Raw genomic sequence first — 129601 nt, forward strand, 5'->3', positions numbered from 1 at the left:
GTGACGTGGATGGTGAACAATAATTATACGATTAATTGTGTTAAGAAAGAGGAGCAATAGGTGTTATATATATCATTTAATCAATATCGAACAAGTGGAGGGTTTATTTTGCAAAAAGACCACTTACAAGTGGGGGCCCTTGTCATTCCTTCCTCTTTCCCCTCCTTCCTTTCCTTTCCTGCGCCCCCATCTCTTCTCCCTTTTCCTTTGTTTCTGCCAAGAGAGAAAGACAACGAGAGAGTGAGAGAGAGACAACCCCCGGTGACCGTATTGCCCGAAAACGGAGATTTAGGAAGAGGAGCTCAAACCTCGCACATCCATCCGTTCCATTGGTAATTCCCCTTTCTATTTCTCTCTCATTTCTTGATTTCGTGTTTTTAGGGTTTCGGTGAAAACCCGTAGAATCGTACCAAACTGATTATTCCGTGCCTTTGTTGTTTCTATAGTGTAAATTGATTGATTCCGTGTTCCAAAGTGCAACCAAATTTCCAATTTACGGATTTTCCCAAAAAAATTGATTAGGGTTTAAATTGTAAAAGTACCGGAATTTAATAAATTGACCTATGTATAGATCCTAACGAGCACGGCTAGCGGGATTGACGAGCTTACCGAGTCGCGAGATCGCGGACCCTCTACGTGCCCTACGTAACCAGGTGCGGGGGTTCACGGGATCTGTTTTGGGGTTTATTCGTAGAACTAAATAACGGTGCATATTATTATATTTATGTTGATTGCTTGATTTAAATAAACTGTGCATAGCATGTTGAATCTCTGATTGAAAGCATTTGTTGCCGCATTGCATTAATTGTGATATTAGTGTAATTGAATTGTATAACTGTTATGATTCTCATGTTGGTACGGTTTATCGATTGTTGATCTGTCGTTTTGAATAAGTGAGTGGAACCACAGTATGACTTGGATTGATTGTGTGAAGTGAACAGTGTATCATAGTGGAAAGTCTAGCTAGCTACTAGACTTTCATCCAGGACCCTTATGCGCATATGGAGAATGGCCCTAGTGAACCCAGTACCGGTTGGGTAAGGGAAGTGCAGTGTAATTTTAGGTAGAACTGTGGTTCAGTGATTCTGTGAAAGTGTCAGTGATTTCTTTTGAGAAAAGTGATATTCTGTTGCATATTCGCGGAATATGCCCGTGTATATTTTAAGTGATGAATTGATGAGATTGTATGACTTGAAACCAGAAAATAGAACTGTTAAGCCGGAGGTGATCGATAGTTGATATCTGTACCTCATAACCAGACTTATATATATTATATCTGTGAAACCAAATCTTTCTGGAAATTCGTTGATTGATGTTGATGAGATGTGAATTGAAATCCGTTTGAATCTATTCCCGGTACATGTGCATTTATTATTATTGGTGAATAAATAAATAGATACCATTTTGCTAGTGTATTTAGTTCTGGTGATGGATTTCTCACAAATCCAATAGCCCTTTAAATTCCGCACTGAGAAAACGGATGACAGGTTTTCTCACCCCCTCCCCTCGGGGAACTTTTCCCTTTGAATTGATATGTGCAGGTAAACGCGAGTGAAGTGGGACTCGGGCTCAACGCGTGAGTTTAGGCCGAGCTAATAGGTTATGCCAAACCCTTTATGCCATTTTGAATGTGTAGTTGTACCTGTAGTCGGTTATTTTAATGTATAGGTTATTATCGAACCGTATTATGTTATAAAACCCTAACGGTATGTTTTAAATTGTTGTTATGACTTAAAGGTTGAAATTGCATGTTTAAATGTCCTTAAAATTTCTAGTAAATGGGGAATAATTGTTTAATTATACGGAGATTTGATCGGGTTTGAAAACGGGGTGAAATTTCACGAAAATGGGCAAAGGAATGAAAAACTGTACCCTTATTGCGGGCCGCAATAACCCTATTGCGGGCCGCAATGAGAGTAGACAGAAGGAAATTCGCAGATTAAAATCCAACCAGGTCATTGCGGGCCGCAATAAATTCATTGCGGGCCGCAATGAATGGAGGCAGAGGCGATTTGCAGAGGCTGGAAATTTTGGAATTTGTTGCGGGCCGCAACAGCCCTATTGCGGGCCGCAATGGGTTCTGAAAAATGTTGTTTTGGGTATAACTTAGCCAAACTAAATCGGATTTGAACCAAACTTGTTTTAAATCAAATCATATGATAATTTGACTAATCTGGGCCGTCGGTTAAAGGATTGTTATGCAATTTGACTTCTCCGAAATAAAATTTTCCGGGCTCCTCAGACAACGCTCGCAGGGGGCTGCCGCCCCCCTACCACCCCCCGCATACTCCTAGAATCAGGCCCACATACATAAACATAACAATATATATATAAATCCGCATATGCGTCCGCATACCGCATATGCGTCCGCATACCGCATATGCGTCCGCATACCGCATATGCGGTATGCAGTGGTCTTCCGTATGCATGAACAAAACCGCATTTTAAAACAAAACTGCGCGACCCCCTGTTCCGGGGTGTGACAATTGTTGTATGATATTTGATATTAGATTCGAATCGAGCTATTATTTGATATCATTGGTACTTAAAAATAAAAAATCATCACATCATCAAATTGTTATTAGAGATCACGATTAAAGTAAATTAAAAATACAGAATCATATAAATTTTCTATTAACATGTGTTTTATTTTTTAGATAATTATTATTTTAATTGATATATTTGTTTCTTATAATATGTCCCCGTTGCAACGCACGGGTATGATACTAGTATTTTTTATAAATACAAATTATTCATAAATTAAATTTTATTCACTCCTAGCCCTCTCCTAAAAAAACACCTCTAGCCATATGTGAATCAAAGTTCACATTGACGTATCAAAGCATGAGGTATTGACTTGATTAGCTCTGCATATAATGTCATGTTAACAGGACCCATCAATGGAGGCGCTAACAGAGGTAACAAGCAATCTAATAATCTCTATCAATCGAGAAACTCATGAGAGCGACATTTTTGTGGGAGCTGCAGTTATGGTTGTAGAACTGGAGAAAAGCGTGGTACTAACACCACTTAGTTGGTAAATGTGAATTGCAGTGATTCTAACCGGAGCAAAAACTGAGAAGTTCGAATTAATAAATAATATTTCGGGGGTAAGAAGAGGAGATGTGCAGGGATTATAGCTAAGAGCATAAATCCAAATATTTCGTCTAGTTTGAAATTAGAGCTAACATGACTGTATCAACTATCAACTTGTGGGTCTCTGTTAACGCCTCCTTTAATGGCTGCTAGTGGGTTAACACCTCCATTGATAGTATTGGTTTGGGCTCAATTGTAGGGACCTTCCATTTTAAAGGGAGGGAGGGTATAATTGTCTATTTGATTTTTCAAATGATTAGAAAAAATGTTAAATAAAGAAATGGGGATATAAGAAAAAAAATTAAATTTAAATGGAGATATCGGATGTTATTGTATTCTTATGGGGAATTGGCTATTTTAAATATTTGCATTCTCCCGAAAAAAAAAATACTTTTGCGTGCTACTATCATGCTTGTGAGGAGCTATTTGATTTGTATTAATATTTGTTCTCATTTTAACCGCATGAATTTTAAAAGTTTTGTGTGAATTTTGATGAGAATTGAACGGACTGACTTAGTATTAAACTGAATTTGATTCAATATCAATCGGACCGTGTCATTTTTCAATTATATTGGATCGGACTTCTATCAATTCTGAAAGGGGCGTGTTATTTTCAGCTCACCAATTAAATTTTTCAGTGCTAGACAAAACTTTATCCATAAATATAATTCCAGTTTTGATCTTAGCTTATTTAAGAAATGCAGTGGATCTTTACTCTCTTTCCAACTTAATTAATAATCATACTTAACAGAAGAAGTGGATCCTTGGGACCTTGCAAGAGAAAAACATGCTTTGTATTAATTATGTTTTTTTTATGAATAATATAAATTTAAAATTTATCTAATTGTCTTAACTTTTTCCATGCCCTGCCTCTCTGTTTTTTTTTTGTTTCCCGGGATAGAGTGTTTGTAAGTAAAACCAGTGTCTAAAAAGAAAGGGTTTTCTATATTTCTATTGATGACGGTTTGTTATTTTTGAATGTTAAGCCTGAGCAACAATGATTCGGAAGCATAGTCTAGAAAAGTTTCAGGAGTGTATTGTAAGTCTAGCAAATAGCAACATTAGTGCAGCTAACGAAGACAATATATCACCACAAGAAGAATGGACATGACAATGACACACAATACTCTGAGTGCACCATCACCGATTGTCTGGTGTAGGGGTAAGGGGGGTGTCCGATGGGCATCGGACCAAATCCTGTTCGATGGGCTGTTGGAACCGTCGGATCTGCTTTAGGATTCGCGCCCGCAATTTCGCGTCTGCTTTAAAATCCGTACACACGAATCCTAAAGCAGATCCGACGGTTCCAACAGCCCATCGAACATGATTTGGTCCGATGCCATCGGAAACCCCCCTCTCCCCTGGTGTAGAGCTTAGGTGCAAATTATGGCAGTCGATTCAATATCAATACACAAATATTGTGATTTGTTATGGGCAGATATGCGAGTATTTTTAGAGTTTTTGTTTTCAATTTTTTTAAAACACATCTTATTAGTTATCATTTTGATTTTTTTTTAAGATACAATACAATTACTAATTATTTGCAAGTGTATAACTGAAATTTATTGGGTGTTTCATGGCCATGTTGTAATAAGAGAGGGAGAGAAGCAATAATTTCAGCAATAAAAAAGCAAGCAAACACACATACATTAATACAAAATGCGGAAATAAATCGAGTCCCCATGCACACACAACTTCGCACATGTACGAATTTATTAGTTTTCACATAATTATTATTTTATTTTTTTTGAAATTGTTGGCAGAGACTGCCAAGTGAATAATTATTTAATTGTAACAAATGTCCAATTTGTTTCCTGTTCGGATTTTTTTTTTTTGCTTTCTTTTAGGTTACTCTTCATGTTCAATAAGAACAATTATGGGTAATATGTAAAATTTGATTTTGGACTTTTCAGGTCCTTGTCTAATTATAGTAACATCTTTTTGTGCATATATATAGTCTTGAATTTTGATTTGACAATTAGGTTGGTATCAGAAAATTTTGAATATTTTTTTGACTTATATACAAGAAATTATTTTTTTAGTGGTAAAACTAAAATAAATTGGTTATAAATTTAATTTTCACTGAGAATCGGATAAATTTTAAATTTAGAAAATTTGCACGTTTTCTTCTTATAGGGTCCTTGTTTTTAATTCCATTTCTAAATTAAGCTAAGGATAAAATTGAAATTAGTAGAGAAAAAAAATTCTCTCAGCTCTCGAAAATCTAATTGATGCGTTTAAAATAGCAAGTCCCATTCCGAAACCAATTTGATGGAATCATCAGTTATCCAAATTACTATCGAATCCTTCACAATCGTCAATCGAACTGTCGGAGACTCATCCGACCACTTGTAGGTCTTGGGAGCATCAGACCCTGTCCCCTTTTGGTTGAAGCCTCGCCTCAGACGATCACACTCACACCTGCTACGCGTAACAAGGATACAGCCATTGACTTCGTCATGCAATGATATCAATTGCAATACAGACGCAGTGAGCCAGTGACGCACGACTCGGACCTCTAGCATCAAGTAATTTATGGATCCGAATCATCCGAACCGTCCAATGGAAAACGGTTATCGATCCGACCCATATAATATCGGGTTCCACTTCGATCCAAAAGTGCCCGAACGACATATTTGACACCAGTCGCTGCTCCTCAGCGGACCCCACCAAACCTTCTAGGTTTCTTCTATAACCACAATTCAAACCCGTTTTCGTCCGTACTCGAATCCCAACCTAAATTTGCAATCAACGGTCCCGATTTCTCCACGTCAACAGATCGTGTCCGTCGCTTACAAATAATTTCCCTATATTTCGATTAATTAATTAATTTATTTATTGAGGCGGATAATTCCCCGTGGCGGAGAGAGGGAAGGTGGAGAAGTTCCCTCGCTTCCGTGGATCCGTTTCGAAATTTCCAGAAACTGTCAAGGGCGCAGTCGAATTTTGGTAAATCAATCTATTTCGTTCCGTTTTTCTGCGGTTATTTCGTTTTAATTTGTATAATTAATTTGTTTTATGTAGAATTCTGTAGAATTTTCGGTTTTTTTTTTTCCTTCTTTCCTCGATTTGTGGCCGTATTGCTATGATTTTTTCCTTTTGTCACATCGTGTTCGGAGATTTGATGTTTAGTTCGGGCTAGTAAATTTTGAGGATTTTTTTTTAACATTGTTAACATATACGCAACTTTTGTAAAATGCAAGTGATTTTATAAATTTGTTAAGAAAGCCATTGGGTATTTGGATTATATCACGAATCAGTTTATGAAATTAGTATATCGTTAGAATTAGCAAGAAAGCTACTGGGTTAACATGAAACACTGTGTGGGGATTGGAATTTATGGTTAATTCTGAAAATAAAGTTTCTTGGAACCGTATACACTGATGAAAGTTGAGTATGTTGTTAAATCCATATCTGTTTAACTTTCTTTGAAGGAATGTCATTTGAGATAATTTTACATAGTGTAATTTCAATTTAGCTAATTGATTGCCAGAAACTCTGTATTTTCAGGCAATAAAGAATTAAAGAAAGGGTCTTTCATAGAAGTTCAATTCAATAATTCGTGTTGTAACTTATATCATTTCAGGACACTTTGCAATTTACACCAAAGAGGAGCATAATAGAAGGGTTCAGGTCTTCAATTGAAGAAATTTAATTGGAATACATATCACTTTATCAGATTTGTTTTAATTTCCAAGAATTATGTCTTCCTCAGATCGTGATCCATCAGGTCAATATTTCTTCTGTCCAAGAGTTTGTAGAATTTGAAGTTTTTTTATGTTTCTTATGACTGTGGCCTCAGCTTTTTGTACTGTATTTTACTGTTATGGCTTTATATTAAGACATACAATAGAATGAATCCCATTTGATGGTTACCCACCCCTCACCCGCACCACTGTTAAACCTATGGTTTACCATATTTTAGAACCAAATCAAGTCTTTTTTTTTCTCTCACTGTTGGCAGCTACTCTGCTTGAGTAATTCACAGGTATCATTTAACCATCAATTAACTAAAGAAATTGAGTTAGCATTTTCAGATCAACATAATCAAATTTCTTCATCAGTAGTCATGTAAACCTGCAAAATAATATTTAAATGTGTTTGGCATAATCTAGTTTTATGTTGGCAATGAAAAAAATGGTTAACATGAAGAAGGGCAATAACAACTATTATAAGAATATACCTCTACCAGTAGAGTAACACAATTACATGCAGATACTTAAAAAATAGACAGGTGTGATTTTCTTATTTGGAAATACAACAAAGCATTAGATGTTTTATGCTGCAAGCCTAATTCAAAGTTTAATCTTTTGATTAAGTACCACATTAGAACAGTTTTAACTTTGAGACCTTTGTCCTTTTGTTTTAGATGTGAATATTATTTAAATGTTATCATTTTCCCTGTTTTCAGATAACAGTGACAGCGAACAGGAGAAAACTAAAAGTGAGAGCCAAGACCAAACCCCTGCTTATACCAATGGGACTATGTTTATACCTCCTCATGTCATGGTACTGGTCTGCTCTTGCCTACTGTCTTACGAAATTGTTAGCATAAAAAATATTATTGTATCGGTTTCCTTGCGTGGCAATGTTCCTAACTGAAGTTCTTGGCAAACTTCTTGTCATAAACCATGGATACTGGTAATTCTGCTCTAAACCCCCTAATGAGGATTACCGTAGACATTTCAAATTTTGTTTTCCAATATATCTGAAATTAACCTACAATAAGCATTACTGAGTACAGTCTAGGAACTGGTACTGTGCTGGTAAGGTTTTATTACAAAATTTTTTAGTCCTCAGAAGGATATCCCTGAATCAAGAACAAATATGGTTACATAACTTGCATGATACAACTGTATGGGTTATTCAAAGTTGTGTTTATCATTTGTTTCATTTAAGTAACTAGATAATTGATTGGTCCATAATATATGTGGATTATTTTATGTCTTTCTTTTTTTTCTGTGGAGCAAATCGTAGTATAAACCTATTGATTGAATCTATTGACAGGGTCAAATAGTTTACCCAAATATGGATCCGTACTATGGTGGCATGTATGGTACTTATGCTGGCCCACCTCTGGTATGATTTTCATGTGCAATCTAAGTATTCCTTAACTTTCATAAATAAGTGTATGTCCATGACCAATGTTATGAAGTTTTAGTACCTAGAGTATGTAATTGAATTTTTTTTTTTTCGGTTTAGTTGTCTTGTGCAGAGGCACCAATATTTTTGCTGTGTTTGTGACTAAAGGCTTGGTGGTTGTTGTTGTTGTTGTTGTTGTTGTTGTTGTGACTAAAACCAAATAATTTTTCATTCTTTGCAAATATCCCCCAACTGTTCAAGTGGGCTGTGATAATTGAAAGGTAACTGAATTTCCATGTGTCTTTTCATATTGATTTTCACTTTATAAATTAGTTCTTGCAAAGTTGAGACCAACATTATAAATATTTTGGAGTAGAAAGTGTCAACAGTTCTAAGGGAAATTTTCTTTTTGAATTTTCTTTCCTATTGCACTGATGAAATGGTTGGGTGATGTTTGCAAATATCTAAAATAAGCTTAAATACTGTAAATACTGGGCATATTTTGCAAAATATGTTCTGTTTTATTAATTTATTTGGAGTGCATAACATGACCATATATTTGTTATGTCAGATGCCTCCCCCATTTGTAGGCTTGCAAGCTACCATCCCGTTGCCTACTGAAGCAGTAGAAGAACCTGTTTACGTCAATGCAAAACAATACAATGCCATTTTAAGGCGTAGGCAGTCTCGAGCCAAAGCAGAATCAGAGAACAAGCTAATAAAAGCTCGTAAGGTATAAATACTCTTCTTCTTCTTCTTCTGTTTTTCTCCCCTCTATTTCTCGAGCCTTTTGTTTTAAAGTAAAATCCTGCAGTAGATAGCAGGCGATGGGAAAGGTACATTTCATTAATTTTCCACAATCTTCTTCTACTGCTGAGGATTTCTAATTTTTCCTAAAAGAAATCGATATAGAATCAAGCCATGTGAAATTTTAGTATTGATTTTCTTGGGTTTAAATTAAGTGGTGGTAAGCAATTGATTTTGGTTTTAGATTAGCAAGGTTGAGGCATTTGGTCATTCTTTTTAGCTGTACTTTTAATGGATCAGTTCTATGTGCAAAAAGCCAAAAAATTATTGGGTGGTTAGGTGTAAAATGAGAAAAATTCTCAATTGACTTACAGATGGTAAATGATTTGGTAGATGCTCTCTACATTACTTGAGATGGAATTTTCCTGTGCTGATCTGAACTCTGAACATGATCCTGCATGGGATGCCATAAGGACTCCATATTATGGCGCTTAAAATGTCACATCCAACCTTAAGTATGTATGTACAATGTCTTCACTCTTGTGACATTTTGTGTTTATACTTTCTTGTAGCCTTATCTTCATGAGTCCCGCCACCTGCATGCCCTCAAAAGAGCTCGAGGGTCTGGGGGCAGATTCGTCAATTCCAATTCTAATGATAAGAAGGAAAATAGTAACGAAAACGAGGAGTTGGGGAATGGACAGAACGGAGCCTTACATGAAAACACAACACCTTCCTCTGAAGACTCTCCTCAAAGTGCCAATAGCAAGTAAAAATCAGATAAAATGTTGAGAAAGGGGAGATGGGGTTGGGGTGGAGAGGAATACAGGGAAAGAGGGAGGTGTGTTCTGTACAGAAATGGCTGCTTGTGTTTTAATTTTGTTCAAATTTTAGCTTGAGGTGCAATTAGTTTTGCCTGATGTTGCACATTTCTTGCTTGTTAAGTAGTTTAACTTTATGGGGTTTTTACTTACAGAGGCATTTTAGGTTAGGGTTAATAAGTCTAGGAGTGTGCCTTGTTTTCATATCTGCAATTATAGATTAGTTTGATAATAGCATTGTAGTTTGTAGTTTCATCTCTATTCTAATTCTTGGATTTCTTGTTCAAGTACCAAGTCGCAGAAGAGACTTGAGAAAATGTTTCGCTGAAAGCCTGATATCATCTATTGGGTTTTGACAGGCTGCTTCTAGGCCCTCATGCGACATGTAATCTATTTTGGGTTTCTTCATTCTAGAAGAGATCTCTTCCAAGTGGTACACACTACACGTCTATATTTTAACCTTTGTAAATTTCAATGAATATTGGGCTATCATTAAAGAAAAATGGGTTGCTGGGCTTTTATGAAAAGTATGCTTAATAACAGTGAAGTAAAAATTGGGATTCTGATCCCATCTATTTATTTTTCTAGCCTGCACCTAGGAGCCCTCTCTAACTCTGTCGCATTTTTTGTTAATTTTCTCTAACATTTCTGCATTTTCAATTTCCCAAGGTTTCGTAGTTACATTACGATATATATATATTTTTTGTAAAAGGGTAATTTTTAGAAATATAAAAAAAAAGCGTAAAACAAATAAAGAAATGTGGAAATTCGTTCTGGAAACTAAATTCATTAGGAGCCAAGTAAAATAAAAGAGACGAATTTCGGATTAATTATTGTCGTAATATCTCGTGCAGTTGTACAACTACAACTAAATAGCTTGTGTTACTGATTTGGCAGTCATGTGTATGCTTAATCATGGATATATGCATGCATGCAAAAAGGTTTAGACTGGTTCACTAATGAATAATGATGTTTGCCATGCAGAAATTTGTTGATCCGTTACTAATGAGTGTTGTCACCTTACAGCGTAAATTAAACTAAATAAATAATCATTCAATCCTCGGTCGCCATCCATTAATCGTTTACGGTTTGTACGTAGAGTGTCTCTTAATTAAGTTCATGATAACGTCATCTAACCTATTCAACATGAAATAGATGGAAAAAAAGAATCTCAATTGCTCAAACACATATTTAGGGAACTTAATCTGCGGTACCTTGCATGTACCATTTTGCAACTATATACACTGCGATATCATAGGTACTCACGGATGAACCTCATTTGTCAACGGACAACTTGATTGCAAGATACATCTTTTAGAGGCATGATTATTATGATTATTGTAACATCTTGTCATGAAGAAATTGAACTAACAAAAATGCAGTCCAATAATAGGTAAATCACCATCAAATTGAAATCGGACCCTTAATATATCATCATTTCATTGTTCATAACAGATGACATCATAGATGTGTCAGTTTCTGATTTTTCATAAATTGCATTTTAATTTCGAACAATATTCAGGCAAGCGGAGTTCATCACGTCTATTGCAATTATAGCCGAAATTACTAGATGTTAATAGAGAAACAACAATTTACTGAAATGCCAGGATAAAGCACTTCTTCCTGCTTTACGCTTCAGCAAAGACCTAACAGGCTGGTAAACAAAATAAAAAAAAAAGACCTAGCTAACAGGCTAACACACAGGCAGAAATAATGGATTTGTCCATTCTGATAGCATTGGAGAAGAGAGAGACACTTGAAAAGGTACCAGCCCCTTTTTGGTGTCTCACAAAAAACCCACGCCGAGGAAGATCTGGGGCTAAATGTCTCAAAAGAACAAAAAAAAATGGACATTCAGTTGTAAGAAGCCAAATTCTCTGTTTGAAAGTCATTGCGCACCAAATGTAGCGAGTCACATCAGGATCCTGTCACATTAGGATATCACCTGTCAGTGAATTCCTACTCAGGATGACATGTACCTACCTGCCACAGATAATCCTTTGGTCCCACCAAATGCCCATGCGGAGTAAGGTATGCATGTCCATTGCTTTGGGTTTTCATTTTCTCTGATGAAAGCAAAGGAGGGGAGACAAACAAGGAGAGGCATGGCAAAAGTGACATGAGCTCTAATCATGCCATCCAAGGAGAGTAGGAGACACAGGGACAATACGCATATGTCATGTATAAATCTCTACGGCCTTCCGCCTTTGCATTGACCTCCCCATGCCCCATCATAACCCATTAATTGTGTTGTTACATATGGTTGGTTGTGGCAGTAACTGCTTACTAACTGGTGCAATATTTAATTTTGCTGCTTGATGGTGTGCTCCTATACATCAATTTGAAATCATATATAGCATTTCTCGAAAAAAGAATATTGGATACATTTTGTAACATTCGAGTTCCTAAAATTGTTTGTTTGTGCATTGTTGCATATCGGAATTAGGTTTTGTGCAACTGCAAATATATATATAGTACTCGATCGGTCTTGTCTAAATTAAATACCATGATGAATCCGTACCTTTGCACATTGTAATTGGAACTTTAATTATGTTGTGTGTGTTATGTATGCATGGTTGCATACATGCTATTTTGTTGACATATATATATATGCAAAAAATTATCACCAAGTTTCAGGAAAACTCTGCTTGTACGTAATACTATTTAATTTGTACAGTTGTATTATATATATTTGTCCGGGTAAACACTTAAACCGGATGCTTTGTTCGAAAGTATTCATGATTACATTACAAACTATGTATTAAAGTCACGTTTAGTAGAGACGAAATGCAATTTGCAACTTTATAAAGAATTATGTAAAAGGTAGCTCCTGGTATCTTCAGAGGATGTGATCAGTTTGAGATAATCCAAAAAGCAAACTGTGAAATGTCAACCTATGAAAGACTAAAGATGAACTGCTTTTGGTTCCTCATCAAACTTTATTTCTCTCACACATTCTTCTACTTTTCTTTTGAAGAAAAGAGATAAATAAAGCCAATGACAAGCTTGGAAGTGAAGGGATTGGGGTGGCCAACACTCTCCCCTGTCACCCATGGTGAGAGAGAGAGAGAGAGAGAGAGGACATCTAAATTTATTGGAAAGTGATGGTTGGTGCTCTTCATGCCTTAAAAGTGGCTTTTTGAGGCTTTCTAGGGTTTAGGGTTTTTGAGGTTGTGATGGTACATCACTACATGAAAATATGAGATATGTAGCGATGTATTTGTTATCCTGTCTACTTTGCCTTCTGACCTTTTTATTATTTAGGTCTGAAGTAATGCCAATCAATCTAGTGATGCTAACATGTTGTTTGCAAACGAAATAATAATTGAAAAATAAATAAATCACAATGTCAATTAAGGCGATATTAATTCTTGGGGTCATTTTAATTTTCCTTTTGAATATTATTTTCGTGACAGTTAATTACACCAATGTTTTTATACAAATAGGTGGAGCTGGGCTAATGTAATATGCATGTTAAAACTTCTCTTTTAATACACGCTCATATCTTCATATTTCAAAGGCCAAACGGTCGATTCAAACCGTTCAACTTGATCTCCATATTAAAAATGTGCTTGGAGACAAATTTTACATTTTTTGGAATTGTTTAACTATTTTATTAAGATGTGTACAAAATTGTTGTTTTCACAAAATTCCGAGCCATTGAAAAACAACCATTTTCAAAAATTATTCTAACAAAATAGTAAATAAATTTCAAAAAATATAAAATTTGATTTCCAAACATATTAAAATATGAAGATTCTGTTGAATGGATTGGATGGATTGTATATATGGACTTTCAAAAGTGAAGATATATATAACTGGGTATTAAAAGAAAAGTTTTAATATGCATATTAATTACAGGGTTCATCAAATGCATTATGATTTTGTACTCCAATATGTTCCATATTCTCTATCTCGATCCGTTTTCAAGTTCAAACAGTCAATCCGAACCACTCAACATGATCTTCATAATAAAATATGATTGGAGACCAAATTATATATTTTTTAGATTTTTTTACTATTTTTTTAGATAGATACAAAATCATTGTTTTAAGGAGATTCTGGACCATCTGAAAAAGTGATATTGTACCTATGTAAAAAAAAAGTTAGAAAAAATTCTAAAAAATATGAAATTTGGTCTCCAATCATATTTTATTATGAAGATCATGTTGAGCGGTTTGAATCAACTGTTTGGACTTTGAAACCGGAGATAAATAATGTGGAGCATATTGGAGCACAAGATCATGGTGCATTTGAAACCTCCTCTGTTACATTAGCGCAGCTCCTATTAGGTGTGCATTTGGAGATGTCAATCATAAATAAGGAACCCTTACAACCTCCAACTACATGGCAATGGCATGCGACGCTCGCACTTTTTGGTCTCACGCAGAAAGAAGGAAAAGAAAAAATAAAGACTGAAAGTACAAGTACAAGAAATAAAAGCCTGTATAACCATACATTAATTAAAGATTTCAACCACACGAAATTAGTAAAATAAATCTTTAGTACTGCAAATGTTCCATAAGTGTGAGACAGCACCAAGCCACCAACTACTCTCAAAATACGAAAATTATTTGACCCAAGCAATTCAAAAACTCTAAATTAAAACCTGAAATCCCCGAGAAAGATTTTCTGACTTTTTTCTGATCTGACCGAGTTCTTGCTCTTAAATCGTTTGACCTATATATGAACAAGCTGACTCAGCTCGATCAGCTCGTGATTAGCTTGTCCTGACACCTGAGTTTCAAGCTTTACCTAGCTCGACTTGGCTCCAGAATGACTCACAGAAGAAAATAGAAAATTCAGGAAACTATAACTAAATCCCAATTATACAGATATTAATTAATTCTTTCTAGCTAGGTATATATGACTATAGGTTGAATAATAAGTGTGACGAGATTTATGAAAAACAAGCAAGGATCGATGCCAATTAATTACTTAATTGTCTTCAACCTCCAGTAGAATTACAAAAATTAAAAAATGTTTGAATTATTTTTCTATTGCATGTTTCACGTTTAGACGCAAAGAGTGGTCACATCTTACCGATTTTTTTATTTATATCCAAAAATTAAATCAAATTACAAAAAATAACCAATTTGCCATTGAATTTCGAAAACTACCCAATTCGGTTACCCAGTAACCGGATTTTCTTTTTTTTTCCGGTTACCCAATTCCCGGATTATTGAAATGGGTCCGGTTATTGGTTAACCGGAAATGAGCAAAAAAAATTGGTATGGTATATGTCCGGTTAATGGTGCACCGGTTTTGTGTTTTTTTTTTTAAAAACAGAAATTTTTTTATTTTTTTTATTTTTTGTATTAAAATATTAGAAATGTTGAATATATTTCTTTAAAAATAGATGAAATACAATATAATTTGATTTATTAGAAAGACTGCAACAAATAACCCGAATCAATATTTTTCAGATCGGATTTTTCGCGGCGGTAAGAAAAATTAATATTTATTTATGTGTTATTGGAAAAAAAATAAAAATGCTTAGATTCCGAGTTATTGATCCCGGTTCAAAAGTCACTTCTAAGTAATCCAGAAAATATTATGAACTTTCTAGTACATTTAATTTATTAAAAGTTGTATCTATTTTGAGAATTATTTTTGAATAACAATTATTAAATAAATTAAAGTTTTTGTTTTTTTTTTCAAAATAGATACAACTTTTAATAAATTAAATGTAATAGAAAGATCATAATATTTTCTAGATTATCTAGAAGTGACTTTTGAACCGGGATCAATAACTCGGAATCTAAGCATTTTTATTTTTTTCCAATAACACATAAATAAATATATTAATTTTTCTTACAGCCGTGAAAAATCCGATCTGAAAAATATTGATCCGGGTTATTTGTTGCAGTCTTTCTAATAAATCAAATTATATTGTATTCCATCTATTTTTAAAGAAATATATTCAACATTTCTAATATTTTAATACAAAAAATAAAAAAAATTCTGTTTTTTTTTTAAAAAAAGAAGGCCAAATCCTATATTTCCTGTACCCACCCTATATCCGGTTAACAGATAACCGGACCCTTCTCATTTTTCCGGTTATCCAATAACCGGACATTTTTCTCAATTCTGGGAATTGGGTAACCGGAAAGAAAAAAAATCCGGTTACTGGGTAACCGGATTGGATAGTTTTGCAGATTCAACGTCCAAGTGGTTATTTTTTGTAATTTGATTTATGTTTTGGATATAAATAAAAAAATCGGCACATCTTAAGGAGCTGCTCCTAGGTGACAAGTGGCAGGTTTTAGAAGTAACCGTTAAAAACCAATACTTCAAACTAATTAATGAAGAAGTCAGAGATTAATAATAGTACCTCGGCTCAAACAATGGTAAATCATCTCAGTTCATGGCAATATATATAGGCAATTCGGCTCCAAAAATAACCATTCATATATATATATATAGATAGATAGATAGATAGATAGGCTAATATATAATCGATTGTTTCTAGTTTTATGTGCACCCAAGTTGTTTTTTTATTTTTAAAGTTCAAATGATTGATCCAAACTGTTAGATGTGATATCCATATTAAAATGTGCTAGGAGACCAAATTTTACATTTTTTGAAATTTTTTTACATATAACAAAGTAGATTTGATATTAAAATGTGATCTCCATATTATAACTTCTGATTTTACTGTTTGGTTAAGCCACCGTTCGATCAGCGATTTTCAAAGTGACTTAATAAATAGTAAAAAAATTTCAAAAAATGTAAAATTTGGTCTCCTATCACATTTTAATATGGAGATCACATCTAACGGTTTGGATCGATCATTTCGACTTTAAAAATCAAAAAATGACTTGATTGCACGGGAGGCTATAAACAATCGATTGTTTATTAGCCTATATATATATATATGCATGCTCTTCTAATTATATTTTTATCGTTTCGTTTGTTTACCTTTAAAATTTGTGAGTTAATAAGCTGATCCTGAAATCATGACTAAAATTTTATCTTTGTTGGAACTTGATCATAAATTTTAATTTGTTCTTTTCATACTGCTAAACTTTAATATGTCCCAATCAAAATCATTCTGTTGCCTGTTCTATCTAGAAACTAATACCTCACGCATTAATATAAACAAAGTATATCTATATCAACAAAAATGTTACCTACGTGAAGAAAGTTATCCCTATATATGTTTATGTTACTTGAATTAAATGACCTCATAAATAATAAAAAAGAAAACGAAAATTCAGTTGTTTGTGTGAAGAAAATCCGAGTTCAATAGCTAACTAATTATATACAAAGGACAAAATTGATGGCTTCCAAAAAATTTATCAAATCTACTTTATAAGTTATTCCTGACAAACAAATTCTACAAATATTTAAATGAGACACAGGAATAATAAAAACACATGAAATCTTTCTCTAACTTGTTAAGAAAAAATGTAATGAAGTCTCAACTTTTATGCAAGGAACAAGGTTTTTTCTGCGGAACCAGATCACCTGCCCTCTGGGGTGGAACCGGTTACTGTTAAAGGATTTAAGTACTGTTACTGTTTTTAAATAAGGGTCCACCAGCAGTGACTCTGAGAGCAGAAATTTTCTTTAACAGTAACCGGTTCCACCCCGCAGTGACTCTGAGAGCAGAAATTTCCTGCTCCCGGGGGCAGACCATTCGGTCTCTTTTTCTGCACGAGAGAAAACAAAACTGGCCGTTGCCGAACTACAAAAATACAAAATCATGTGTTGTGTTTTGTGCGTACAGTATCACGTCACATCATATATATACGCTTGTGCAGTACAATTTGTTTTCTTGCAGTAGTCTAGGTTTTTTATAATATTAGGTCATGTCATGCTTACCGTGATACTCATTTGTCATATATACACTCTTTGGATTATTTTATCTAATTTCACAAATCAATAATTTTATTTATTATATAATGGTTTAAATTGTATTAAATTTCCTGCTTTAATTTTTCAATTTACAGAATCACAGCGAACTTAAACTCACTCTGGTGATAAGTTCCAACTTTAATAAAAATGATAGGGTAAATTTCACTGAGGTCACTAAACTTTGTAATTTGTCACGAATTAGTCACTCAAATTTGATTTGTTTATTTCTAGTCACTCAACTTTATTATTTGTCTCAATCAAGTTACTCTATATTTTTCTGTCCAAAATCTTAACGAAATATTTCCATTAGAAATATTCTCATTTTCTTCAAAATATTAACGGAATATACTCATTCCGTCCAATATACTGACGAAATGAGCATATTTCGTTATAATTTTGAACAGAAAAGTATAGAGTGACTTAATTAGAACAAATGACAAAATTGAGTGACTAAAAATGAACAAATCAAACTTGAGTAACCAATTGATAACGAACAATAAAGTTTAATGACCTCCAACGAAATTTATCCAAAATTATATGTTACTTCAAAGAACAAACCTAATCAGCGATAAGCCGATAACAATATATACTTCACAAATTATGTGTGTGTATATAAGAATTTTTTTTTGAAGGGTGTCAGGCAGAGGCTGCCAGGTATTCATTATTAAAATAAAGCATTCATTACTCAAAAAACCTCACTTGCTCAAAAAATCATCCTCCTCCAGAGGCGAACCTACATCTCATTAAAATCAAAACAAAACTTTCAACTAAACCTCTAATGAAACAGTATTTGTTAAAAATTAACTACTTCCTCTCCCACATAACCTCTCCCATAGAGTGGCCTGTCTCACTATCCATAGCGCCATTTGATTGTCCGGGTCACATTTGTAACATATATCATTTGGCCAAAGGTGATATGTCTGAGAACTACTGTGATGGTGTGTTGGGTGGACTATGAATTAATCAGCTCAAATGAATGTTTCCATGCAATGAGTGTTCCTGATAGACCTAAATTATATACATATTCGATTTGATTTTTATCACAAAATAACACCAAATATCTTGTATTTTGAACATAAAGAAAATAGATACACCTAGAATTAAGTTACTGTGTTTGCTCGGCTTTATTTGGCAGAAAATGAAAAAAATGAAGAAAAATAAAGAAAAATGCCTGGTGCGGACGCACAGAATTCAATATGGCCGCACTAAGTACTTAGAAAGATTTCTAGACACACGCCAACTTGAAAAAGATATAATGAGCTATGAATCAAAATTTGTGCGGCCACACAGATTTCGATGAATCCGCACTTTGGTCGCACAGAAAAAGTCCGAGCTCAGTGTGGACGCATTGTAGCAGCACGCAGAACTGGAGCCTAAACTTAAAACGGCCATAGATTTTGACTCGTAACTTCGTTTTGGGCATATGACCATTTTTCGGAAAGCTAGCGAGAAGATCTACAACTTGAGAAGCATAGTGTGAACGTACTTTGGTCGCAAACAGTCTAAAAAAGCATTTTCGATGCGTTTTTCTATTTTTGGAACTGCTGGCCACGTTTCAAGGGCCAAAATTAGACAAGCCATTTTGGGAAATATGTAAAGATAGCATCTAATAACCTCCATACATTCGAGGCTCTAAATTGGGTAGAACTTCAGCTATAAAAGAGGGGGTTATTTCACATTCAAGGCATCTTTTTGCAAAGATCATCTCATCTCTTGCAATATCTCTTCCCCACCTATACTTAGCGTAAAATTATGCAATCAATAAAGCATTTCAAGAAGGAAGAAGAAGAAAATTTCAAGAAGGCGGCAAGAATAAGAGTTCTTCATCTAGAGAAGGGTGTAATATATTTCTCTATTTAATTTTTCTTTGTTTTAGCCAATTTTTGTAATGAATCTTTTGTTGAATTCTGACATCTCCATGAGAGACTAGTTTTCTCTCTAAGAGTTTAGGTCAATGCATGAACTTGTTTAATTCTATCTTATTAGGTTATTTGTTTTTATTATGATTGTTTGATTTGATTGTTAATTTCTATGATTTATCATTTGTGTTGATTACATAGTTTAGTACTTGAATTGGTCAGGTCTCTCTTTTGATTTGAAAGAACCAAAATAGTTAGGATGGGATACGAGAGTACCAAATTATGAACACAAATACCTTACGAATTATGATAGAATTGACTAATTTGATACCTAATCTGAAACTACAGAAATTAAGGTTAGGGTTTTGGTGAAGAACGACCGTGAAGTCAAACCCCTAATTAGGACTCTTGAATTGAATTATTTATTGGTACGAAGAACGACCATGAAGTATCAATATCTAAGGATATGGATAGACTAACAAGAGCTTAATGGGTCTAGATAGCTAGAGTGAAAAATGACCGTCAAGTTCGAAACTATCTAGGCATATTATTAATTCACGACCGTGACCCTTTTTAACACTTTAGGTTAGAAACCTCGTCAAAATCAAATATGAATTCAAACAAACCGAGTAGATAGAATTAGCAAGGGATTGTAAACCGAATGCCCATAGATCTTACCAATTCTTGAAAACAACCAAGATTCTTTTTTACTTTTATTGTTTTAAACCTCCTCTTCTCGGGTATCGAACCCCAACCTTAGGATTGTTAGAACAAAATCCCCCATTTAATTTTACTTTCTTACACAAATCTGAAACGAATCAATAGAGTTAAAGATTAGTATTTCTTGATTTTCCTGTGGATCAATACCCAAAGTACTACAATGATAGGTTGTGCACTTGCATCCAATTAATCATTTAGTATTTAGGTTTATAAATTTAAAAGAAAAAAGAGTATAAATCAAACACAATTCCTTATACATAAAATACTCAACAGTTCCCCCCTACCGAGTTAGAGGCCGTGTTGAAAGCCACATCCTTGCAAAAAAAATAAAGGCAAAAAACGTACCACATAAGAAAAATCCATTCTATTGCATTTTGTTTCTTGAAAAGCAACTACATCATCTTGAATTATTGATCACGTTCCTTACAATATTACACTTCTCATTACTGCCCAACCCCCTAATGTTCCAAGATAGAAATTTAAATTTTTTGTTTAACATTTGAAACTGGTAAACAACAACAAAACATCATTCGGATGATAACCAAACAGGTTATTCAACCTCTTCCGACATCAGATCTTCTTCCGATTCAAACTCCAGAATGGGCCCCTCCCTTTGCATTCCTTGGCTCACATCCTCTTCATTAATCAGGTCTAGAGGAGTCAGATGCCTATGAAGGTTGTCTTCATCAAGGGCCTTGAAGACGTTGTTTGAAAACCGCACCCTTTGCTAATTTCATAACAATGATCATACTCCATTGCCACTTCATAAAAACCTTATGGGCTGAGATTTATTTCTGTTCTTTGGGCCAAGCCTTTCCCTTTTGCTTGTTTGGGCTGACTGATGTTCTTAAAAGGGGCTTGTTTTGGAGGGATCTGTAGATTTAAGAGGCGGCCTATTTTCGGCTGAGGCTTAGTTAGCCTATTGAGATTCTTCTTGGGCTTGGTTTGAGATGGCCTTTGTGAGGCAAATTGGGCATTTTCCTAGGCCCCATCCTGTGCAGCAATCTCATTTCCTTTGGAGGCTCTTGAATTGGCTCTATTCACATTTTGTCCTCTGACAGGAAAAGGTACCCTCAGACTATGATCCCCATGCTGATCCTTCTCAGGGTCCCAGCTGTGTAGCCATTGATGTGTCTCCCTGAAAACTCTTGGTTCTTATTGGCCCTCTGCATTAGGGTTTTTCCTCTGCGTCACCATCGGTAGGTTGACCACTAGCTCCACCTGAGCCATAGAGAGTTGAGGACTGGCCATGTTGCCTGCAAGTATATGAGTGACATCTTCCGGTAGAGAATTTGGGTCCAAGTCTTTGCAAATTTCTCTAAGTACTCTCCTTGACACTGGGATCATCTCTTCCTCTTCCCCGACCCTTGGGTTCACCGACCTGACCGGCTTGGAATGCCTAGGTTAGTGCTTTGTATGCACTATTATGATATAGGAGCAGCCACCAACATTGAATTCTAATTCAATCAGAACTCTTTCTAGTCGATCAACAGCCACTTCCACCGTGTATAGAGAGAGGTTTGGTGTGTGGGAGTCTGTTTGAGGGACCATGGCAAGGTAAATGCCAAAGTTTGAGATTGGTTTGGCAATGATGCGCTCTTTGTGAAGGTGCGGTGGCACTCCATCTAGGGTCAGAAGGACCTTGTACTCCGGCAAGGCAAGACTCGCCCCATCCAATGGAGACCAGGTTTGGAAAAAGAACCCCGCATCCCACAGAGAAGGTGATGTAGAGTTGATGAAGGTCTCTACAGCCAGTGAAGGGGGAGGGTGATTATGAATCTACCTAGGGAGAGCATCCCAATGGTGATCTCATGAAGTTCCACCACCTTGGTCCTTGTTACAAAACCGGCTACGTCATCAAGCTTCAAGTTTAATCATTTGCCATGGGTATCAAAAACCACACTATTGCTAAGCCGAGAGATCTCTGTAGTGAATTCTATGTCCTTGTCGACATAAGAGGTGAGGCGCTTAGGTCTGTTGGTGGGCATAAACTGAGTTGCCATTGGGTTAGGCTTCTTCAGTAGATCATCAAATGGGTTTGGAGCACTAGGTTTAGGAGATTGCTGACGGGTTTTGTTTGCCTAGTAGGGGAGAGTCGCCGAGTTGAGAACCTTTGCAGTGCAACGGTTTCCCACATGGCCTTCACCCCAGCACTTGCCGCATCGCATCAGATTACGACAGGAAGGTGAGTGGTGACCCGTGCGACATCACCGGAAGCACCGACCCCTCCACTCGGTGAAATGAGAGGAAGGTGGAAACCTAAGGTGGGTGGGGCTGTGGAGTAGTAAGTGGATTGGGTTGGAGGTAGTGAAGAAGAAGAAGGAGAAGGGGTGGCCATTGGCTGTTTGTTTGTGAGAGGTAAAGTGTTTAAGGTTTTGGGGAGAGATAATGAAGAGATAGGAAGGGAAACAGTGTGTGAATATAAAGGCTTGTAGGGGAAATAGGTATGGACTCTAGGAGGCGCTGCCACTGAAGCTCCTCGGTTGGCTACCCTGCTTCTGGGTACTGTTCTCCATTCGCTTAGAGAATTGCCTTGCTCCATCTCTCCCTTCCCAAATTCAGCGTATATATAAGAAATATTATGGAGAACTTTTAAAATAGGTAGAAAATCACTGCGTTTGAATAGTTCGGAATTTTTAGATCAAGTAATTTTCTATCTATCTTAAAAAATAGTAAAATAATTCTAAAAAATATAAATTCGATATGTCAACACAAATTCATATGGAGATCATGCTGAATAGTTCAGATTGACCGTTAGGTTTTTAAAAATAAAAGTATTGATCGTACCAATTTGTGCTATGCAGAGTACCGTAGACTCACTCATATTTAATAGTTAAATTTGAGAGTTGGATGACATAATATTTTTTTCCCCTTTATCCAGAAAAAAAAAAATTTAAGCTAATTAACTGATTGAAAGTTGAGAAATGCGACTCTGCACTAAATGTGTGAAGCTGAAGATGGGAAAATTTTCTATTTGGAAATATTGTTTTCAATTATTATAAAAATTGACTTTTAAAATTTACTGTTATTATTCAGTTTTTATAGTAAAATATAATCTATCTAGATGTATGTTAAAAGATTATCCATATTTTAAGTTTGTAATGATATTTGCACTAGAAGACTAACGGTATAGAACTCTAGTTATTTGTTAGGTGATTTTTTTTATCCATATTGGCAAAATGGAGTAACATACTGTAATCAAAATACCAAAATCGAATTAAATAAAGCCCAAAAATAAAGCCTAAAATTAAGCAACTAGTGGTATATGTCTTTCTTTGATACAAACCAAAAAGGTTATTAAATTAATTAAACCATAGAAAAAGAATCACTTTGTCAGGTCTGAGGTCTCAAAACTCTAACCTAATCATAGGTCCAGCATCCACTAATTCATGGTGGTGATAAGATTAACATATGGGAGGCCCCACTAATTGGAACTAGTGGCAATAAGTGGGCGTATTTTTTTTTTAAAAAGTAAAATTTTGTTGGGGTGATATGTCGGTCTGTATTTTAGTACTAAAATAGTAACTCAGATAACATCTTTTAATAAAACCTGTGCCTCTGGAATCTAGACACGGTTGCGGTGTTTGTTTTTTGGAATATGGTCGGAGTAACAGAGAAGTTACAAGTTAGAATCAAGATAACTGAACTTGAAGTTTATTTTAAAACGGGTAAAATTCTATACGAAATCTATTTAGATTTATGTAGCAATATTAATAGAAAATAGGTTGCTTTAAGTTTGTGCTGTGCCTGTGAGAATCTAAATGGTATTATGCAAACCTTTCAAACCGCTTTTGTTTACAATGAAGTTAATATTTTTCAGTTGGGACATTCATGAATTACTTTTTAAAAAATGAATTGGATCAAATTAAACTACCTAGTATGGTTTAATCTTGCTTTACGCACATGGTCTGCAACTGTTGTATACGAATAGAAACAAAAAAATTGAATTCAAGCATTAATCGTTTGGAACGACCACTGTTCACAGCTACGTGACAAGCAAACACAACCTTTATTTTCTACAGTAGATGATTAATCCTCTGCAGTGCTGATGAAAACATTAGAGGCATCCACATGCCATGTTTGCGGAATCCTGATACAGTCAGGGGACATGGTAGAATCAGATGAGTCCGTGTCCCCCAAGCATTGGGTAGGCAGAATTTTTATGGATAGGTAAAAAATTATTATTATTTTTTATTTAATTTTTATTTCTTAATAAAAATTTAAAATTGTCAATGCACTCTTTCTTAAAAATGATTTTATTTCTAAACAGTTTGATAAAAAAGCGGGTTAAAAATTAATTTTTTACTATAATTTGTGATTAAGATAATTTTTGTAATGTTTAAAAATAAATGGATTCACTGTATGTTAAAATTGTCAAATAACAATACACAATAGTCTGAAGCTCTGAAATTGAATGTTAAAGCCCAAATAATTTCTTGATGTTCATTGTTCTCTGTGAACCAATAATTATTTCTATTTATATACGACTAGTACACTTAGTCTATTTAGAAAGAAGTATCCAATTATCTTTCTTCTCCAAAGAGCTCTCATTCACTTTCTTTCTAAATCAACAAAACTCAGTTTTGTTAAATTCAAAATTGACACAAAAAAGATCGAATCAAGACACAACTAAAAGAGAATCGTAGTAGGGGTAGGCAATGACATAATTTTATACGAATGTATAGGTAATTTTCAAAATCCAGGGGTAGACAGGTCTATACTAGCTCCGCCACTGCCCCCAGGTACCTGAGGTACAATTAAAAAGAATGGACGGTCTAGATTAATTCCAGCTGGATCAAACTCAATTCGAAGCCGGTTAGAACTGTACGGTGTTTGCTTTGATATTCATGTCACATGAAAAGAGATTTATGGCTTGCACCTCAGGTACCTGGGGTGATACGGATTTGAATCAGATAGGGGCTTTATTAGGTCTGATTTAATCGGTTTTAAATCGAACCAAGAGAATTTACATTTAACTGTTGAGTTTTTATGATTATATAAATCAGTTTGGCTTCTTTTTAAAACCTGCATAATTGTTTGGTTTAGTTCAGTTTAAATAAATCTAAAACCGATTAAACCGAACTGACCTAATTTTAAACTTGTTCTGTCCGAACCAAACATTTAAAAACTGTTCAAAAAATACAACATAATGTATATTATTAGGTTTGGTTTAAAACTGGTAAGACCGAATGGAGCAAATTTTTTAAATCCACCTTAAAAAACTCAAAATTAACAAAAAAAAATATTTATTTTTATAATTAATCTTCTTATTTCAGTTCAAACCGAAAAACTGACATTTAATTTGGTCCATAACTTTATTTTGGTCAGTTCAGTTTTATTTTTAAAAGCCGAATAAAATTTTAATCTGCCTATTTTATTTCGTTTTAATCAAACTGATGAACACTCTGGAATGAGATTCATATTGCTTATTTTAATCCAGGATGATTTTTAAGGAAAAAATGTGTGTCCGATGGGTACGGGACGCACTTTTGAGTTCAATGCATGGGCTCCTTTGTCGTCCAATGCACTTCATAATTTGTGTGTAAAATAAAGAAACTTCGTTCTTTATATTCTTTTCTTTATTTCTTCTAAAAAACAAAAAGAATAATAGACCCGCGAGAATTTAAGATGGAATTCTCGTTTGTGTTTTTGAGAAATTAATGTGTCTATTTCCTCAAAAATCAAGATCTTTTGATGACACAGGAATAGCGCTAACTCAGAAATAGCTGCTATTCTTAGCGAGCTATTCTCACTATTTCACATTTGGGTGAAAAAAAATGTTATTCTCAACACAACGAATAGCTCGGATTAGCTGCTATTCTACTATTTCTGTGAAATGTTGGGTTAGTGGCTATTCCGAATTTGGAGTTGGCAAGCTATTTCGAGCTATTCTTTATTTCATCCAAACACACCCTAGGTCTTTAATCCAGCTTCCGTAAGAAACATGTATACATCCCATCAAAAAAATTTCTCAACTTTTAACGTATCGAATTTAAATATATTTGTCATTTTCTTTAAACGCGAGAGCTTTTGAACTTGAGTAAATTGAATGGATTGTTCGACCGTAGATCTTTCTCCATAATCTACTTTGTTCATAGCATCTATCTTGCTTAACCCCCATTCACATTCATTTATAATTATTAATGTGAATAATGTAAAGGCTAAGATAAGCCCGTGAAATATTGTAGAATATTGTTTTATATTTTCTTTCAATTTCGAAAAAAAATTTATTTCCAAAATAGATCCTATAAAATACAGAAAAAGATGCACTTCATAATTTGTAATAGATATAAAAAAAGATGAATAATTCCAAAGATTATTACAACATATTCACTTTAAATTGATGCACTTCATAATTTGTATGCACTGCTTCAATATCCGTACATATTCACTTTAAATTTGCGCGTATGAATACAACACCGGACACACTATTTTTCCGGAATTTAACGACTCCGGTTATTTAAAGGAGGTCCTCTAATGATTTTTGTTTTCTGTGCATTATTTTTATAACTGGTTAAATTTTGAAAGAGTGCTTAATAATGAATTTCATTCTTTATGAGACCAAAGTTGCCACTAAAAATAAAAATCTTCCTTTGATTAGTTAAAGAAAAAAACACAATATTAACTAAGGATAACCATGTTAATTAAAAGGGAATGATCAGGATCACCTGAGTGTTCTTCCTGTGAAAACTTTGAAACTGTAAATCGTATTTTCTCAAATTTGAAATTAGATAATTTGTTAAGATGAGGCAGTAGCACCGTTGCTTAGTAGAAAATATTTTAGAATTTCATATGATTACCCAAAGCTCAAAAATTCGAACTCCACTCACGATTTCGCAGCTAAAAAAAAGCTTTTCCAAAAAAAGAAATTAGGTAACTAGTTTTAATAATTTATATTTACTTGTGTGACCCTTCAAGACCTGTGGGCTTTAGAAGCTTATATTTCATTGAAAGATAAGTCAGGTATTGAATTAGTAAAAAAGGTGCAATGTTATGGGTGATTTGGTTGGAAAGAAACAGATTATGGTTTAAAAATGTAAAGTTAATTTAAGTATATATTGTTTAACTTTTAGCCGCAAAAATAATATCTCTTCCTTTCTTTTGGTGTAAGAGTAGAGATGACACTGTATTCTTTAAACTTGCTCTCATTTCTTTTTAGGGCTGAAGACCTATCAAAATTTTAATGCTATACTTTTGATTTCAAGTTTATTTTGTGTGAACTGGACGTCCGTTGTTATGTTTTGAGTAAAATTGGGTAGTTACTGAGTATTCTTTATAGTAAAGATTAGAGGTCAAGTAATTAAAATTGAATTTATTATCCACAAGAGATATCACCATCCAAATTTGCCAAATACTTCTTTAGATGTAATAAGCAGTGGCAAAACCTTGAACAATATTTAATATCTGTTAAGATGTACATGAAATGATAGATCCATATTCCCTGTGTCAAACATGTACATGAAATGACTTAAAATATTAACGATACAAAATTAATAGTCTTTAATGTATTAAAAAATAAAACTAAAGTTTGATGCAATTTGATTAATTATTTAACTTTTAAATATCAAATAAGGTATCTATAAATTTACTTTTAAAAATTTGTAATTTTATGTATATTTAGATAGATCATTGTTAAGATGGTCAGCGGTAAACCCTCTTTCTTTTCAAAAACATTTGTATATTTAGCAGTGTTTTTTCTTTTTCCAATTCTCAAAAACTTTGCATCAACTTTAAAGGTGCGGTTCGATTCCACACCCCAGCAGTACAGTGCAATATTATATATATGGAATCAAATTTACTGCTTTTCTCTCACAGAAAAGTAAGAGCGTGTTTTTCTTATTATCTCAACCATTCAAATGAGTTCAATAGTTCACATAATTTGTTTGCTCTATTACGATCTAAATAGAAAGAGAAAATAAAAATAAAAATCTGAACTCTTGAAAAAATTTGAACATTTGAAATGAAAAAAAAAAAAAAGGTTTCAGCAGATTCGGGTCAATAATTAACAGTGCCAGAGGCAAGTTGAACAATTGTGGGGTCAATTAATCCCACTAGCTATCCCAAATCTAATTAATAACGTTATATTAATAGGTTTTGACGTTTAGTAATAAATTTTGCTAAATATATAAAGCTAATTAGACTCTGACATTTCAATATTTCATGCATTGCGTGGCATACCACTCAAAATATAAATGCTCATGACAACCTGACATATACAAAACCGGACAAATCTTTACTTTATACATACTTTACAAAAAAAAAACAATTAAAATAAGGAAGCATTAGTCACCATGTGAGGTGTAATTAGAAGTTAATGCCAAGAAAGAGAAAATTACAAATACAGATTTTTTGTTCAAATGAATTAAAAACCCACATATATAATAAACTGGTATATAAAGAGAAGGACATATTCAAATAATCAGTCGTTTCCTACATTTACTGTTCACTTTTCAGTCCTTACAAAAATACTAGTCAAATATATATAATTGTTAGAACAGAATCTTAATTACCAGATCAATCACTAATAAATTTATAATGTTTCGTTGGCTGAGAACAGAGAACAGAGAACAGAAAACAGTTCTCTATGTTGTCGTCTCCTATATATATCCAGCCTAGTTATCATCCATGTCATGGGATGTGCAGCAGAATATGCATATAGGTACCTTGGTCTCTTGCCCCGTGCCAAACGTCTGATATATATTATGATTCCCTTTTCTTTCATGCAGAGAATATACTCAACTCTCTCCAAATCCAAACTCTACGCTCCAAAAGCATCACTTGTCTTTATCCTTTACCTTTCCTTTTCCTGCTAATTACAACTCAAAAGGAATCCATTTCACGAGCATTTATACATCAGGATGGACTCAGTTCAACATTTCTGACTTTTTTTTTTAGAAGACAATCCAATTAGTTCAAATTAATCTTTATTAATACAATTATACAACCAACTGTATTATCGATACTGTTTCTCGATTAGAGTGCTTATCCTCAACAATGCAAGTGTACAATTTTCACAGTGTGCACGCATGTACCAACTGTCCGATTTATAAAAAAAACAAAAAAAGAAGCATGGTGGCTGATAAGAAAGCTCAAGTCACAACACAAGAACAATGGTCGGATTCATGCTGTAACCAGCTAGTCTACTGTCGCTGATCGGATTGACGCATATTGGAATCACAACACCAACCAACGTATATATATGTTTGCAATCACGGACGGATCTTGTACAAGTCATTTCTTCTTCTTTCTTCATCGAAGTCTTTATTTTCAAACAAGTTCAGATAGGTTAGAAATAAAACCTAATCAGAACTAGCAATACAAGGATTTCCCACGAGGTCACCCATTTTAGTACTACTCTTGTCCAATTCATGAAGATTTCATTTTCATAAAGAACGGAGTTGTTTTTTGACCGCTGGCTCGTCAAACCTATCACGAACTCTCTCTTTTTTCTTGGCTCGAGACAAGCTGTATAGAAACTACACAGGTGAAGTTATTGCTAAATCATTTCTATGATTTTGAATTTAATTAATTAAATTATATTGTCTTAAATGTTTCTATATAATTCAGTTTTTTTTAACGAAATACTAAATGTATACTTAATTAGTATCATTTACTTTTCAACTATCACATATTATATATTTTACTTTTCAACCTCTCAATCTAAATATTTTAGTTCCGTTCTTGTTTGCAACTTTGCGAAAAACTTATTTGTACAAAACACATGCACTTTATTAATACGGACTTTGATACAAGAACCAATAACAATGAACACAATCATATTATACAAAACTAGTGATAATTAATTGCGAAGCGAAATAAAAGTTTTGTATTTATTCTCATGGTAGTTTCGATTCCAGGATCTTATTATTTTGGTAAATTGCTTCTATACTCGTAAGAAATTTGATATGAAGGGTTTTGAAAATAAAATAAATTTTAATAGGTACATGAAAAATTCATCCTGGCTATCTTTTATTCTTTTAACAGGCAAAGCGGGACAACAAACGCCACAGCGAGGCACTCCTATTTTTTTTTTAAACTGGTAATTATTAATTTTTTCAAGAATAATATTATAGTTATTGATTGACAAAACTAGAAATTCAATCGCTTTCGAACTTTTTTTATTAGGAAGTTGAACTTAATTATATTATAGCATTCTCATTTAATTAACTCGGATTCAATCAATGTAATAAGAAGAGCTCTTGATCAATGATTAAAAAAAAAAAGGATCTAGATTGTATATTTCATCGGTGTAGTTTTTTTTACCTGTATATCCACTGATATAGATTCGGACCAACGGTCGAAATTTGACAATTTTAAACACAGCCTCTCTAGTATGCGGGGTTTTGTTAGAGCTCTAGAGGCACATGACACCTTTTTTTATTTAATAATTCAGTGTAGAATTATATTTTTAGAAATCACTGTTTTTTTATTTAATAATTCAGTGTAGAATTATATTTTTAGAAATTTGATATGCACGGTTTGAAAGATGGGAGTCTTTTTTTAAGTAAAAATTGAAGGTTAAATCATACAAAAAAAATTATTCGGATTTGAAATGCTCCTAACTCTCTGATAAAAAAAAAAATACAAAAATAGCTCGATGTAAAAGTTTGTGTCTCTGACCCCATAGTCCACACACGAATAGATCTAAGACACTCATAAGTTTATTAAGTCTTTTGGTGAATTAAACTTTATAATTTATTGAATTGGATTTAAACTACAAATTCAAATTATTAAAAATAATGTGGTGGTGTGATTACATACAAAATGAATAAGTTTTGAATTAATTCAATTATAGTCAATTGAAGTGATTGAAATAACAAGGCTTATAAGTTAATTCTAATGTATTATTGTTTACCGTTTGACTTTATATTGAATTAATTTACAAATTTACAAATTTTGCATACAAAATTCTTTATTCATGAGATGAATTAATTTTAACGGTTTAAATTTGTCGTTTAAAAACAGTTCTATATATTGAAATGGGTCCTTCTTCCAAGCAACTGTAATCTCACTAAGAAATTTAGTAAGTTTAATAACACCCCCGTCTTTTTTTTTTTAGTAACACCCCAGTCAGTTATGTAAAACATCCAACAGACTAATAAAAACACCCCTCATGTTGAAAGACAATTTAAATTCGAATTTAGCGTTGTTTTTGTTCATATAAGAAAAAAAATAGTTCCCAAAACTGCGACTGATATATGGGACGGATTTTGTTCAAAAGACTTCGGGCATAATCTTATTTGAAATTCTATCATATTCGTTTGATTGTGTTGAGATTCAGGATGAACAGATTAAAACCACACAAATCAAAATTACTCATAAATTAAACCGTTCCTACGAAGCTGAACACAAATCAATCAGTTTAAGCTCGACTTCCAATAGAAGTACAAGAAATTCAACTATAATATGTTTGGTTGGATTGAGAACAAGTTACTCGGTGTGTAATTGTGTTAAAATATATAGCAAGAATAGAGAACTAAACTTATTTAATTGTTTTATTAGAACAAGCTACTCTTACAAAATATTAGAACAAGCTATTCTAATAAGAGCATCTCCAGCGGCTTGCAAATACGCTTGCAAATCCGACGTGTCATTTCAAAAACGCAATGGCAGTGATGTAGAGGCAATTGCAGAAACAAAAGCTTTCAGGATTTGCAAGCTTGCAAATCGCTTGCAAAGCGCTGAAAATGGACCGTTCGCTCGCACTCAACGGAAAATATCTCGCTGCTCTTCCCCTACCCGTCTCCATTTCAGCCTCCGCCAAGCTTCCGTTGTCTCTCATTTTCACCGCCGTTCTTCCCCACTTCAGCCTCCGCCAAGCTTCCGCTGCTCTGATGACAAGAACCAAGCAAATCCCTCCTCTCGCGCAGTCGCTCAAGCTGAAAATTTTTGTCCTCTTTCCGTTCCTCTCAGTTTCCTCCCCCCTTTCTCTCACAGGCGCACGACAAAGCTCGCTTTTCCTCTCCCCCTTTCCGTTCCCATTCCTCCGCAGATCTGAGCCCGTCGCCACTGCCTCCGCTCTTCGCCTCCCCGTTACCTCCCTCCCGTGTCCCGCTCTTTCCTTCTAGTCTTTTATGGAATCTCGCGAATGGACAGAAAAACACTATCTCTGGAGAAGGAAGCATCGTTGTTGCTATATTCGATCATGTGCCAAATTAGGATTTTTCTGAGAACGATGCCCCTCAAAAGTAAGAATTTTCATTTTTTTTTTCACTTCAGGTTACTAATTTAGGCTTAAAAACGAGTTCAGATTTCTCTTCATTTTGGAGGAAATAACAATGCATCTACCAATTTAAGTATTCGTAATTTCATAATTCATTAATATAGAAGGGATAATAATTTGTTCAAATAACCTAGTTAATAGTTGATCAAAATGATTTGTGATATAAGATAAAAGTTCACTTACACATGACAATGTATACAAAGATACTAATTTAGTTAGCAAGGCGTTGTCACTTACACTGTGGTAGTAATTAGTTTGGGTACATATACTCTAGTGAAATAAGTAGAATTTGCATTCAAGAGTCACCTTTGTTGTCAATGATGCAGTGCTACATTGGTATGTTTAACTTGTTAATCTTGTAATGGATTTCAATATTGACATGCATTTTCTGGTACTGGTACTTGTACTTCAGATTGCAATATAAGCATGTGAATTTTGATGTGAAGCTCAATTTTTTTTACCTTAATACTGTATGTCAGCCTAATTGTGGTACTAACAGTTGCAGGGCCAGTTTTAGGTACTTCTTTTCTGATTTGTTTATCTCTGTGTTGGGTGATGATTTGATGTGAAGTTAGGTGAATTGAGTCTAATTGATGACAATCATTCAATCAAGGGTTAACTGATGGTCATTTTTTGCATGAGTGTTGAGTTAATTGATGCTCAGTTTATATGTGTGAGGGTTGAAATCATGAGTTTAAGCCATTGAATTCAAAAGGACTTTATGGTAATATCACATTATTTTTTTTTGGGGGGATAATTTTTCATATGTACTGTATAATTTAGATAGTAATATGATGATTCTGTGATAATATTTGATTCCAGCAATGTATGCATGCTATTTGTTTGGAAATTTGGTGGAGCGATTATGGAATTTTGCATGGCAGGCTACTATCGCCATCCTTCATCCCAGTCTTCTTCCAGTTGTTGTTGTTGGTTTTTTCACAAAGCTTCAAATTGGAGAGAAATGGGCAATTTGGAACATACTAGTAACATAATACCAGGTTGTCAGAGGAGGGGCGCTGAAACTTTTCCAAATAGCCCCTCATCCTTTCACTTTTCACAAATAGAAAGGGCGGTAGCTAGAAACATTTGAATTTCCATTTGGTAGTTTGCTAATTTTATGTGGAATGATTTTATCTGTTTCCTAAGTAGTTTTTTTTATTTTTAAATTTACTTTTTCAATGTAATTTTTGGATGCTTTAGTTTTAATACAAATATCTACGGGGTCTGACAAGATTCTGCCAAGATTCATCAAAAAAAAAAAAAAAAGAGCGGGAGGGAGAGAGAGACAGAGAGAGATTCTGTCATGGTTCATCAAAAAAAAAAATAGAGAGCGGGAGGGCGAGGGAGAGATGGTACCAGCGGTACTGACAGAAAAATATTTCAAGAAAATAATGTGGTGAGTAGAGACCAGGAAAAAACTTTTTGTCCTGAAACTCACGGAGAAAAAAAAGAGGTCAACAAAATAGATCGCTGATGTGGCGGTCAAAATGAAATTAAACTAATTTCATGAGTGTAGAGCATTTGAAATTAAGATAAATTGAAATTGCAAAGAATCTTATGACAGGCTGTTTGCAATTGCAAAGCCTTTCACCAATGGAGATGCTCTAAGACAAATGTCAATTTCAATATTCTTGCTATTCTAAAATTGCAAACAAACACATTCATATTTGGTTAGCGCATACGTAGCGTAGGTATCTCTTAGTTAAGATTGTAAAAACAATAAAAATTAAAACACAATATGCACAATTAATAGTATAATTTCTAACATCTCAAAACAAGAGAGAACTAATCTTTAGTCTAGTGATGAAAATATTAAAATTTAAATAATTATAAATTTAAATTTAAAAGAAATAATTATTTTAAAATATTAAATAATTAAATGGATTGAACTGCAATCTTTATTCAATAAAAACATCTCAAAACAAGATAAAAACAGACAGAAATATTCTTTATAGGCTGATGTTAAGCATCAACAGCATATCCCAACAATGTGAAACATATTAAGCAGACAAGTCTTTGAAACACGCACCAAGGCATCGAAACCTGGCAAAATTTTCTTATCCTGGAATATTTTTTATGAATAATTTAGTACAAGTGTTCGCTAATAAAACAGATGTCTTTGTTGTAGAGGAATGACAAATCGGTCCATTAAATATTAACTAAAGACTAGTGGTGGGTTAATAAAAATAAGATAATTATAAAAACATATTTATATTAAATGAAGACAATGACAGTGATTATTTTTATATAGAGAAATTAGAATTTTATAACTTTTAAATGGGTACATCAGACGACCCCAAATTATGTTTGATACATGGACAAGGGTGTTATGCAGTTTTATAAGATGGAAAAGGGCATTTAAAATTAAATATTTTTTTCACGATACTCCGTCTAAAACAGAACACACAAAAAAGAAAAAAGAAAAAAGAAAAAACTAAATTCACTTCCAAAACTAAGAACTGAACTATAACAAAACAGAGGAAAATATAAGCCAAAAATGGGGATGTCTCATAAAAGGGCACCGATCTATTTATTGAACTACATCATCATGCCAAACTAAATGGGATATCCAAGCTTCCCGGTGAAGAAAGCTTTCCAGCTACCGACAAAATTACATGAACACTTTCCCCATTTTTTTTTTTTTTTTTTTTGAGATGAACACTTTCCCATTTTATAAAATACAAACAGGTACAAAGAATAGAAACCCCTAAAACCAAGAAGACGGCTTATTCCCCTAGCTATATATTAAAATACTACAGTTTCATAGAAATTCCTTTTTTTATTTAACTTTGATATTTCTTTACAATTTTTTTACAAAATATCATTTCCTTATTGGCATTGTTTTAAGATTTGATTTCATTCATGCATGCATAAAGTCATTCTTAGCATACCACATGTGCAGTGTGCAATCAAATATGTAGATTTAAATGGTGATTTAAAATAAACTATTGTTGGATCCAAATAGTTTGAGAATATATTTAAAGAATTTACCATATTAGTTCCTTGGAACTTCACTGGGAACAATATCTTAAAATTTCATTTTTTTTTAAGTCACTAATAATGAGCAATGAATTTCATAAAATAAAATTCATAATTGAATTCTACATTAGAATCATGAATTTTGTTATAAAAAATCCTAAAAACTCAAAGAGATGAATTTATAGAAATTTTTGAAGTTATCTAGATAATTCTGGGTGTAGATAATGGAGTGCTGCTAATATAAATTCTAATAAACTCTAGGTATCCACATATGTATGCGCATGTAGTATTATGCATCCACAATTCTACATATATCTAACTGCATGACATTTTAAGCATGATGGTATACCGCATATGCCTATACAATTATATTTAAATAAAATAATTATATGAATCTCCCCACTCCCATCCCTCCATCATTAGAGGTGTTTTTTTTTTTTTTTTTTTAATGTCGTTCACATTTCTCACGACCTATGAGGAATTTTGCGAATCTAAAACCACAAATGTATTATACGCAATTTTATCTTTCAAATGAGATCCATAATGACATACTTTCAGGCTCATCGTCACACAAGTATTTATACCTCATCGTGCAAGTATTTATACTTATACTTGTAAGTATTTATCCCCAATCGTGGATCCCGCATCTCCACATCCCATCTCTTAAACATATTTTAACTTCCATAAACTAACTTAACTAACTAGTTTAATTAAATTTATTCAAAACACTGTGGTATTTCAAGTTTAATTAAATTCATAGGTATAAATACTTGGAAGATAATAAATTAATACTTGCATGTCTAACTTGATACGACTATATGGGAGGACCACTCAAACTACATGGGGAGAAAAATCATACACGTTTTTATATGTGGGTTTTTCTTTTTTCAATGTCGTCCACATTTCTCACGATCTATGAGAAATTTTGCGAATCTAAAACCACAAACGTATTCTACGCAATTTTATCTTTCAAACGAGATCCATGATGACATACTTTCAGGCTCATCGTCACATAAGTATTTATACCTCATCATGCAAGTATTTATACCTATACTTGTAAGTATTTATCCCCAATCGTCACTGCGTCAACCTTTCTCTAACAAAAATAGTTGACCACATAGGTATAAATACTTCAGTGCATATGTATAAATACTTGTAATACTTGATATTAAATCTTTTAAATGTCAGTAGTGTCATATGTGGAAAATACTAGGTATAAATACTTAGATGACGAGATATAAATACTTGTGTGACGACGAGTTCGAAAGTATGTCATTATAAATCTCATTTGAAAGATGAAATTGCGTAGAAGACGTTCGTGGTTTAGATTCGCAAAATTTCTCATAGATTATGAAAAATGTGGACGCAAATGAACAAATAAAATTGAAGAATAATGAACGATTGATAGTGGAGAGACAATTAGAGCCCATTTAAATAAACATTGCTTATGAGAGTTACAACAAAACAATTCGAAAGAAATTTATGACTGCACGCAGTCGCATTTGAACCATATAATGTTGAAAGAAATTTATTATAGAAATTTGAAAACTAAAATTCTGAAAAATACGAGACAAATATGCAAGCGAGCTGAACGAAAGGAAAAGAGAAGGGATTTAAGAAATAATTATTAAGAAATTCAGTGGTTAAAAAGTAGTTTGATTTAACTTTTTATAATTTATTTTTTGTAAATTTTCCCATTTCTTTACCATGTGCAATAAAAACCCTCAAAAGGATAGATTTCCTCGAAACAAGGCAATAAAAAGACCCAAAAGACTAAATTACATAATTGCCCTTGTCACCCCAGCTCTCTCTCTCTCTCTCTTCCCAGCTATTAATAAAACCAATCGCTACTCTCAAATCCCCCCTTTCAATCCGTAGAGCAAGACGAAAACACAAAACAGTGATATGAACTCCGTCGAAGAGACAGAAAACACCGCTCCAAATTTCTAATCTTTTGGGAGTCGTTCAGGAAATGGCGACGAAAGAGAAATCGTCGTACCAGCAACAACTGGAGGCCGGGAAGTATGTCCGGTACACTCCAGAGCAGGTGGAAGCACTGGAGAGGGTTTACACCGAGTGTCCTAAGCCGAGCTCTCTTAGGAGGCAGCAGCTTATACGAGAGTGCCCTATACTATCCAATATCGAACCAAAACAGATCAAAGTTTGGTTCCAGAACCGGAGGTGAGATTAAAAATATATTTTTTTTAAGTATTTTTTTTCCTTTTTTTTTTGGCTTATTTCGTACGTACTGCGTAAAAGATTTTTTTTTTTTTGGCGTATTATGTCTCTGGAGCCAAGTTTTATGAGGTTTTGCATGCTTCCTGTGTTCTGTTGTACATTTTTTTTTGTTATTTTGACTCTTATTTTGGGCATTTTGCGTCTGTGTTGTGGTTTCGGGGAAATATTGTTTACTAATTTTGAGAATTTTTTTTGGTACTATACATAAAAGATCCACACATATTTGTTAGCTTATTTTAATAACTGAAGTCGGAAGCTTTCTTAACACTTCGTAGCCCGAAAATTAAATAAATTTCTCTAATTCAAATGGTGAATTTTCCATTGTTATTTTTTTGTCCCACTTTTATTTTTCTAAGACATCTATAGCTCAGTGATGGTTCCAGGCTTTGAACTCAAAAATGGAAGAAAAGTTCAATCGTGTGTTATTTCAATAACCTCTTCTCTAAAAAAGAGCAGTCTGATGTAGTTTTCTTCTCAGTAATCAGTTACCCCTAACCTTTTCAGCTTGTTTACTTTTATTTTTTTTAATTGGATATTCTCCGTACGTGCCAAATCTCTATAATAGAAAATTGGCAGGGAAAGAAGCCTCCATTCTCTTTCGAACATCTTTAGTTCCATCACCATTATTAGTGCTTTTACTACTATTTAAAGCTACAACCACTAGTTGATTAAAATAACACCAGCATGCTTTCCCAGCTTCTTTTGTTAGTTTCCGGTTTCCAGCAATATATTAATAATGCTGCTTTGTATTCATGATTCTATAGGTATTTGTATAGTTACTGTACAAAGTATTACCAGTTTTGTCTCTGGGTAATACCAATTTGTACTAATGTTACCTCTATGAACAAGCCTGTAATATTCCATTGCATGATATAAGCTCCCATGAACAATTTCCATACATACCAATTTGTGGGCGCCGCCACCACAATACATCCCTCACCTCTTGTTGTTTATCATACTAAAAGTATTTTATTTTGACAAGTACCCCCCTTTGGTCTTTTGACAATGACCCCCCTTTAAATTCTATTAATCCTTTTCCCACAAGTATTAGATATAATAAAATTGTGCCTTTTCATTTATTTACTAATTGAACACCCCTTCTCTGTCTATTCCAGGTGCCGTGAAAAACAGAGGAAGGAAGCTTCGCGTCTCCAGACAGTGAACCGCAAACTGACTGCCATGAACAAGTTGCTCATGGAGGAGAATGATCGGCTACAGAAGCAAGTTTCTCGTCTCGTGTACGAGAATGGTTGCATGCGCAACCGGATTCACACTGTAATGCTCATTCTAATTTTTTAACTCTACTGTTTTACATTAATGTTGAGGTTATTCCTTTTCGGATTACATTGACACCATCTTCCATATTTGCAAGTGGCATCTGGATTATAACAACAAATAAGGCCTATGTTTTTGTATTAGTTAATCAGAGACAATTAATTTCCTCAAAAAATAAAATAATACTAATGCTTTATTTTTTTATTTTTTTTTCTGCTTTCAGACTTCTGTGGCTACGACAGACACAAGTTGTGAGTCGGTGGTGACAAGCAGTCAGCACCAACGTAACCCGCCAAGTCAGCTTCCTCAGAGGGATGCTAACAACCCAGCTGGGTATGTTGCTTTTTCATTTTTTTTTCTTTGATTTGTTGTCAATAATATTATGTAAAATGACGACTTCATTTCATGTAGTCTACTCGCAATTGCTGAGGAGACCCTGGCTGAGTTCCTGTCCAAGGCGACTGGAACCGCCGTCGAATGGGTTCAAATGGTGGGGATGAAGGTATGTAAATTTGCTTTTTCCTTAGAAATTTTTTCTTTTTAGTCTCTTGACTCTCTTCAATTTAAGTTCAGTTAAGTAACTCAGTTTCCATTTTCTTGGTATAGCCTGGTCCGGATTCCATAGGAATCATTGCTGTTTCCCACAATTGTAGTGGTGTTGCGGCCCGAGCTTGCGGCCTTGTGGGCCTTGAACCCACTAAGGTTTGTAACTTACCTCCTTTTACTTTTTGTTGGACATATTTTATTTGTTCTGATTATTTTAATTGTATAAAATTTATCTTATTTTTTGTGCTATACCAAAGTATAAAACAATCAAATGTCTCTTAGTACTTTCTTGTTTGTTTGGCATGGCAATATCGATTTAAATAATGTTTCTGGTGTAGGTTGCTGAAATTCTGAAAGATCGTATGTCATGGTACCGCGACTGTCGGTCGGTTGATGTGCTTAGCATAATCCCAACTGGCAATGGTGGTACGATTGAGCTGATGTATATGCAGGTTTAAATTTTCTAGATCCTGATTGGTTTTTCTTTTCAAATATGAACTTCAAACAGTATTTATTTTATTAATGCATAATGTTGCTATATTTCAGACATATGCTCCTACCACTCTAGCATCAGCACGTGACTTTTGGACTCTTCGGTACACAACTGGCCTGGAGGATGGGAGTCTAGTGGTAAATTGTAGCCTTTGACTCTACAATATTGAAATCAATTTTATATTCATGTTATTTGATTTTACTAAAAGTTTGGTTGCTTACTCAGATTTGTGAGAGGTCACTGACACCTTCCACCGGTGGGCCCACTGGTCCACCTGCCCAGAATTTCCTGAGAGCTGAAATGCTTCCGAGTGGGTACTTGATTCGCCCTTGCGAAGGAGGTGGATCAATGATTCATATAGTTGATCACATTGACTTGGATGTGAGTAAATAAAAGAAATGTTGATTAATCACAATGTGGTGTCATGTCACTTCTATTAAATTCTGCATAAATTTTTGTTTGTAGGCTTGGAGTGTGCCGGAGGTTCTAAGGCCACTGTACGAGTCACCCAAAATTCTGGCACAGAAAATGACTATTGCCGTAAGTGTGGTGTTAACCCATTGTATGCATTGTTTAATGTTTTTGTCTGACCCATTTTGCTATTTCTAATAGTTATAACTTCTCTCTATTTCAATTTAGGCCTTGCGTCATATTCGGCAGATCGCACTTGAATCAAGCGGTGAAATTCCATACGGAGGAGGTCGTCAACCGGCTGTTCTAAGAACCTTCAGCCAGAGGCTGAGCAGGTCCTTGCTCTTGCCTTCTTATTTTTTACATACAAATCTTTTCTCTGATATTAATTTGAGCTGATGATTGACTGCCTTCACTTTTTTCTAATTGAGAACAGAGGTTTTAACGATGCTGTTAACGGATTTGCTGATGATGGGTGGTCCGTAATGAACAGTGACGGGGTTGAAGATGTGGTGATAGCGATCAATTGCTCTCCTAACAAGCTTATTGGATCTGTTTTCCCATCTTCAAACCCGTTTTTTCCCACTAGCGGTGGAATCCTTTGTGCCAAGGCTTCAATGCTTCTTCAGGTTTCATGATGTTAATCTTGATCAGAAGAGAGTAAAATCACCTTTATCTCTTCTTCATTTGTTTGACACTTGACATTTTATGGATGTAGAATGTACCGCCTGGTTTGTTGGTGAGGTTTTTAAGGGAACATCGGTCAGAGTGGGCCGACTGTGGAGTCGATGCTTATTCAGCTGCTTCTTTGCGAGCAGGTTCATATGCGGTTCCTGGGCTGAGGCCCAACACTGGCTTTCTGGGCAGCCAAGTTATACTACCCCTGGCTCATACTCTAGAGCATGAAGAGGTATTTCTGTTTTACTTGATACATTTCATTTTTCTTATTTAGTATATATGTATTTTGCTGATTTAGTTTCTTATATTTTAGTTTTTGGAGGTCATGAGGCTTGAGGGGCATGGTTTCGGCCATGATGATGTGGTGCTACCAAGAGACCTCTATATGCTTCAGGTTCTATAAATATAATTTAAGAACGTTTTCACGACATTGTTATATTGGAATTTCCATTTTTTTCTTCCTTGCCAAATACATCATGCATTTTTGTTTTGAATTTCGCAGCTCTGTAGTGGGTTGGATGAGAGTTCACTTGGTGCCTGTGCTCAGCTTGTCTTTGCTCCAATCGATGAATCCTTTTCTGATGATGCATCTCTTCTCCCTTCTGGGTTTCGTGTTATTCCCCTTGATTCTAAGACGGTAAAATTTCTTGGTTTTTGATTCTGTGTTTTCTCTTACATTGTTTAAAATCCGGGAATTATATTTATTTTCAAGAATTGGGGTTTGATTACTCCAATACACTACAATTTTATTATTTTATTTTATTTTTGACGTGGAAGCGAATTGAAAGTTACTAATTTTCAACTTAAAGAGTATTTGGGTGTGTATTTTTGCTTGAGCTTAACCTATTCCTTTTACTCTCTCAGGACAACAGTGGCAGCAACCGAACTCTTGATCTGGCATCCTCACTAGAGGTCAGATCTGGATCCGGTGGCAGGGCCACACAGGCAGTATCTGATAGCTCTGATCCGAATTCATACAGCAGCACGAGGTCAGTCTTGACAATTGCATTTCAATTTGCATATGAGAACAACCTCCGCGACAGTGTAGCGGCAATGGCCCGGCAATATGTCAGAAGTGTGGTGGCCTCGGTACAGCGGGTGGCCATGGCAATATCCCCTTCCCGAATTGGTTCTCAGATTGAACCCAAGCAGTTTCCTGGTGCCTCTCCCGAGGCTCATACTCTTGCTCAATGGATTTATAGGAGTTACAGGTACAATTTAATGGCACACTTGGCTTTCTCTGTGATTGTTTTATTGAAAGGAATTGTTTGTTGCACCTATGTTATTTTGTGGTCATATTGTCTTACATGGTGAATATATTTCTTTAGAGAGATCTTTTGTGCTGTGGAAATAGAAGCAACTTTTCTTTACATTTGCAAACAACGTCCAATATTTCTACATGTTTTGCTTACCAATTCTACTAGGCCTGTTTGTATGTTAATTGCAGTGATATTGATCAGCTGAAATACTTTTTTCAGGTTTCATACTGGGGCAGAGCTCTTTGGTAGTATTGACTCTCAGGGAAGTGATGCCGTGCTGAAACAACTCTGGCACCATTCTGACGCCATTATCTGCTGCTCTTTGAAGGCAAGTGAACATATTTAATACATCCTAAATTCTAAGCAAGCTTTAACCTTTTTAGAGTAAGAGTTAACAGTTTTAAAGCCAAGCAAATTTTGGATGTTGTTTGAAATATAAATATATTCTTCAGGCTGTGCCGGTGTTCACCTTTGCAAACCAAGCCGGACTTGACATGCTTGAGACAACTCTGATTGCTCTGCAAGATATTTCACTTGAGAAGATTCTGGATGAAGATGGGAGGAAGGCATTATGTACCGAGTTCCCCAAAATTATGCAACAGGTAAAATGAATAGTTTAGATTGTCTTTTTTTTTTCTAATATATTACTTTATTATCCATAATTATTTTACTCAGTTCTTGTTAAATTTGCATCATTTGTGCATAAGTTGTTAACTTGAAGCATTTCTCCAAAAATTACGAGTGAAATTATATTCAGCCATCATTTATTAACTTCTTGAATGAAACACGACCTTCCAATTCAAAGTAGAGAAGAAACAAGACAGTCTGTTATATTCAGGCATCTTTGTAGGGTGGTAAATAACTTTTCCATTTTTTGCAAATATTTTTTCTATGACTGGTTCTAGTCCCTGAACCATCTTCTACTGTTCTGTTGGCCAGGGTTATGCATCTCTGCCAGGTGGCGTGTGTATGTCAAGTATGGGGAGGCCAGTGTCGTATGATCTTGCGGTGGCATGGAAGGTTCTGACTGATGATGATTCTGCACATTGCCTCGCCTTCATGTTTCAGAACTGGTCTTTTGTTTGAACTAAGTTATTTAGGCTATGTTATCTTTTGTGTTTATTGCAAACTGCTTTTGTTTAGAGTTTTATTTTGTGTTGAATGTTAGAGAACTCTCCTGTGAAGCTGTAGTTGTAACTCAATGGAACCTCTATATTTATCTATGCAATGTGGTTTCTATTTGTGATGCGTCCTTTATTCCAGACGGTTTTAACCTGGTCAATTTATCATTGTTATTTTTTTCTGAGATGTATTAACATGTGTTTTAGAGTAAATCAGATACAACCGAACTTAAGAGATGAAACTTTCTACTTTATCAGATTATCTAACAATTAACTAATACACACGCAGACCATGCATTTTGGGGCAATACCGCTGATTCTCTTTCAGTTGTTTGTGTAATAAAACTTAGGACTCAACGAAGATACAATTAGAAATGAACGGTATAAATTTAATCAAAGCCGGACCAAAAAATAATTCGGTACCTATTACTCTATAATAGGAGGTCCGTTTCGAGATTTGTATCAGGTTAGTGAACGGTCCAGATTTAAAAATTCTACCTAAGGTAACATGTGGAATTTTTTTAAAAGGCCATGATTAGAAAGAGACAATTAGGAAACCAACTTGATTGTGCTTTTTTTTTTCTTTTCTTACAGAAACTACAAGTATTGAATAGGCTATTCAGTACCTTTCATTTATATATGAAAAGCATCTAATAGCTATAAGGTACCACCCAATTTTACTCTTATACATAACATAAACTATGAAAAAATTACGAAACTAGGAGGTAAGGTACCGAATAGACTATTTGATATCTCTTTAAAGTAAATGGGAGGTACCAAATAGCTTATTTGGTACTTATGATTTTTTTATAAAAAAAAAAATCAATAGAGTTGTTCTTACATTTGGATGAAACAAGATATAGAGCAAGTATGGAGCTAATTTAGCCTCTATTGGATTTTTTTTTTTTAAATATGGAGCTAATTTCAAATTTGAAAATAATAGCTAATTCAATTTTTAATTGAGTTAGTAAAATAATGAGCTAACTCATATAAGACAAATAAATAATAATAAATTAGTGCTATTCTATTTCATTCAAACATTGAATAGTTTGAAAAAATAGTGCATTCTCATAATAGTATTATTCTCACTCCTGATTTATTTTTAAAGAAAATTCTAACACGAGGGGATACGGACCACAAATTTTGGCAGCTTGCCAAACAAAAATTTTGCTTTAAACATAGAAAGAACCCCGCCTGTCATATCGATATGGTTCCATCTGCGAAGCATTCATCATTTGAGATTTTGAGCCATTTCAACTCCATTTGACTTTCACTGTCTGAGCATACCACCTCTTTTCCCATCACTTGTCGCTTTTTACTATGCTAGTCCCTTCTCCCTTGTACCAATTTTGCTCAAATTTCCCTTTCCTGTTTAGAAATTATATTTTATGAGATGGTTAGCAATCTCGTTGACGGGTGTAGTGTTTTGCAAAAACCCCTACGGGCTCAACTCGGACCGGTCCGTCCGTGTTCGTGCCCGGACCGGACCGTGCCCATACCACGGATATGCACGGGTACATGGGCACGGGTATTAAACGGGTCGGATTCGGTTTTTTGGAAAAAAATCCGTGAGAACCCGGACCCCCATACCTGTGCCCGTGAACCCATACTCGTGAGCCCGTGCCCGTGAACCCGTGTATTTGTGCCTGTGCCCGCAACCGTATACCTGTGTACGGCAACCTGTGTACCCGTGCCCGTTTACCCATACCAGTTTTTTTTTTTTTTCAAATTTCAAATCTCCTTCCCCCAAATTTCATTTCCTCCGAATTTCAATTTTAATATTATGTCAATTATTAGTTGACTAATTAAAATATCAATTTCTACCAATTCCAAAATATACGAAAAAAATTATATGGAATAAGTTAAAGACTTATAAATTAAAATTGAAATTGTGACATGTATAAATTTTAATTATTTGTGACATGTATAAATTGAAATTGAATTTATAGATGTAATAAGTATTTATGAAAATATTTAGTTCAAAAACTATTGAGTTCAAAAACAAATATAATTACTTATATTTCAAATGGAGAGTGAACAAATAAATCTGAATTTTTATACGTTATAAAAATAGGTTATAACCTATTTTTAACAAATATAATTAATTATATTTGTTAAACAAATATAATTATCATGTCAAATGAATTTTAATAGGTATGAATTTGGATTTATAATTTATTGGTTTTCAAAGAAAAAAAAACCGGGCACGGATCGGACCGGACAGCCCGGCCCCCCTACCCGGACCGCCCTACCCCCGAACTCGTGACGGGCACGGGTATTAAACGGGAAGGGCGTGATTTTTGAAAAAATAACAGTGCGCCCGTGCCCGTGCCCAGGTTTTGCCCGGACCGTTTGCAAAACACTAGACAGGTGTTGATATTCACACAATAAAAAATATTATTAACACGACAAGATTTAAATATTTTCATAAATAGACAACTTTATCCTCCATTTGTTTCTCAATTTAAGCTATAATTTGTTTCTTTTTTTTAATTAACAAGTTTCTTAAATATAAACTTCTAAATTTGTTATCCTTCATTTGTGTTATTTTCTAATTGTATACTGTATGGTGAAAAGAAGAAATACCTAACCAAATTTTGAAATAATATGTCCGACTTATCACTTAGATTTTTTTTTTTTAGATGTAAATTACTTTCTACTTTTAATTATTTTACTCAATTAATTGGAAATTATTTTGACAGTATATTTTGTTAATGGTAAATTTTATAATTTAACTAAATACTCGGATAATTTTATCTTTAAATTTGATTATCACAATTAATAAAATCTATAATTTATTATTTATTAATTTAATTATAAGTTTTCTTTTCGTTGATTGGTAAATTGATTTTTCATCTCGTTAATTATGATTTTTAATTTTTGTTCTCCGTTTTTTAGGAAAGAAATGCAGGGAGATATTTTGATTTTGAAAATAAAGTGAATTATAATTATTAAAATAAAGAAAGTGTTGATTACATAATCAAATAAAACAAGCTATAACAACAATAAAGTGAGAATAAAGTTTGTCTATATACTTGAAAATTTTGAAATTATTGTGTTAATAAAAAAATAGTTGTGTTAAAATCATCACCCTCGTTGACAGGCTACATATATTTTTAATTTAATACGTAATGTGCTGAGTTTTTACTAAAATGTGTTGTTCAGGAATGCTAACTCTTTCTTTATTAATATCGGCGGTTTGATTTTTCTTCTCTTCTCTTGATCTCTTCTTCTCATCTTTGGTAATGGAAGAGTGGGTGGAACGATTGTACATATAGTTACTTTATATATATTCGAATGAATATTCGGTTAGGAAATAAATGTCTGTTTTTGTGATGATGTTGTTATGGTTTATTTGTTATGGTTTATTTTTTGTTGTTTTTGTCCTCCTCCTCTTCTTCTTCTTTTCTGTTCTGAGGTGACTGTCATAGACTGGTTGATTTAGTCCCCAATCCGGTTTGATTCAGTGCATGCTCAATTGATGGGTGATTGTCCTGGTCCGGTCGATTCAATTTCCGGTCTGGTTTGGATTCAGTGCCTTCTCGACTGTGATCTGCCTACAAAGGACATTATTAATAGGCTCCTATCACTATAATCAAGTAAGGATGATCAATTTGTGTCCACATGATGCACATACTCTTGTGCGTTTTTTTTTTAAGCTGTGTATTTTTTACAAACACTAGTTGTCTAATCTTATGTAACAACTATTTTGTAATTTTTTCTACGAATGAAATTGTCTACGGATTTTCAGTCAATTTTTTTTTTTAAACTTAGATTCATACTGCTGTCATTTTTCTTGTTAATTTTTGCTGTCTGCAGAGAGAAAAGAAACTGTTGTGCCGCAAGCAAAAGTTGGATTGTCTGACCTTCCCTTATTTTAAAATTTTCTTAATTTTTTACATTAAATAATTGTTGGCACAGTAAGGAAAAAAAGATTCACATGCCACTGAACACTGATACATACCTGTAACGAAAAGATATCGATGTGATGTGTGATTTGACATTTTGCTAGATAGAGGGAGGGGCAGATTGTTCATAGAATTCTCCCATTTTGTTCTAACAATAAATTTTAAATAAAACTATTTATTGTGTTAAAGGACCCAAAATTAATGTAAACTGATTCGATTGATATTGCCATTTGTCGTAAGTGTTGTTCTGTACTGTCTCCTGTTACTATCAGCATGAAATGTTAGTCTTTTTGCATAGAACATCCAATGTTTATGGTAATTTCTATTTCGCGTTGTTTTAAATTTTAATTTTTCACCTCGCTATTGTAGGCTATTTTTAATGTAATTTTAAAGGTAAAACATTCATTTTGCGTCCTGCAAAATGCTTGTTTCATTTATTATAACAAATAGTCTCTTTCATAACTATTAATTAAACTTATACAAAATTATTCAACTTCAAAACAATGCCATTTCATTTGGTTAAAACTTTGTTTCACTCTAACTAGATATAAAATAATTTTCTCTTTCATCAGCCTTTCATCTAGTAGCTAATGCAATGCTCTCTGTGTAGGAGGTTGCATCTTCGAAATCCAAATGAAATCCTTTATGGATATTAAAAACAGTTTGATGACTTGACCTCCAACTTTACTAAAATATTTATATATAGAGAGAGAGGTTGGCTAATATCAAAACGTTTGTTCCGGAGCTGTGGTGTAACCAATTGGTTTTTGGATATTTAAAGTTTAAAATATCGATCTAAACTGTTAGATGTGATCTTTGTATTAAAATGTGCTTAAAAACCAAATTGTACATTTTTTGAAATTTTTTTACTATTTATTAAACCAGTTTTAAAAACATTGATTTTTATAAACAGTAAAATTTTTATAGATCATTGAAAACAATGGTTTTAAAACAAGCTTAATAAATAGTAAAAAAATAAAATCCGATCTCCAAACACATTTTATTATAAATTGAATGTTGAACGGTTTGTACTTTGAAAATGTAAAGACCAAAATATTTATTCCATGGTCTAAAATCAAACGTTTTGATATTGACCAACCTCTCTTTATATATATATTTCTCTTTATATACATTTTATCCAAATGACATTTTTCAAAAGAGATGAGATGTTAAATGAGAATATAGCTGTAGCTAGTTGTGGGGGTACTGGTACGACTATGAATCCCCGCATTTACTGTTTCTTGCGACATAAAGGATAGCAGTCTTGTTAGCAGAGATTCGTACATGTCATTTTGTAGGCCGTATCTTGTGTAAATCATGCTATGATGCTGACCTTGTTAATGCATCTTTTACGGTGGCTTTTAAATGTAGACGAGATATTGGATATTTGGATGCACTTTTACCATCGTTAATTGTAGGCTGCTTATGTGTAATTAATTACTGCTTCTAAAGCTGTAAAACAGAGTACTGAAAATGAAAATCTGTAAATTAATTTAATTGATGGAGTTCTGTAATTATGAAACCGCAGGATATTGTCTCCCCCGTTGCTTCATTTGAATATGCGTCAGATGATGTAATTAAAATAACAGCAAAATGCTACGTAATAAAATTTAAAATTAGGTGTGTTTGAACTTTGAACGGCGGCAGGTTTACAGGTTTAGCACCTTATTAGAGGGGAGATTTATAAACCATGAGTGTAATTAAAACAATTTGAAAAGAACGCAGCATAATTGGACAGATAAAATAAAGCAATTGTCAACTATAGTCAAGCATGCTGTATATACAAAATGAAATTAATCATAATATTGTCTAATTTCGTTTAGAAATAATGTAGTGATATTATTTATAAATATATGTTGTATTGAAGACAATTTTGTTTGAAGATTTAATTTTATGAACTCTTGATCACTGATCAAATGAATGACAACTGTTCTAAATTTAGTATGCGTTCTATTTATCTATAAAAAAATAACTATGGATCTAATTTTTAGAGTTTTTTTTTTAGATCGAAAAAATGCAAGTTTGGCTTTTCAAATTATATTTTAATGTCTATAAAAAAGTCTTTTATCTGGATTTTGAACACAGGACCACCCAAAAACTGGTTCTTTAACTACATTTTAGATCTTAGATGGACATTTTGTTGGCTCTCTTCATTGTTAAATTAATTTGATCGTTTGTATATATACAAGTTTCCTTATTCTGTTTCTCATATTTAAACAGTATATCGTGAAGTGTTGTTATTTTACTACGCATTACTCATAAAATAAATTGGTTTGAACGGTTTGAATTCACCATTTGAACCCGATTTGATAAGTTTTGGAGTTGGTGTTATATAAACTGAAATGACACTAATGTTATATTAGCTATACTCTTTTTTATATTGTATTAAATGATATTATTTTCTTAGTTCAATTTTATCAGAACTCAGTTTTGTAGTATGTCGATGCAAAGTTTTTATAAAATAATTTTTCACGTTTGAGGGCATGTTCATAATTTTCTGTGTAATTGCATGTAAAACTTATTTTGTTGAATGGTTTGTTATTTCTGTTCCGTATTTTAATGTAATTACGATTTTTTAATGGTTTGGATCTAAAAAATTATGAATTTGATATTAAGGAGGCCTTGGTGGTTTAGATCTAAAGAAATATGAATTTGATATTACTAGCTAAGTGGTGGTTCAGGTTTAAAGACTCCACCATTAATAGTAAACGGAAATCCATTATTCTTAGTAAGTATGGTTATTTTGGCCTGTTTGCACCATCTAAATTTTCTTACCTCTGGTCTGGTATCATTAATCTAAGTGATATGGTTAATTTAGGCTTAAATTGGTCTTTAGGAAATGAAAATAGTATATTTTTTTGGTATGATAGGTGGTTTGGAGAATGCTTCCTTTATTGTGTCTTTCATAATCTCTTTAGGATTGCTGCAAATCAGCAAATTCCTGTCTCTGCTGCATTTTCTAATTCTATTTTATCTTTGTAATTTCATGGGCAATTATCTAGAATTCTTTTACATGAATGGGTTCAATTACAACATGCCCTGAACTCAACCTCTCTACACCAATTTGTACCTGATACCATTGCTTGGAGATGGTCTTCACATTTTAGATTTACTGTTCATTCATTTTACTAGTGGCTTGATTATGGTGGAATACGTAATACCTTTAATAACAATTTGGAAGGCTAACATCATCTTTTTTATGGCTTGTAAAGCATAATAAAGTTTTAACCAGAGACAATTTATCCGGGAGGAGTTGGCAAGGTGATACTACTTGTTTATTTTGTAATTCATCTGAGTCAGTTGACTATTTATTTGTTACTTGCTCTTTTATTTCTACTATATTTTGTAATAAATTATTTTTGTTTGATTGAGTCGATGAAAAAGAATAAGAAAATAACAGTATTCACATTGTGCAATAAAAATAAAAATAATAAAAAATAAATAAGTTGATTTCTATATTGAGAATAATGACTATGATGATGATGACAAAAAATAATAATTTTGCAATGATATTATCAAATGTAGTCATGAGAATATTTAAACTCCGAGCAAACCATCTTTTTTAGAATACAAATATATTGATTGGTTTTTTTTGTTGATAACTTAATAATTTTAAAAAATTATAAACATCATTAATTTACAAGTACTATTTATACACGTTAGAGTAATCAAAGTGTTATTTTTTAAATCTCATGTAGACTATATATACTTAGGGGTGCACAATCTCATAACTCGTGATTTGATTTTATTCGATTCAAAATGAACCAAATCAGTTCGGTTCTTAAACGAATCAAACTCAGTTCGGTTCAAAATTGGTTCGAATCGATCTCAAATTGAGTCTGTCTCGATTCTCAACTTTTTATTTTTAGTTCTAAATTTTGCTTCAATTTTGAACCAGTTCGATTCGAAACTAGTTCGAATTATACAAATTAAACTCAAATTCTTCTTTTCAGTTTGAAACTCCGCTTCAATTACAAACCAGTTCGGTTCAAAATTAGTTCGAAGTTCGATTTGTTTGCAACTCTTAAGTCTACACTAGTCAATGAGGTAAAATAAATTGTACTGAATCCTTATTTTGGTGTGTGTATCTAGGGGTGAGTAAATTGCTCAGAACTCATGAGCCGTTCACAACTCGCTCATTTATTAAATGAGCGAGCATGAGCATGTCCCAACTCGCTCATAACTCACTCATTTAGGATTCGCCACATATAATCTCTGTCACATTCAATCCCAAATAAATTTCTGTCACATCAGCATTGCCTCATTAAATCCTGTGTAATATTCATAATTTCTGCCACCATAGCAGTTGGTTTTTTATTAGTGTTGTTGTTAGTTTCTGTTGGATTATTTTATTTTTGTAATATGTTGATTTTTGTCTATTGATGCTACTGTGAAAGTATTACAATTTGTATACTATTGATTTTTGTTATATTATATTATTGTTTGTAGGACGATAGCTGTGAAAGTATCACTGTTGAAGTATTAATGACACTGTTAATTTTTGTAATATAATTCTATTTTTGTTAGATTTTTATTATATTTTATTTAAATGAATTATGACAATTTATTAAATTTTAGTACTCATAACTCGTGAACCGCTCATAACTCGCTCATTTCCGACTCGCTCATTTACTAAATGAGCGAGCATGACCATACCCTAACTCGCTCATTAAGTGTATCGATCCAAAAGTTATTTATGTATTTTATAAAAGAGAGGTAATTACCTCTGTTAATATTTGCTTATTTCTAAGTTACGATTTACGGAGACAATGCTAACGTCTTCTAGGGCTGTAAACGAGCTGGGCCTTAGCTCGGCTCATTTATTTTGGTCTGAGCCTGGACCGAGCGAGCTGGACCTAGGTCACTCGAGCCAAAACCCCTGGCTCAGCTTGTGACAAGCCAGCCCGAGCTAGCTCGCGAGCTGACGAGCTGGCTCACTGGGCTTTATTGGGCTGCTATTATACAAATTCAAAAATAAAAAAAAAGAAATCTCATTCAAAAAATTTAAAAAATTGTTCAGCATGCACATCTTCAAGCAACTAAAGCCATATCATTTCTTTCCAAACCGAAAATACATCAATTTTGTATAATAGTGCCTTTAAAAATGAGACTGGATTTAAAATTATATGGGACTAAGTCCTAAATTCACCGTAGCTTAACGAGCCGAGCTGACCCCTGGCTCAGCTCGTTTATTTTGGTCCGAGCCTGAGCCGAGCTGGTTCGTTAACAGCTCGGTCCACTACCAAGCAAGCTGTTAGCGAGCGAGTTAGAGACGAGCCACGAGCCGCGAGCTTTTTTGACAGCCCTAACGTCTTCACTCTGCACCTTTCCCCACGTGACAATCACTGGCTCATCTATCGAACTGACACGTCACGCCTCACTCTTTCAATGCTCCGGTCTCTCAATCTGAACCGTCCAATCGCCCAAACATAAACCAACGGCAACGAGGACGAGTCGGGGAATTTCAGGGGAAAAACAGAGACCTCGGCATCTCATATCGAACGGATGGTTATGATGTCGGCTAGTGGGATTTTGTACGGTTCTGATTCGATGTCGCGGCGCCTGATTAGCTGGTCGGGAATAAACCGGGTGGTTACAGAAACGGACCCCACACTTGCGTCGCTATTGTCGCTATCACGGAGATGGGTCCTACTGCTCAGAGCCTCAGGCTAGTAACGTGTCGATCGAGCCTGATTTTTATTTTTCGCGGTAATTCGTGACTTTTGAGTTGTTGCGCTTAAAAAGAAGCAAACTCTGCCCGATATCAGATGTCTCAGAGCACGCGGGGTTGGTTATTTTACGATAAAGCCCTTCTTTTCTGGTGTTATTTAACAACTTATTTTTCCTAATTTTCTTTATTTAGAACTTTTGTTTTTGCGATGTTTTTCACGTCGGTATCTTCTTGGACGCCCCCCACAAAAGAAGAAAAATAAAACAAAATGATTTTCATGTTGAGAAGATGAGTACCAGAGATCAATTACACAACACAGAGAAAAAAAATTAAGAAAGAATCAAAATCAGAATACACAGATTTTACGTGGAAAACCCTCTAGGGGAAGAAAACCCACGGCCGCTCGCCAAACAAAATACACTAATTACTCAAAGTCAGTTACAACAAATTACAGAGAGATTTAATGTATATATAAAAGACAAACCCATTGAAAGGGCATAAAAAACAGACTAATCTGGACCGTACATCTTGATGGGTAACTTGACTAATCTGGACCGTTGGTTAAAAGATTTTACATGCAATTGACTTCTCAGAAATAATTTTTCCCGAGCTGAACAGAGATAACCTCAAACACCACTCGCAGAGGGCTGCCGCCCTCCTGCCACCCCCTGCATACTCCTAGAATCAGACCCACAAACATAACACTTCATATACAAACAGTTCGTTTTGAAGAGTTCAATTTTACATTTTTTTTTTTTGTAATAAAATAAATTGAACTGTTAAAGGAGATTTGCGGAGGCTTTTAATAAAAAGGTTCAGGCTTTTTGTCAACATACTACAATGGGAAATCTTTGATCCGCTGCTGCGAATTCTATTTTTAGGTCCACCACTAGGCCTGATCTCTTTCTCTCTCTTTCCTCTATTCATCGGCAGTCCGGTGAAGGATTAATTGCTTGCTACCGGTGAGAATCTTGGATTACTTAAATGGAGACAAAAAGACCGCACCAGGAGTCTTGCTCTGGGAGCGTTCAAACCAACTTGTTACTGTTTGAAGCGGTCTGGTTAAGATTTTTTCTTGAGGTTATAATTAAAAAAAAAGAATTATCAAACCAACTTAATTAGTTTCGTTTTTATAAAAATTATAAGAATCGAATTATTATTTCAGTCAAAGAGTTATTTCTCTTATGTACTGAATTGTCATATATCAGCATGAGGCTTTTGTATAAAAAAAGAAAAACGAATTTACTTTACTTTTATATAAAAACATGTACCGAAATAGTAATTTCATACATAAAAAGAAAAAAGAAAAAAGAAATCAGCCCATTGCAAATTTTTTTTTTTTTTTAATTATGGTTTCTGAAAAAAAAAGTTTGTGTGATTATGACATGGCGCGTTGAAGCTAATTGTCAGGAAGACTAGATTAATAGATGTAATTTTTTTTTAATAAATATTTTTTTATTAAAAAAATTGATATAAATGTTTTAGATGAATTATTATTATTATTATTCTGATGATAATATGACAATATGTTCATATCGCAGTGAAATACGAAAAGAAAACAACTTTTAATTTATTGACGATTTTAACGGGATGCAGATGTAGGAGACGGGGTACGAATAGACAGTAATGATGAACTGTCGCTGACATGTGGGTCAGACAAGGCGGTTCATAGTTGACGATTTGATCGGTCTCTCGTCTATACTCTATACAGATCCAGGGACCAGGGCTCGATGCTTTTGTCCTTATCCTACTTCTCTCTCGCTGCCAGCTGTCTCCTGGCTGGAAGGTGGAAGCTATAGTTGAGTTGATCTCCTCTCTAGTTCTACGGTTTTTGTGGAAGATTTTAGGAATGTCTGAGACGTTCGTTTTGTAAAACGGACGGTCTGGATCACCTCTGAGCAGATATATCTTATTTTGTCTGCGGGTCTGTAAACGTTAAATTCGACGTAACCCGTTCGATGCATAGTGTGAGGTTATCATTTGGAGGGAACGCTCCAATGAATTGACTGGAGAGGAGACGTACCTGTAATATTTAGCCAAGGAAAATCACATGCTGTCATTTTAAAACGCAGGCATAAATCATAATTTCAGTACAAAACAAATCGTTTGAAGTTTGAAGTTTGAACTAAAAAAATTAAACAAGACAATACGAAAAGCGTTGGGTCATGATCCGTTTTTTTTTTTTCCTACCACCCACAAAAATCAGAATTAATTGAATACCACTCGAATAATCAGATTTCAGATTCCGCCACGTTCGCACCGTGGATCTGCGAACGGATCGCCAACCCGTTCGCGAAATGGATCTGCGGACTGACCCGCTCGCATGACCCGTTCGCACCGTGGATCTGCGCACTGACCCGTGGATCTGTGCACTGACCCGCTCGCGTCATGACCCGCTCGAGTGACCCGTTCGCACTGTGGATCTGCGCACCGACCCGTTCGTACCGTGGATCTGCGAACGGGTCAACCCGTTCGCAGATCCATGGTGTGAACGTGGCGGAATATGAATTCTGATTTTTCGGATGGTATTCATTTAATTCTGATTTTTGAGAGTGGTAGGAAAAAAAGAAAACGGGGTCATGATGGAAATAACATATAAGTAAAGTCAACTGTAAATATTTCTTGTAGTTTAGATAAGTCGTAACTAATATTTTCAAAAAATATTGGTTGTAACTTAAATTCAGTGTAATTATCAAATTTACTGATCGTCTAGTGAACAGATAAAAATGAATAATTCAGTTTTGTCGTTTCTTCATCAATGATAAGAAAATTCCAGAATTATTATACTAAATACGAAACACAATTTATATCCAACATTTATTGTACATCTATTTGATTTCTTAAAAATAATATTTAAGTTTTTTTTTTTTTTGAGAAAAAATATTGAAGATGAATATTACAAACTGTAGATGTGCCTTTTACAATTTTAATGGCGCGGACATGCATCGGATTGCAATAAATTTGGAATTTATTTATTCGTTCATTAATTAATTTAATATTTTTAATTACGAAATTTTAGAGCCATTTTTATGAAAGACTAAACAAATTTTAAATTGATTTGAATTTAATACATGTCCTAGTTGACAGAGGCGGCCAGGTGCTATATTAAATTAGTAAACAGTGACAAAACAGGAATTACAGCTTCTTTAGAATAAATAAAAACAGCAAAAAAACAAATACCAGTTGCATCTAGCTACCCCTCTCATGTCTCATCCAGTATGGTCCTTATTCTTGTTCCACAACTTAACCTTACGACTTCTATTCTCTTATCCTATCTTCTTCTGACACCACTTTTCCCACAGCGTTGCTTCCCTTAATCCCTTATGATCCATTGTGCGACCACATTAGCAGGGACCCTCTTATCATCAGAAAATACGAGATATCAAATAGATGTTTCTCAACAAAATGAATGCACAGTAGAATTACTGTTTTTTTTTTTTTTTTTTATTTGTAATAGCTGCAGTCGTCGTGATTGTCGATATATAATCCTCCACTTATCTAAATTTCGCAAAAAAATATTGTATTTAAACTTTCTCTGCTGTAAAATGGGCAGATTCAACGGTATGTATGGTGTTTGAACTATCCATTTATCTTGAAATAAATCTTCTATTATTTGAGAATGAGATGGTATTGGTTAAGAAAAAATCTGCTACTATTCTTAAAGAATAAGAGAATCTGTTATTCCGATTTCAACTGTTGATCTTCGTTGACATTCGTACATGAGAAAAACCTTTTAGAACTCTATAGCAGATCCTCTGCTGTACATAAGAAATATTTTATATTTAACTATTTTATTTTTGTAACATGAAATGGTCAAGTTTTTAACTCACCTTATTGCATGCATATTTTAATTTTTGAATTCGTGATTTTCCACACGTAATGACAATAACTTGACTACTATTATATGCGGTTCTCATCTTTATAACTACCATAATCATACTTACAATATATAAATACATAATCAAGGGAACAAAGTACTTTTTTTCAAGCGCAAGTAAACAACTCAAGAAAATCAAATAGACAAAAAGAAAAATCCTTATAAATTGAAGCCTTCTTAAATCCCCGGACCCTGGTTCTCTTGCCTATTAAACCAGAAACAAACAAACAAAATTTGAACTGTTAAACATCCCTGGAGTTGGGTAAAGATTTTAACAAAGTATATTTAGCTTCATGCAGCGCAAAATGAATAGACAGCGTTGTTTTGATTCTACAGTCTGTTCGCTGCATGAAGCTAAAACTACTCTGTTAAAATCTTTACCCCCTGGAGTTTGAGCATGTTTCTGATACAAAGGCGCCGCAGGCCCATTTCATGAAGTCTGGGCTAACATGGCAGAACCAGTTTGTTCGGCCCATTTTTTTACTTGATATCATTATTGGATAGTAATTTGAGATCAGATCTGTTAGAGGTTTTTATGGAAAGGACATCTGATCAAAATTAGAATCCATAAATAAAAAGCCTTGTGGTCCAAATTTGCACATGCCCATCTGATCAAAATCATCCCGAAGATCATTGTGTAGCAGTGTAGGTGCACACAATAAATTCGAATCAGCAACGACGTGTAAAGATCGACTACATAACGTTGTTTAGTTGAACAAAAAAAAGTAACCTGCTCGTCATTCTGAATTCGAATTCTTCAATAAATATAGCAAAAGAGGGAACCGTTTGTTGTGCCTCTTGTGTGTGGCAAAAGATGAAACGACAGATTCAAAGATGGACTTTAGCTGGATTAATATAAATTATGACAATCGTGCAAAAATTAAGTTCGGGAGCAAATATATATATATATATATTTTCTTAAAGATCAGTTCAAAAACCAAACTTGAAATTCTCCTTCAAAATAAGAGCTTATCATGGAAGGCCAACTACCCCAACTATATATAACAGCATTTAAGAATAGATGTATATAGTTTAAGACACGTGTATCATAAGCAATTAGACAACGAGAACAATTCCAGCATCATAAAATGGTCCCAAAGCTTCTCTTCTTAATTAATACTTTTTTTTTTTTGATAAAAGTGGTTTAAAAACCACCAGTTTTATTAGAAACTAATTCAATCATACAAAATATGTCTTAGGACTGTTACAAGACAACCAACCAAATCAAACTGATTATCTAACCAACAAAATAATACTCTGATTGTTAGGCAATTAGAGCACTGCAAGTACCTAGAGTATTACACAAAGCAAGAGATACATCATTCAACAAAGTCTAGATATTAGAACTAACATGGAGGTAACTAATTGGCTATAGAAGAACTGGCATGAGATGAAGAAGTAGTTGGGTTAGAGGATTGCAAATAGGCTGCATTTGCTGCATTAAATTCTTCTCTGTCTCTAAGGTAATCCCGGAGGTCTGAATCCTCTAACCCAAGATAGGGTTCTTCCTCGAAATACCAAGAGCTGTTTTCCTCTGTGGAGGTATCGGTCTCCGAGAGGATTATAAGAGGACCTGCTTGGGACAATTGAGTAACATCCATTGGTAATATTAAGGAGAGTTTAAAGTAAGAGTCATCTGCATTGGATTTACACCAATAAGAGGCTAAGGATATAATATTTGAATCTATAGAAGGTAATGTTGGTACAGTAGTATCAGTAAAACATAATTTATTTATAGTTAACCAAATTATCCATATTGTAGCAGCCATAATCAATTCAATTAATGGTTTGTCTTTAAGTGGGATCCATGCGTCTAACATCCAAATGTCAGTAATGTATTCACAATTAAATTGGAAGGAGTTATGATTTGCTATCCATGTCCAGATGGCTGAGGTAGTGGGACATGTAACAAATAAATGGTCTATGGTTTCTGGTAAGGTACAAAATTTACAAGTTTGGTCACCCGTCCAACCTTTTCTAACTAGATTATCTTTGGTTAAAATTTTACCCTCTTTTACTAGCCACATAAACACTTTTTCTTTAAGAGGTATTTTGGTTTTCCATAAGGTAGTGTAGGTAGTGTTCTTTATACCACCATATTCTAACCAAATGTATAGGGAATGCACAATAAATTATCCTGTAGAGGTCCAATTCCATGAGGTCATATCAGGTCTGGTTATATCAGTGAAAACAGAAGAGTATGATATTGTGGATTGTAGTTGGTGCCATTCAGATAAAAAGACCCCTGTTAGTTGTCTAGTAAAGTCTCTTAATTAATACTTAAAATCTTAATATTCAGAAGACGAATCGGAATACTCAATCTCATTCTTTTTCACTAACAATGCTTCCGTGATGCGTTCGTTTAGAATTTTATAATGCTTAAGTCTGTTTCAGAATGAAATCAAGTTCGTTGCAATATATTAATTATCTTGTAAAAAACAAACTAAAAAATTTGTGAAATTTTAAATGGACACGTTGCTTGTGAAAACAAGACAATAAAATATTCAAAATTGTCATTTGAATTTTTAATTCGAGATATTAATGCAATATTACAGATTATGTCAATTTATGAAGTAAAAAATGACTATAAATCCTATTATTTTTTACCACGGAGCTCAAGTCACTAACATAATATGTAACATACAAAAAAAAAAAAAAAATCAGTTGCAACCCGGCCACTTTGACGACAATATATCTCGGTATTTTATATTGCCATGTACATATACCTTTGGCTCTTTAAACTGCATCAAAAATAAAATAAAAAATTATTCAAGATAGCATCACTCTGATAGAATATTAGAAAACAGGAAAGCTCGAGAAATATGAAAGAATGACGCCTAAACATACAAGTTAACTTTCCATACCAAGAAAACAAGTGGAAATTTTAGTTTCAAGCGGAAGCCAGAAAAACCCGAAACAGCAAACAGGCATTGGTACCCATCAATTACTGAGTGCTCACTGTTCGAAGCGTCAGATAAAAAAAATATATCAAGCAGCATTAAACACATTCACGTAAGGGTAACAATAAAAAAAAGGTAACTGAGAAAAAGAGGGAGGAAGTACTTCAATAGGTAAGTGAAATTTCTGCTTTGATATTCTTCCTTCACAATTCCTTCTTCTTTACTGTATCTGCTCATGCCTCAAAAAGAACAGACAAAGGATCAAAATATTGAAATATGAAACAAATATGATCATCTTTGAAATAGATGGTACGGAACACACCTCCAAGGATATTCATTTTCACAAAAGCGGGAAACTCCATTTATTGCTGTGAAGGCATCAATATGCACTAACTTCTCCTTTGTCGAATTATCTGTTACAATAACCAAAATTAATGACATTTGAAGTTCAAATAGTACAGCATTTGCAAGTCATAACAACTTGGAAACTGTTATTCAGTGATGTCCCGACAACATAGCTGTAGGAGAACATGTAAAGAAAAAGTACAAAAAGGAAACAAGTCAACAACAAAAAGAAATTTAGGACATTTTTACCGGCTTGATGAAGTTTTTTTAAAGCATAGCCACCAGGGTAATTATTATAGGAGGCAATCATTGTCAAAGCCGAGAACCCTAAACTACAAGCAAAGCAGAAGCATAAAAGACATGCACAAATACACAAACACACTATATCCATCGCTTAATTTTTTCAAATGTAACCTTCCGAAAAGAAGATATCAAAGAAAAGGTTCCAAATGTCTATTCCCACACAAAAAATCCCCTTAAATCATTAACCCTTTTCTCAGATTTAAAAAAAATGCAAGGTTATCAAAATCTCAGATGCATTTTGAGGTAAAAAGAAAACATTTGTTTTTTTCCTCCATTTTTGTGCAGAATAATATCACATGCACATGCATCTATCAACCTATGGCACTACATCTATTTAAGGGACTTAGATTTGAAAATTTGAGTTTATGAAGGGTACAAAGATAGTACGTAAAAACTGTTTAGTGCTACAGGAAGAATTGCTAGACTAGCATTAGCAAAGCTTCTTTAGGTTGTATTGTAATTGCTATGCAATATCCACAATCAAAACAAGAATATAGGAAATGATATTTCAATTGGAAGACATATACATCCAATATTCAATTAATGTAGACATAATACAGCATTTTTTTTTATGAAGACATAATACAGCATCTTTATCTGAGGTAGATAAAAAACACCTGACAAGAAAAGATCCGAGCATGATGACATAAAATAACATCCATATGTGCTTCTTCCTATTATTGTGCCTAGAAATTTGGCAAAGAAAAAATAATTAGAGCAGATTCTTCATAAGGAGAAAAAATCAGCAATGCAACAAAATCATTCAAAACAAGGGTTCACCATATAGGATATTCAAAACTTCACTAGGCAGTTATTTTATCAGTATGAACAGCAGAACATGGAAAACCAGAGAGTCCACAAATGGTACAAATTGATCTGTTTGTCTTTTCTATTCTTAACACTTTTCTTGGCTTGTTTTGGTTCCATTAGCACAACTCATTACAAATTGGATATTGCGGTAAGGTAATCTGATGTCTAAGCACATCATTGAAAAGATAAGTGAGGCCTAATCATGCCATTAAGGGTTGAAAAAGAAAAATTGGGTCAAAAACTCAAAATCAGTTTAATTTCACAGCTGAAGTTAATGTTAGGGTACTTTTTCGAGTCTAAATTGGTAATTGCTGGAGCAGTGGTGCTTACACTCTGCTAGCTGCTAAGGAGGCTGATAAATTGAAAATAGGAACTGAAGCAATAATAAAACGAAGCTCCTAGAAAAAATAAAAAAAGAATATAAGCTTATTTACAAATTCATAAGAAGGTACCTAGATGGGGGAAATGATATGTTATTTGTTACCTTGTGAGGGAGCTTAGAGTAAAGGAGGACAAATAAGAAAACTGGAACAATGTACTGCCTTATCCTTCTATCAAGAAGAACACCAATCTGTCATTTAAAAACACTTTATCCTTAGCATATATAAAAATAATATAGTAAAGGTTTGTTGGATCTTGCTGGCACTGTAATGGGAGTTTGGTACAGTATTGATACTTCAATGGTTTCCATTTCTTTGGCTTGTAGTTTTAGCCCAAACATCAATTGAAACTAAGACTCGATTAGGCATTGACAACAAGGTCAAGTTAGGTTTGTACAATAATTATAATTCATATAACTTACAATGGAAAGAGGATAGGCTATAAACAAGGCGCGTGGCAGTGCAGAAGTGAAGTACCAGTGAAATGGATGCGTCTTTTTTTAATGGTTATTTCAATCAAGGAAACCAAGCCAAATATACTGGTATTTAAGTGATTAAATCTGATTAATATAATTAGCAAAAGTACTAAATATGATCAGGGTGCCCATATCCACCGATTGATTTGCAAATAATCAATAAGAAGATCAATTTAGCAAAACACCTCAGCAACTGTTGGGTGTCAATTTCCAATTTGCAGAACAATGGCCTAAAAAACTGTCCAATATTGGGTCCATCTTGCAAATAACCCTCAAGAAATACAATATTTGACAGGATACACCCCATTCTGAGCTTCGATTTTGAACTGAGTTAAACCAGAAAACTTCAAATTCTGGCCACAAAGTTCTTTGCCACAGTATTGAGTCGAGAAAAACTGTACAGCCTACACGAACAGAAAATAATACATAATTAATAGATTTGAATTGTTAAGAGTGATCTTCCCAATCAGCACACACTGAATTTTGCAAATCTGGTTCTGACATGAACCAAGTCTGTACCAGTTGCATGATAGGGTTTTATCAACATTATATTTCCCCTGTTTTTCTCTTTCATAAACTTATCCTAGGTGACTCTGGCGGGACTGAAAATAAACAAATTTGGTGTGCTTGAAGCGAAATGGGATAAATCAGGTCTATATTTGAGAAATATCAACCAGATCCGTTACTTTAAAAAAGGTAAATAAAATCAAAGCTCTTCATCATACCTACAGACAAAAGAGTGGTGATTAAACCACACTTAATTGCTTCCCATAGTGATATACATTTGTTCTGTATAAAAGAAGAAATAATTATAAGAAGCAGAACACAAAGAATGATATTAATGCTCCTTTCTATGTTTAACACTAGTAGATAAATTCCTTATCATCCAACAAAGGAAAAGGAATAGGAAGAAAGAAAAGGAAATAAAAGAACATGAGCATAAACTTGATGTACCAGCAAAAGTTCAAGCCCAATTGGTGCAAGAAGCAACACGGTATCACATCTAAATACAACGGTAGCAATGATCTGAAATGGTGAAATAAAAACAACATCAATTTACTGAGGATTATAATGGAATTTACAAAGTACAATGAAATAAAAGCAATATTAAATATACAAAAGAGTATAATGTATTTACAAAGTACAATAAAATCACATCATGCAATTGAATTAAGCAGTAAGCCTTTCTGGTGACTGAGTTTGACCAACCCAGGGTACTGAACTTTCTGTAAAGGGAGGCATCACTGAAAAGTGTATCTGAAGTAAAAATAAATTTAGTGAACTAGAAATTGAAAGAAGTGAATACCAGACATCTTAGTGTAGCAGTTGCATTCCCTTTTAACCAACATGCATATGCAAAATTAACTGCCCAAAGAAATGAATAAATCTATTTAAGTTGTCAGTGATAAGGATATAGTTGTCACTACAAGTGAACAAAACTATATTAGATTAGAAGGAGATAAATGTATCTAAAGTCACAGAAAAAAAAAGCTACCTAAAGCAAAAGCGAATATATTGGGGAGAGGTCGGGTTAAATAGAAGAGCAAGTGAAATTGGATTGCGGTAAGTATTACAAAATATGCCTCCACTACATTGCCAAATTTCTTCTTAACCTTCACAAGAAGAGAAGGAAATAAAATTAAATAAAATTACAACTACAAAGTACCATTTATCCAATTTAAACCATTTATTTACATAAAAATCCCAACATTTATAACACTTGCAACTGACAGCAACATTTTTTGTGGCTATTTGCAAATAAATCTGAACACTAATAAATCAGTAAAAGTAAATACAATGACACAACTTTCTTGGGAACCAAATCACTTGGATTGGCAGATCCCAATATCGATCCACTTAGTTTAATATTTTGGATTGGCATAAACTTTAAATTGGGGCAAAATGTCAATAATTTAGTGGAATATACTTTGTCATCATAGCACATAAAGGTTGATTATAATTGCTAATATCTTAAAGAATTTGTGTCAGTTGTGAACATAAGAAACAATTATGCTTTTCTTAAAAACTCTTAAAAAATTTGGTGTAATTTGTAAAGAATAGGGGATTCATTGACAATGGATTAATTTGTAATCTTGACAATCGTCAAATAACTTTTAGTTTTGAAATCTGACATTTGGAATGTGATCTATACATGTGTAACATGCACATAAAAAATGATGAGATTTGATGCAAGTTTTACTGTTCTAAACAACTATATATGCAACGATCAACATTTAACAACCTTTGATAGAATAGCAATTGACACTAAACTTTGTTTGAAAAGCTTTGTCGAGATTGCTAAGTTAAACCATCATCAAATGGAATCCCGCCCGTTTGTAAAATACAGTACCTAAAAAATATCTTTAAATGGAAACAGACACACTACATAAAGAGCTAACTCTTGACAACCTGAAGTCTAAAATGTCTTAGAGAAGCCAACACAATGCAACCTAACATCAATCGAACTACAAAAAATTAATGACGAGATCAGTCAAAATGCTCCAAATCAATAAATGAAAAAAAACAAGTAATCATTTGAAAATTTCATCTAAAAATGCATAAAAAAGTACCTGTTAGGAGGCTGTAAATCTTTGGTGCATGTAAAAATTGCATCAGTGAGACCAATGGAGATGCCAGAGCACTGACAACAAATGCACCTGAAGTAGCTTATAAAAATAGTTACTAATACAGGAAAACAGAACTGAATATTGAGTTCCATGGGCACAAATTGGACATGCATTACTTCTGAGCTTTGGCCACTTAATCATAAAAAAAAGTATGTTACTCATTTGTACATACAGGATATAATATTCGGTGCCATGTCATAAAATCAAACTCATGTTACCTTGTATTTACATTCAATATCAATAAGTATACGAATCTGATATTTACAGTTATAAGCTACTCACATTTCCTTTCCAATGTGATTAGGATCTCTTTTTCTTTTTGAGAGTAACTTACCTGTGTCATTACTAATTTTAATTTAAAAAATAAAAACTAAGTAGGGCTAAAATACAAAATTATATTTCCTAACAACATCTACATTACAAGTTTCCTACTGCACCAGTCATATCTGATGTTGGTGGTAATGTGTACCAGTCACATAATTAGTGCTACCAAGTTCCAGTAAAAAAAAACATTTATGAAACAAAAGGGGGATACCTATAAAAGTGCGAGGGACAACACCGGGAAATTCCAAATGGTCGTACTGTGGCAAATCAAGAGAAATCATAATACAAAATTACTTAAAGGTCATCAAAATGAAATCACACTAAGAATAGTTTAATGTAGAGCTGAGAATTACCTTAGCTATGTTATTGCGATGGTAGAGTATGTCATGCATGGCCTAAACAATTAGAGCCCTCATCAGTTGAATTTACAAGTAAAGAAAAAAACTCACATAAGATGATTGATTATCATCATTTAGGCTATTATCTTATTATATTGTATGGATTTGTGTTTTAGGGTGTTTATGCACAGTAAGCCACATTTTAAGCATAAACTATGACAAAGCTATACAAAATATCAATTAGGGTTGCTACTTGCTACCAAAGACAGAAGAAAGCAGAGATATTTTTTACTATAATGCACCAAACGAACAGTAAAATTGCAACTATATCCTCCTACAATGAAAATGTAATCCTGTATTATAAATTACCCTCAATTTCTATTAGTTTATTATGAAAAAGAATTCTGAGAGATCAATAAGAACATGAAGTGTCTACTGACACGTGTTTCTGACAAATCAATTCTGGTTCGCATCCTACCTTCTTACCATGTTTCTTTCAATCCCAGTGAATAAGAGACGAAGATAGAAGGGGCAAAAAGTTCACTGAAATGGGATAGTGAGTTCAAATTTTGAAAACTGAAACAAAGACAGCGGATCAAGCAAACCTGGACATTAAAGCTCTCTTCAACCTTAGTATAAGGAACCACGATCACGTAAAATGCCCCAATTGAACCGAGGAGCAAATCCCATCCTGAAAATTGAGGTTGAATTTCTTCATTTTGACCCAATAAAGCTTCGCAAGAGATGAACAACGAACGGAGAAACAGGAACAAAATAAAAAGGAGAACACATCTCACCGTAATTTCTAAGAAATTTAGTCAATCTCCAATTGACAGCGCGAGGTTTTGCCTCCGGCGCCATGGCTGCCTCGTCCCCCCCAATCTCCAATGTGTTCCGGTGCCGCGGCGCGGACTGCGGACCAAGGCCGGAGCAAGACCGAGATGGTTCAAAGGATTTTGACCGCTGATTTACTGATCACTAGTCGAATTGTTTAAACAAACTTTTAGAGTACTCGATCACTTCAATTTATATAATCGGACGATTCAACCTTTCAGACTGATCACTTCAAATTTGCTCCATCTAACATTTTTTCGATTCCCACATTTTGAATTTTCTTTTTTGTCAAGTTAAACCTCCTGCTTGATTTTTTTTTTTTTAAATCGAATCATTAATTCAGTTGATCCGAATCTTAAAGCAAATTAAACGGTAAAGTCCGGTTTTGAATAAGATTCTTTTCAAAGCTCTTTGAACAAAATCTAATTCCAAAATTTAATTCCTTTTTAATTAAAGAAATTAATCAATAATTAGATTTTAATTGAAAAAAAATAATTAAAAAAAACCATCAATCCTGTATCGAAAATTAAAGAAACCTATCTATTTTGGATTGTTTAAGTTATTTTCCTTAGTGAATTTGTAACTTATATATTTTTAATATTTTAATGGTTTGTAGTTTGAATAGGGCAAATTATATTTGCTGAAACATGATTGAAGGATGTTTTTTACTACTTAATAATTTAATATATATTGGCAGCTGCTGCCAGTTTTTTTTATTTTTTTGATTAAAAGGCAGAAACCCATTTCCATTGAAGAAAATAGTTTTAACTTACAACTGGTTATCAAGATTATCTAAACCAGCAGCACAGTATATAATCCTGAAAATGTAGATAACGAAACATAGCATCATAGAAAACTAATAACAAAAGTAGAGAGCTAAGGTAACCCGCTGTCTAAATACTTGACAAGTATGTAACAAAAAACCATAAGACCATCTAACTAGACTATTAAGCCTCCACAAGGGGCTGAGAGAAATATCATGGCAAAATTTGGGTTGCTAGCCGAGATGAGGTGGTGATAGCTACTCTCCATAGGGAACTATCGACGCCCCAAATCGATCCATGGTGGGTGAGTCGTTGGCACCATCTGGAGTCCAAGTAGCAAGTGGCAGAACATCCATGTCAGAGGGAAACCACAGAGCAGTAGAATCAGCCACCTGGTGCTTCATCTTAGCTGTCCAATAATGCACAAGAGATTTAATTAGAAATACAATTTGTCTAGGTGTTTTTTGTTTACCTTCAGCAAAATAGAGATCATTACGATGCTTCTATATTGTCCAACAAACTGCACTAAAGACAACAAGAAAACCATTTCTATGAGTATAGGGTAATTGATGAGCAAAATTAACAATATCAGCAAAACGATTTCATTGAATACTCACATCTTAGCAAGATCCATGTAAAACCAGATTGTTTTAGTAAAAGTACACTGCCAGTTTTTTTATAAAAAATGAAAATTAAAGAAACCCTTTTCCCTTATAAAAATGGGCCTTATAAGCCTAAGATCTATAACAGAAGATTTACACACCTTTCTTATTTGGGCCTCTATCTCGGACCCACTATCTTCCGAGTCCATATGCTCTGAGGTAACATAATATTTCTGTTTAGATCTTGACCGTAAAAATCCGGCCCAGGAATGCACGGGCCTCTTAAATATTCGTGTTGAATCTGATGGAACGGTCCATATCTAACAGAAATATTCTGTTACCTTGGGTGAATTTCTAAGCAGAAATTAGCTGCCAAGCCTGCCATGCTCGTTCCCGATTCCCGAGTGAACTTCTAAGAAATTGAGAGAGAGAGAGAGAAGCGGATCGCACCAATGGAGAGAATAGGCGAAGAGGAGAGAGCATCTATCCGAGCGGCGTCGCAAGAGGTGTCTCTACAGTTCCGGTCGCTTATAGATTCGGCTGATGTTGATACCATCAAGCATACCCAGCACCAAATGTATGCAAATGTTATCTGTTTTCTTTTCCACTTTAAATTGAGTTGTTTTGTTTCATTAAAAAAAATACTCCCCTGAAAAGCATCATTCAGCCTTTGATTTGTCTTGACTCAGCCTTAGATATGAAACCAGAAGTAAATGTATGAGAGAAATGGAAACCCAATAACCATATTAAATAGGATGAACCTGTACCATCGAGCAAATTCCATCTGCACTGACCAACCTACTCCAGATCTGAGATTGTAATTGCTTGAAGTGAGACTTTACTGTTTTAATAGATAATACCATTGAGTGGTACATTGAGGGAATTTTTTTGCTGAGGTCTGAATCTAGGGTTTGAGCTTATTGCTGCCAATATGCGATCAGACTGTGTTTTGATTAATTGCATGACTTGGAAGGGGGTGTTATGGTGGTATTCTGTGTAGGTCAGAGATACTGGTAGTAGTATCTTGCCTTTAAAATGTTTCTCAATTTAAGAACAATGCTTTATACTGGTACCAGACTAGGGAGATTGCAAGACAGTAATGCAGTTCTTTCACACTTCAACGAGTACTCAGAGCAGTGCTATGCAGAGGTACTTTGTTCTTAATTTTACTCTTTTACTTGCATCCTTTGTTGCGTTATTGTTAAAAAAAAATTCTTTTGTAGGTGTCAGGTGAATTTGTGAGAAAAACACGCCTTCTAAAGTCCATCAAATCTGACCTTGATCACATCTTTATGAAACTAAGGTAGCTTAATTTCATAAGCTAGACTTTGTAGTGTTTTTTCTCATCTTATTTTGCAATTTATTGAGGTTTTCTGTATTCAGGTTCTTTCGATAAGCTGTTTATTTAGCTTGTTGTATAACGTTCCATGATTCTATGCTTTGTTAAATTGAATATTGTAAGCAATTACATCTTGTTAATTCTTTGAGTTGCAGAAGCATGAAATCAAAGCTAAAAGCGACTTATCCTGATGCATTTCCAGACAGTACGACATCTGAGATGCTAGATGAAAGACCTGACCTTGATAGACCTCTATAATAGAAAGTGCAATTTTAACAACTAATAAGTGTTGAATTGTAAATGTTTCCTTTGATATGTCTCTTTATATTGCATTTTAAAAAAGGTTAAAAAGGAAAAAAAAATTCTTTCTTTATATTTACTTATGGTTGGCAGATAATTTGATCAAATCCTGCCAGAAAATGTAGTGTTACTTGTGTGGGGAATGTAAGTTATATATTGCTTGTGCAATCATTCTAGTTTACCTATCAGATATCACGGTAATTTATCTGTCAATATCAGAAAGTAAAAATATTTGGGCTGTGTGCTTTCATGATCCCACCAAAAAAAAAAAAAAATCAAATCAAAACCGTTTATCTAATGAGAGTGTGATACTTTTAATTTAAAACAATTATATTAAGTGTGGTCATTGGAGTAAATTTCAAAATATTTTATCATTTAACGGCAAAACATTTGTGCAGAAGTTAGTCTACATAACTGGAGAGCATCTAAAAACCGTCTTCTTTCAAATATTTATGTTTATTGTTCTCTCTGTATAGTGATTTTTAGGTACTGTATTTTCTTCCAGTGATATACTATTTTCTGTAAAGAATGTTAAATTCGAGGCTCTTAAACAAATTCACTTGGATCTGATACCATGAACAGGGAAAAATAAATGCCGACGAGGAGCTAAAAAATTTACGAGGGGGTCTGAGTTTGGTAATAGAAGAAGAAAATAGCAAATCAGGCAAGATACAAATTCGATGCACCTTTTGCTTTTGCTTTAGTTTGACATATTCTTGTGCAAAAGGGTGTCGGATGTAGAAATATTTTTCAATATAATAAACATTATATTCAAAAAACATTTTGGACCATTAGAAAGGGTTGATGCTCATTTTTGTTTAAGAATACAGTACATTATTACATTGACAAAAGAAATTACAATTTTTCTAAAAAGTTGACATATAGTCAGAAAAGACATAGAGAGACGAAATTTATATTAATAACATTAAAACAATAAAATTAAAAAAAATGATACTAATATTTAACAAAATTCAAATCGAATATTTCCGTTTAATAATCTGGTGAAATATATGGTCAATTCTGACAGATTATTCAGCAAAACTAGATGCGTCTAATTCCACCGGAATTAGGATATCCACTTATCCTGTTATCCAGCGAATTTTTTTTTTTTTTTTTAAGGTTTTCAAAAGAGAAAAGGAGATTACCTGTGTAACAAAATCCCACAGTTTTCGAAATAATTTCTGGAGTGCCATTGACCACTGTAACCAGTCGGAAGAGAAGGGTACAGAGGCTGCAATGCGGTTTTGGATTTATCTGTGAACATCTTAAATAGGGGTGCAAACGGATCGGATACAGATCGGATAGTAGTAAAATTATATCCATATTTGCTTTTAATTTTCGGATACGGATCCGATATTAGACGGATAGATACGGATAGGGATCGGATAGCGGATATCCATAGATATATGCATAAATATTTATATTTTCATAATTTATGATAAATTATATGATATATATCTACTATTCCGATACAGATAAATAAATTTCAAAACCATATCCGTATTCGTATCCGCACGGATATTCGGATATCCGTATCTAATTTCCGGATACGGATGCAGATATAGTCGGATAATATCGAACCCGTTTGCACCCCTAATCTTAAATTCTCTGTAGTCGAAATTTCTTCCACTGAATAATCTGACGAAATTAGTCATATATTCCGTCAAATTATTTAGCTGAAATATTAGATTTAGATTTGCAAATATTGGTGTCATTTTTTTAATGTTATTAATAAAAAATTTCGTAGAGAGAGTTTGGTGGGATTCTTGCAATAAATGTAAGGTGATTGGATTTCATATGATATGGTACTCTTTTATCATCCTGTACATATCATCCAAAATTTAGGTCTATCACTCTATCATGAATAAATAAATATTCGCGCCCATTTAATTTTCCAATAATCCATTTTACAAAAGTTAGAGCATCTTCATCAATACAATTAATTAGCAATTGCAAAACCATTGTCAAATTGAAAGTAGCCACTAATTACAAAATAAATGCATTGATGAAAGAGTAGTAATGACAAAATTTTATTTTTTAAAGAATAGTAATGGCCAATTTTCTCAGATGCAAATGCTTTTGAAAGCTTTCAAAATTTAAAAGGGTTTTATATTTTTGAAAATAAAAATGAAACTGCCAACAAGGATTTTGCAATTACATTTACAAGGTTTTGCTAATAATCAAATTATTGGCAAAAGCTGACTTAATAATATTTTTTGAAGAGTGATTGTTGTGGACTTGTGGTACAAAATAATATATATTTTTTTAAGATTGTAGATGAGATTCTCTTAAAGCATCCCATCTCACCCGAAAAAAATTGCATGTACTGATGCCACAATTGTTATTTCAATTACATTAATATGTAGCAGTTCTTAATTTATAAATATTGTTAAATTAACAATTTGTATGAAAGTGTCATGTCATACTTTGCAGAGCTAATTTTAGAGATGTAATATAGCAATTGCAAAATTACTAATTCTGCAAACTAATATTTTTTTACTACGTCAGTAAAATTATAATTATAAAAGAATAAAAATATTCTTAAATTAATATAAAAAATATTGATGTGTAAATAAATTTTAATTTTTACATGTTCTTAGTTGGGCCATTTTCGCGGGCTACATAAATCTCGGGCCCTCATTGTTACCACAGCTTATGCAGTGGACTAGGCCCAAAACACTGGACCGAATTAGACCGCACATCTGACATCTCAGAATTCAGAAAGTTAAAATGCCTTGACAAAAGAGGAGCTACTGTTGTGAACTGAGATAGAGAGGAAAAGGAAAGAGAGGAGATATGCTCTCCCGCTTCTCTTCTCCTTCTCTCTCCCTCCCTCTGCCCTTTCGCCACTCTTTGAAACCTTTCTCTTCCCTCTCGCTCTCCCCAATCCAACCAAACTCTTCTCCTCCTCCTTCTCTCTCCTCGTCTCCTCCTCTTTTTCTCCGTCCCCTCTCCCACTCCACCTCCCTCTCCTCCCTCCTGTCCTTCCACCACTGGGCCAAGGCACAAGCCCTCTCCGTCCCCTCTCTCTCCTCCGACCTCCTTCGTCAGCTCTCCTGGTTCCTCCAAGACACCACTTCTCCCCACCCTTCCCAGCCCTCAACCGTCCTCCTTCGAACTGAGCTAGACAACCTTTACACTCTCTGGAGAGAACGGGTCGAGCAGAGAAAACCGTTCCAGTACATTGTTGGGTGCGAGCACTGGAGGGAATTGGTTCTGGTCGTACAGGAAGGGGTGTTGATCCCTAGGCCTGAGACTGAGATTCTGGTTGACCTGGTACAGGAGGTTGAGGGGTTTGGGGATGGAGTCTGGGTTGATCTGGGGACGGGAAGTGGTGCCCTTGCAGTGGCAATTGGGAAGCTAATGGATGGAGAGAGTAAAGGTAGGGTTCTGGGGACAGATGTTAGCCCTGTGGCTGTTGAGGTGGCCCGGTTTAATGTCCAGAGGTATGGTTTAGAGGTTAGTGATGGTTTACTTTCCTTTTGCTTTGTTTACTTATGTTCAAAGGTCAAAAAAGAAAGAAAAAAAAAAACAGAGAGGAGGTTTACTTGCCAATGCCAATAGTCAAGCTCAAAATGGTTCTTGAAATGGTGTTTTAAGTTAAGTAATTCGCACCCAAGAATTGACATGCCTTATTTTGAAGTCGTACTTGATGGTCGAAGTGAAGTGCACTATGGTACTGGCATGACTCCTTCAGGCCTAGATTTAATTTCTCCTGGGTTGTTGTGATTCTATTGCATTAACAGCTTAGCATTTTGAATTATTTGAGTAGTCCAAGCTCAATTGACGATTCCCTTGCAGAATTGTTATACTTCAAGTAGTGGTTGCGACTCAATTTCTTATTAAGTCTTGAGTGAGTCTATGGTACTATGCATAGCACAGATTGATCTGTAATATGGATCGATAGTTTCCTTTTAAAAATTCTAACGGTCGATCCGAACCGTTCAATATGATTCCCGTATAAATATGTACTTGCAGATCGAATTTAATATTTTTTAGAATTTTTTTTACTATTTTTTAAGACAGGTTGAAAATCACTTGATCTGAAAATTCTGAACCATCCAAAAACAGTGATTTTCTACCTGTCTTAAAAAATAGTAAAAAAAATTCTAAAAAATATTAAATTCGATCTTCAAGTACATATTCATATGGAAATCATGTCGAACGATTCGGATTGACCGTTAGGATTTTGAAAACGAAAATATTGATTTGTATTACGGACCAATCTGTGCTATGCATAGTACCATAGACTCACTCTTAAGTCTTAATAGTGTATAGTTCAAAACAATGTGGTTGATTAAGGATCAATTAGAGCTTAATTTCATATGGGAGCAACTTTTGGGACATAAATCATTGTTGTCTTTTTTTTTCAACTTTTAAAAAGGGTAAAGTGGAGATAAGGCAGGGAGCTTGGTTTGAGCCACTGGAAGATATGAAAGGGAAAATTGCCGGCATTGTAAGTAACCCTCCATATATACCAACCAGTGATTTACCAGGTTTACAACCAGAAGTTGGCTGGTACGAACCGAAGCTAGCTTTGGATGGGGGAAAAGATGGAATCGACCATCTCCTAAGTATTTGTGAAGGTTTGTCTGTTGCTCTGAAGCCAGGGGGTTTCTTTGCTTTTGAGGTACTCCAAGTTCTCCAAGAAACCATAAGGATTTCCTTTCTCTTTATATATTTTTAATCTACATAGGCCCTCAAGAAAACTGAAATTTGTATAACGAAAGAGCTAAGATTGCTTATGTGGCACCATTAATTGCGGCGGACCCATGCAATTGCTTACCTTCCAGGTTGCCACAATAGATAAATAAGTTGGCCGAGTAAAGTATTGAGATTTATCTTTGGCGAAAATATGTATACTGAAATTTTGGCTGTACCAATACTGAGCTCAAATGAAATTGTACCAGAATCTGATGATATTGCAATCTTTTATAGCTATTTTCTCTAAGAGCTCAACTGCTCAAGTTCACTAAGCATCTTATATTTTTAGAAAATAGTTGTTTTAGTATTCTCAAGAGCCTCATTTTAAATGTTGTTTTTGCTATCTGTAGACAAACGGTGACAAGCAATCAGAGTTGCTTGCAAATCACTTGAGCACAGAATACAGGAGTTTGTTCCAAAAGGTAAAGATGGTGTCGGACTATTCTGGTATTAAACGATTTGTAACAGGATATAGGTTATAAATGTAGTAAAGGAAGCCTCTATATGTTTTGAGATTACTCTCGGAGATTTCCAAAATTTTCTCTCCTACACAAAAGTAATATTACCATTATTCTTTGCAATAAGAGATGGCACATTGGGGTTTGGTTAGTTTTTATGACATTTTAAAATGTGCAGTGTACCTCGAAATTTTAGGCTTTATGAATTTTGCTGTTTTCTATTGAAATTAAATTACGAGAAATGAGTACACAATAACCGCTGGGGATTCTTCAAATTAAGTTTTGGGCTATCGTGAATCTGGCCCACTCGGTACATTTGTGTGCTTCAGCCTTTGGAGGCCCAATTTCATGGACCTAAATTTGTGTTCTTTTAATCCTCCTATGGTTTGGAGTGGGGAAGGCTTGCATCTTTTGGCTAGCACCATAACCATTATTGCAACTTGGTCGTTGTATATTATATGAGAAGCTGATGCCTTTATTATTTGTCAGTTTAATATTTGTTCAGGGGATGGTGCTGCCCGGATATTCTGCTCTCCACCTTTTGCTAAGCAAAATTAAACAAATTAAGTATAATTGGCAGAAGATGTGTGATTAACATGACCAAAAGCAAAAGCTTGATGAGCGAGCAGTAAGATATGAATAAAGCGTTCAATTTTGATCCTATGATTCTGGTCAGGGTTCAATGAGCGGTCTAGAACTCTAGATTAAAAGCCACCTGACGTAACAATTGTTGGTTTGGATCTGGGTAGTTTGCTTTGGTATTGAAAATGGGGACTTAACATTCAAAGGCTCAAAGCATTCAAAGGTTTTGGCATTAAACCATGCATCTATTAAATTTTGAACCGTTTTACACCAACACCTCACAAATATCATGATGTTGTATACCTTTGCTTTGTAATTTGATCTTCCTTTTTTAAAGAAACAAAAAAAGTAAAATAAATAATAGATCGTCCAGGTTAAAATTGCCAGATTAATCCAGATCAGAATCACAGATCTTTAAAAAAGGAAGATCAAATCACAAAGAGGCTTTGGTCAATCAAAAGATCCAAGTCACACAAGATGTTGATCCAAGTCACAGATCTACCAGATGCATTCTAACAAAAGCATGTTACGCTTTAGTAGTTGTCTAGTTGACCAAAGCCTCTTCTATCAAAGCTAGGATTAGATAATAAACAGATCTTGTGTGACTTGGATCTTTTGGTGTTCTACTCTGGTGAGCGGTGGGTGAGCCCCCACTACTAATACTAATACCAGTGCTGGTGCAGTGGTACTAGCAGTTCAACCAATTAACAACCTAAGCAGGGTCACATGCTCACCTTTTCTTTTTCCTTCTTTTTGTTCTTTGGTTTATCTGAAATGTAAAGGTTGCTCCGTTGTACAACTTTTTGTGTTATCAAAGTAACTGGAGGGTTTCGGATCTTCTCCAATTCTATTGGTTCGATAGGATGCATCCAGCCAAGCATATCATATCGTCCATTTTGGATTAAAGGCTCTATAATTAAAATCTGTTGGTCATTTTCAATTTGGACCCTCCAATGCAAAGTCTAAAATGTATAATTGAAGATTTTAGAAGAATCAATTCATAAATCAAAGAAAAATGGGGTTATCCTCAACTTTTATATAATTAGAAGGGAAAAGATAATTGCAGTCCAACCGAATCCTAGCTGTTGTAAAACTGAAACTATGTTTTTTAATAAACAAGCCGTAGGTACAAAACGTACAGTTGAAATTAAAAAAATAATTGCTTCTATAATCCTTTTGATTAGAGAATCCATCTTTAAGACAATACAAAGATTGTAAGTTTGAAACTCAAATAAAAGATTCTTAATGAATATCAAATTATCAATATATAATTAAAAAAATTATATAATTTTATTGATTAGCTTTGCTTTGGTAGTTTGGGTTTTGTAGATTTAATTATTACCTGGGAAGTGGTAAACAATGGAAAACTGAATGACATATTTTTCTTAAATTGATTTGTCGGTGACCTCAGGCATTATATCACTAATTATATGAAGCATATTCTTTGTTATGTGTACTTTGGAACTGCTGAATTAATTAAAAACCAAGAGGGACCTAATAATTGTTGCTCCATTTAACTATTTTCCTCACACTTTATCAATTGTCTTTATCTAACCAGACCTGTACTGATTTTCATTCTGCCTATCCCGTGTTTGATGTTGTAGATGTCACATTACCTATACTTAGGGGTGTTTAAACCGTCGGTTCGGTTAAAATCGAACTAAAATAATTAAATAAAAAAAAAAACCGGTTTTAAAAATAGAACCGAACTGAACTGGTTAAATTTATAAACCGATTAAGAACTGAACCGAATAAACCGAAATAAATTTTAGTTTGTTCGGTTCAAACCGAATTAATCTATTTGATGCCATTATTAATGAAAATTACACATGTTCATATGCAAGTTGTTCAATTCCCTACAAAATATGTAGATGTTCTAAAATATTTAAACTAAAATAAAATAAAGGAAGCAATGATTGAAACAAACATAATATAAACCATACTTGAATAATATAATTTGGTCTGTTCGATTTAGTCAATTTTAAAAAGTATAAACCGAAATGATCCATTTAAACCGAAATAATTCAAAAATTCAACCAAACCGATCCATTTGAACCGAAAAATTGAACAATTTAAACCGAAATTTTTCGGTTCGATTAAAAAACGAACCATTTGAACACCCCCTACATATACTTATATAATAAGTGCGAGGGCTATGGTAATATGAACATTACAACTCGATTCATGATATGGATTTTTGTTTCTATTTTTAAAGCTCAAAAAGTCTATCCAAACAGTTAAAATGTGTTCTTTATATGAAAATGTTTATGAAGACCAAATTTTATAATTTTTATATATTTTTTTACTATATTTTTTAAATAGATAAAAAATCACTAATTTCATATGGTCCAGAATTTTTAGATAAAGTAATTTTTTACCTATCTAAAAACAATAATAATTTATTTTAATGTCAATTTTGATTTTCAAATATATCAATCTCTATTTTTATATTAAGCATGTATATGTTCTGATCCACCAATAACTGTAATTAAAAGATGAAATTTCAGATTGAATATCAGCTATTCAATCAAATAGTCTGCCTTCTTTTGATTCTATTTATCTTTTTGATGTTTTATTATGTGTATAAGTCTAAATTTATTTAGACACGTACTCGCTGCAAATTTAATTAGTTTGTCTTCTTTTGGTCATGGTCTCTTTCTATTTTTAAAATATTGTTTAAAAAACTTATGAATTTATTGATAATTGATTGGTCATGTGATTGTGTCAATCCTAATTTTTTCCACCTTTTAATATCATATACAGAATATTTTTTGTCATTTAATAATCTCATTCAAGCTAACACAATTATATTCTCTATTTTAGATACAATAAATGCATATAAATTCTAGAAAAAGCATAATAACTTAACAATAACAAGAGCTATAATATGACGACATAAAGTGTATAATATGACACCAATAAATAATACAACTTATGATGATAATTTTTTTCTTGTTTTCCCATTAAGCAACATAAAAAATGGTTATGTACCAGTACAAAAAAAAGTTCATAAGTATGTTATTAAAGAACAAGCTTTACACTTGTATGAGAATATGTTGATCTATTTTTTTTTGAACAATTATTTATTTATTGATCTATTTTTTCTTTATGAAAATATGTCATTTTTAATGAGATTTTTTTTCTCTTATAATATATTTTCATTGCAATGTAGGAACAGTATATTAGTATTTTTATATAAAAATCAAATTAAACAGTTCAAATCTGTTTAAATTTTGAAAATAAAATATGAATTCATTAATCCGTAGTATGCATATATGTTATCATATATAGCTTCGCTGTCTTTATACAATCATCCTTTCTGCAAGCAAAGAGGAAAAATATCTGCCGACTTGAGTTATTATTAAAACCAAACAAATACTTTTTATTTGTGCATGTAATTAACACAGAATTATACAAATAATTTACCGGGCCAACCACCAAATGTGGCGTGTAAAGATATAATAATGACATAACTTGTAAAGATTAATAGTACTGCTGTCTCTAAAGGACCTTTGAGCAACAATTATTGTTCCCAAACCATTTTTTAGGTGTGGGCCATTGATTGATTGTTTTTAATTTTTGTCTCTCTTAATAAGCCTTAAAATGCTGTTTCAAAGGTTAATTGCTAATGACCGCTTAAAAGATGTCAAATCAATGGATTTCGTATATTATAAAAATATATATGAAAATGAAGGTAACCCACTAAAGTTGTATTGCAAAAACGGGTCAAAGTGGTCGGATTTCGTATATTATAATATTATGATCAGACAGAAATATTTTAAATTTATAATTAAATAGTTGGAGGTTTAAAATCATCCAATCCATATTTTTAGGTTGTCCGGTTTTGCGTAGTTTGTAAGTTGTATTAAATAATACGAATTTTGATATGATAACATAATTAGATAGCTGCAATATTAATAAAATATTTTTTAGTAGAAGTTGGCGCACCACGCAACTATTTAATATCTGTAAGAGATTTCTATTTGAATTTTGAATCTACAACCTTCTATTCAGAGAAGAGTATTGTCATTATCACTAAACAAAAGACTTAATCTTTTAGTAAAACATTTAACTAAAATAATTGAATCAAGTTATATAAATTTAGGTTGTGTATTTTGAAAATAAATACATTATATATTAGAGAAAAGGTTATGTTCTCAAGCATTATTTTCGAACAAATTCCCTAACTAGTTCAGCTGCTAATTTTTTTTTTTCCCTCTCATTTACTTCCAAACTAAAAAAAGTTACTTTTATCCACTCTTTTTTTCGTATTATTTTCATCTATTTTCCGGACAATTTGATTTTTTTTTTTTTTTTTTTTGAATTTTTTCACACCGCATTCAAAAGTCCCACATTTCCAAGACATGAGGTTTTATTTCATTTTATTCATTTTCAAATTGTAAGATATATATGTTACTGTCATGAGTCTCATAAAATGAGATTTTCACGCTCATTGTTGATCACCTCACATGGCTTTCTATTTTTTTGTTAAGAAATTTATGTAAATTATTTCTATACATGCGAAACACATTTTCCTGGGAAAATGACTTTCATAACCCGCATGAAATAATAAATAAGTGAATCAAATATTTTTTTTATTGAGCGAGACTATGGTACCAAGCAGAATGCATATTGGTTCCGTATCATTTTTTTTCATTTTTAACGTTCTCAATTTGAACCGTGTGATTTTCATATAAAAATATACGTACAGACAAAATTTTATGTTTTTTATAATCTTTTTACTATATTTTTGAATAGTCTGGAATTTTTACATCATGTAGTTTTCTACCTATCTAAAAAATAGTAAAATAAAAAATAAATTTTTTGATTTACAAGTACATTTTGATATAGAAATCATATTGAACGGTTCAGATCAATTGTTTAGATTTTAAAAATTAAGATATTGATTCATAGTACATATCAGTATACGTTATGCATAGTAGCGTAGGCTCACTCTTATTTATTCTAATATTTAGTTCCTTTGTTGTTTTAATTGGTGAATCTTCATTCCATTATTAAGCACGTTGGGTGTCCGATCCGCCAACGGCTACGATTGGAAGATGAAATTTCGGATTGAATATCATCCCTCCAATCACATAATCTGTCTTATTTTGATTAAATGCATATGTTTTATGTGTAGATGTCTAAATTTAGTTAAAATCATACTCGACACACGTACTGCCACACGATATGTTACAATTAAAATTGAGCAGACTCCAAAATTTAGCAATATATTTCCTCGTTTCTTTATTTCTCCATCTTCAATTGAGCAGACTCCACTTTCCGTTTTTTTTTTCTCTTTTTCTGTTTCCTTATTTTTTTTTGTTTCTATACGGATCACAATGAAAATCAATTTTTTTCTTTATTTTCTTGTGTTTATTTCTTTGTTTCTATACATATTTGTTGGAGGTTTATTTGAAAAACTCAAAATTTATTAGCATTTGTAATATTTGTTAATTTGAGGGACTAAACCGAGAATTGAATAGTTGTTAAATATTTGCTAATTGGACAAATAGGGGTGTCAATGGGTACAGTACGGATCGGGTGGAGACATTTTCATACCCATACCCATTAAAATTGACCTTACCCATACCCTACCCATACCCATTAAAAATTGATTTTACCCTACCCTACCCTTACCCGTTAATATTATCGGGTAACGAAACGATAGCGGGTGAATAACGGATAATACTAGTATAATAATTAGTTTTATTATATTTTACAAATTAAACATCAAAAACTCATTCATTTTAACACATATATAATTGCATTTCTAATAAAAAATAAAATAAATGTGCAATCAATTCCAACTAAATTATTTTTTATAAAGAATAAAAATTCAAAAACACGAATATACATTTAAGTGGGTTAGAAATTGAATTAAATATACATTTAAGTGGGTTGGAAATTGAATTGAATATATATTTGAATTTTATAATTACCCTAGAGGGTAACGGATACGAAATAGTCATTAGTCCCACATTTCCAAGACATTGAACGCTATGCATAGTAGCGTAGGCTCACTCTTTTTTATTATAATATTTAGTTCTTTTGTTGTTTTAATTGGTGAATCTTCATTCCATTATTAAGCACGTTGGGTGTCCGATCGGCCAACGGCTACGATTGGAAGATGAAATTTCGGATTGAATATCATCCCTCCAATCACATAATCTGTCTTATTTTGATTAAATGCATATGTTTTATGTGTAGATGTCTAAATTTAGTTAAAATCATACTCGACACACGTACTGCCACACGATATGTTACAATTAAAATTGAGCAGACTCCAAAATTTAGCAATATATTTCTCCGTTTCTTTATTTCTCCATCTTCAATTGAGCAGACTCCACTTTTCGTTTTTTTTTTCTGTTTCCTTATTTCTTTTTCGTTTCTATACGAATCACAATGAAAATCGATTTTTTCTTTCTTTCCTTGTTTTTCTTTCTTTGTTTCTATACATATTTGTTGGAAGTTTATTTGAAAAACTCAAAATTTATTAGCATTTGTAATATTTGTTAATTTGAGGGACTAAACCGAAAATTGAATAGTTGTTAAATATTTGCTAATTGGACAAACCTCTTGATTGTATATACGATCATGTTCTGATTTTCTCAGTTCAAATCTTTTTAATCTTTGATTCATTAAGATATTAATGATCTTTTAATTACCAAATATTTTGGATGCGTTTTCTTTCCTTTACTATTCAATTAATTGTTTACTATACAAATTCATCTCTCTTTCATTCCCGGGATAGAAAAAATAGCAAAAATAAAAACTGATTTGGTTCCATCTTTCCATCCCAAAAGAGAAGAGAAAATATATAATTATTTTATTCTCCCATTCAACCATTTTACATTTATCTCAATTTATCAAATTTTGATCTATGCTGGATATTGCGGAGTTATTGTCAAATGCTTCTATGGCATACTTAAGAAGTAACAACCCCGGATTATCTTAGTTGCAGTTTCATCTTGCACAATGAGACGGAATACGCTCAAGGACAATATTTTGCACGATCCGGATAACTCTATTTCAATTTGATTTATTTTAACTAATTTATAAATCTTGGAATATTTCAAAAATTTATCTCAACAATATTGTTATGAAAAATCTAAAATATATTTCCAATTTTGATACCATGCTCAAATTAGGAAAAATAATAAAACAAAAAATAGGCTACATTTACACAAAAGATGTCAGTATTAGTTAAACAAATTAATGTCAACAAAAAAGTCTCTCCATATTCTATTTCATCTTATAATATATTTTCGTTACAACGCACGGTTATGATACTAGTTGGTTTATTACACTTGAAATCAAGATGCGCATTCATGCCATGCAATCTTAGCCTCCCAACTGTCAGGCAATTTGGCCATACAAAAAAAAAAGAAAAAAAAAGAAGAAGGAAACTTTCAAGCAATTTAGATAAATTACAATTATGCGCATTCATTATAATTGATTTTATTTTAGTTGATTGCTGTTCGTTATTTTCTTTGACATTATATGAATTTGTCTTTTACACGATTTGCAGTGAAATTATCGCTCAGTTGGATTAAAACAGTTGTCTTTCTTTCTTTATTATTATTATTTTTTTAATATATATAAGTGGGTGAACCCCACATGTTTATTTGAAACAGAATAGTTAATTTGCTGTCTTTTAAATAGAAAACTGCTGGTACATATATATGCTTACATCAAAATAAAGTAGCTACCACTAGGAAACTATTTTTCACCTAAACTTCAAAAGGATCAGATACCTTACATCCACTGGGAAACTATTTTTTCTTTTTCTTTTTTTGTGTTTAAGTTTGCAGCTTAAGTCATATCAGAACACTATTTAGAAACAACCATCAACAATTACGTTTTCAGGGAACCGAATCGTCTGCCCCCCTGGGGGCAGGAAATTTCTACCCCCAGAGTCACTGCAGAGTGGGTCCTTATTAAACTCTAAACCCAAAATTATTTTAACTCTAAACCCTTTTACAGTAACCGAGCCCACCCTGCAGTGACTCTGGGGGCAGGAGATCTGATTCCCGTTTTCAGACCGATGGACTTTCTCCACCATCATTTTGTTAGCTAACTGGAAAGTAAACATGTACCTCTTATGGAAATATCAACGATAGTTTAAAAAATATATTTTCTCTTAGACCTTGCAGCTAGCAGAGACTTTCAAATCTTATAATTCTGGCACCTAAAGAGATTTACCATTACATTCATTAAAATATATTATATATAGCTCTATCCATATTGTCCGCATAATAACACCTCTAAATAATTCAACCAAATTTCTAATTTTTAAGGGGATATAATTAAATCCAATCTTCTAAAACAACCCTGAAAAACTAAAATAAATATGCAATCCAATTCATAATGTAACTGCTATTATACAATTAACAAAAGGATGATCAATAGTTTTAGGTCCGAATTTTTTTTTTTGTAGTATTTCTAAAAAATCAAAATTAAAATTGACCTTCCTTTTTTAAAAACACGCAAACTAAATCTGCATGCCATCTAGGGGATTCTACGTGTCTATAATAACGGTTCCCTATTTAGCAGAGGTGGATTGAGTGCAATAAAATGAAGACCAATTGACCCGATTTTTTTATATATATCCAAAACTTCAATCAAATTATAAAAAATAACCGAAGCACCGTTGAAATTCGATTTTTACCCAATCCGGTTATCCAATAACCGGATTTTATAGAAATGTCCGGTTAACCACTCCCCGGACTCAAAATGCACAAATCCGGTTAATGGTTAACCGGATTTGTGCATTTTGCCTCTTTTTTTTTTTTTTTTTTTTTTTTTTTTTTTGAAAACAGAAATTCTTTATTTTTTTTATTTTTTGTATTAAAATATTAGAAATATTGAATATATTTCTTTGAAAACAGATATAATACAATATAATTTGATTTATTAGAAAGACTGCAACAAATAACCCGGATCAATATTTTTCAGGTCGGATTTTTCGCGGCTGTAAGAAAAATTAATATATTTCTTTATGTGTTATTGGAAAAAAATAAAAATGCTTAGATTCCGAGTTATTGATCCCGGTTCAAAAGTCACTTCTATGTAATCTAGAAAATATTATGATCTTTCTAGTACATTTAATTTATTAAAAGTTGTATCTATTTTGAGAATTATTTTTGAATAATAATCATTAAATAAATTAAAGTTTTTGTTTTTTTTTCAAAATAGATATAACTTTTAATAAATTAAATGTACTAGAAAGATCATAATATTTTCTAGATTACATAGAAGTGACTTTTGAACCGGGATCAATAACTCGGAATCTAAGCATTTTTATTTTTTTCCAATAACACATAAAGAAATATATTAATTTTTCTTACAGCCGCGAAAAATCCGACCTGAAAAATATTGATCCGGGTTATTTGTTGCAGTCTTTCTAATAAAGCAAATTATATTGTATTATATCTGTTTTCAAAGAAATATATTCAATATTTCTAATATTTTAATACAAAAAATAAAAAAAATAAAGAATTTCTGTTTTCAAAAAAAAAAAAAAAAAAAAAAAAGGCAAAATGCACAAATCCGGTTAACCATTAACCGGATTTGTGCATTTTGAGTCCGGGGAGTGGTTAACCGGACATTTATATAAAATCCGGTTATTGGATAACCGGATTGGGTAAAAATCGAATTTCAACGGTGCTTCGGTTATTTTTTGTAATTTGATTGAAGTTTTGGATATATATAAAAAAATCGGCCAATTGACTCTGTTTATTTTTAAATGTTTATGTTTATATATGATTTTTTTATATAATTTAAAATAAAATATTAGAGCTAATGTAAAATTTTATATGATTGACTCGCATACATATTTGACAGCCCCACAATTTAAAAATCTGGCTATTTCTATGCTATTTAGTCATGCATGGTAATAAAAGCTGAAGAAAAAAACAATAATTAAAAGTCTTCCTTCAATAACTCCTAATTTGATTCAACTTTCAACAACATTTTTCGTTTCTTTAGTCTGTTTGGAAAACTATTAAAATAGAAGAAAAGTAGAATTTGAAATAAGCTTTAATTTTTCACTATTTCAATTATGTTTGATTGACGGTGTAAAAATTAAATAGTAAAAAAGAATGAAAAAGTATTGGTAAACGAGCAAAATTTATTCTTAAAAATACTAATTTTTCTATTCTTTCTCATAAAATATGAAATTGGTTCACAGAGAAATAGAGAAGGGATCAAATTCCAATTTTTTTTTTTTTTCAATTTCTCAATTTCAGTCACTTTTTTGAAAACCATCCCAAACAACATTTCATCAAATGTATTTAAAAAATAAAAAACAGACTAGATCTACTAAGTTTCGAAATTTTTAATAAAGACAAACTACCTTTAAATTTCGATTTTTTTTTTTAAATGCTAACTATAAAAAAATTCGGACTACCACGAACACAAGATGCGAAGCGAAACATTGCCATCCTCTTTTCATTAATACATCTTTATTTAATATTTTCTTCTTCTAACTAACCGCTTAAATATTTTGATTTTAAGTTAGAAGTTAGGACTTCCACCTAACCGACATTTTTATTTTTATCCCATTAAAAAATTATTTTAACAATAACCACCAAAATTTAGTAATAATTTTAAAAATACACCACGGGTTGGAATTTTTCCACGGGTTGGAATTTTAATTCCAATTTTTTTTTTATAAAACATAAATTTGTTTTTATTTTTTATTTTTTGTATTAAAATATTATTTTAATAAATTTTAATTTCAATTTTAATTTCAATTTTCCACGGGTGAGGTATTTTTAAAATTATTACTAAACTTTAGTTATTATTATTAAAATATTATTTTAATAGGATAAAAATAAAAATGTCGGCCCACCTAACGTGATCGACAATTTCTTCAAATTCTAACCAACTACTTTCCAAAGAGTGTTATGTCCGTACAATTTAATTACTAAGGTCGTGTTTTGTCATGGAGTAAAGTTATTTTGAATTAAATTGTTTATTTCAAATTTAAATAGATTGAATTAATTATATTTAGTTAGAACTCAGTAAAGTAAGTTGATGAAGAAAGAAAAAAATTAATTATAAGATGAATATGTGTGAAGTAACTTATTTCATATTAACTCAAATATTATTCTATCATACTCATTTAAATTTAATTCTCTTTTGACTGCTTATTAAAAACATTTCCATTTATAAAAAAAACTATTGTAGAATGCATTCTATTCATAAAGTAAAATCACCTACAAGTTATCTTTTACACCATGTTTGGATGGAGAGTACAGGAAGGAATAGGAGGTTAAGAATAGAAGGGAATGGAATGGAATAGAAAGGAAGATTAACATATTTAACCTCTTCGTGTTTGGATGATTAATGAGAGAAAATAAATGTAACTTTCATTTCCGTCTTATTTTTTGTTTGGTTGACTAAAATTTAGGAGGTTAACGAGAAATTCGGTGACTGTTGTAGGTTTGAGGAAAAAATCTTGTATGAGAATTATCTATGTAAAATATAGGGTTAGGCATTTGTGTTATTTTTTCTAAAAAAATTTGTAACAAAATTTCTTTCCATCCGTTACACCCCAATTTGGAAGGGAAACCGATTCTATTAATTATAATGATACAAGGTTAAACCTTTCACCTCCTATACCCTTCACCTCCGACATAATTTTAACAACCAAACACAATTCAACGGAAATTTTTTGTTTCTTTCCATTCCCTCCCTTCCTCTACTCTCCATCCAAACAAGGTGTTAGAAGAGGTAAGAATGACTAGGAATTCGTATCATCTGAGTTAACTCAAATTTTGAGTTAAAATCTGGACCATCCGATTTAAATCCGCATTAATATTAGCAGACTTTCATTATCCCATTCCAAAAAAATAAAAAATGAGATGTATTTATTGTTCCTCCATATTAAACTAAATATTTTATTTCCATCTTCCATATATATCATTGGGTATATAGACCTAATCAATCATTTCGAGTGCCTTGTTAATATCTAAATGCCAATTGTTATATAATTAAATCATTGGGTGTATAAACCTAATCAATATTTTATATCTAAATGCCAATTGTCTTTCTAATTGCAAAAAGATGCATGTATTGTGCAAGTTGGTTATCAGAGTATATACAAGATGCTCGTCTGGCAATATGTGAAATAGTATCAGAAAAGTGCAATTAGAACTTAGAAGAGTGGTATAAATATAGGATAATTATATCTCCCTCCATCTAACTTTTTCTCGTTTCTTTCTCTAATTAATTAAATTTTTTATTAGCTATAATTATCAATTCTAACTATCTCGTGATCCCCACAAATTAATTAGCAGATTTTGTCTTCCTTTATTTCTTCTCTCTTTCTCCTTCCCTCTCCCTCCCTCTCCCACCTCCGCCCCCGCCTTCGCTTTTCCATCTCTGCCTGCTGCTCCTGCTCCAACGGACGTTTTGTCGGAGATCATCCATCACTCCATCCCAATCAAGCACACCTCTGCCGGATATGAATACTTCAACGTGTATGAATGATTACTTGATATACTCCATTCCAATCAAGCACGCCTCCATCGGGTCAGATCCATCACTGTTGACCGTCTCAAAATGAGTGCTAAATGGATCGAGTTCAACTAATTTTGTCTCTGTGGATGCAATTAATCCCTTTCGTGTCTATATTCTTCTTCCTCATGCTAGCGAGTTATTTGCAAAGAACAAAACTTCATTAATGATGAATTAGGCTAGTGGGTACTAAGTACTAAGAAATAACAGAAAATTTTTTTTTGAAAAAAAATAGAGTTGTATGAATAAATACTTGATGTCTTAGATATGAATACTTCGACGTGTATGAAGGAATACTTGATATCTTATGTATGAATACTTCAACCTATATCTATGAATACTTCCATGAAACATGTTTTGTTTCTTTTAAATATTGTTTTTGTTTTTTTGTTTGTTTGTAACATTTTAATTACATGATCTATAAAATTTGATATATTATTTTTGTTTCAACAGTGAAACATGCGCCAACTATTTTTTTATTTTCAAAAAATAAAATTGAACTAGAAAACAATAAAGCAATGTTCAATACTATTGGACTGCTCTTGTAAAATTAATCGAGGTATGAACATATGCTTATAATACTCTTGATACATGAACTATTTACATTTACACGACGAGGTATGAATATTTGTGCAACAGACAACTTGAAAGTATGTCATCATGGATCTCATTTGAAAGTGAAAATTGTGTAGAAGATGTTCGTGATTTTAGATTTGCAAAATTCTTCATAGATTGTTAGAAATATTGGTTAGATTAAACGGAGAAAAAAAAAACACCTCTGAAAATGTGTAAAAGATGAGCAAGTGATGTGTCTATTTTTTTTTAAATACTTAATATCTTAAATATGAATACTTGATATATTATATACGAATACTTGCGCGCGTCAGTTGTAAATTTTTTCAAATATTAGGCGGTCTCCAAATAGTAAGTGAGCCCCTCAGGTAATTAGTAGTTACTCAAGTAGTTAATGTCTGATGGAAGAAATTGGAGAATGTTACGGGGATAGCTAGGTGCTCCCATAAATATATTAGTTGTCAAATTTGGTGAAAAAATGTTAATTCCCAAATGATATGTTTGACAACAAAAATAGAATGACATTGGAAAGAAAATTCTCTCACCCTTTTTTTTTTTTCCCTCCCTTTGCTCTATTTTAATTATTATTATTTTAAATAGTGAGATAATGCTATTTCTATACGCTTCACAAAAATAAATTTACATTTGACAGCAATTTTATCCGAAATAAACGCTACTGCCAAGAATATTAGTAAAATGGAGGGTGGTCAAACTGTCTCATGTTATAGAGGTTACAAATTATTATATTCTCTTGCTTCGGTTACTGCATGCAAAAATTCCAATCTGATAATATTCCGAAACAAAAAAAAAAATTCAACCTACAAATAAATTTCCAGTCATATAGTAATAGTATCGAGGTTTGAGCTCTTATCCATGCTGCATACTTTTCTTTGCCACTAATGTCAGGTGCAAGTATCGTGAGCTTTACTGTGTTATTTATTATTTATGTTATCTGAGTTAATAAACGCTTGTTTGGGAAGATGAGCGGATTCAAATTTCTTGGTGCCTAACTAGGAATTCAAGAAAGTGTGCGTGTCCGGTGTCCGGTGTCCACCCAGCCTCAGCCCTCTGCCTTAATCGAGTTGATTTGGGTCATCCTTTCAGTCTAAATAACCGCACGATATTAATCCGACGTCTCTAATTTTTTTGTATTTTCTTATCAAATTGCAGCCCTGGCCCTGACCCTGCCCCTGTGTGACGGATAGTTAAAAGCCAAGCGGCAGGGTAAGTGGGTAACGAAAGCAAGCAACACAGTTCCGGTCAGCGGTCACGCTCCCGAACTACAAACAAGTTTAAAAATAAACACGTCATCGTACCATTGAAGCTTAGACGATGTCAAAGATTTCGATGTGATAGGTTTAATTTTAATATTTTTTGTTGTTGTGCTGCGTAATAAATTTGAAGCTGAGACGATGGAAAAAGTCGCTATGAGCATTTAATATTAGGGACATATGTAATTAATTGCAACAGAAAATAAGGAAAAATAACACGATTACGTCCTCTAATTTGTTTTCAAATAAAAACTCTATTCACATCGTCATGTATGTCATTTACTTGGTACATACACATAACTAATAAAGTTATTATATCTGACAACGTCATCAAGCAAGAGTCCGCATCTTTTGCATTAATTCAAAAGAGCATTTTTTGAGTTTAATGCATCTCAGTCTTCTAATTATAATTAAAATTAATTCTGTCCACGTCTATAATGCAATGGGGCCTTTAATATTGATGCGGATCACAATCGGACGGTCCTGATTTATTAATGCACGTTCCGTTAATGCAGAAAAAAAAATGAATGACTAAATCTGATAGATTTCTGTTTACTTGTTTGAAACATATTAAAATTAGAGGAAAGAGAAGTAAAAAGAAAAAGGAAAAAGTAAGTATACACAAAGTTATTTAATTTTACATTCCGAATTAAGATGTAGAGGATGAAAAATATTGGGCTCTCCCCTGTTCGAGTGCGCATTCTCTGAGGTATCTCAACTTTTGCATCACCGATGTGTGTGATTCGGGGGATAAGAGCATCTCTAATCCAGCAATTAAAGTTAATTGCTAAATAGCCATGTCATTGAATTTAGCAATTAAAGAGATTCATAATTACTAATCCTACATCAGTGCAATTACTTCTAATTTCTTAACACGTCTCCACAACGATATTATTTAGCCAATAAAAATCAAACATTTCAATGGTGCATCTTTAAAAAACGATTTCTTATGAAGCAATTTTGCCGAATAATTGCTAAATAAGCAATCCTTCTACAACCCACAAATTGAATTAGCAATGGAAAAAAATGCGCCCATGCAGATGCTCTAACACTCGGGCTAGTATTATTTATGCTTTGAAATTCGTGCAGAACGTATTTTAACGGTTGTGATTTTCGAAAAAAACACTGAAAGTTTGAGATATCTGAGAGGATCAAATTCCCCCAATACCCCTACCCCACCCTGTCCAACTTTTTCTAGAGCACAGCCTTTAACCAACTAATAAATTGCATTAATGATTAATCTGACTATTTCTTTAATAAAAAAAAAAGAAGCATTAATCTGAGTGTTCGAGTGGAAATAATTTTGGTACCCTAATCAATTATCCAAACTCTGATGAAACTAGTTAGTTCACCGTGTACACTGCATGCTCTTCTCTCTCTCATCATCTCCCACCCACCTCAAGTTCAATGGCTTTTTTTTACTTCCAAAAACTCAAATAAAATTAAATTAAAAAAATTCCCTGATCTCGCTCTCTCTCTCCTCCCCCAACCCCTTATGGATCTCTTCACTTCCCTTTTCTTTTTCCTTTAGCTCTCCGCCATCGTCACACTCTTCTCTTTTCTCACGAGGCGGATGTGAAGCCGCTTCAGTCGCAACAAACTAGAATCGGCGTAACTCATCAGGCGGTGAAGTGAGGTTTCCGATTCAGGCGTTCTTTTGACCAAAAAGCGCCTAGTTGGTTCGGAAAATGGCGCAATAATCGGATCCTCGGCTGCCGATAGATAGATTCTCCAAACTATGGCAGCAACAACTGACTATGGCTTGATATGGTAGAAGGTCCTAATTCAAGTAAGGTACTTGACAAACAATAGGATAGTGGGGGTTGGGCCCCCGCCGGCACCACTTCTCTGTTTTGTCTCTGTCCAGCGTTGTTTTCTAATGGGGGATATAGGTTTGCTGAAGCAAGGATGGAGGTGGTTTCACTCTCAGAAGAAGTTTCTCTTGACAATTCATGCTGTGATGTGCTGTTTGAAGGAGAAATTAGGTTTTCTCATTGATCGGCACTGGCCATTTGTTTGGACTGGATGCATCCATTTCTCCCGATTTCTTGTTTCTGTCTTGTTGCAATGGAGAAACTGTGTTGTTAGAGGCTCCACGTCACTTGTCAGACTAGGACCCGTTTCTCTTTTTGTTATTCTTTGGAGTTGTTTCCTTTGTTTTAGCACAGCTTCTGGTGTATTATATGCACATCTAAGTCTGGTTAGTTCATATCAATTTTATTTGATTTCTATTTTAGGATGTATTTCATACGTGATTAACTTTCTTTATCATGAATAATTTATTCTGTCTAACTTGAGTCAATATGAGATACTTAATTACAGTTTTTTTTTTTCCTTAAAAGGTTGACTATTGTCTATTGATGCAACTAATGCATGCTTGGGTTTTGTACATGAGCTTTTTATTTGAATCTGGAAATTGATTGATCTAGGTGTTATTTTTAAGCACATAACAATTTTTTTCATATAACTAAGGTTCATCAGCAAATACTAAATATTTTAGTAAATAACACTCCTTTTCTTACACTTATCAACTAGATTTTTGTTAACTTTTGTGGCTCTCTTTCAGGGAGCTGCGGCAGCATCAATGCATTTCTTGGGGCACAATCCGGGGTCGTTTATCATAGGACTGTTTGGAATATTGCTCATGTGGATTTACGGCAAATTTTGGATTTCAGGAATGCTTCTAATAGCTGGAGGTCTCTATTATTTATTGTTTTACATTTGTTTCTTCCTTTTACAAAGCTTACTACTCTATTTTATTGTTATTATGCATCTGCTTATACTATTCCCAAGGCATTTTTGTTTTCCACTAAGTTCTCAATTGTTGCTGTCATCAAGCACAATTTCATCATGAAATATACTAGATTGAATGAGGGAGCTTGTTATTTTGGTTTTTGGGTTTGCACTGAGTGAGACCAGTATTATGCAGGCTGTTTTTTTTTTTTGGTGGTTTAAGAGTCTTATCTAAAGCATTTCAGACTACATGGCCATAACGGCATAAACATTACATGGAGGACTGAAAACCAAATAAGGAATAATCAGAATCTGAAACATTATAACAAGTGGCAACTAATATTATATGATATAAGGTAATGGGAGTTAGGCTATTGTAAAGACATTTGTAATTTGGACCAAAATACAAATGGGCCAAACCATGCCTTTTCATGTCCAAACGGACAATCTAAGCTTCTCAATGTGATCTATTCAAAATCTTGTAGGACTTTGAATTTGACTACTTTTAGAGTTTTTTTCTTTTTTTCGGATTTTGAAAAAGAACCCTTCTGATATTCAAACATATACATTATTTTACTATTTTAGGGCCATCTTTAAAATTATAAAAATTCTCAAAGGTAATATTTGGAATCCCACAAGATTTTGATATGCGGACCATTTTAAGCAGCTTAGGTCGACTTTTTGGACATGAAAAAGAATGATTCAGACTATTTGTATTTCAGCCGAAATACAAATATATATCTGTACAATGGCCTAACTCAAGCAATGGATATAATGAAAGAGTAAAGACAAAACAATGGTCTGGTATCACATTGATTTATATATTTTTAATGATTGAATGCCGTATGAACAAGTTAGAATTATAGTTTACTGCCGATTTTCATTTTGCTTTCTTTACATGACAGGTTGTATGCTATCTCTAAACCATGCACGAATTTTGATGCTAATACTAACAGCTTATGCCCTCTATAGTGTAACAACTCGTGTGGGCTGGCACGGTGTCCTTATCACCATTAACCTTTCTTTCCTCTCTAATGATTTCCTGGCTAAACTGCTACACCCCCCTGAAGATTACACCCCGGATATCCCTCACTCAGAACAAACCCCTCAAAACAGAACCGACCCAGTGATGGAGGATTTCCCGAGTGGTTCTGGGTATGAGTACTCAACTCCTCCTCCAGCTCCTCCCCCCACTAGTGAACCTGAATGTGTCTCAGCCGAATCAAATCCGTATCGTGCCACGTCAGCACCTAGTGTGCTATGTACTGAGAAGGTTTCTCCTTCTTGTTCTTCTTCATCTTCTTCTGTTGCTTCATCTAGTAGGGTTGTAAAGAGTGATGCGGCATCGATTGCTGAGATTGAACGGATCATGAAGGGTTCAAACCATTATGAGGTGCTTGGTGTACCAAGAAGTCGTACTGTTGATCTCAAGATCCTGAAAAAGGAGTACCACAAAAAGGTATAGTAAATTCTTTTCCGGAATAAGCCTTGCCAATAATGAAGTTTGTTTATTGAATGTGCGAATGGTACCCAACTTCCGCGAGTCACTTGCAAAACAGTCCATATTTAGAAATATAGCAAAAGTGATTAAATTGCCACTATACAAATTTAACTCCAAGATAATCATATTTCTGGTTATGCAAACTAGAATCAATATTAGCATTCAATTTTGCCTGTTGGACAATATGACACTCAATATCAGTAACGGTTAAAATACACAGCTTGTACCGTCCTGAATTCTTAGATCTTGTGCAGTGGTACAATATGGTATGTTATTGCTTTTGCTGCTCTTCTGGAGTTAGTGGCTAAAATTTATTTGTGCAAACTGAGGTAAGCTGGTTGTGATAGAAAATTCAAATTCCAAGGAATTTAAGAAATCTCGCCATTGGGAAGCACAATGAAATTTTGCCCTTTCTAATATAGTTCACAGATGCTAAATACATATGTTAGTATTTTGTTTTCCTCTCATGTAGGTACTGCTTGTGCATCCTGATAAGAACATGGGAAATCCAAGGGCATGCGAGTCATTCAAAAAGCTTCAGTGTGCTTATGAGGCAAGTTGCCTTCATTTTTTTACCTTGTTTTCGTCCTTTGGAAAATAAAGGATAAAGGAGCTAAACAGGTGGAACAACCTATCCATTAGAAAATACAAGTTCACATAGATTGCAGCATGCCGAAGAAAACAACATAGGTCTGATTGTTTCTGTTATTATGGGATATCATTCATTTTACCCCTTCACTTCAGGTTATTTCTGATTTCACAAAGAAATATAATTACGATGAGCAATTAAGGAAGGAGGAATCAAGAAGAACTACATCTCAGAGATCACGTGGGATATCTCAGCAGGTATATTGTTGTACCAATTAATAGGAATATGGTGTGGTGCAGGTTTGTACAACTGCTAGTTTTTTTTTTATAACCAAGGAAATCCAAGGCAAGAGACCAGTTGCACCTTATGTGGGTTCATGTTAAGATCAGTTCTCTCGGTTCTGTACCTTGGATCATACTGGTTTTGCCAAATGGTTGATATAGCATAGTTTCACCTGATTAGCTAAACAAATTTCATCTCTATCAACACTATTTGTGCAATTTGGCCTCAAACTAAACCTTTGGATCAATCAGAATGAACAGACTAACTAAACTCAAAATAAGAAGAAAAAAATATATATATATTCTTTTGACATGGAATTATTTACAGGGCGGAGTGGAGTTCATATCAGAGGAATCAAGGAGAATAGAATGCACAAAGTGTGGCAATTTTCATTTGTGGATTTGCACAAAGCGAAGCAAATCCCGGGCTCGGTGGTGTCAGGTCAGATGCTCATTTTTTTATTTTTAAGTTGCATATCTTTTCTTTGGGTGGGGTGTGTGGGTGGGTTGGGGGGGGGGGGGGGGGGGGGGGGGGCTAACGACGCTGATTTTGGCTGCCATGAATGGGGCCAGCAGAAACATCACCAAACTGATAAAAAAACTGATAAAAAATACTTTTTTTACTTTATTTGTCTTGTATCTGTTTCTTGGTATGGATTTTACTTTTTACTCTAGAATGATCTGTTGTCTCTTTATTTTTTCCTTTCTTCTTTTTAACCTTTTAGAGACTTGGTGGTGATTTATTTTGGTCATCATTAGCTCTCCATTATCTATTAGTTTAGTAGTCTATTTATATAATTGCAATTTTGCATTGAATAAATATTTTTACTTGTTACATTCAGAATTGCTGCCAATACCATCAAGCCCGGGATGGAGATGGATGGGTTGAGAATGGGTCTTCACCGCTCTTTTCTTCTCTGAAGGTTATTTATTTGTTTGCTTGTATACTTATGTGAACATGCGCGTCTTATTTGGTTATGAGGAAGAACATGATAAATCTTGTTACTGCCTTGGATTTGATCAATTTAAACTTCTTTGCTTTTCTTGGCTGGTTTGGTCTATAATATCATTGTTGAAGATTTCAAGTTGGTTGTGATTTCGTATTGACGGGTAATTACACGACTGATGGCAGGTTGAACTAAAATAGTCTGAGGAAGGCTTTACTACAAAATTGAGATTTTTTTTTTCTTAGGATTACTCGCACTACATTGGGCACATGAAATTACGTGAAATTGGTATCATTGAGTGAGTATTTCAACAGTAGGTACACATACCCTATAAATTGGGACGTTTCTCTTTGTGTAAGGTCAGTGGTTCAATTTCTGCTACAAGGGGAAGTAGTTTCTTTGAGTTTTAAAGTAAGAATACAAAGAAGGCCATGATTTTATGTTCCTCTATTTTCGCATTTGTATTAGACATTTTAATTTGAACTACAATTATTCTTTTTTATTATTTCCAGGTGGACATTCCACGTGCATTTGTGTGTGCTGAAAGTAAAATATTTGATGTGTCTGAATGGGCCACTTGTCAGGTAAAGTTCTATATCAAGGCTTCTAGTATAGCAGAAGTAGGTCGTATATTCCACCAACTCTGATAGAAACTTTAAATCACATTGTATGGATGCAATATCATGAAGTCCTTGAGTTGTCTCTAATTTTATTGATATATTTCACTTTCCTAAAACCCCTCTCAGTCAACAATGTCAGATAAAGATTCAATAACATGTTGATACACTTATCATATAACTAATCGTCTGTTCTCTAACTTGAAAAGCGTGACATTTTTCATCACATTCCAGGAAAGTTTCTTCAATAGATCACATTAACATTGACAATTGTTGTATGCTGCTTCCCTTTGATCTCAAGCCAACCAATTACTCAAAACTTGCTTAAAGCATGAAATGATCTCAAGGACCATTTTGTAATCTGCTTCAAGCATGAAATGATCTCTCCCTCTCTAATGCTATTTCAGGGAATGGAGTGCAGACCGAACACACATGGACCGAGCTTCATGGTGAACATGGTGGGCCCGGAAAGGACAAATAACCAACGGTCAGGATCATCTCGGCATCCATGGGGATTGGATGCGGAGAGAATCTTCGACGATGATGAGTTTGATATGTGGCTCCAACAAGCCCTCGCATCTGGTGTTTTCCCTGAAACACCAAAACGCCGTAAAAGCTGGACCAGTCCTTTCAAACTCAATCAAAAAGGAATCAAGCATTGGGGTAGGTCCCCTGATAGAAGAAAGAGTTAGAAAATGCCTTTTTTTCAACTTTTGGGCAGTTCTAGGGGGTTGTATAATGCAAATGAAGTCCTTTTGTTCCTTGAAGGAGTTTCAGCTGAGAAGAAAGGTTTTTGTTCTCCATGGGGTTTTCTGAATTTGACAGAAGTATGATGATATCACATGCCTGTAAATAGTCTCTGTCTGGAGGGTAAAATGCAAAAAAAAAAAAAAAAAAAAAAAAAGGGTAAAAAGAGATATGGTGCCAAAAGATGAAATGGGTGGTGTTGGTTGGAGGATTATTTTTTTTTTTCATTTCTGCCTTCGAGAGGAAAAATAAAGGGGAAAACGGGTTAATACTTGAAAGTGCAATTCTGTAAATACACTTGGTGGTGTTCAGGGGTGGGCACAAATTGTGGACTTGTCTCTTGAACTTTAGTTGTATAATTAGTACAATTTGGATAAAACCATGGGGCACTCTTTTAGAAATGTTCTGAACAATTTTTTCTTTAGTCTTCATCTCATTCATGATTGGACTATAATGGAAGTACTTTATTTAATGATCATCATGCTTTGATTGTTCCTGTTCGTGCTGACTGATGGAAACTTCCGATCCTAAGCTGGAGCACTTTCGTGCTCTTCTTGTGCAAGTGCTTTGTATGCGTTATCCTCCTTTGTGACTGGTTTCATCTGCCTGCAAAATTTTTTTTCCTAATTCAGGTATATTCATAGATGGCTTGGTATATTATTATCAAATTAAGCTACAGAACACAGATATTCAGAATATAGTTTATTAAAATTTTGATTGATCAATTGGCCGTGGCTGTATTAACGAATTTAATGTAACCCATTCAATGATCTCACGAATCGGAATGATAAATTCAACCACGTGCCAGAATAATCTGATTTCACAGAATTTCAATTACATTTAGGGCCTGTTCGGTGCGCCTAAGGAAATGGGAATAGGAATGGGTTGCAAAAAAATTTGAACTGATTTTTACTATTCACGTGGGAAAAAAAAAATTCAGTCTGAGTGAATTTTCTTTTTCCCACGTAAACAGTAACATTTGGGTTTACGCCGAACAGGCCCTAATTAATCTGGATTGTCTGATAGGAAATGTATAGTCGAATTATTGTTCTGGTGCTGTTCATTCGATTTTGATTAAAAATTCGCACGAGACCTCCATTTGAGATGAAATGAAAGGTTACGTGTCAGGTCAGATAGATTGAGATCTGGTTTGTCCGTTTTAATTGGACACAAATCTTATAACGGTTCCTCATAATTTAAATAGATTTCAAAATATTTTTAATTCCGTTGGGAGTATTCTATTCCCTGCGGACCGCAGGATACTCACCGGCTCTGCAATAGGTTCAGAATTCTTAAACGATCACCGTGGTTTCATAATTGATTGCCTGTTGTAGCTGGTGTTCGCCATCATATCTTATATCCTTGCTTCTGTAAATCAGCATGCAACAAAGTCAAAGTATTAATAAATAATTAAACCCAATGTAAGTCTTTCATGGGGCCGCCTGACGCCTGTAAATATTATCTTAAACTTTTATAGAAAATTTGATCCAAAACTTGTAAGAAACTGATAGATACATTATATAATTAATTCATAGGAGATTAAATTACAAGTTACATCAGATTCCAGCAATTGCATGTGTGGGCGTGTGGCAAAAGTTACGACATCAACAATGCTCCCAAGAAAACAAGGTGGAAGACAGGCAGACAACAACCAACCGGCAACTTAGCTCATATGTATCCGTGCACTTATCCTTTTAAGTACTACATTAATTAATTTCATGCATTTTTGAGTTTCTCACAGATTAAAGAATACCTAACACTAGCGACCAGGCCGGATCACGACACGAGAGACGCCTTCATTGTTAGTTGGAAACTGTTGCCTTTTTTTCTTATTGCTAGTTAGTCAGTAGATGGATATTTATGATTCAATAATTAGACCCGAAGACCGAATATGCCTGAACGATTTTATCCGAATCTTAAAAGCATATCATATAGCTTATTAAATTATCGTATGCTTTTTAAAAAAAAAAAAAAATTACCATATTTATTGATTTCACATTTGAATCTTGCACGGTCCAAATCGGAAATCAATTAACAATTTGATAACTAATGATATTCTAATATACTATATATAATTGTTGTTATTTCTAAGCTATATGTATCATGTATGTTTAAATAAATGAAATCAATTAGTCATATAAATTAATAGAATTAAATTCATTGTTTTTAATTTGTACCTTTATAATATAATATAATATATGCGTATGTATTTTGCTATTTTAAACATTTTACAAAAATATTCAATATAATTTGAGTCCGATCCGAAATTCATTATTTTAAACATTGTAAATATGGATTTGCATTTAGATCCTCAAATTCTTATTGGATACGGATCAACATATGAATCTTATAAAATCTTAATGAATTTGTAATTAGATTTTACTCGAATCCGATCCGAATTCGATCAATTTACTAGTTGAGCTCACATATTTTGTGCCTACAATTAATAGTTCCTTTTTTTGGCAAAAAGGCACAAGGCCCATTTCATTTAACATGAAATACAGTAAACTTACACCCATTATCTTGTAGCATTTAATAGTTCCTTTGTGTTAATTAAAAAAAAAAACGAGTTCTTTTCAGGTGCTATATTAAATCACACAAAACCTTTATATCAATCAAATTGTAACCTTGAAAAGTTCACGAGTTAGATTGATTTTTTCTACCCTCCAGTAAAATTCTTGAAGTGCTGCAATGTAAACTCTGTAAAATTTTGAGATTGTATTTATATAACATCAAGAAATGAAAAATAAATGCATTAATTTAAGAGTAGAAATAAAGAAGTCTTATAGTAGGGCCGAATTTGATGAAAATAAATATTCAACAAAATATATTTACAATGAAACATAATTTTATTTTAATTAAACAAGTACTTCATTAATAGAATACAAATTATATAATTTATAAAAAGTAGCAAAAAATATATTTGAAATGACAAAATTATTGAACCATATTTGGGACCGAGCCCCCTCCTCCCCCCATCCCCATCCCCCTCCCAATAAACAGAAGCATATCCTCTACGGAGCTTTTAATCTGATCCGTTCATTTTGAATCGAGTGGACCAGATCAGATCTTGCCCAAATTGAAAAAAAAAAATTCTCAAAATTTGCGCTGCCCTCAGAGGATACGCTTCCTGCCCGCTCGATTCAAAATGAACGAACCAGATTAAAAGCTCTGCACAGCTCCACAGAGGATACACTTCCCCCAATAAACATGCTACAATTAATTCAATAGTTAAAAATAACAGTTAACACAGTATTTGGTTGAAATAGCGAAATAGTTACACACTTTAAAGAAAGAACTAAAACATAGAAAGTTGTGTTCAAACACGAAATAAAGTTCCAAATTAATATTATACATATAATTTTTTGTGCATTTATTACGTGGTCCTTTCTTTTGCAGGAATAATATTAAAACTGCTAAATTTGGTACCACATATATTATTCCCGAGGTAATAAATAGTCAAAGCCACAATTAAAATTTGTCGTTTGAGGATAATTTGATCTTTGTAATATTAATATGTAAGAGCAGTTTGAACATTTTGTAGCACAAAATTTACATTATTATTTTTAATTACCATATCAATATTTCGAAATTCTAACTTTATTATTTATTTTTACAAAATTTATATGTTATCACCTGCGTAGCTTGATGCAGCTCATGAGTTTCATTTGCTTTCAATCAAGGGCAGATTTACGTATATGTCAGGGGTGCTAAGTCATCATATAATTTTAAATTTCTTAATTATGTATATTAAAATTTAATTAAATTTTTTAGATTTTTTAACTTTTATAGAGTCTAGCTCCTCTCATAAAATAATAAACGTTTGTTGGTGGTCTAGTGATTTGAGCTCTAGTTGGTATGGTCATCAATTCTCATCTAACCACACTATTTGTTTTTTTTTTTCACATATTATATTTTATAGATTAACCACCCCTTCAAATCTTTTAGTTCCGCCCCTGCGTTCAATTCAATTTGAACTAAATTTGGAGCTTGTGGGACCAACATCATCATGCGCAATATCAAATTGCGTATAACCCAGAGGTCATGAGGTAACTGCGCACGTGATAACACGTGATTTTTCATTTTTGCATGAATTAATGGTAAATTCCTAATTTCAAAATATTAAGGTGGTAACTAAACAAATTTCGTTTTTTTTTAAATGCATATTTTAAAATTGTTTAACAAAGTGAGCAATTCTAATCTAATTTTGATAAACACATGACATTACTTAAGTTTAGCATATAAAATGATTAATTATATTGGGCATATGTTCATGGACGGATTCATAATTTTCACGGGAGACAATAAAACAACAAATTAGATTTATATAACTAATTGATCAAATTCATTAATTAATCGGATACTAGATAAAAACACAATACTTTAACTTATAATCTAATGCTCTAATTTTTAATTCTAATTATCAATCATAATTCAAAGTACTTTTTTCTAATTTTAACTCTAATTATAAATTTCAGAGAATAACAAATAAAATTTAAAGTAGGCAACGCTAATCTGTACCTATAAATCTTTAAGAAAATTCAAAATCCTGAGAACCTTGCACTCACAATTCTTATTGCTATATGCATATTTTGAGCCAAATCGGATTTGGAGCACGATTCAAGAGCGGGTTGAGTATTGTAGGATCCGATCGGATCAGGTTAGGTTCAAATCGGGCAAAATTGTCAACCGGGCATTTATACCAGCCATCAATGCAAACCGTTTATTTGACTCGTGCCTTGGCAGTTGGCACCAAGTAATAAATAAAGATCTGAACCTAATACGGCACTAGGACTAGGCTCTTTTGTTTTCTTACCATTTAGATTTCAAATTTTCGACTTGTACATCGGGTTCTCGTTTTAATAATAAAGATCGGCCGCTATGGTAGTAAAGGTGTGTATATATATTTTTTTAGTAAATCAAGAGTTTAAACCATTTAATTATTTAATATTACTGTTATTATAACAAAAAAAATTATTTGAATTTCAAATCTATACTTTTCACATAAGATATTACGTGCCTTAATTTGTCACTATATCATTAATAGCAAAGATAATTAGATAATACTCTCTTTATGTGGATCAAAATGTAAAATGGTGTGAAATAAAATTTTGAAATAAGGCATATTTTTGTAATTATTTGAATAATAAATACATTTATAATTCATTTTGGAAATGAGTGAGGTATGGTAATATCAATGACGTCGAAGCTAGCACCGATTTTTTTAAAAATACTCAAATATTAAATAAAATTATTAAAAATAACCACGTTATCCCTAAAATTTTAAAAATACCCTCCCCGTGGATATTATCTGCGCTTCGTAATATTAATTCCCCCCTCGGATAATATCCGCGCCCCGGCTTAAAAAATCCCCCCCGCGGATAATATCCGCGCTCCGGATTAAAAAATCCCCCTCGCGGATTTTATCCGCGTCCCGACCCTTTTATTATTATTTTTTTTTGGCACAATTTTTTGTTATAAATATTCAGATCAGAAGTCAGAGAGAGAAGGAGAAAGAGAAAGAGAAGAAGGAGAAGAAGAGAGAAAGGAGAAGAAGAGAGAGGAAGAGAAGGAAAAGAAGGAGACGTGTTCAGCTGGTAAATCAGGTATGCATTGTTCATATACATATACGTATTTACTATTTATGTTTTTATGTATTTTCTTTTCATGCACTGTTCATATACATGTACGTATACGTATTGACTGTTCACGTACTGTTCACAGACTATTCACCGACTGTTTGTTCACTGTTCACGTACTGTTCATATATACTGTTGAAGTGATGTTCAAATACTGTTGAAGTACTGTTCATATATACTGTTCAAATACTGTTGAAGTACTGTTCAAATACTGTTCATAAATAATGTTCAAATACTGTTTAAAAACTATTCATTAACTGTAGGAATACTGTTCAAGTACTGTTCTGAACTGTTGACAATTGAAATCAGTAAAATAACCAAATATTTGACATTTATGAATGTAGTTCATTCGCCATGTCTATTGGAATTTCAGTACATTTTGGAGGGAAGTTCATAAATGATCAGTATGGTGTACGTTACTCCAAACCTCCAGTAAATATGTATTGGGTTGAAGAAAATTTCTCATTCGAGGAGTTGCATTCGCTTATTTATTGTCACGCCCCGGCGGCCGGGCCGGGCACGTGAAGCGACAGAACGACATCCTCGCATCCATCTGCCGTCCTGTCAACCTACGTCGCAACAGAAATAAACAGAAACAATACGGAGTCAGCTACAAAGTCGAGTAACCAGTTATTTAACGACGCAGCTTCTCTATAATTGGCTTAATAACAGTAAACAACCATTTCAACAGGATTGGATTAATTCACACAATTAAAAATCAAATTATGTATGCAAATTTAACCGGTAATATCAGTTGGGTCTAGATTTTTAGTAAAATCAGTTCCATTCCAGTTGGAATCCCTGAAACAGGCGATACCCAGTATTTCCAGTCCATTAAAAACAATTTCAGTATCTAGACCCCATATTCCAGTTAAATATGCTATCATAATCCGATTACCCAATTCAATAACAAATAAACCATACAAATCGAAACCACATATTATAGAGAAGTCTGGTTACCTGATAGCGATCGATCCAGAAATCCAATTCAAGTTGCAACAACTATTCAAAATCAATGCGACGTAGACAGAATTTCAATCGAATATGAAATCCAAAATAAGCTATTTTTTTTTTCCTTCGGGTTCAAGCTATGAATTTTTACAATTTAAACCTATAAATTTTCATATTTATATATAAGTACAAAAATAATTTCATAATAAAAAAAATATACGGGATGTTACAAATTCTCACCCTTCAAAAAAATTTTGTCCTCAAAATTCAAATGGTAGATATTCAAATCAGACGAAATATAATAGACGATAATCAAATCAAACTTGTCATATACATATTAATTAAAAAAAATACAATCAACATGATTCATATCTATTTTGATAATTAAACTTTTAGCTTTATTTAAACTCAATAATATCAGAGTCATATAAGATAATTTGCTAATAATAAAATGGAATTACAAATATGAGAAGATAAGAAATTGATAATCAAATGGTTTTACTCAAACTTTTCAAATAAATCTTATAAATCAGACAGATCAAAATTCAGACAGAATATTGATAACAAATGAAACTTGGACCCAAACACAGTCTGAGGAACGAATGCTCTGATACCATTCTAACTATCCCGACACCTGTTTAACGGAAACAATACAGAATTAATATCACAATACTGTCATTATCGGAAAGAAAATCAATGATAAGACAGTTACCACAGTTCATTAGTCTTACAGTCACAATTCACATTTATTCAATATCCCCTATCCAACCGGTACTGGATTCATTTGGGGCCATTCACCATATGCGCATAAGGGTCCTGGAGTAAAGTCTAGTAGCTAGCTAGACTTTACGATATATTAATCCTTTTTCTCCACTATATGGAGGTTCAAGGATTACAGTATTTCATATTCATTCAATTCAGTCACTGTGGTCTCAATCAATCATTTACAATAAGAATCAAGCAATCGATAAACAATATCAACATGACAGTCAACAGATTTACCTGTAATTCAGTTTCAGTTGTATTGGACTATGCATATGATGCAACATTTCAATCAATGCAGTCAATCAAATATTCAAAATGCACAGCGAGTTACGATTTAATTCCTAGTTATGAATCTCAGACTAATCCAATAACCTCGCACCTGATATCGTAGAGCAATAAAGCGTGGTCACCAATAGTTAAATTTTCTTGAACATATCATCTTGTCAGTCTCCTCCCTTAATTATACCTTAATTAATAGAAGCATTTGTATTAATAGATAGTAACTATTGATTAATTCTTTTTATTTCATTTCCATTTCAATCCAATTTATTTTCATTCATTTTCGAGCATAGATCAGTTTAGATCAAATCCACTTTACCTTTCTACAATTATTCATTTTTCCGAACCAAGTTCGAAAGACAAGTTCATTAAAGTATTCACTTTTTTTTTTTTTTAAACCATTACTGATGCGAAACAGGAGAATAGAACCATACCATGATTGTAATCAAGAGATTTAAAGAAGGGTCAATATGCCTATCTGCCACCCATCGACATCACCAACAACATGTGCTCAACCAAGATTTACTCTCAAATTTTCTAAATCCAAAATCGATTTAAGAGGAACAATAGCATGAGGAAAAGAGAATAGAGATAGCACGGTAGACAGGTAATAAGCAGCATAGTAACCTAGTTGCTTAGAAGTGTTGGGCATTGAGAGATTGCCACGTACAAAGAAAGACATGGGAACGTTGAGGATTATGAGAGAAGCAACAAAAATTTAATTTACATATTAGAAATAAGGAACTATACATGTACCCCACGTGTCAAATCAAATATATTTAATTGAAATATCTAGTTTGCCTAACCATTATAAATTACTCATTATCATCCCTGTAGTATATATAAATTTTCAATTTACTTTGACAATTTTTTTTTTTTAGCTTAATTACTTTACTGATCTGTTTGTTATAAGTTATATTTTCAATTCAAACAATTTGTAACTAACTTGATTATCTTGTTAATCTATTCAAACAATTTAATATTTGTTCCTTAACTGTTACTTATTTTGATGAAAAATATATTCATGCATTTCGTATAATATTTTTAGTTATTAATTTCATTTTCATATTTTTCATAGTGTTACATTTATGAAGCGAGCGGCTACAATAGGAATCACTGAAAATTAGAAATACAGGCCCGTATGCTCCAAGCAGGAAAGTATCTCAGAATCACATTGGGAGATGAAGGAGCATTCAGAGGCCTGCTTAGGAAGGTTGTGAGGTCCGGTGATCCTCTGTTGGAAGTTTTTGCATGCCGAATTAACCGAGAGTCAGGAGCTAGATGTTCATCCCAAAATTTGGCTGTAGAAAATTATCAACCAAATTATGAACCACACACTCCTCTATTCGTACCCGAAGCAATGCCAGTACTAGAACCAGAACCAGAAATATACAGTAATTCACCCCAATCTCCACCTTTTATCCAACCCCAACCACAATGTCCACCTTTTATCCCACATATATCCGTAGGTTCTCCATCCTTACCTGGACCTGAACCAAATCCTCACCCCAGACCGTCACGAGTACAGGAAGATCCAACGGAGTCGGAATTTGAATTTATGAACGAGGTACCGGATGAGAATCTGCAAACTGGGGATGAATGGGGGGAAGGAGACTTGGATGATGAGGTAGATGAGGAAGATGAAGAAGATGAAGAAGAATACACACAGCCCACTGTGAGGCAAAATAGAGATATGTCGTTAAGTGGCCGTTCTGAGACTCACCCGTTCCTAAACTTCAATGACACATCTGTTTTTCGAGAAGCAGATGTTTCTTACTACGGTCATCGGATTGAATACAAGAGTGAGCTCGCAGCAGGCCAATTCTTCGCCAACAAAAAGTAACTGACGAAAAAGATCAGAGAGTACCATGTTGACAAGAACCAAGAGATATATACGAAGAGAAGTGACACATCCCGGCTGGAAATTAGATGCACATCATCGGGTTGTCGTTTTAAACTGAAGGCAAAAGCAACAAATATTGGAGATACATGGAAGATAACTGAGCTCGCAGCTTCGTTTTCTTGAGAGCATATCTAGACTTCCCATTATTATCCCGTATATCTCCTTCAGCTCCCAACAGCTCTGCGAGTCTGTCATTGATCATGTCGTCATCCACCTCAGGGGGGTCAGATATGCCACCAATGGGCTCACCCTGGATAGGTAGACCCCATAGGACACTAACGTCCTGGAGAGTCACTGTCATCTCTCCGAACGGTAGGTGGAACGTCTGAGTCTCAGGGCGCCATCGCTCCACTAGTCCTGCCATGAGGGATGCATTAATGGCCTTAGTCTCCGTCTCCATAATATCGACCAAATGATGCAGTCCCAAATTTTGCAGATACTGGTCCATCAACGAGTAGTACTGTATACTAGGATGCCGACTCCTGGCCTCTACAATCTCCTCACTCCGTGTTGAAAGAAGTAAACAACATAAAAAACTGAAAATACGACAACTCCACAAAATTTAAACTTAAAAAAGTAATCAAGTACCTCAACAGATGCTAGTGAAACTCGGTGCTCTGCGTGAGTCATCCATAATAGAGGACTGAAATGTTCCGTGCTGTTATCGGGAATTGGCTCAAGATCAGGGTCCGGTGGTGGTACTCTCCTAGGCCGTCCCCGTCCCCTAGCCGCCATCCTACGTTAAAATCATTGAAAGCAATAAGAAAACTTTCATTTGTTATACAAAAATTCTAATTAAGACATTTTTATTTTTTTTAAAAAGGGACATTTTTGTATGGTACTCGATATGCACTCTCAAATAAAAAAAGAAGGATACAAATTCATTGACAATTAGTTAATTTCACAACAGTAACAATTGTGAAACCTCTCTTATAATTTTATAGTCTGATGAATAAAATAAATCATATCTGTGAAAAATAATGAAAATTTGATGCTAGTTCCCCCGTTTATGAAATGATCTGAAATTTACAATAATTTATAATAATATCAGTTCTTGAAACATCAAATGGTATTAGAATTACATGAAAATTAATACATTACTCTATAAAGAAATGAACATCTCTATATTTAGAATTACATGAAAATTAATACATTACTCTATAAAGAAATGAACATCTCTATATTTTATTCCTATTTTTTAATTATTATTTTATTATTATTTGTGTGAATCTATTCAAAATGAATAACACATAAAATCCAACTATTTAGCAAATTTCCACCAAAGTTTAACCTTTGAAGTAAACTATTGCAATGAATATACCTTCATGTTCATAGAAGCGTGCTTTTGAACTATTAAATTTTAATACACCAACTTGGTTCAAGAGTAATTCATAAATGAACATTCTAATTCTACTCTACATTATGTAATAGTGTTATGCTAATAATGGGACAACAATTATTAAATGGAAAAATCATGGAATGTTTACCAGTACGTACCAACACTCTGGTACCAATATCATTCTTCCACTCATGTCATTTGAACAATCATATTGTAAAAAAAGAAATAATTATATACATCACTTCAATTAATACAAATAATTCCTATAAAATTCCATTACGTCTTTCGTCGAACATCTGACATATGACAATAATTGGGCTAAATATACTAACAATTTGGCATTGACATATCACAAATAAGCTATCAAACATCTTACATGCATTTCATCGAACATCTTACGTGCATTAACAATTCAATCAAATTAACTCAAAATTGACATAAAATTACTTACCGTTCTTGAGTTGGGCTAAATATACTAACAATTTGACATTGACATATCACAAATAAGCTATCAAACATCTTACATGCATTTCATCGAACATCTTACGTGCATTAACAATTCAATCAAATTAACTCAAAATTGACATAAAATTACTTACCCTTCTTGAGTAGTGGAGTCGTGGAGATGCTACACCGGTTATGGCAGTCGAAGGTAACGCCCGACGGCTCTTTTTTCGCCTTTCACAAAGAGGTAGGGAAGGGGACAATCAACGAGATGGGAGAGATGGAGCGGGGCAGGGCAGACCAAGATCGGGGCGGGTCCGATTTGGCGGAGCAGTGGTGGTTTTCACGAAGGCTCTGGTGACAGAAGAAAACGGGACAGGCGGGTCTGCTTTGGAGAAGAAAGGAGGTTGCTTCAAGATCTGTGCATATCTTATTTTAAAGGCCCGCCCGCGGATAATTTTCGCACTTCCAGCCATTAATTCGGGGCCGCGCATTGACTTCAGGATTCGTGCAGCGCATCTCTAATTTAATGTTCGGGCCGCAGATAATATGCGCGGGTGGGAATTTTTAATCGAGAGCACGGATATTATCCGCGGGGAGGGTATTTTTAAAATTTTGGTCATAACGTAGTTATTTTTAATAAATTTATTTATTAGTTGGGTATTTTAAAAAAAATCGGAAGCTAGCATGTAGGTTATAAGCGCCTACTTATTCCTGGAATAAATTTTTAATAAGAATTCAATGGAAAAATAGGTTTTTGTCTACCCCCGAGGCCCCGACCATCCCAATTCAGAAACTGCACGGAGGAGATCGCGAAAGATAAGCTTTCCTCTTCGCCTCTGTGATGTCAACTGTCGTGTCTAGAGAAGGAAAAACATAATGTGACGTGTCTAACACATCGTGATTTGATGTCACGTGTTAAAAATTTATTTTTACGTAACATGACGTGACGCCACTATTTGCGTGACATGACTGATTGTTTTTTATTATTGTTTTTAAGTTTAAGTTAGTTCAAAGAAAATAATACAAAATGTACAAAAAATAAAAAAACTGTTACAAAATAAATTATAATTAAAATGTGATTTTGAAAAAAAATTTGGTCACGTAACGTGTCTTATGATATGATATAACATGACGTGACTAAGATGGTGGAGAACAATCACGTCACGTGATCGACAAACGTAACATAATGTGACGTGACTGATAACGGCGTGACTAATTTCATTCTCTAGTTGTGCCTGTACTTATTGGTATGCCTTCAAACTTAACCCTTTTAAATATGATTTATAATTTAAAAAATGTACCAATTTTTTTAAAATATTACTTAGTTGATGTACTAATTTGTTAACTAGAATTGTTTAAGATTTTTTTTTAAAATTGATGAATGTATTAATTTAAGTATTTAACTGCTCCCTGCTCTCTGTTACTTAGTTGTTGTACTATTTTTTAATTGCGATTTAGAAAGAAAATATGAACATAAGGTAGAAGACATGATAGAAATTCGCTTGAATTTATATATGTACCGATTTGTCAATTAAATTTTGAAATTGATCAATCTATGTTAAAACTGCTAAACTATGAGATGTATTGGAATTTTTTTTGCAACCATATGTGTTTTTCTTTTTAGTTGTATCATAGAGATTTTTGTCTGTTCCTGATCAAAATTCTAACTTTGTCCCTGATTACTTTGTATAGCGTGGATCGGTCCGTACTCTGTACTATCAATTAATATTTTGCATTCAAAGTTTAAATAATCAATATGAACAGTTCAACATGATTTTTACATAAGTATGTACTTGCAAATTAAATTTTATATTTTTTTGCTATTTTTTAAGATAATTATGAATGTTCTATTTTTTTTAAATCAAGTGATTTTTTTACATATCTGAACAAATAGTAAAAATAATTAAAAAAATATAAATTTTGATAAACAATTACATTTTAATATAAATATCAGAGTAGAACTAGGGTGCTCTTAAGCTCACCACTCTAAAACTCATTAAATCGATTTCAAATGACGAATCCAAACCGTTGAAACCCGCCTACCTTACGTGTGATGCATCTACATGTAAAATTTTTAAACATTCAAATTAATTTAGTATAAAGTCAAGCGGTCAAAAAACATTCAAAAATGAATGCACTAAAATTAATTTATTAACCTTCTAATTTTGACCGCTTGACTTTATACTAAATTAATTCGAATGTTTAAAAATTTCACATGTAGATGCATCACACGTAAGGTAGGCGGGTTTCAACGGTTCGGATTCGTCATTTGAAATCGATTTAATGAGTTTTAGAGTTAAGCTCACCAAAACTTTGGTGGGGCTTAAGAGCACCCTAGTTCTAGTCTAAATATCATGTTAAATGGTTCATATTCACTGCTTAATCTTTAAAAACAAAAATATTAATTTATAATACGATCCAATATGTCCCGTACAAAGTATCAAAAGTTCATTCTTTAAAAATATATATAATATTTTTTTGTTTGGGCCGGTGGGTGGCAAGTATCACCATTAGTCCATGTGACTCTGCCGCTCCTGTTTAGAAAGGGGAAGATTTTAGATTAAAGAATAAGTTACAAAAGTAGGCCTACGGGCCATGTAAGATCCAAAAAAAAAAAAAAAAAAAAAGTTACAAAAGTATAATTTTTAGGAGTATATTTAAAATTCCGGAGACAAATACTCGTAAATCTTATTTATCAGTTATCACTATAAAAACCAAGTAATTTCTTATTTTATCTTTGTTGAATAATAATACGATTTTATATTTTAATGGTGAATAAGACTGAAGTGTTATAGATAACATAAGACATTTCGTATTATTATTTTAAAAATATATCGTATAGACTTTAATCTTTGATTTATAGCTCAGTAAATTAGTTATATAATGAACTTGCAGAATATCAATTTTATTATTTTTGAATTTTTTTTTTATGATTTATGAAAGATGGTAAAAATGACTCAATTTTTTTTTTACTAATATAGTAGGTCATTTTTATCATATTTCGTAAATCATAAATAATAGTAAAAAAAATCAAAAAAATTGTATTCTACAAATTTATTATATAACTAATTTACTGAACTACTTAGATCGAAATTTAAAATTTATACAATAGATTTTTCAGACAATAACACAAAAATCTTATATTATCTATAGCATCAAAGTCTTACTGTTTAACGATATATACAAGTTCCTCACTATTACGAGCCTACGATCCAATCATTTAAAATGGTAATCGGACCCACAAGCCAACCGAGTGATCGACGGATCGGATCAGAATTGATATATTTTTCAAGAATATAAAATAATTCTTAGTGCAATCAACTTTGAATACATATATATAGTCTCCTAGGATATGATTGCTTTTTGAGACTTTTTATTTTGCTTAGTATTTATTTTGTTTTCAATTTAGTTTTTGTTGTAGTACTATCTCTACTTGTATGCTTTTATGTTTGTTGATGATGACTTGATGTAAGACTTTTCATATTTGATTTTAGTACCTATTTTATGTACCATATCAGGTATGCTTGATTTCTATGAAATCGGTAGTAATACTACTATTTTTTCAAAAAAAAAGAAAAAAGAGTAAGACTTAAGTGATATGAATAGCGTATCTGTTTAGATCCGAATCATCTGATCCGAATCCACTAATAAATACGACCAAATTAAATTAGTTTGAATTTTGATCGGTCGGTCCGGATCTAAACATAATTTGCTGAGTATCTGCCTCAACTGATAATTCATTTTTTTTTCTCAATAAACAGTTAAACACAGACTAAACCGAATTGCATTAAAATATATGGGATTATTATTTTCTCATCAAAATACTAAATTTCTTATTTTTCCGCTATAAATTTAAATATTTCCTATTTTCCCTTATGTTCATTAAATCTGAACTCAACATTTAATTACGATCAATCATTTAGTTCTATTTAAATATCATGTATTTATAAACGATCGTTGATAATATGACTAAGCTGAAATCTGAAAAGATTCACTTGATAATATAATCATTCAACAATCTCTAGCTTTGTACTAAATGTTTAATTATATTTTTTAAAAATATATTTTGGTATGAGAAATTCACCATGTAATTTGGTGAAATTGTATAAAAAATTGACCATTCCTCCTGCGTTTGAAAATTTAATTAACTTTATAAGCACTTGATGAGAGAATAGATATTTCTCAAATCGTTCAAAATTTAATACACAATATATATAAATATAAACTATAAAAATTATATTTGTATTTTTATTTTTATAATGTTCTTTTTTTTTATAAATTATCCCCGTTATTAAATAAATGTACCTGTCAATATATTTCGCTTCTACGAAGTAATAGATGGGCACCTTAAGGAAGAAATTGTAACAAATGAAAGTATGAGCAGAGAAGTCCAGGCAGAAAGGCAAAATTAAAGTTTTTTGGGACAATAGAAAAAATTATAATGTAAATATGGATAAATACTTTTTGAAAATTGCTCTAATGCATCTCATTTTTATTAAACGATTCATATAAGTTTGATCAAATAGTTAATTAGTTTTATTATTTTATTGAGGTTTCCTAAAATAAAATATTATTAATAATCAATAACTAGTCTCAAAGGCAAAGGAAAATATTTTGTACTTACTTTTGTTTGATTAAATGAGAAAAAAAATCATTATTTAAATTTCTTTCAAAATGTGATGCGCATTGGAGAATTGCTTATAATTTCTGTTATAAAGATTAATGTCAATATAAGAATTTGAGAGAAAAATGATAATCATGTCGTTTGAAAGCGTCACCTAATTAATCATGTGTTTCATTTCGCAATGACAATGCCTCGAGCCATTTAACATCATCCTTTTTGTGTGGAACTCAGAGAACTCACTGAATGGTGTTTCTTTCTAGAATATGTGTAGATCTATTGTGACTCATCCCATAGTTAGCAACAATCCTTTGGAGGTAGTATATCAAAGGATCTCCCCCAATCCCCATTGAATAACGCTATCGGAGATATTATTCGGCCTAATGATCGAGTTATCTATTCAGACACCTATATATTACCCAATTAGCGCGCACATCCCGCTTGGTCACTTAATTGGTTTGTCATTGTGCATACACATGTACATGTAACATGTATCATCCTATTCTCCATGCCAACAAAACAAGCCCCTTTGGTGATCTCACACTAGAAGAGTTCTACCAAAAACACCAAGTTCTCCATTCATACTCTTTTATTTCCACCAAAACTAAATTTAAAACCAAGCTCTATACACAAACATGGAGCCCGGTCACCCAATCACCAGCCTACCCGCCACGTGGCATTGTCGCTATGGTCCATGGCTATGCATCTGAGAGTGGCTGGGTGTTTGAGACCACTGCTGTAGCTATCGCCAAGCTAGGGTTTCATGTCTGTGCCATAGATCTACCGGGCCATGGGAGATCCGAAGGACCACGTGGACACATCCCTAGTGTGGCACCTGTCATCGACAACTGCATACAGTTCTTTGATGATGTACGTGCCAGCAACAGCCACCTACCGGCATTCCTCTACGGTGAATCTTTAGGTGGTGCCATTGCCATGTTTATATCCCTTAGGCAAAAGGAGGAATGGCGTGGCCTGGTGCTAAACGGAGCCATGTGTGGCGTGTCGCGTGATTTCAAGCCAGTGTGGCCACTTGAAAAGTTACTCCCAGCTGCTGCCATGGTGGCACCGAATTGGCGTGTAGTTGTGGCCGGCAACTTAGTGGAGAGGTCTTACAAAGAGAAGTGGAAGAGAGAATTAGTAAGGCGATGCCCAAGGGCAAAACGGTCATTTGAGTACCCGCCTGCTTCTACTGCGCTAGAGTTGCTTAGGGTTTGTGAAGAGGTAGGGAGAAAATGCATGGAAGTTGAGTTGCCGTTATTGGTTTTGCATGGAGAGGACGATGCGGTGTGTGATGTGGAGTCGGCTGAGCTGGTGTATGATCTGGCAGCCAGCACGGATAAGACTTTAAAAGTCTTACCAGGCATGTGGCACCAGTTGATTGGTGAAGGTAAGGAGATTCTGGAGGTGGGTTTTGAGGTGATTTTCTCGTGGCTCAAAGAGAGGACTAAGTGAGCTTGCTTGCATTTGTAGCCTTAATTTATCTTCAAGGCCATGCATGAGTGAATCGAGAATAATTATATATAATCAATGACTTGGGAATTATATATATATATTTGGTTTGTTATATCATGTGAGTACGATTGATTAATTTAATGAATTTGAACGTTAGGGCCTATGTATATAAATAATGTAAATCGAATTTCATTTGCACTTTTAAGGGGCGCTAAAGGAAAAGGAAAATTATGATTCCTCAATTTTGGATATTCTTACCTATATATGATGTTATGCATATGAATAAAATACGGCAGCCTCTGCCCTTCATTTAAAAAAAAAAATATATATAATATATATGATGTTATGCAATGTTGTAATAATTTCTGAAATATGCAAGAGATATGGTATTAATCTAGGCTGATACACCACAACTTGGGTAAATTAAAGCTCATGCATAATAATTGATATATGTTCCTATAAGTGGCTTAATTTCTTTTGCTGCTGCTTTCCAGTCCACACAGGCATCAGTGCAAGTGTGCAAATGCAAATGCTGGTGCGCATAATTGCATTTCTCACGAATTCAATCCACTTAACTAATTGTATGATCTCAATTTTTGCATCGTGAATTGTGAAATACAATGTAATGTAGTGAATAGTGATGAAACCAAAATAACATATGTTTAAATACCTCACATATTGGTTATCAAACTATTTAATATGTATGGGACCAAATGAATAGATGAGGATAATTAATGTTTGTCATCCTTGTATTTAGGGCTGTCAAAAAAGCTCGTAGTTCGTGATTTGATTGATTTCAATTTGAAATTTTTTTCGCAATTAACTCGTTCGATTGAAATTCGTTCTGAAACAAATTAAACCAGTTCAGTTCGAATTTTATTTAAACTCAAACTCAAACTAGAATAAGTTTGATTTGGTTTGATTCGTTTACAACCCTACTCGTATTCTCATGTTTTTCCAAAAGGAATCAAATAGCAAGCCCATTTTTATGTTTGGATGGAGAGTAAGGAAGGAAAGGGAGGTGAAGAATATAAGAGAATAGAATGGAATAGAAAAGAAGATTAACATATTTAACTTTTTTGTGTTTGAATGATTAATGAAGAAAAATAAATTTAACTTTTTTTCCGTCTTATTTTTTTGCTTGATTGATTAAAATTTAGAATGTTAATGAGAAATTCGGTGAATATTGTAAGATTGTGACAAAAAAAACTTGTATGAGAATTATATAGGTAAGATGTATATTGGGCATTTGTATTATTTTTTCTAAAAATATTTGCAATAAAATTTATTTCCATCTGTTACACCTCAAATTGAAAGGGAAACCTATTCTTTTAATTGCAATGATACAAGATTAAACCTTTTATCTCCTGTACCCTTTGCCTCCGACATAATTTTATCAACAAAACATGATTCAACGGAAAGTTTTATTTTCTTTCCATTCCCTCCCTTTTTTTACTCTCCATCCAAACAAGGTGTTAATTACTTAGGTCCCTTATTAGCGAGGTAAACCGAAGGCTCCCTTTAATTAATGATTGTCAATAGAACTCATTATTTATTTACGTCGTATTCGGTTAATAGTATGAATAAAATTTATTTCATAATTATTATCTTAAAAAATAATTAATACATGCAAAATAACGTATGATTATTTGTTTTCATATATTTAGCTATATAATATTAATTATTATTATCATATTATGGCATGATTAATTTATACAATAATTTATATTTTTTAAAATAAATAATTTATATATATATATGTTTAAAACTTGAGAACGATAATTATATTTTTGTATATATGTTTTATGATATTATGTACATAATGTGTTTAATTTAATATATTCATTTGTATGCTATATTTTTAAATTAAATTATATAAGTTATTATTATTTGATAATCATTATTCTTCATTCTTCAATTTATACGTTGATCTTAACCGATAATATAATAAAATACGGATAATATATGCTAATGTTTAATGAGTAAGGATTGAATATAGATAAGACACACTTAGACCGATACAAATACATAAACACCTTATTCGATCCGTATCTTACTTATTTGACGTACGTACTTCTAATCTTCTATATATGGAATTGTTAATTAGTAGTTGTTTTTGTGTGTGCGTACGCAAGCAGTTGATTACATTTTTTAGTTATAACTTAAAAGAGATATTTTTGTTTTAAACGCAAATATATATATTAAATAATCCAAGTCTGGTTGGCAGTCGTAATTAATTCTGAAAATTGTGTTTGTGTGAATTAGTCAAGTACTCTATCAGGCGTTGCTGCAGATTATATTATATTATTATTAGTATTTTCCATGAACCTGAACTCTGTGTTTAATTATGTTTGTTCTTTCTTATTATAGATGAAGATATATTCGAAAACGACTTTGCATCTACCACATGTTTTCGTGCCAAGCAATGCATGTATATACATTGTCGATGCACTATTTGCTAGTACATATTGGACCAAATTTAATAATTGACTTGTACGACAAAGATGTTTATTATAATTTATCGCTGGAACTTTATGTCATTTAGCAAGTGAAATTAGTGTTAAAACTTAAATTCCAAAAAAATTCAAAATTTTCATTGCACTATATTTGCCTAACATCTTCATTTGTGATATTCGAAGAAATTTGAGAGTTAAAATGAAATTGTATTCCATAATTGTAGGTTGTTTTGCTTATTATTATTTATTAATTATTCATTAATAACTTTTTCTGTGACATCTCTTAACCGCATCTTTCTGATGCGTTTTTTTTTTCTCTTTTCCTTTTCCCATCAATTCTGAATAGGCTGATTAATTAGTCTATCTCTCTCTTATATTTGGTATCTCGATATGGAGATGGAGCAAAACTTGTCTGCGCAAAGCTCATCAAAAAGGTTTGGTTAGCATAACTTTAAAATATATCAAATCAGCTTCAAACGATGAATCTAACCCGTTGAAACTAATCTATTTCACGAGTGATGCGTGTACATATAAAATTTTGATATTTTCAAATTTATTTAGCATAAAGTAAAGCCGTCAAAAAATGATGAAAAATGAATGTCCCCAAATAACTTATTAAACTTTATTTTTTTGACCGCTTGACTTTAAATTAAATAAATTTTAAAATTTTGTCTATACATACATCAGTAATAAAGTAGATCGATTTTAATAGTTTAGATTACTCATTTGAAGTCAATCCGATAGATTTTAGAATTATGTTTATCATGTCTTCTTACAGGGAGCATATATAGAACACAATAGCTTTACTCTATATATATAGACATGTATGACTTTAATTTTTTTCTCTTTTTGCATCCTGGAAATAAAGAAAAAACAAATTTCGCTCCCATGAAAAGTGAATATTTTTTATTTATTCTCCATTTTCTATTTTGTCAATTTAGTCAAATTATTAATTCAACTGCTGAATGTTTTTTTAAAATACCAGAGAGTGGCTGTCAGGTGCAACTGCTGAATGTTGTACGAGGAGGGTTCAAATGCCTCCATGTTTTTGTGCCTCCATCATGCCTCCATCTCTCTCCATCATTTTCAAAGTTCAAATAGTCGATCCGAACCGCTCAATCTAACCTCCATACTAAAATATGTTTGGAGACCAAATTTTATATTTTTAGGAATTTTTTTACTATTTTTTTAGATAGGTACAAAATCAGTAAATCTGAACCATCTAAAAACAGTATTTTTGTACCTATCTAAAAAAATAGTAAAAAAATTCCTAAACATATAAAATTTGGTCTCCAAACACATTTTAGTATGGAGGTTAGGTTGAGCAGTTCGGATCGACTATTTGAACTTTGAAAATGATGGAGAGAGATGGAGGCATGATGGAGACAAAAACATGGAGGCATTTGAACCCTTCTCATGTTGTACAGTTATTATCGGTCATTTTCATAATTCTGCTCATGAGAGGCAATAATTCTAAATTATTTGGTAGTGATTCTTCGAATGTGACATAATAAAAACGAAATACACTTAAAAACAACGATTTCACCATCCGAATAGTACAATTTGAATTTGATTTATTTTAATTAATTTATTTGCTATCCAAAATTTCTAAATAATTGTACTCCAAAGAGTTGGTAAGTTCAGTAAGGTAACACTCGATATGTGTGTTAGAAGAAGATATTTATAAATGCTGTGCTATACAACAAAATGGTCTTATTCTTGCATTATAATTTTTCTCTGTTGAATTATAAATATTATTTGGTTTCATATGTGCTAAGCAACAAAATGGTCTTATTCTTGCATTATAATTTTTCTCTGTTGAATTATAAATATTATTTGGTTTCATATGTGCTAAGCAACAAAATGGTCTTATTCTTGCATTATAATTTTTCTCTGTTGAATTATAAATATTATTTGGTTTCATATGTGCTAAGCAACAAAATGGTCTTATTCTTGCATTATATTTTTTTCTCTGTTGAATTATAAATACTATTTGGTTTCATATGTGCTAAGCAACAAAATGGTCTGAGTCTCGTATGTTCTCTTTTGAATTGGTGGAGTTCATTTTGTCCGCCAAAAGACTCAAACAAGACCTGAGAAAAACCAAAGAGCCAATTGTACAAGGTGGGGCCCAAAAAGGTCAATTATGCAAATCTGGATTTCCAGCTCAGTACAGCGTGTCAAAGAAAAAAACTATATAATTAATTAGTTATCGCGTCTGGTACATGATTAAATTTGATGCTGTAATATGTGTATCAATCCAAGGAAAAATGATATTATAGGAATGCATAGATGACCATGCAAGGAGGAGCGAAGGGTTTGACGGATAGCAGTGACACTTGCCTTTTCTTGTTCAAAAAGGGTTCAAAAATAGATCTTTTATAGTATAATTTTCCAGAAAAAAAAATACAAAAATATTCTTGTAGTTTAAAATTATTATAAAATTATGTCACTTCCTCTTAAGTTTATCCCATCCTATACCTTACTGTTAGTAAATGCAAGAATAAATATCTGAGTATACATAAAAATGTGATTGTACAAAAAAAAAAAAATCTTTGTGGATCTTCAATATGGTTGACACTCGACATAGAGGATGTTCAACGGGTTGTTCATTACCTGTTCAGATTCGGTTCATATTTAAGAATTAATATGGACATGAACAGAACTTCGGTCCTTGTTCGTATTATAGCCCATTCAATATTAGTTTGTTAATTGTTTGACTCATTTGTTCACGAACAACTCTATTTAATTAGCAGCCTAAGAGCATCTACATCCCTGAAACTATTAGGATTTCTAATCTGATGTGGTAATTTCTAATTTAGTTTCAGGGATGTGGGAGAGTTTCTTATTTAGAAACTATGCAGGAAAATTTCTTATTAAGAAACTGTTTATAAACTCTATGTTGATTAAATGATTAGCTCAAATTGTTTCTCTTTTTTAATCTGTTGCTAACGTGGCTTAATAGAAACTCTAAAATGAGTTTCAGGGATGTAAGAGTTAGAAACTTTAGAGACCATAATTTCTAAAAAGTAGTTAATAGTTATTTAGAAATCCTGTTGAATTTTAGAGATGTAGATGCTCTAAGAAATTAGTTTAAACTTTAAACATCCTGATGACTCGACCAGAGCTTTCCAGATACTGTATCACTCTTTTTTGCTTTCCTTTTTGATGTTATATACAAGGGAGGATCTAAAAACTTAAAATTGGAAGCTCAAATGTAAAATACATCATATGAATATGTGGTCTCTGAATTTTAAATACAAATCTCTACAATCATAAAATGAAATCCTAACTAATAAATTATATGCACACATTTAATATTTTATGAAGGACTTGTATATATAAAATCTTCTAAAAAATCTATTAAAATTCAATATACATAATTAAAAATGTTAAAATTGTGAGGTGGCTATGCATGCTGACTGGATTTTGGATCTGTCCTGATTATATTGAGGGATCATTAAATTCGCATCTATATTTTATGTCTACGGAATATTTGAATTTCTGAACTCTTAAAAAAGATTAATAATTATGTAGCATACGGGAATCCTTAGACAAATTGCTGCAACACATTTTATGGGAGATTTTATGAGAATTTCAACAAAAGTTCATGAATCTCATCATCTCAATGCAGCCTTCTCCGTCTGATTGGTGCTGCAATTCACGACCGGAGATCCCAAATTCCCAGTTCAATAATTAGCACCTCCGTATTTAGATTTTTATACAATTTGCAGGGTTTGGCTTCTTGTTAGTTTATTTTCTATGATCAGTTTTCTTTTAATTAGTTTAACAAACTTGCTCTTCTCTGAAAATAGCTTCTCATATGATTTCTGATTATGATGAATAACAAAAAAAAAAAAAATCAAATGATTTTTTTTTTTTTTTTTGTTGATTTCAAGTTAACATGAAAGTAATAAAATCTGGCAATATGACCAGATTCATGAGAAGGTGTGGATTTCTAGGTTGCATGGTCGAAATGAGAGCGTATCCTCTGCGGAGGTTTTCCTGTGGTGGTTTTGATCTGGTCCGTTCGTTTCGGATCGGACGGACCAGATCAGATCTTGCCCGAATTTAAAAAAAAAATCAAAATTTGGTGAACCCGTAATCCAGCTCGTCCGATCCGAAACGAACGGACCAGATCAAAACCACCACAGATAAAACCTCCGCAGAGGATAGCGTTTCCAAAATTTCACCGTGATAGCTCCGATAAAATTATTTTATTGGCCATATCTTGGTTGCCAATACTAAAACGCTATGAACATGAGCTGCTAAAAATGACCAAACATTTGAATTGCTTATTTGAAAGCACAAAAGATCAAAGAAAAAAAAGAAAAAGAAGAAGAGAAATCTAAAAACCAGTCGAATAGCTTGCTTCAGCATCCTCATCAGTGGAATTTTTTTGATTTGTAAATTATTTTTTAAAATTGTTATTCGCTTCTAACATCAGACCAACTCGTCAATTTTGTGGGCCTGAGATCCACGGTACTGTCCTCGAATTTAATGGGCTGGATTCTTTGGTGGACCTAGAATTTTTTTTTTTCATTTGGGAAAACGAGTCAATACCTCATGCATGCTTTGATGGAATTAACAAGTTAGCAGTGCACAAAAAATTAGTAGAAGATAAAAAGGGAAAAACCGAGAGCGGGGTTATTCGATGGACTTCAGATGGAGCGGGGAAAATAGGGAATCCATTTTTACAGAGTAATTTTTGATGCTTGATGCGTACAGCGTTCGATTTTTTGATGGACTAAAAGGTTTCTGTCCAGCTCATCTCCTGTTCTGTTTTCTCTTTTTCCATTACTTCGTTGTAGGGACATTTTGGTCCGTAAAAAATTCAAACGCTGTACGCACCAAAAATCACGCTGTAAAAATGGGTTTCCGGAAAAACAAGTTGCAATACCTCGGGACTTCAGAATTCAGATATCCGGTTGGACAGTTCGATTCGCGTAAAAATTTAAAATTATAAATCGTTCGTGGAATTAAATTGAGTGCATAATTTTGATACGGATCCAATAGCTCAGATCGAACATTGAACTTTTTCGCCTTCGACGAAATGAAGCTTTAGATTACAGTAATTAATAATCTGAACCCAGATAAATATATTACCCGTGTTTTTTTTTTTTTTGATAAAAGACTAATGCCCGTTTCATTAAAGAAACCCGAACCAGTACAGAACCAAAAGTCATAGAGATAAAAGCAAAACCAAGTATTACTGTCTGTTACTCCTAATTCCTAGAGAGTTATTGACTCGCTTGACTACCAAAATATATCACATACCATTCAACACAAAATATGCATAACAGACTAGACTAATCTAAAAGCTAGATAAGTAAATGCAAGTATCAAATCTCCGTAGATGGTGTAGTTTCCTCCTCTGATAGCTGGTACAAAACCATTTGTGTATCTTCTGGGTCCCAGATGCGGAGCGGATCTCCTCAATAGTCTCTGGCAGCCAAAGTGGAATCAGCTCCTTTGCTTGACGTTTCACCAGAGCTGTCCAGTAGTTGGTGAGAGCAACAATCATTAGGATAATGGATCTAAATGTTTTATTTGAATGTTTTTGAAAGCAAAGTTCATTCCTTAATTTCCAGATGATCCAGCTGAGTGCACTAAAAACTAACAAGAATGTTATTTGTAAATGTTTCGGTAAAGTACAAGCAAAATTGACTATGTTTGTAACAGTATGCCAGTTTTTATAAAATTGTTGACTTAAACTCATCCAAAATCATATTACCTGTGTTGTTTTGATTTTATATAATACACAAACAATAAGTTCATATAAAAAAAATATAAGACCCGTACACTTCATGAAGTCAAAACTAGGGGTGTCAATGATATTATTTTAACCGTTTATCGTATTCGTACTATATTTAATAAGACGGATATGATAAGATTTTTTTTTGTTAATTTATCGAGAATGAGTATGGATCAAATTTGTTTTCGTTAGCTAAATGGATAAGGATATATGTGAAGGTTATTTCGTACCCATTATCCTGTAGGATAATTATATAATAATGTTTGAGTAATAATTAGTTATAATGAAATTTATTTGTATGATAATTTATATGATATTATTTGAGCAATAATTAGAGATGTACTTCTGTTATTGATTAAATTGCATGTTTTTATTAAAAAAAATATTATACATATTACTTTTATTTGCATGTTTTGTTATTTAGTTAAATAATTGAATCTATCCAAACAAATTTTCGTGTTTTTGAATTATTTTGCTTTATTAAAAAAAAATTTAGTTTGATTTGATTGCACATTTTGTGAAATGAATGATTGTTTGATGTTCTATTTATAAAATATAATAAAACTAATTATTATATTAGTTTTATTCGTTATTTCTCTACTAATGTTTTGTTATCTGATAATTTTAACAGGTAAGGATAGGATAGAGTAATGTCAATTCTTAATAGTTATGGGTAAGATCAATTCTTAGTAGTGAAATCAATTCTTAGTAGCTATGGATATGAAAATGCTTCCATCCAGTGACAGAGGTAAAGAGAAAATGTGATAGTCAATTGAACCCCATTTTTTAATTTTTTTTTTTTATATTGTGTATGATTTTCTATATAATTTAGAGTAAAATATCAAGAAATATAAAATTGACTTCTGTGATATGTACAAAAATTTTATATAATTGATCATCATATATATATTTAACTTTCATAATTCAAAATTTTGACTCCGTTCCTACTTCCACCCTACCCGTATCGTAACATTGACACTCCTAGTCAAAACAACATTATAAAAAAAAATTTGAAGGCCCAAGGAGCATGTTGCGAAGGGGCTGCTTCTAAAATAACTAAACAAAGAAAGAAAAGCAAAAGGAAAGGAAACTGAAGAGCACTTTATTAACTTAACATTTATTCGCTTACATAAACTTGCATTGACTGATTGATTCTAGCTACATTCTTTCCTCTTGCAAAGAGAAGTCATGCCAAAATAAAAAATGCATTTCCCTGATGCATAGCCCTCTCGGAGACACGCTGGACGACACTTGGGTTGATGGCAAAAAGGTGTTCTGTATGATTTTGGAAATCCATAGCAATGGAAAGCTTCTTCCTCAGCGGCGGTCACTAATCGTTTGAGTTTGAATCCGTCCTTTTTGTTATATTTTAACATGAATCTTAAAGAATTCCGTACATTACAAATTTAGGTCAGATTGATCCGAATTATGATCGGACAGTTTATATTCAAATTCAAATGGTAAGATAAAGCATAGGATCCGAGCTCATGTGAAACAATCAGGTAATGGCAAATGAAATATGCAAGATTTTTCGCTGTAGATATAATTTTTCTTTCATTGTTTGACACTTTAAGACAATTTTTATATTATAATTGCTTTTCATGGTAGGGACGGAACCGGAAAATATATTAGAGTCGGTTAAATATAACTTAAAATTTTAGAGTAGAATTTTAATTTACATTCATTTTGGATTACAAGTACAATTTTGTATTAGAAAAAAGTACATTCCAATCGTAAACAACAAAATTATTTTTTAAGTCGAAGTGGGGATCCGTTTCTTAGGACCCGCTTGATTTCTTAGAAATTGAAGAAAAATAATAATTTTTCGGGGAACAGTTTTGTTTTACTTGCACAAAATTAAAATATATATATATATATATATATGAAAAAAAGGTAGCCCAATTTTCACATAATTTTCTTCACAAACTATTTTTTTCCACCGATTAAACCGTAGGAAGGGAGAGTGTGTGTACCAAAGGTTGTAAGAAGTAGCATGAAGAGAAAGCAGCAAACGACCTTCTTTCTAGCCTCCATGAAATCAAACCGATGAACTTCTATGGACCAAAGGTATCAAACGATGCAGAATCAAGATGAGTTTAGTTGTGTGATACAAAATTTTTTTATTGGTTGCATAGTTATTTTATAAAACTAAATGGAAGGTAATTAACACCTCAATATTTTTTTGGTCAATAGTGAATGTCATATGCATTAAATTACTAAAATACAATAGCATCTTCATCTCCCTTCTCAATTGCAAAATAATTACAAAAGTTAATGTGACAGTTGTATATAAATTACTGAAATTTAATTCTGAAAATTATTTATTTTTGTCATGCCTGTGAAATTAAAATATGAAGTTAATGTGAAAAAAAGGCTGCTTAAATACTTATATGGAAAATAAATTCATTTGTTACAATTAGAAGATGAAAATGCTCTAATAACCATTCACAGTTCAAGATTATCTTGCTCTTTATATAAAGGACCATATCTGAGAATTAATTAGTCAATCTTTTACACTTTTGTGCTCAAGTATTTAATTCTGGCCAAGCGCTCAAATTCGGAGCCAATAAGGAATGGAGATGGCAATCCGTAAATCTTTACCCAAAACGATTGAGGCAGCCAACCCCCATCAAACTTAATCGGGTCAAAACCTTCGAGTGGAAAAACAATGTCTCCTAAAAGAATTTTACCTTCCTCTAAGGCAATCTTATGCCAGAATGGATCAGGAGGGGTAATCAAGAAAGAGTCGTCGGTGAGAGGCACAGCTGTCCACTTGAAGTTATCCATAGGAAATCGATCAGCTAGCTGTGAACTGATGAAAGCAGCCCCTTTACCATAGGTATCTTTAATCACAATGTCCCGACGCAATTTTATATCAAAATCCCGAATGGCTTGAGTGCTAGCAAAGCGCATAATGGGCAATGAACTCCCAAGCTCTTTCATCTCCTTAGTTAGCTGAGGTCGAGAAGAAGTCATCTTGGCAATAGAGGGGCAGCTATGGGAACGATGGCCCACCTTCTTACAAGCAAAACAAACCAAGGCGTTATGGCAAGAACGAGCCAGATGCCCGGAATCTCCACATCTAAAGCAAACTGAAATACCCTTTTGAGAGAGAGAAGCAATAGACTTCAATTTGGAGCGGAGATTGTCAGATTCAGAAAAAACCTTAGAAATTGGGGGAAAATTAGAGGGAGCATTGAGAGGCTTCGGCAATGGAGTTCCAAAAATAAGGCCTCTAGTATGGGGTCGCCAATAGGTAAATGGATCTGGGGGTTGTGGCTGATCTGGAGGCTTCGGTGGAGCTGGAGAGTTCGCCAAAAGGGAAACGGATTGGAATGCGTCGGCTGATCTGGAGGTGTCGCCACTAGGCAGGGACTGAGCCCCGCTAGTACTGGAGAGAGATGGATGAGGTTCGGAGGGAAGAGGGGGTTGGATCAAGCATGGCTGAGTGGAAGGAGCTGCTGTAGAACGGGAAAGCTCCGCTACCAGTTTAGCACAGGAGAAAAAACGCACCAGAGATGATTCCAAATCACATAACACGGAGGAGAGATCCATCAAGAGAAGATCCAACGGGCCAAGGCCCAAGAACACACTTCTTGAATTTCCGACAGGAATTTTATTAGAGGTTGGCCATGTCTCCGTCAATCTTGATAGGTTGATAAAAGAAGTCCTGCTTTCCTTATTAAGCTATTATAAAAAGTAAATTACGTTATACAGTACTTGTATAATATATTAGTGGCCCAGTCATTTAAGAGTTTTTTTAACTTTAACAGACGGTGTCATTCAAGTTGACCCTTTATCAAAGGAGAAGGAAAATCTGAAGTATTTACGTCTCAAACTCGGTGTTTCCGAAAGGTCGGACATTCCCCCTTGTCGTAAGATGCTATTTTTAGGACCGGATGGCATCTACCGGTATTATTGGATTCAATTTGTGGTCGAGGGTGAAAGTCGTGTGCCTCAAAGCCGGGTTCGCCATCCTCGGCAAGGTCCTGCCCATCCTAATGCTCGGCAAGGTTCATTCCATCCTATTGCTCGGCCAGGTCCAATCCTTCCTGCAGTTCGGCCTTTGCCTCCTTTACCTCAGCTGCCTACCTTCCATCCACCTCAGCCGACTACCTTTCACCCTCTTTCTCACCCACTACTGGTGCAACCCCCTTTGCCATCAGCCTCTATGCCACATACTCTGCAACAGCCACCTTTCCAATCAGCCCCTATGCCATCAGCCCCTTTGTAATCAACCCCTATGCCATCAGTAGGGGTGTACAACGGGCGGGTCAAAGATATTTTATTAAAATTTGAATTCAACCCGATTATACCGGGTTAAAAAAATTATTTACTTGACCCACCCATAACCTAACCCAACCCATCTATTTTTTTATATACGGGTTATTACGGGTTATGCGGGTTAGACGGGTTAAACGGGTTATAATTTTGATCGAAAATCTATTATATATCTTTTTACTATTTTTATTAAAACTAGATACAAATAGAAGTGACAAACATAAATAAAATAAAAATAATTTAACATATAACATTCATAACAAAAAAAACATATCTAGAATGTAACATCTTAAAAAAAAAAACAACGACATATAACAATCACATATAAAATTCATGAAATAAAAAACATAACAATTCAAATTTATGCAGCGGATCATCCTTTCAACAGATATCTTCTGTAATTTTTATCAAAGCTTAAACGAGTCCGCATCCCTTGAGATATCTCATATTTTGAGATTCATGCAGAAAGTCTTTGAACAGTTGAGATTTTCCAAAAAGTCACGCAAAATATGAGATATCTCAGAGGACAGAGGACAGAGGACAGAGGACAGAACGTCTTTGATTAGTTGAGATTTTCCAAAAAGTTACGCAAAATATGAGATATCTCAGAGGACAGTGCTCATCCTTTCAACAGAAATATTATGTGATTTATTTCATGTAACGGGTCAAACTGAATGAATTATTTTTTCACATAGGTTTGAGGCCGGGTCCGGGTATAAACGGGTTATTAAGAGCAAACCCATGACCCAACCCAGAATAACGGGTTTGTCAAAATCCAACCCGTACCCGACCCAGTAACATCTCAACCCAGTAAAATACGGATCGGGTCGAACGGGTCAGACGGGTCGGATGGGTCAACAATATTTTTGTACACCCCTAGCCATCAGCCAATTTGCAATCAACCCCTATGCCGCATCTTCTGCAACAACCACCCTTGTCGACCTCATCTCGGCCACCATCCCGCCCTTCTTCTCAGCCATCCCCTCCGCCTCCTAACCCTCATATGCCTCCTCCTAAACCTTCACAGCAACCTCCTTCTTCATCTAACCAACCATCTCAGCTGCAACCTCCACTTATTTCTGTTCTTGAGGGCGTTAACAATAATCGTTTCTCTCCTTTAATGAATTTCTCTGATCATGGGGGTGAGGCGAGTGAGGTAGGGCCGGGTTATGGATTAGATTATGATCCTTGGTCAAATTCTTTTCCGGCCGATGTGCCTCCTCCTCCTCCCCCTCCACCTCAATCCAATGATTCTAAGGATCCTTGGGAGAATGCTATTCGTTTGGAGAAGGAGAAAAAGCGCAAGGGTAAACATTTGGCTACTACCACCTCTTCGGATGAAACCAGAAATAGTCTCCGCGTGAAACTCAATCAACTGGTGGGGGCGAAAGAGGCTCAAGTTGGAGGGTCTGACTTAGCTAAGCCTTCGGTTAAGGCAAAAACAGGTATGCAATTTCTGATTGACCAATTTCCTTATTCTTCCTTATCGGATTTGGATTTGGTGAAATTATATGATGTTAGTGGTTTTAAATTAGGCGATACTTTAGAAGATAGTATCCGAACAGTTCAATCTATTCGGTCTCTTTCCAGGAACAAACTTGAGTCTGTAATTAATAATAATGTAGGCACAGGTCATATTTCCAGTTCTGACATTAGTGACATCACCCAAGGTATTAATGATTTAAGGGATTCTAATAGTTTCCATGGTTAAATTTTTAAATTGGAATGCGAGGGGTTTAGGAATGTCGGTTAAAAGATGATACTTGAGTGATATGCTTAGAGATAATAAAATTGATATGGTATGTATTCAAGAAACTAAGAAAGATAGTTTTCATGATCAGACTTTGAGAGCTTTGAGTACCTCTATTAATAAATGGGAATTTAAGCCTTCTGAGGGTGCTTCTGGGGGTTTGCTTTTTGGATATAATGACAATTTATTTTCTTTGCTTGCCTCTCATGTTAGGCAATTTTCTATTACTTTGCATGTTAAGAATAAACTAGATAATTTTGAATGGTGTTTTACTACTGTTTATGGTCCTCTAAATTCTGCTTCTAGAAGAGATTTTTTGTTGGAATTGCAGGACATAGGTAATTTAGGTATTGATGCTTGGCTTATTATGGGAGATTTTAATATGATTAGAAGAAGGTCTGAGAGGACTGGTTCCACTTTTAATCATATAATTAGTAGTAGATTTAATTCTTTTATTAGACATAATCAATTAATGGAGCTGTCTTTATCAGACAGAAAATTTACTTGGGCCCGGTCTTTAAATTCAACATCCCAAGCCTTATTAGATCGAGTATTATGCTCTACTTCTTGGAATTCTCACTTTAATTTAGCTAGTCTTTCTTCTTTACCTAGAACATATTCCGATCATAATCCTATCATTTTAGATACACAAGCCATAGTATTTTCTCCTTCAAAAATAATTAGATTTGATAAGTCTTGGTTAGACTATGAGGGTTTTTATGAATTGCTTTACTCTTGGTGGTTAGATAGCCATTTGACAAATGATCTTGGTTTAAGTTGGAAACTCAAAATGCAATTTTTACGAAGAAAATTAAGAGGTTGGAGTTCAAATATTCGAGGTGAAAAAAGGAGACTTAAGGCTAGGTTACTTCATAAAATAGATAATTATGAACGAAAAGTAGATTATGATACCATTTCAGATTTGGATCTTGATGATTGGCGTTTCTGTCAATCTGAGTTACATAAAATTTATTTAGAAGAATAGCAATATTGGCAACAACGATCTCGTTTGAAATGGTTCCTTGAGGGAGATCTGAATACTAAATTTTTTCATGTAACTACTTCTTCTAGAAAAAAGAAAAATACTATTAATTGTTTAGAAATTAATGGTGTTATGATATATGATCAGTCTATACTTTTACGACATATTACGGATTATTATAAAAGCCTTATGGGATCTTCTTCCACTAGAATAGTTTCTTTACAAGCTGATTTATGGCCAA

General features: G+C 33.4%; 7 protein-coding genes and 1 long non-coding RNA gene across 20 annotated transcripts; 6 read left to right on the forward strand and 2 right to left on the reverse strand.

Annotated features, from left to right (window-relative positions):
- The first annotated feature begins 5899 nt into the window (after window positions 1-5899).
- On the forward strand, window positions 5900-10013 carry LOC144572411 (nuclear transcription factor Y subunit A-7-like). 2 transcript variants are annotated; one of them, XM_078321991.1, is made up of 6 exons: window positions 5900-6045; window positions 6683-6826; window positions 7508-7605; window positions 8104-8175; window positions 8750-8911; window positions 9498-10013. In XM_078321991.1, the coding sequence occupies exons 2-6, from the start codon at window positions 6799-6801 to the stop codon at window positions 9696-9698; spliced, it is 561 nt and encodes a 186-aa protein (XP_078178117.1). In that variant the 5' UTR covers window positions 5900-6045; window positions 6683-6798; the 3' UTR covers window positions 9699-10013. The 2 variants fall into 2 exon arrangements, with proteins under 2 accessions (XP_078178117.1, XP_078178118.1); XM_078321992.1 differs by lacking the exon at window positions 8104-8175.
- A 27190-nt stretch (window positions 10014-37203) lies between these two features.
- LOC144572406 (homeobox-leucine zipper protein HOX32-like) lies at window positions 37204-43539 on the forward strand. Its single transcript, XM_078321977.1, has 18 exons — window positions 37204-37571; window positions 38744-38903; window positions 39127-39236; window positions 39315-39405; window positions 39510-39605; window positions 39788-39901; window positions 39996-40079; window positions 40168-40323; window positions 40408-40482; window positions 40582-40688; window positions 40790-40982; window positions 41072-41263; window positions 41345-41425; window positions 41534-41668; window positions 41896-42242; window positions 42510-42618; window positions 42743-42892; window positions 43230-43539. Exons 1-18 carry the CDS (start codon window positions 37363-37365, stop codon window positions 43374-43376), a joined length of 2556 nt encoding a protein of 851 aa, XP_078178103.1. The 5' UTR covers window positions 37204-37362; the 3' UTR covers window positions 43377-43539.
- A 15895-nt stretch (window positions 43540-59434) lies between these two features.
- On the reverse strand, window positions 59435-66420 carry ALG12 (homolog of asparagine-linked glycosylation 12). 11 transcript variants are annotated; one of them, XM_078321833.1, is made up of 20 exons: window positions 66168-66420; window positions 65976-66061; window positions 65386-65427; window positions 65244-65289; window positions 64652-64738; window positions 64491-64546; window positions 63577-63694; window positions 63388-63446; window positions 63036-63107; window positions 62807-62870; window positions 62382-62485; window positions 62028-62099; window positions 61710-61796; window positions 61556-61623; window positions 61033-61101; window positions 60362-60444; window positions 60090-60180; window positions 59931-59996; window positions 59732-59825; window positions 59435-59608 (listed from the first exon to the last, which is right to left on the reverse strand). In XM_078321833.1, exons 1-20 carry the CDS (start codon window positions 66229-66231, stop codon window positions 59528-59530), a joined length of 1509 nt encoding a protein of 502 aa, XP_078177959.1. In that variant the 5' UTR covers window positions 66232-66420; the 3' UTR covers window positions 59435-59527. The 11 variants fall into 11 exon arrangements, 10 of the variants coding, with proteins under 10 accessions (XP_078177959.1, XP_078177957.1, XP_078177955.1 ...); XM_078321831.1 differs by having other exon boundaries at window positions 64652-64747; window positions 66168-66362; XM_078321829.1 differs by having other exon boundaries at window positions 64652-64747; window positions 65976-66082; window positions 66168-66362.
- A 1534-nt stretch (window positions 66421-67954) lies between these two features.
- On the forward strand, window positions 67955-69399 carry LOC144572412 (kxDL motif protein). 2 transcript variants are annotated; one of them, XM_078321993.1, is made up of 4 exons: window positions 67955-68147; window positions 68647-68719; window positions 68794-68873; window positions 69059-69399. In XM_078321993.1, the coding sequence occupies exons 1-4, from the start codon at window positions 68023-68025 to the stop codon at window positions 69165-69167; spliced, it is 387 nt and encodes a 128-aa protein (XP_078178119.1). In that variant the 5' UTR covers window positions 67955-68022; the 3' UTR covers window positions 69168-69399. The 2 variants fall into 2 exon arrangements, with proteins under 2 accessions (XP_078178119.1, XP_078178120.1); XM_078321994.1 differs by having other exon boundaries at window positions 69065-69399.
- A 2554-nt stretch (window positions 69400-71953) lies between these two features.
- Window positions 71954-74621, forward strand: LOC144572410 (RNA methyltransferase family protein). Its single transcript, XM_078321990.1, has 3 exons — window positions 71954-72668; window positions 73594-73839; window positions 74264-74621. The coding sequence occupies exons 1-3, from the start codon at window positions 72006-72008 to the stop codon at window positions 74393-74395; spliced, it is 1041 nt and encodes a 346-aa protein (XP_078178116.1). The 5' UTR covers window positions 71954-72005; the 3' UTR covers window positions 74396-74621.
- Window positions 74622-90569: 15948 nt separating this feature from the next.
- LOC144572408 (Chaperone DnaJ-domain superfamily protein) lies at window positions 90570-97215 on the forward strand. The gene is made up of 9 exons (XM_078321987.1): window positions 90570-91522; window positions 91889-92018; window positions 92961-93514; window positions 94029-94109; window positions 94301-94402; window positions 94755-94868; window positions 95269-95349; window positions 95886-95957; window positions 96398-97215. The coding sequence occupies exons 1-9, from the start codon at window positions 91202-91204 to the stop codon at window positions 96680-96682; spliced, it is 1740 nt and encodes a 579-aa protein (XP_078178113.1). The 5' UTR covers window positions 90570-91201; the 3' UTR covers window positions 96683-97215.
- On the reverse strand, window positions 96949-97568 carry LOC144572414 (uncharacterized). Its single transcript, XR_013517728.1, has 2 exons — window positions 97331-97568; window positions 96949-97287 (listed from the first exon to the last, which is right to left on the reverse strand). It is a non-coding gene; the product is annotated as an uncharacterized LOC144572414 (long non-coding RNA).
- Window positions 97569-113099: 15531 nt separating this feature from the next.
- LOC144572478 (caffeoylshikimate esterase-like) lies at window positions 113100-114281 on the forward strand. Its single transcript, XM_078322068.1, has one exon. The coding sequence runs from the start codon at window positions 113171-113173 to the stop codon at window positions 114134-114136; it is 966 nt and encodes a 321-aa protein (XP_078178194.1). The 5' UTR covers window positions 113100-113170; the 3' UTR covers window positions 114137-114281.
- Window positions 114282-129601: the final 15320 nt, after the last annotated feature.

Source organism: Carex rostrata, chromosome 20 (assembly GCF_964058835.1).
Source record: "Carex rostrata chromosome 20, lpCarRost1.2, whole genome shotgun sequence".
NCBI classification, from domain to species: Eukaryota; Viridiplantae; Streptophyta; class Magnoliopsida; order Poales; family Cyperaceae; genus Carex; species Carex rostrata.

What these genes read in the sequence shown, in the direction of transcription:
- LOC144572408 (XM_078321987.1), top strand. Translation starts at nt 91,202, where the DNA reads ATGGGGGATATAGGTTTGCTGAAGCAAGGATGGAGGTGGTTTCACTCT. An exon ending in CCCGGGCTCGGTGGTGTCAG is followed by an intron (nt 94,869 to 95,268) that starts GTCAGATGCTCA and finishes TGTTACATTCAG; the next exon opens with AATTGCTGCCAATACCATCA. An exon ending in CGCTCTTTTCTTCTCTGAAG is followed by an intron (nt 95,350 to 95,885) that starts GTTATTTATTTG and finishes TATTATTTCCAG; the next exon opens with GTGGACATTCCACGTGCATT.
- LOC144572410 (XM_078321990.1), top strand. Translation starts at nt 72,006, where the DNA reads ATGCTCTCCCGCTTCTCTTCTCCTTCTCTCTCCCTCCCTCTGCCCTTT. An exon ending in TCCAGAGGTATGGTTTAGAG is followed by an intron (nt 72,669 to 73,593) that starts GTTAGTGATGGT and finishes ACTTTTAAAAAG; the next exon opens with GGTAAAGTGGAGATAAGGCA. An exon ending in GGGGTTTCTTTGCTTTTGAG is followed by an intron (nt 73,840 to 74,263) that starts GTACTCCAAGTT and finishes TGCTATCTGTAG; the next exon opens with ACAAACGGTGACAAGCAATC.
- LOC144572478 (XM_078322068.1), top strand. Translation starts at nt 113,171, where the DNA reads ATGTATCATCCTATTCTCCATGCCAACAAAACAAGCCCCTTTGGTGAT.
- LOC144572411 (XM_078321991.1), top strand. Translation starts at nt 6,799, where the DNA reads ATGTCTTCCTCAGATCGTGATCCATCAG. An exon ending in CTCAGATCGTGATCCATCAG is followed by an intron (nt 6,827 to 7,507) that starts GTCAATATTTCT and finishes CCCTGTTTTCAG; the next exon opens with ATAACAGTGACAGCGAACAG. An exon ending in CTTATGCTGGCCCACCTCTG is followed by an intron (nt 8,176 to 8,749) that starts GTATGATTTTCA and finishes TTGTTATGTCAG; the next exon opens with ATGCCTCCCCCATTTGTAGG.
- LOC144572412 (XM_078321993.1), top strand. Translation starts at nt 68,023, where the DNA reads ATGGAGAGAATAGGCGAAGAGGAGAGAGCATCTATCCGAGCGGCGTCG. An exon ending in AAGCATACCCAGCACCAAAT is followed by an intron (nt 68,148 to 68,646) that starts GTATGCAAATGT and finishes TACTGGTACCAG; the next exon opens with ACTAGGGAGATTGCAAGACA. An exon ending in CAGAGCAGTGCTATGCAGAG is followed by an intron (nt 68,720 to 68,793) that starts GTACTTTGTTCT and finishes ATTCTTTTGTAG; the next exon opens with GTGTCAGGTGAATTTGTGAG.
- ALG12 (XM_078321829.1), bottom strand. Translation starts at nt 66,231, where the DNA reads ATGGCGCCGGAGGCAAAACCTCGCGCTGTCAATTGGAGATTGACTAAA. An exon ending in TATATTCGCTTTTGCTTTAG is followed by an intron (nt 63,447 to 63,576) that starts GTAGCTTTTTTT and finishes TTCTTTGGGCAG; the next exon opens with TTAATTTTGCATATGCATGT. An exon ending in CACCACTCTTTTGTCTGTAG is followed by an intron (nt 62,486 to 62,806) that starts GTATGATGAAGA and finishes CTGTTCGTGTAG; the next exon opens with GCTGTACAGTTTTTCTCGAC.
- LOC144572406 (XM_078321977.1), top strand. Translation starts at nt 37,363, where the DNA reads ATGGCGACGAAAGAGAAATCGTCGTACCAGCAACAACTGGAGGCCGGG. An exon ending in TGGAGGATGGGAGTCTAGTG is followed by an intron (nt 40,080 to 40,167) that starts GTAAATTGTAGC and finishes TTGCTTACTCAG; the next exon opens with ATTTGTGAGAGGTCACTGAC. An exon ending in GAGACCTCTATATGCTTCAG is followed by an intron (nt 41,426 to 41,533) that starts GTTCTATAAATA and finishes TGAATTTCGCAG; the next exon opens with CTCTGTAGTGGGTTGGATGA.